Source organism: Larus michahellis, chromosome 2 (assembly GCF_964199755.1).
Source record: "Larus michahellis chromosome 2, bLarMic1.1, whole genome shotgun sequence".
Classification (NCBI taxonomy): Eukaryota; Metazoa; Chordata; class Aves; order Charadriiformes; family Laridae; genus Larus; species Larus michahellis.
This window is the reverse complement of record NC_133897.1, coordinates 63,658,622-63,802,800: the sequence shown is the minus strand read 5'-3', so window position 1 is coordinate 63,802,800 and position 144,179 is coordinate 63,658,622. Positions and strand designations below refer to the sequence as shown.

The window sequence follows — 144,179 nt, the reverse complement described above, 5'->3', positions numbered from 1 at the left end:
TAGCTCTGCAAGGGGATAAGAGAAGACAAAATGTTTAAAGATTTCAAAGCTCTATAGAATGTGCCCTATCAAACCAGAAGAAAATCTTCATCAACTAGGAATAATGAGTTGCATGCATGTTTTTCGTGCATTCAATCACTGTACATTGCTGCGCTGCACTCATTTGTACTTTAAAATCTGCTATGGTGAAAGAACCAGTCATTCTCATAAACACCTAGCCAACAAAGCATCACACTTCAAACTGTAAGAATAAAAACGCAGAAATGTTTGTCTAGTTTTCTGAATTTTTTTTGGTAGTATGTTCTTCAGGTCCATCTTACCTGGTGGGCTGTGCTCAAACTTCCTGGAAAACAAATTCTAAAGGAGAACACTTGTAGTTAATTTATTTCAGTTAATTACTCTCTGGCTCCAAGGAATAGGTAAGGAAAGCAAGAGAGAGAAAACAAAGCTGTGGGAATAAGTGTAGTAAAATGGCAGTGCTACAGCAGATGTGTTGAGATTTGTGGTGTCTTGTAAAGGAGACAAGTTCCACGGCTGGGATCCATGGGCTGGTGCAGTTTTCAGCAAGTTACCTGGGACAAGCTGGCATAATTTCAAGTGATGATTGTTTTATTCTGCAGGTTCAAGCAATATTTGTAGCTTTTTGTTGAACCCTCTGCAGTTGCAAGATTTATAAACTTTTTGTTATTGGTGGCGTGTTAGTGGCTTTCCAAATAAAGTAATATTGCACATACGTCTGTTCCTGGCTCCCACACTAAAGGCAGAAGTCAGTATTTACTCTCTTTTTAACATGAGGGTTTCAAGGGTGCTAGGTCCTTGCTTCAGTGCTAGACCAAGAAGTCTGTGAGTGTCTCCGCTGGTGTGTGTCTCGGGAGAGGGAGGCTTCTCTATTTCTCCTATTTATTTCTTCAGTGGAAAACTTTGATTCAGGATTTTGCAGCAGTCCACAGCTGTGGTTCACAAGACTGTACTAACTTCATTGACATCACTAACTTGTAACTGAAAATCGTCACCTGATTCTGAGGAGAGGCTTCAAACAAACAGCAAGGAAGGAGGAGCTGCTACTGATGGACTCCAGGCAGCTTAATACATCTTTGGCTGCAATCAGGCCAAAAAGATTGGTCTAGGAACACAGGTGGCTCCTAGGAATACAGGGTGGCTCCTGACAAAGGAAAACCTGGCACAAGGGAGCTTGGGTTCTCCTGTTGGCCTGATGACAAGCTGCAATGGCAACCAAAAAATCACAGAACAGCTGGGGTGGGAAGAGACCTCCATGGGCTGTCTAATCCAATCCTCCTGCTCAAAGCAAGGTCAGCTACAGCAGGTTGCCCAGGGCTGTGTCTGGTCGGGCTTTGAATATCTCCAAAGAAGGTGACTCCAAAACCTCTCTCAGCTACTTGTTCCAGTGTTCAACCACCCCCACAGCAGAAAAGTTTTCTTTTGTTCTGACAAAATTTCCTGTGTTTCAGTTTCTGCCTGTTGCTTTTTTTATCACTTGGCAGCACTGAGAAGAGCCAGGCTCTGTCTTCTCTGCACCTCCTACCAGGTGTTTATAAACATTGCTAAAGTCCACCTGAGACCTCGCTTCTTGAAGCTGAACAATCCTAGCTCTCAGTCTCCCATTGTATGAGAGATTCTCTGTCCCCTATACTGTGAACAATTAATATCACTGAAATAAGCTATCATCTTAATATTAAGCTTATGTTTAAGGAGCCAAGACTTAACTAAACACAGGTGCATTTTCTAGAGCGTGGTGTTCCCAAAGAGGAAGCAGACAACTCAAAGCAAAAATGCTATAATGCAGAAGCACCTAACCCAGCCCTTGACCAAGTCCTGAACGCCAGGGAACACCTGGACAGCTAACAAAAATCCCCATCCACTGAAAACTCATGGCTAGAAAATATCTGGGACTAAAGCAATAAAATACCTACCCAGCATAAATCCCACGGTATGGAAAGAAAATCATCTCTCTCATTGGACAGGCCAATGGAAAGACAGAATCAGCTGTGCTAGAGAAATCTTGTACCTTCTTAAATTCTGAACTGAGCACCGAAGGGAGTGCCTGATGTTTTTGTCCTAGCCTGAGGCTTTTAAACAGGCAGGAATCAATGAGAAAAGTATGCTGAAGATGAGGCAGAGCGAGTGCTGCTCACACAGTGAATCTGCCTTGCCTGAGTGCTTGGCTGGAGACGACGTCGTTTTTCCTGAGCAACGATCAAGCCAGGCTTTAATGATTACCCCCAAAACACAGAGGTGGAGGCTGTCAGTTAGAGGACTCCAAATAGCTGCATTGATGGCCAATTTTTCGGGGAAGGGAGCTGAACTCTCTCAAAATAAACTCTGTGTTTCTTCATCTAACTTTTCACAGTTCATATAGAGTGAAAGAGCCACCAAAATGCTTACTTCACCTATTTTCTTTCCCTAGGCAGCACAATAGATTTGAAGAGCTGACATGCAGCCTGGTATGTCCGTTGCTAGCAGTGCGACTTTTGCTTGGTAGATTCCACATGGTTATTACAGCCTATGGAGTGTGTGCCTCCTGAAAGAAATAATGAATAATTCAATGAATATTTAAAAGCGAAACAATAAGCAGTGATACGCTGAGATGCCATCTCCTCATTACAAAGCACAAGAGCCAAATCATTCATCACTGCTGCTGACTCCTGTCTCGTGGTCTCTGCCACCACGCAGGACCTCAAACACAGGAAAGAAACTTGATAAGAATCCAGGGTGTGAAAGTGGATGGTGGAGCTCAGAGCAGACACAGAAATACAGATATGCCGGGCTGCATGGTGCTGCACCAAACACCTGTGTGCCACCACACACATGGACAAGCCCTGAACAGGAGATCCACCTGGGCTTTCTTACCTTTGCCATCCTGGTCCCCTCCTGGGCCCAAAACATCTGAAACAGAGCAACACCACTGTATGCCCCTGTAGTATGTTGTGAAGGCTTACAGGACAAATGGGAGTCTTTTTCATCTACCATCAAAAAGCCATGAGGTTTGCCACGGAAGAGGAGAAACACTGCCCAGGACATGGTTTCGTTACAGACGATTTTGGGGGAGAAGCAAGAAAGTACTGTGTCTTGCAGAACGTGTACGAGAGTGCTCTCCAGGCCGGATGCCATTATTCGCCTCATCTGTACTCGGATTTCCCCCCTGCCTGAGAACTACAACTACCCTGAAGCTCCCCGTTCCTAGGTGGGAATGGGGTCTGGTGCCCGGCTTGTGGGAGATCCCCCCCCCACCTCTGCTGGGGGAAGGGAGGCAAGGGGGGGGCAGGCTGTGGGGCTGCTGCAGAGCTACTGCATCCTGCTAACACAGGCCTTTCTGCAAAACTGAAATCTAAATTTGGCAGTTTAGTCAGTTCAAAGAGTCTTTGCTGAAGAACATGATTCCAGCAGCTGATAAGCAGCAAAACTGTGCATATTTGGTCAATGGAAAGTCAGTTCAAGTATTTTTCTTCTTGTCACCACTGAAACGTATTGCAAGAAAAGGGGGAAATGTCTTTCAGTCTTTCCTCTCCCAGACTCACTGCTTGCAAAGTTTCCGCTGGAAATTATACTTTAAAAAAAAAAAAAATTTGTATTTTTGGCATTTTGTAACAAAGAATGGCAGAAAAACCTGTGAGGGAGCAGGCTGGGACAAGCCCTATGCACTCACTAGCGTTGGAAGGCTAACAGAAGACAGCCAGGTGCTCTCTGCATGTCACTCTGATTTGGATGCCTGAACTTTAACTTCCTCATTGGTACCTCTGACTGCTTTGTTTAAGAGCTTGACATTTTGTGCATTTCTATTTCTGTCACAGCAGCAGCAGTCTGTGGGAGTCAACACTTCTGTTGTTAGAATAGAAATGAATGCCTACCGCTTGGCCAGTCCCAGACACTCAGGCTGCCATTTACCCTTTGGTGTATGACTCCTGATAATTGTTTCCCTCTTGTGTTAAGAGCTGTGGGATGGAAATCCTTAAAAATCATTATTCTGAGTGCATTCCTTATTGAATTCTTACTTTTTATTTGTGTTGATAGGCTGTTTGCTGGCAGATTTATAAGACACTTGTCATGGTAAATAAACAATGCAATTGGCAAGCACAAGTGGTCAAGCTTGCTTCTACTCTTCCCCATGGGTTTTGCCTTTCTGTTTTATGAACTATGCAACCACTTTGGCTTTTTGATCTTTCTGGGGAAGTTACCAGTAGGTTTAAGAGTGGGATGGGATGCTGCAATCCCAGTGAAGGGAGGCGAGATGAGCAGAGGCAGAACAGAACCGGTCTGTAAAACACCACTGCGTCTGATGCTGTCGTGTTCATTTCTGATCTCCGGGCCCTAGCTTTTTTGATATCTGAATATGTGCCATCTCCTGGATGATTCTTAGCTGTAACAAAGTTTTGTTTGATAGTCCCCAAATAACATTGTTTCACATTTATTTCACGTAACTCTGTTTCCCCCCCTTTTTGTTTTTGAGACTGCGTTCCCAGCTTACCTGATCTTTACAGATGACTGGCTTTGACAGCATTTATTTTTCTTTTCTCTCCTCAGACAGGTCAGCAATTTCAAGGGAAGCCAGATATTATGAAAGAGTTGATCATACATGGATGTACAGTGGAAGAGAAAAAGGAGAATGCACTTCAAACCGCTGCTTTCATCCAGCTGCCATGCAGCCTGTTTAAAAAAATGAAAAACTTCTCTGAGTAACTGCAGCTCAAAGAGAGTTCACATTGGGTTTTCTTGTCCAGGCTTATTGCTGTGGTATAAGATAACAAGCTCAAGATCTGTTTAATCTACAGATGCTCTGTTTCAGATCTCTGGCACAGGCAGAGGCTTCCCTACTCCCTGAGGTTGTGCATGGTCCCCTCTGGCATCTGTGGGACCTGCTGCTGCCTCAAGAAATGGGTCAGTGAAGCAGTGTGGGATGTTCTTGACTTAGCTGTGATGCCTTTGCAGACTGGAGTTAGATATAGTAAACCTGTCACAAAATGTTACAAGTATGATCTGAAAATGTATGGAAGGACTGGGGAGAGAGTGAGAAAAGAGGTGCCATTTCTTCATTAGATCATTGTTTAATTTTTACAGGGGCATGCACCTGTCAACTAACACATTAAATCAAACTGGTAGAACTTTTTCAAGTGTTTCTAATTTCTCTGTATTATACCAGTAGACAGTGTATATTTAGAGAACTACATAGTCATGTGGCATGAGACAAAATTTTTTAGGAGTGTCACATTTAAACTCTCAGTCAGGACCTTTACAGCATCACAGCTTTTGTTACTGTCCTGGTTCCGGTGGGGATAGGGTTAACTTTTCCTGGTATTCCATGCCATGTGAGCCACGCCCACCCTGAGCTGCCGGGGGAGGGGGCAGGAAGTTGCTGCTTAAAAGCGGGCTGGGGCGTCCCGGGTCCGGCCGGCCGGTCGGCAAGCGGTGGGGAGCGGCGGTTCCGTAATCGCGTTTGTATATTCCCCTGTCCGTGTTGTTGTTGTTGTTTGCATGTTCCCTTTGCTGTTCTGTTAAACTGCCTTTGTCCCAACCCAAGAGTCTTGCCTTTTCTTACGATCCTTCCTGTGTTAGGAAGGCACGTGCGAGCGGCACGTGGTTCTTTGTTGCCATCTGAGGCTAAACCACGACAGTTACATAGAACCATAGAATGATTTGGGTCAGAAGGGACCTTTAAAGATCACCTAGTCCAACCCCCCTGCCATGGGCAGGGACATCTTCCACTAGATCAGGTTGCCCGAAGACCCATCCAACCTGGCCTTGAACACTTCCAATGATGGGGCATCTACAACTTCTCTGGGGAACCTGTTCCAGTATCTCACCACCCTCACAGTAAAGAATTTCGTCCTGATATCTAATCTAAATCTACTCTCTTTCCATTTAAAACCGTTAGACCTGGTCCTGTCACGACACTTAAAGAACAGTGCAATCACCAGGCACAGTCAAGGTGGGTTCACAAAAGGAAAGTCCTGTTTAACTAATTTGATATCCTTCTTTGATAAGGTCACCTGCCTAGTGGATGAAGCAATGCTGGTGGATACATTTTTTGTGGATTTTAATAAGGCTTTTGATACTGTCCCTCACAGCATCCTTCTGGACAAGTTGTCCAACTGTGAGATGAACAGGTAGATGGTGCACTGACTGAAGAACTGGATGAATGGCAGGGATCAAAGGGTTGCAGTGAATGGGGCTGCATCTGGTTGGTGACTGGTCGCCAACGGTGTTTCTCATGGCTCAATCTGAGGGCCAGTTCTGTTCAATATTTTTATCAATGATCTGGATTTATAAAAATGCCCTGGCAACCAAGATGGCAAACCGCATCCTGGGGTGCATCACACAGAGGATGGCAAAACCCCACATCTCTGACCCTAGCAAGGCTCCAAGATCAAGCCCTCAGTCTGAAGCAGGAAGTGTTCCGAAATCAAATGGCTGCAAACCTTTTTGAGGTGACCTCTTCGTTTCCTTGTGGATTTTTCTTCACCCTTGTACTCATTTTTAGAAATGCCTGAGCTGTTTCCCTCGGAAAAAAATGCTAAAGCAAAAGTGCCAGAAAACAACAGTACTCCATCAGAGTGAAGGTCCATCTGGCCCAATACCCTGTCTCCAAAGTGTCCAACCATAAATGCCTAAAGGACAGCATATGAGTAGTGCAGGTCTGCTTCTGACAGGGTCCTGGGGTGCTCATAGGCCTCAATGGCTGGGACCGGCCTCCCCTGGGCCCCCACCTCCACTGTCTCCTTCCTGCCAAGGGCTCAGGGGACGTGGTGTCTCAGCTCAGCCTGGGGCCTTCAGTCCCTGCCAGAGTGATGTTGTAGGTCTGCCTGTCTCTGACCCTCTCTCCTGGATGGGCCTGGAACCTGCACTGCAGAGAGAGCTACTCTCCTCGATGGACCCCTTAGGCCTAGGTCATAGCTTGTCGTGCATAACTATATGCATAACATAGCATAACAATTCTATTCTATTCTATTCTATTCTATTCTATTCTATTCTGTTCTGTTCTATTCCCTGTGCTCACCGTGAGTTGAATAACAATGAGACTGTTATTTGCCTGAAATGCCAGGGGGTTTTCAGCTCCAAAAACACTTTCAAGGACACAAATCAGAAAGGTTACAAGTGGAAACTGGATTTTATTGTTATATTATATTATATTTTACGTCATTTTATGTTATTTTATGTTATTTTTCTGAATCTGTTTCAGAGCCAATGCTCACAAGCACTGATACAACGCGCGCGTGTAGCCAGGAGCAGGCTGATGCATTCTTCAGTTTAGCTTGACAAAACATTCCTTGCAGCCTGGTGAAAGCAAGCCACAGCGCTACAGAAAGTAGCAGTGGGAATACAGGCCAAGCAGGCCCTGCTTCCTGAAGAGTGAGAACTTGAAGAATGAGGATCAGGACCAGCCATACGCAAAAGAAGAGGAAGTGTGTGGTACCGTGGGGTATTTTTCAAAGTACGACACGTATCGATGACAAGCATCCTTTTTGCCTTCCAAAACTTGCTGCGCTGCGCTTCTGGGCCAGTGAGGCATGAAAAGCACCCTCGTGCCAGCCCTGCACTTGTACCGCACGCGGGGAGAGGTGAAAAGTGGCAGCTCCTGATGGTGCAGCAAGCCTGGAGCCCTTCCAAGCACAGGCTGTTTTGCACAATCAAGAACCCCTGGGGAAACAGCCAAGGGAAGACAAGAGCTCACTCCTGCTACAAATTTGCTACAGGCAAGACAGCCTGGGAGGCAAAGCACAAGTGGTGCCTTGGAGGTGCGAGGGCTGCAGCAGGCAAGAACCCTGCTAAAATGGCCCAGAGGAGCCCTGACAAGGGGCTGTGCTCAATGCTACAGAGGACAAGAAGAATCCCCCAGGGCCACTTTGGGGGCCTGCCCTGAGAGTGTAGAAAGCTTCCTCCCCCTAGATGTGGGGCACAAGGGCCACGTTCGTGGAGCAGGAACAGCAGACTCCTAGCCAAAATGGCTCAAAGGAGCCCTGGCAAGAGGCCATGCTCAATGTTGCAGAGGAAGGCAAAAAACCCCCGGGGGACACTTGCTAGCCCACCGTGGGGAAAAAAAGCCTTCCTCCCCCCCGTTGAGGCCATCTTTGTGGTGCATGAGCAGCAGTAACCTACCCAAAGTGGAGCAGAGGAGCCCTAAAAAATGATCATGCTCAGTGATGCAGAGAAAGGCAAAAATAACCTCAGGATCAATGCCCCAGGGAAAAATTCCTTCCTGGCCCCAGAGCTGGCAATCAGCTATTGCCTGGGCATGTGAGCGAGACCTGCCTCCTCATCCTACAGGCTGTTCGTGCCTCCCAGGAGATGCCCAAGCCCTACTCTCCCTCAACCTGGAGCCATCTCAGGGGTTTCTGAGAGTGGCCACATGCCCCTGGCCTGATTGATTTGGGGGACAAGAATCCTCCCCATGCCTGGCAGGACACCAGCGGGTGCTCCAAAGCACCAGGACCCCTGGAAACATCTGTGCATCCTATTTCTTACATCTGCTGCCACTGACTCCACAGAGGATGAGGATGGCAAGCTCTGCAGTGCTCCTGCAGAAGGCATTCCCTTGGTCTTGCCCATTGCAAGAACCAGCTGTTGCTGGTTCTTCTCATCTCCAGCAGCCTCATCCAGCCTCTGGTCTTCCTCCTTCAAGCCTCCCCAGGTAATTCCACCAGCTCCTCAAAGACTTCCTCTCACGTGTCTTTGGGCTGCCCCTGGGCCAGCTATGGCAGAAGGACACGGGAGGATGCCCCCTTTATTCTGCCCCGGGGCATTGTGACTGCTGCATTGCTGGGTGGTGGCACTGTGCCATGGGGGTGACCGGGCCCCCCATGTGCAGTCCCGCCTGCCACCCCTATCCTTCAGAGGAAGGCCTTTGGGGGGCTGCCCCCAAGGCAGTCCCTGCGCCAGGGGGCCCAGGGGTCTGTCCCTGCCCTTGGCGGCCATACACTGGGCGCAGCTGCTGGGCGTTCCTGGTGCATCCTCTGCCACTCAGCTCCCAAGGACAAACCTCATGCTGTTGCTCTTCTCTCAGGCCATGGCAGAAACCAAGCCTGCAGCTCAGAGATCACCCCTACTAGCCATACTCTCTCTGCACCAGAGCTAGCATCCAGGAGGTCATGCAGTGAGGAGGAACAGGGGCTTGATCTGTCTGGACACAAACCCTTTTCCAGGGGTGCAAGCGGTGTGATTTCAGCAGCCCCAGCCTGGAGGAAAGCCGAAGTGTAACCAGAGCTGTAGGCTGGGACGGGTGGTGGCAGGAGACTGCCATGGAAATAACACAGGCTTTGAAAAACAAGGGAGTGGAGGTCACACTGGTGTGGTAGAAAGGTTGGTCATTTTCAGACCTAGCACATTTGGATCTGTGCCCAAATCACAGCCAGAAAAACAGACACTTTTACAAACCAAAAATAGCCCATTGCTGCTATTGCCCTCACATCCCTTTTTCCCACTGAACCTGAGCTGCGCAGTTGGGCTGTTTATACAGGATACAAAATGCGCTTCAGCCACAGGGTAAAACTTTCAGAGCTCATCGGTGACTTTAATCTTTCTGAGAGTTATTCGCCTTCCTCCATTTGTGGAAAGATATTCAGATCTTATCTAAAAGCCTGGAAAATCTCTTTTCCCTTTAGGATTTGGTATTTTGAGTCTTGAAAGAGGAAGGAAGGTGCCAAAATCAGTATATACATTCAGACTATGTAAATAAGGGCATTTCTTCCACAAACATTCATTTGGTTGTGGTGATGACAGAGGTGAAAGAAAGGGGTTTGGTTCCCTCTGTGTGAACTTTGCAGAGGCGTAGAGAACATGCATGATTTTGTCACCATTCCTTAGCAATGTACCAAGGGACACTGTTCATACTGATGTCTCCCTCTTGGTAAGAAGTACTGAATTGGTTTGTGTTCTTGACCATCTTTTACCTTGCACTTCAGTAGCTCTTTTCCTTATTTGGCCTTCACCCCTGCTACCTTTCTAGAAAGTGATGGCAGCCCTCTCAGCCTTTGTCTTACTCTTTCTAGTAGCTCCATCTTCCATAGGCCCTCCATGCTCCTAATCAACTGCTTAGTCTTTGTCTGCCTCCACCCCCGTCCTGGTTTGAGGTGAAACAGAACCAACTTTCTGTTCAGTAATTTTACTTCTTAGCTAGGCCTCTTCTAACTCTCTGAAATTAACAGCATATTATGCAGAGAACTGTTCGTTCTCAGAGTGGTAAGTCCCATGTTTAAAGCCAAGGAATGGTATGCAGAGAGGCTCTTGATTATACTTATTGCTATAACAACCAAGGTCAGCTAATTTCGTTATTTGCCCCGCTGGAGGGTCGGTAATGGAAAGGTATAGAGTGGTCCCACCTGTGGGGAGGAGTGGACAGGACAGGGGACCCAAAACTGACCAACAGGGGTATTCCATCCCATCTGCCCCATGCTCAGTATAAAAGCTGAGGGATCAAGGGGTGAGTCTCTTTTCTTCAGTGGCCGACATCTGAGGAGGACTCTGTCTATTCATCTGCCTTTGATACCGATCTGTGTGTTCCTGACTCCAGATTTGGAATCCAGTTCCCATCCATTGCTGAGTCCAGTGTGGGACTTCCCCAGTGCCTGCCGGTGATGTCATCCTGGGAGCTTGATACAGTTTTGTATATATTGTATCTATTTCATTATTTTATTTTTATTTTATTATTAATATTTCATTAAAGTAGTTTAGTTCCTTCTAAACTCGTAAATCTCTTTATCTCTCTTCCTCCTCTCCTTGGAGCAAGAGGTGGGGGAGAGCATCTGTCATCTTGTTCATTGGCCAGTTCGGCCGAAACCATGACAACCCCAGACAGAATTTCTCTTTCTTGGACCTGAGGGATGAAAAACGTTCATAGTGCTAAAGGTGAGTTCTCACCAGGGCATGGCACATTGCTTGCCTTTCCTACGGAAATATCTTGCCTGACACACGAGAAAGCATTTGCCTGTATCACATTGGTGACTCATAGTCACGCTGTGACCTGCTCATGCCTCCAGGAACATTGTTTCCAGACTGGAGCAGAAACCCATGGCACTCCACCTGATGTTGTGTTACCTGTTTCTACAGTGCAATTTGTCACATGTGGCTTCTTGATGTAGGGGCTACCCCTTCGGTCAGAGTTTCAGCTGGTATGGAGTATGGGGGCCGTAGAAATAGACGATGAGATATACCTTTTTCTTGTTCATGGATGCCACGAAATCCAGAATATGATCTAGACAAGGAAACCTACATTTCTTGAACAATGGACTTCTGCAATCTAAATTCAAAAGACCTGACCATGAACTTCACCCTTTCATACATTTGATTGAATCAACACCTGAATGGTGGAGCCTGAGATATATGTTAAGGAAGCTTTCATCCACCAGTAGCCTGCTGGAGTCCACCTCCACGCAGTCACGACCAGCAGATCCATCCCTCCACCAGCTGTCTGGGCAACTGACACACTGTGTGGGTGGGCTTTGAGCATGAAGATGGTGGTGTCAGTCTAGTCACTTTAGAAATGGGTATCTCCTCCTTAGAAAGGAAATAACCACAGCTGGCAGTAACTGAGCTTCCATTTTGGAAATTTCCTTGAGAGAGTGACAGACAGTGAAAAAGCTCCAAGAGACGAAACACTGGTGGGTCAATGTGATGCAGTTAGTGGCACCGCTGTGTGCGGGGATAACCTTTACTCTTCAGCAGTGTGAAGACAGGTCGCTGAGTTTTTAAATTAGTTCTGCGGGTCTTTAGTGAAGAGGAAGGTTGTTGCCGATCATGCTGATGTGGATAAGGAGTTGGCTGGCCAGGTGGCCATCTGACACTGAAAGGTAACTGCTTCACCTTAAGAGTCCCAATGAGACTGGAAGATAGTCGCAAAGGACTGAGGATTTTACTTTCTATATGCCCACCTGAAACCACCCGAGAATGTCAGTGTGATGAAATTACTGATGATGTTATTCAGATACAAAGGAACTTCACTGTTTGTTTTTTGTAATTTGATTAAAAAAACTATGAAAAACACTCTTCTAGCACACACTTGGTAATTAGTTTGCAAAACTGGTGCAATTAGTGCAGAAATCTGCCAGTGTATGTCTCTTCAGTTACAGAATCTCAACATTTTGATGCCAGCTCAGTGTGAAGAGACAACAGTCCTTGCACGTGCCCAAACATGGATCTGGTGGATCAGCAGGCAGAGCGAGGCTAGAGATGATTTCTCTTGCCGGGGTGCCGCCTGTCCAGAGGGCTTTTAGGTAGAAAACAGTGTTTAAGGAGCAAGGATTTCAAACGACATGGAGTTTGTAAGCTAAAACATATGTTTTGAGTTATGCTTTGGGTTACGAATGGGTAGCCAGTGCTTTTTCAGACCATGCTTCCCTCTTTGCAAAGGGCTCCACAAGGCAAATGCATGCCAAAGTAGCACATCCTGAAATAAGTCGCTACAGCTGTACTAACTGCATTCACGTACTGTGGGGGGGAACACAGTACAGGAATGCAATCCTGTAAATTGGGCACTACAATTTCAAAGGCTGGGAAGGTCCTTGAGTCACCTGTCCTTGTCCAGAGGAGGGCAACAAAGCTGATGAAGGGGCTGGAAGGCATGTCCTCTGAGGAGTGGCTGAAGACACTGGGTTTCTCTAGTTTGGAGAGAAGGAGGCTGAGGGGTAACCTCACTGCTCTCTCCAGCTTCCTGGGGAGAGGGAGGTGCTGATCTCTTCTCCCTTGCATCCAGTACTAGGACACATGGGAATGGCTCAGGGGCTACTGATCTCCATTTGGACATTGAGCCATTGACTGCAACTCTTTGGATGCCACCATCCACCCACTTCCTTATCCATCAAATAGTCCATCCATTGAATCCATATCTCTCTAATTTAGAGTCAAGGATATTGTGTGGGACCATGTAAAAGGCCTTATAGAAGTCAAGGTAGATGGCATCAGTTGCTCTTCCCTTGTCCACTGATGCAGTCACTCCATCGCAGAAGGCTACCAGATTAGACAGGCAAACCATCAGATTAGTCAGGCAGCTGTGATGTAGTCATATACTTACTAAAATACAGTCAGTATACTGTACTACAGCTGACTAACTGTCCTAATTGCAGAAAAGTTAGAATAAATATTATGCAGAACATGCAGAAGTTGAAGGCCTAACATTCAGGTGGCCAATGTCTGTGTTACGGTCTTTGACTGTTCATCCTGAGTTACAAGACAGCAAAGTTCCGTTAGGTGGAGAATCCAGAGTACATTAATGGAAATAAAGACTTTAATGCAAGAGTTTACCTTATGGAGAAGCACATTGATGCAACAATTTTGTCTTCAAAACAGAGTATTCCATGAAAAAAAAATTCAACACTGCTCCTAATATTAATATTCTGAGTATGGTGGCTGGTTAGCTGAAAGTGAGAATTGCAGTAATCTGCGGGATGAGCATATTAAGTGTTTTACTCTTAAAATTAACTGCTTTTATTGCTATATCTGTCTATTGTTATCTCTTTTTAGTGGAAGTGTCAGTTCTGTCTGATGAGCTGCAGATAAAACTGCTAATGCTCTCCAATAGTCCAATAGTTTTAAAGCACAGCAATAAATGTGTAACTAACTGAGGCGTGCTGAACTAGCATGCTTGGGTGACTTGGAAGATTGTCAATACAAGTAACTTAAGTTCAGGAAAACCCATGGACTTGCCCTCTCCACTCCTAAATCATTTTGGCTATTTTATTATTTTATTTTATTTTATTTTATTTTATTTTATTTTATTTTATTTTATTTTATTTTATTTTATTTTAGGTAGGTGATGATCCAGTGAAGTGATTCCACCAGTTGTTTCTTCTCAGGAACACTAATGACAACTAGGTTTGTATCAGTTGTGTTTAGAAAGGCTCTACACAGCTTTGCTCAAATGATTTCTGTTCTCAAACGGCCATCCCTGCAGCCATTCTCAAATCTCTCATACACAGATAAAAACACAAATAACTTTAAATGCCATAGAGCCTTGCCCTGGTTTGTGATTAACTCATTTATGCAAGACATGGGGTGGAAAGAGGGATAGGTCTTCATAGAAAATGAATACACTAACTACATGAATTTTCCCCCCTTACCCTTAGCATATCCCTGAGGTCTGCCATTGCTTGGATTGAGACTCTCTAGGTTGGTGGCTGACAACACAAAAACCTTAGAAAAGTGCTTTGCAGCTTTTTAGTACACCTATGAGTGGTTGCTGACTACGAGAAAATCCTGCAGTGTTGTGCTCTGTAGGTGTATCTAGAAAGCTCTGTTGGCAGAAGAGCAGACTGGAATTTCATAGCAACAGGATTAGAAAACTCATCCATCCCTTGCTTTTCTTTCTCCTATTCTCCTGCTACTTGCATTCTACCCCTTTCAGTCTAACTATACTTGAAGTGGTTGAACTATGAACTGATCACAAAATTAACAACAAAACCAAAAGAAACCAGAGTCCTTGCTGTTTGAAGGGGAATAAAATAAAAAGAGTGAAATCACAGGTGATTATGGGACAGAAGGTGAGCAACAGGAGTTCCATAATGAAAGGAATGGAGAATCTTGTCTACGTGAGGCAGAACGAGACCCAAGATAACACTGTTTTTGCTCAATGGGGAGTGGGCAGAGGGGGAAACCTGACACTGCAATCCTAGCGCTGTCCTGCTATAAGGTTAGTTTGGCCCATATTAAATAGACTGTTTAAAATATTAAACCTAACAGGTCTTACAATGAGTGTGTATATGACTAAAATAATGAATGCCATCATGAGACGTTGTTATTTGTATGTTGCTCTGCATATATCAGTGTACGTATATGTATCTTTAAAAAAAGGAAGTCAATTGCAAGATTGTGTTTTAGAAGCTAAATTGCAAAATACTGATTATGAATGTCATTTTAACCATGCAAATTTCTGTAAAATAAACAGAGTAACACTTGCTGTAAGTGTGAGCTGCCTCACAGAAGGGACAGGAGCTCTTCCAACCGGAGTCAGTGGTGCACAGATTGTGGGAAGCAGTGACAGTAGCCTGTCTTCCTGGAAAGTATTTCACTGGGTGCAGGCTACAGCAACACAAGGAGGCCACAAAAGCCTCAATGTCTGCTCTGTAGCTCATTGTGGTGTATTGGGTACTTGTGTCCTCTTGTGCTTATAAACCACCAGAGAAAGGGAAAAAAAACCAAAGAAGGTTCCTCCCCACCACTTCCTCCCCCCTCCCCCCACCCCCGCAATGCGGATAGTTTTGAACTGATTTGGGAGACTAAATTGTCAATTAAACTCTTGTTTTCCATTTGTTGTTAGTGGTAATGTCCAAACTTCCTACAGGTGCAGAAAGATTAACTTTAGGTACACAGCAAGCTCTAATTCTTTTCCCACTTTCTATTTGGAAAACTTCGTCTATGTTCAGTAACATTCAAATTGTGACAATTGTGTTATACTATTCCTGGGTAGTATCTGCTGTCTTTTTTCTTTTACAGTAAGAGGAATTACCAATTACCAAGTAGGCAATTGTTTTCGCCCTCCCAAGGCTGATAGAAATGAACCTAAGTAATGCTCTCCTAAAAGAAAAACATCCCCCTGCCCCCATCACAATGGAGATTTGAAACATGTAGAGTAATGAACCTAAGAAAGACTTTGCCATGCATTGAGAAAAATGCACGGCAAAGTCTTTTGAACTCTGTTGGCCTTGTACATAAATACTCAGTGCTATACAGTATCAACAATTAGACTGGGCCGCAAGTAAGCGTAGCCATCAAGTGATTATAAAATCACTTTATGATCAAATCTTGCAAAAAGTTGTAGAGATTGGAAGACAAATCCTTGAAAATGCCTGCTACCAACAGCACTTCAGTTGTTAATTCTGTCTTCCTCAAGTGAATTTCTTGAGCTGTTCAAAGTGAGCACAAAGTTCAGACACATCCCTCCAAGGGACCTGTTGTTCTGTATCATGTGTTCATTTTTAATTGCAATCAGATTATAAACAAGGACTGATGACAATTAGGCCAGCCATGGGTCTGCGTGTTCAAGCCTTGGCAACCTCTAAGGATGGGGGTGCCACAACCTTCTTGGGCCAGTTCCAGGGTTAGGATACCTTCATATTAAGAAAATGTTCCTTAGTAATCAATCTGAACATCCTGACATGCAACTTGTGGCCATTATGCTTCATTTTACCATCTGCCACTATTAAGTGTTTGGTCCTGTCATCTTTGTAACTAACCTTGAAGTAGTTCCAAAGCACTATTAGATTGTCCATCAGGCTCCTCTTCAGCAGACTGAGCCAACCTAGCCTTCTTGCATCTTGGGCGTACCCTATGCAGCACCACAGATTTGACATCTAGCTTTTCTAAGTAGTTGCTATTTTGCTGTCCCTCACCTTTCCGAACTGTGTTGGTATGCACGTAGGTCTGAGAGGAGACTTCGCTTGAGAAGAGCAAGGTTAAAAGACATTGAGTGCTTCAGCCTTTTCCATGTTGTCTACCAATAAGTTGTATGCACCATTCACCAATGGACCCACATTTTCTCTTGACGTCCCTGCTGCTAATATATTTGTAGAAGTTTTTCTTGTTGAACTATTTATCCCTAAAAAGTTTTAGTTCCAGCTTGGCTTTGGCCTTCCTGATTTCATCCAGAATACCCTTGCACTTACACTTTTCCTTTTCTGCCTGCCATTGTTTCCCATCTTGTGAGCTCTCTTTTTGCCTTTCAGTTCAATGGCAAGGCAGGGAGCCCTACCTACCCTGCTTCTTCACTATCCTGAATAAGCAATGTCCACTCCTCCAGAGTCCAAGCCACAGCTCTGCTGCTTACCTCCCTAGCCTTTCTCCAGATCCTCAATTTGATCACCTGGTGGTCACAGTAACCCAAACTGCTGTTTACAGCCACATTTGCCACCAACTCCTCCCTGTTTGTGAGAAGTGGGTCAAGTAGCATGTTATCCGGTCAGCTTATCTAGCATTTGAATTCAAAAATTAGTCATGAGTGGAGCTTAGGAAACTCATGGACTGCTTGCACAGTCCTGTTTTACTGTCGCAGAAGATATCTGAATGACTGAAATTCCACATGAGGGCCAGGGCTTGCAATTGAGAGGCTTTTCATAGTTCTCTATAGCTCATCCACTTCGTCCTCTTAGTCACCCGAGCTGTAACAAACTCCACCACACTGTTACTTTTCATTCTCATCTTGAGGCAAAGACTCTCAGCCAGCAGGTCTCCAGCGTCACACTGTAGGTCTGCACAAAGTGCCCTGCTATTCACAGGCATGTATATATACATGTATATATTTATGTATGTGTTGAGTGCATGCACTTTGCAACTGATTATTAGTAGCACTCTAAAGACCTAATTCAAGACATGATCAAAAATGTCGACCCATTTATTTACGCTAAGTTACAAGATATCTGACTAGCAGAGCAAACGTAAAAGCTGTTCTTGGCTCAGCAGATGATTAGTGATACTTGTAAGTGAGTATCAACAGATACACTTCCACATAAGAGTTATTCCAGCATGGAAAAGAGTGGGCAATCAGTATTTGTCAGGGTCCACTGGGATCTTTGTTTAGGAAACAATGTTGGAAAGGGGACGGGCAAGCTGCAAGAGTGCTTACAAAGCTATGCGCTATTTCTCTTTCAAAGGTCTGGGCCTTTTTAAGTACAGCTTCTAAGTAGTTAAAACATTTAAAAATTGGTTTCTCAATCATGATACACAGTACTTGTGTGCTTTTATTTTTTATGGGCAAAAGCAGACCTCAGTGAAGTCAGGATAAACACTTAGCTGAGTCTAAAGGTTAATACAGACGAAAAACCAGTCTAACTGCCTGGCCGGTGAGAATAGCATTGCTGTATTGCTGCTGAAAGGTGCTAGCAGAGATGTTTGTTTCTGTGCAGGCTTAAAGCTGGTCAGACCATCCAAATGTGTACCTGACTGGACACATGTTTGCACCGGACTAATCTCTGAACTGGCTTATGCTAGCAGAGACCAATATGAAAAAACAACACAGTTTATAGCTATAGACAGCCTGCTGGCTTCATGACCCAGCTGACAATGTAAGAAAGATTTTAGATCCACAATGGCATTGTGCATATTGAACTAATTGTGGTAGAAGTCCAAGTCACATGAAAACATTGTTTTCTATTTACAGATTTCATATCCTTCATTTTGAAGAACTTTTGATACTTAGTCCAACGATGCAACTCTGTCACAAATAACAAGCGGCCCCTCAAAATTTACTTATTTTCCCCAATGGTCAGCTGCAGCCAGGAAACACTTGGTACCCCTAGATGATAATTCCTCCACAGAGCACCCTTCCTTTCCAGCTCCCCATGCAGCTAAGTTAGAAGGGTTTCCTTTCACTGGCTGAATGCCTGGAGGAAGCACATCAGTGGCCATGTATCACAGTTGCAATGATTGGCATCACGGAAGAACTAAGAATGGGTGTAACTCCCATCCATTCCCTGAAATCACCCTTCTGTTTTAAGGTTAAGGTATACGTGAAGAAAGCAATTTCCTTACAAAATGTACGTACAAACACAGGAGGTGCAGAATCTACAGAAACAATTAAAAACAAATGAAAAGACAGCTTTGCTATTTCTGTTTCTTCCTTCAGCATCTAAGCTTCCTCCCATTTTGTGAAGGTGACGGGCTGGTTGCTGCTCACAGCCTTTTGACTGATAAGCCAGTCAGCAATTCTGCATCCTTAGGTTACCCTTGATGGGAGACGATCTGGAATTAGGGATCGCTACTTCTTTTTGTCCTCTAGAAATGGTTACAGTTATTTAGATTCATATCTTCTGCAGTTCTTTGGAGAATTTTTTAATCCTTCCATTAAATTTTTGAGCTTTGTCCTAAATAATGAGGGACTGTCTGGTCCCACTGTGGAAGCACATACCACGAAACTGAGTTTGCTAATAACTGACCAGATAATGCCTGTCTCTCCCCTAAGCAGTTTGTTAGCCCACTGTGGAATAGAATTTCTTGAGCATTATTCAACTCCTGGTCAAAACTATTTTATATGAACCCTGTATTATATGCAACCACGTCTTTTACAACCACATCTAGAACTAATGCACACAGCACATTTCTGGCTTGAAGACCAGACACAAAAGCGGGGATGGGAGTGTGGATGGCTGAGAAATATTGTGACATTTCAAAGTGCGTAAGAGAGACCACGCTAAGCACTGTGGTTCTGTCAACCAACAGAACAGCCTTCTGTAAATCAAAACAAAGTTTACTGGATAGCTCTACAGAGTCCCTGCTCGTGGACACTGATCACATCTGGATCCCCTTTTAAGGAGTCCAGTTCTTTCTGTGTTTTTTTGTAGGAGCCTAGTCAGCCCAAGGTTTAAAATTCCACCCTGGAGAGAAGTGTCTCATTTTCAGGAGGACGTGGACAGAAACTGTGAACTGAAACACCATGTGGTGAGTGAATGTAGGCTCTTTGGATCCTTCTTACCCAACATGCAGGCAGGTCAGCACCTGAAGTGAGGAACAAGACAGAGCCCACAGTAGGAAGTGGCTGCTGCTAGAGTCAAGTACAGGGGAATGGGATGCAGGGGACACTGTCAGGTCAGAGGGTGTTAAAAGCACAAGTGCTTGCATGCGTATAACAGAGTAGCAGCACTGGTCCAACACAAGAAATAGGAAGCAAGAAAAATGAGGTGAGTGGGAAAGACTTATAGGCACTGGTCCAGACCATATTCTTCTCTACCTGTATTGCCTTGCCAGAGTCTCACTGAGGGAAAAGGGCTACAGGTTTGCCCTCCCTTTCTTGTGGTTACGGAAAGTGTGTTTATTAAATTATATGTTTTATGTTATGCATGTGGTTCTGGGGATAAACACGCTTTCCTCAGTGAACTTCACCGGGTCCCATGCAGAGCAAAAGGACATTATCTTCTCAACGGGTTAGTAATTTGCTTGTAGCTTAACTAAGCACTAGGGAAATTGCTGACTGACTACATGTACTGTCCAAATAGCTATTAACCACTTTCAACCATGCCAAAGGGACGTGAGCATTTCCAAAGAGGTGAAGGCTATCATTTTTGTAAGGGAAAAGTATTAAAAGCATTAAAATTACCTCCCCAGCATTATTATATCTCAGTAATCTCTGGGAGGAGGAAGAGATGTGTCTGGACCCTATGAGTCTAAAAATAGCCTGTTTGGCCAATGGAGGAGGGGAAACGCAAGAGTCACAGACCACATGGATTAGGTAAGAGGCTGGTACGTGGTGTTGCTAGCTGTCTAGAAGGAGAAAAAGAGAGACCTTTCAGATTTCTTCTAAGTGGAGGCAGATAAAGCATGTTTTTCTTTAGTTATGGCATTTCTAAGACTTGTGTCTGTGTTGCTTTTCTTACATCTTGCAAATAAATCCTCTGTTTGTTTTAACTGGCTGGAGTAATTTGAAGATGGTACCTTGAGTGCCCGCTCCTTCCAGGAGATGGCAAGCCTTTTCACTGGGAATCTGGGCCATGGTGCAGAGCACCATACCTGAATGACTGATTTGTGGGTCCCTATCTGAGCTAGATGAGCCACTCTGGGAGCAGATAATGCAGAGGTCTGAATGATAAAAAGAAATCTAAAAGTGACCAAAATGAGTTAGGAAAGCTATCTGTCATGTTGAGTGACAGAAAAGCACTCTCTGAACATGAGACTCTCCAGGGATTTTATGATAGGCCAAACAAGTATCTCTGGAATGTTTTCCTCTATTGTTGGAGGCACTAAAAGTTAGAGAAAGTGCCTAACCTCTGGTAGATGTCTTTCCGTGTTCAGAAGCTCTGCTACAAAGGATGGCAGCAGTGGAAAACAAGACTCATGCCCCCAGGTCCTACATTTTTTGCTTGAGCTTGGTTCACCTGTTTCCCCCATCACAGACCCTGACAAGGACAAGCCTGTCACAATCAAGCTGTCCGAGCTGAGGGTCAGAGCACAGCCAGAGCAGGTCAGCCCCACAGAGCAAGAGGAGCCCGGAGCTGAGGGGGACAGTGAGGCAGGCAGGCAGGCTCCCCAACAGGACATGGTCTCACAGCACTCGAGCAACATGACCAGAGCAGGGCTCATGGTGGTAATCACAGGCAGCTGTGCTCCAGTGGTTGCCAGACAGGTTCATAGGGGTGAGGCAAGTCTGAGGTCAAGCCGGAAGAGCAAGTCAGCAAGGTATGATTCCTCGCAGAGATGAGGACCTTATCTTGGTGGCTTCTCCAAGCTCTCCCAGCAGTCAAACCCTGGGTACGCACCTGTGCTGCGTGAGAGTTGGCCTTCAGCGCAGGCAGACAAAACCCTCAGGGGAAGGTGGGGGAAGAGGTTCAGAGTCTGTTGGGGCATTCAGGACCCTGACACAAAGATATATTTTTTTGTTTTCCAATCCCTTTTCGCTGTATGCAACATCTTCTTTTTTATTTAACAGTAAGTCTTTAGGAAGCCCATTAGAGGCAAGAGGGCTGGTAGGACTCCCACTACAGAAAATATGGCAGCATGAACTTGGAGCTTACTAGGCACAAGAAAATACAAATAAGAACAAGGTGTTCTGCAAGACCCAGCTGTGAAGAAACTGTGAGGGATGTTTTTACCTTATTAGACACTGAAACACAATGATAAAATATTGTCCATAAGAAAGCATACTTAATTAGTCCATCTAGTCCCAAAAATATTCGATCCTCTTTACTTGCATTATTCTTTCCACTTCTTTCTTCACATTTATATGGGTGTCAAGGGATGTCCAGCTTGGCTGCGATGATCTCGAACTCTTCTCTTCTGCATCTAGCCTTGCATTACATTAAGCCTGGAGTAACATCCATATCGAGTCAAGTTCAAAGTGTCTCTATTCACCACAATGATGCCCATGTCATCATCATGGATTTCACTCCAGATATCCAAGTGCCTCATATACGATACTGGCTTTGCTTCAATAACCATACTTCCACGTAGGGTCACAAAAAAGCAGAACAGTTACAGCCTTCACCAAGGCCCCTGGGACTGCAGGTCTGAACTCAGCAGCTATCCAGTCCACTATGTGATTCTGTCTTCGAACCTTTTGGAACCTATTTGGTGAAGAAATGCTACCTATCTCCACGTTTTACACAGAAGAAATTAAGCACCCACTTGTCTGACGGAGTGAGGCAAGCACTTTTGGGACAGTTGTCTTAATTCACGGCAGAACTCAAACCCTCCTGTTTTAAATATGTCTCATTGCTTATCTAGGCTTTTTCTCATCTAGGATATTGATACCTCCTCAACATGAACTTCCTTGACACTAATTGTCTCACTGATGGTTGTTCAAGTAAGTGTACCAGACACTTTGGGACTGGCAGCTTTGGTACCTGCTTGCAAACAGGACTTTGATAGTTGGATTAAGCTTAGAAATAGATACAGAGTCTGCTAGCTAGATGTGAACTAGATTCAAGGAGAAGTTCCTAAGCAGCCAGGTAGGATTAGAACTCGACAGATCTGTGAGTAGGCTGAACAAATGATATGTCTGGAGGGCTTTCATATTAGCAGCTCCAAACATATTCCTGGTATTAAAAACATGATCAGAACTAGGCTCCTCACGATCACCCCTATGTGCTGTGCTTTGAAGAAATACATGCTTCCTAGTCATCACCATGCCACTCTTCCTTTGCTGCCATTGAATCCAATCGAATCTCTTCAGCTGTATTAAGCCCAATTTCACAACAATCTCACATTTTTCCACCTTTCTTGAACAGTTTTTTTTTTGTTGGCCTTGAATCTACTACTGTCTGTGACCTTTACCAATATTCCTGAGATTCCAGCAGCCTTCATTTGGACCTCTCTAGCCAAAAGATAGTATGTGACAAACTATGAGGATAAGGTAACATTAAGACCCTAATCTTGGTAAGATGGTCTTAGAATATCATCTAAATATGCTCGATGGAAACACTATCTTCAGTGGAACATATCAGAAAGGCTAAGTAGGTTATTAAGAATCTGCATGTATAAATACTTACTTATCACACAAATTACATGTGACATCAAGCACTATAGGAAACTTATTTGCTGATAAAACTTAAACAAGGAGAAAATACAGGTGAGGAAAAGATAGCTCATTCTTTGAATATATTCTCCAGTTTAATAAAGTTCAAAATAATGTAGGAATGTTAAAGTTCTAGTAGATTTCATTAGCCTTATTAGCCCTACTGTGTGAACTGAATATATACTCCTACAGATTTATTCAGTTCCCTTTGATCTTGGTAGACATAAATCATAGAATCATAGAACAGTTATGGTTGGAAGGGGCCTTAAAGATTATCTAGTTCCAACCCCCCTGCCATGAGCAGGGATATCTTCCGCTAGACCAAGTTGCTCAAAGCCCCATCCAGCTTGGCCTTGAACACCTCCAGGGATGGGGCATCCACAACTTCCCTGGGCAACCTCTTACAGTGTCTCACCACCCTCACAGGAAAGAATTTCTTCCTAATATTTAATCTAAATATACCCTCTTTCAGTTTAAAACTGGTACCCCTCATCCTCTACACTCCCTAATAAAGAATCCCTCCCCATCTTTCTTGTAGTCACCCTTTCCTGTACTGGAAGGCCACTATAAGTTCTCCACAGAGACTTCTATTCTCCAGGATGAACAGCCCCAACTCTCTCAGCCTGTCTTCATAGCAGAGGTGCTCCAGCCCTCTGATCATCTTCATGGCCCTCCTCTGGACTCACTCCAACAGGTTCTCCTTACGCTGGGGGCCCCAGAGCTGGATGCAGTACTCCAGGTGGGGTGTCATGAGAGTGGAGTACAGGGGCAGAATCCCCTCCCTCGCCCTGCTGGCCACACTCCTTTTCATGCAGCCCAGGATGCGGTTGGCTTTCTGTGCTGCGATCACACATTGCCCGCTCATGGTGAGCTTCTCATCCACCAACAGCGCCAAGTCCTTCTCCTCAGGGCTGCTCTCAATCCATTCTCTGCTCAGCCTGCATTTGTGCTTGGGATTGTCCTGACCCAGGTGCAGGACCTTGCACATACACCCATGTACTTCCAGAACAACCCAGGGAAAATCAGACCAAACTTGAAGAGATGACCGACATTAAAAAGGCAATGATTTGCAACACCTAATACATTGTTATAGGTGTTTTTTAATTCCTTTTCTAAAAATAGGGAACATCTGAAAAATAAAATATCAGAATTATGTGTGTAAAATGTTGGCAAAATAAGTGGTGATTGTTTTTTTCTAACATTTTCTTGTTTGCATTTCCAGACTTCAGAAATTATGAAAAAAAGGCTGAATTGTGTTTCCCAATTAAATTCTCAAAACAGAAATATTTGCACCTACTGAGGAATGGATTTCCTGCATTACCACATACATTTTGATTAAAATTTTTTTGACCAGATATATTTAATGTTTCTAGACATACTTTTTTTCAAATTTGGCTAAAGTGCTTCTAATGTAGATGAAACTGAGAATCTGCGGATGATATTTGAAATTCAGAAATATCAGATTATTTCTAAAATTAATTTGATTAATTTTGCGTGTGAATGAGTGCCTGAGATACTAATTAGTGGATGGACTTGGAAAGATTCCTCCTTCTTTTCTGGTTACCTTTACTTTTTATTTTATCTGAATTATTAATTCTTTCCTACAACATGACCTGTATATTTAAAATACATCTTTCTTTTACTCAAATAAGTCACACAGTTTAATCCTGATTTTAAATCTATTTTTGTAGGTAAAATTGGACTTGAGTGAAAAGTACTTCAGCTTTTAATACATAATTTTGTTTGAACTAAAGAATTCAGGAGTCGTAACTGTAGGGTATTGTTATTCAAGAAGGATGGATTAGAGAAGGTCTCTTGCAGGGAGCAGAAGAATGGGGTGGCAGTGGGAGACAGGCGCATGGCTCCCTTGGAAACTCTTCCCAGGCCTTCTGTTTCTCCAGAATCATGGCAACACTACAACAATCAGTGAAACACCTTCTTCTGAGAAATCAAACATATGGACTCTGCAAAGGGAGAACTTGTAATTTCTGTTTGTTGGGAAGAGATTTTGTAAAGTGATTACATTAATCTTTAAACTTTTAGAATCGGCCAATGAAAATATTCAACAGGCAGTTTTGAAAGTGATCACTGAGATTCGTATGTGCTGCAGCATATGCTTCAAAAGCAAAGAGAATTTTGTTACCGTTACATCAATATAAGTTGATGTAGAAAACGTACTGAAGAGTTGAAGAGGAAATGTATTGTCTGAAATTCCCTGTAAAAAGACAGAGGTCCCCTCCATCCTCTTGCACTCCCCCAGAAGAGCCACCTAGGTCAGTACTGGTTTGGAATCTTACTCTAGGACCTGGAAGACAGCTACAGAAGTTAATTCTCCTAACTTTTCTATAACCTCTGAGGAGGCCCTTCTGCCAACCCAGCTGTTGGCTGTACACCTGCAGGTAGGTGCTCTTTGCTCCTGTTGTTCTGCTTGGAGACAGCTAATGGGAAAGAGCTAAGTTGTGAATCTCGCCCATAGGAAGGAGAAGACAGGGCTAAGGCGCTCACAAGTCACTGTGAGCTGCCAAAGCTCTCTCTTGCTGCTGTTGTCACTTCCTCCAGACCTGAACTGTCCAACAGTATACCCAGAAATATTACTTAATCTGTTACCGTTAAATGTTACTTAAAATGTTACTTTAAGGGCGTAACTAACTAAACAAAAAATATGACAGCAAAGACACAAGTAATTAAAACACAATCACCAAATTTCTTGATGCCTCCTAGTTGGAGAAGTACTTGTCTTGAAACACATTTCCAATGCAAAGGAGGAATCCCATTGGATTTAGTTGATTGAAGCTGTTACTTTTATGTAAGAAAAACTAACTGATCTTTTTACTCTTCTTTACATTGTGTGCTTCTGAATCCTCTTCACTCTGTTGTCCTCATCCCACTTACTTTTATATTTTGAAATTGTTGACTTCATGGGATAAAATGAATACATAAATTACTCCTCCCTTTTAACCTTACCCATTTTTCTTCTTCCAAGTCCTTCTCTTAAATTAATTTTGCATGCTGTTATCTTATTTGTTTTTTACAAGGGGGTGAATTTGAAGTCTAGTCACAGGTTAGTCTTGAACGTGTGCTGGAGGCTAATGGACATACTTCTAATGTGTACAATATAATGTTGGTCCTACAATGTGAAAATGTAACCTTGGAACGTCCTTTCCCAGGGAAATGAGTGCTAACTCCCCCGCATTTAAACAGGACCTGAGTGTGCTGAGCACACTGCGTGGGTTGACAGCTTATATACAGATTTATAAAGACAGACAGCTTATAAAGAGGTTTACAACTAAAGTTATTATGTAGGTACATTTAATCTATGTACTTTATAAAGTAGTTGCTGTTTTTCCTACTGTGATAGAAAACACTGGCTGATTTCAAAAGCCATCCGGACGTGATCCTGGGCAACTGGCTCTAGGTGGCCCTGCTTGAGCAGGTGGGGTTGGACCAGATGGCCTCCAGAGGCCCCTTCCCATCTCAACCTGAAAATCTGGAGACATTCCACAGTTTTGCTGCAATGTTCAACCATGAAAGACCCTTTCACAACTGTATTCCTTTAATCTTAATCTTATGCTTAATCTTTTTAACATATCCATTGTTTGAAACACTCCGCAATTATTTGGTGATGCTTTGTTGCAACAGAAGTTTAATGTTGATGATTATGTGGGAGCCATTATAGAATCATAGGATTGGAAGGGACGTCTGGAGATCATCTAGTCCAACCCCTCTGCCAGAGCAGGGTCACCTAGAGCAGGTTGCACAGGAACACGTCCAGGAGGGTTTTGAGTGTCCCCAGACAAGGAGATGCCACCACCTCCCTGGGCAGCCTCTTCCAGTGCTCTGACACCCTCAAAGTAAAGAACTTCCTCCTCATGTTTACATGGAACTTCCTATGCTCAAGTTTGTGCCCATTACCTCTTGTCCTGTCGCTGGCCACCACTCAAAAGAGCCAGGCCCCATCCTCCTGACCACCCGCCCTTCAAGTATTTAGAAGCATTGAAAAGATGCCCCCTCAGTCGTCTTTTTTCCAGACTAAAAACACCCAAATCCCTCAGCCTTTCTTCCTAAGAGACATGGTCCAGTCTCCTCATCAACTTTGTAGCCCTTTGCTGTACCCTCTCCAGCGGTTCCCTGTCCTTCTGCAACCGGCGAGCCCAGAACTGGACACACCACTCCAGATGCAGCCTCACCAGGGCAGAGTAGAGGGGGAGCATGACCTCCCTCCACCTGCTTGCCACGCTCTTCTGGAGGCATCCCAGCATGCCATCTGCCTTCTTGGACACAAGGGCACATTGCTGCCTCATGCTCATCCTGTTGTCCACCAGGACTCCCACGTCTCTTTCCACACAGCTGCTCTCCACCAGCTCAGCCCCTAACCTCTACTCATATGTGGGCTTAGCCCTCCCCAGGGCCAGCACCCTACGCTTGCCCTTCTTGAATTTCAGAAGGTTCCTCTTTGCCCAGCTCTCCAGCCTGTCCAGGTCTCTCTGTATGGCGGCATAGCCTTCTGCTGTATCAGACCCCCCCAGCTTTGTGTCATCATCGAACTTGCTGAGGGTGCACTCTATCCCTCATCCAGGTCATTGATGAATATATTGAAGAGGAGTGGACCCAGTACTGACCCCTGGGGAACACCACTTGTCACTGACTTCCAACTAGACTCTGTGCCCCTAATAATGACCCTCTGAGCTCTGTCTTTCAACCAGTTATCTATCCACCATACTGTCCATTCATCTAGCCCTCTCTTCCTAAGCTTCCCTATGAGGATGCTGTGGGAGACCGTGTCGAACGCCTTGCTCAAGTCAAGGTAGACCACATCTACCGCCCTCCCCTCGTCTATCCATCCAGTCATGCCATCATAGAAGGCTATCAGATCAGTCAGACATGATTTCCCCTTGGTGAATCCATGTTGAGTACTTCTGATAGCTTTCTTTTCCTCCACATGCCTTGAAATGATGCCCAGAACGAGCTGTTCCACCATTTTTCCAGGGATGGAGGTGAGGCTGACCGGCCTGTAGTTCCCTGGGTCCTCCTTCTTGCCCTTTTTGAAGACTGGAGTGACATTGGCTTTCCTCCAGTCCTCAGGCACCTCGCCTGTTCTCCAGGACCTTTCAAAGATGATGGAGAGCAGCCCAGCAATGACTTCCACCAGCTCCCTCAGCACTCTCAGGTGCATCCCATCGGGGCCCATGGTCTTGTGGATACCGAATTGATCTAATTGATCCCTCACTCAATCCTCCTCAACCCAAGGGAAGTCGTCTTCTTTCCCCATTACATTGGGCCTCTCCATTTTGGTGGAGCCATATTTAATTATTTTACTTTATGAATTATGAGATGGCAGCTAATAACTTTAAATGCTACATTTTAACTAAATCGGACCTATCCCTCCTCGCACTGTGTAATAACAATTTTTTATATTGTGGTCATATATGTACTGTGAATACTTTATCTTTCATAGATGGCTGCCCTTTTTTCCATTAATGTTTTTGAGCCTTGACTTACCTACACCCTTACTGCACATACAATGGTGCAAGAAGTAACTGGTTAATGAATTTATGTCACATAAATTTTTAATAATAGAAAGTTACCACCCAAAACCCCTTAGAACTAATTATGTTTCAATGTACTTATTAGGGTGTTGACTACAAAGGTAAATAACTTTTTTGGCCACTACTGTAAAAAAAATAATAATTTTCTGCCAACATGCATATTTTATTAGTATTATTTTTTGACAAGATACCAGTCAGTCTATTGCTGTGGCCTTCACAGGCTTTGATGGGAGTTGGTCAACACATCTACCTGCATTTAAGGTATACGTAGACAAACAGCGAAATTCTATGGCTACCAAGGCCAATGGCGAGATTCCACTTGGCTTCCATGAGATAAGCAGTCCATTCACGTGGTGAACACTTAAAGACACTCTCGTTGAAGTAGGGACTTTGCGAACCCTTTGGAGATGGCCTGAGCAAACCCAGGACAACCTCGTGGGGAAGACTAAAAGCTGTCCCAGGAAGATGGCAGGGACGGCAGGGAGTAGGGCCCAGTGGGCCAAGGATGGGATCCAGCATGGCCCCACACGCCTCCACCACAGTGCACCTCCTGCCATGACCTGCCTCCCACTGGCTCCGGCCATGGAGCCATACCAGGCGTCTCAGCAGTGGAGAGCCACCCACATTGCTGATGTGGCCGGTTGTCTTGGTCCTTGTGGTATGTTACCTTGTGGCCTTGTGGCTGTTACCCGCCAGCACAGGGGATCAATTCTGTTACCATCGTGTGTTCCTTAGAAACGATCTGCCATCATGGCAGCAGCACGAGCTGTGTTTGCTACTCAACATGGAGACATCTGGTGGACACATCTCAAGGGCCTGGCCTACAGAGGTGCACCTCTCCTCAAACCCAGCGCCATAGGCATGATGCCACCACGCTCCCGGTCAGTGTCTCCCGCAGGGGTGTGCAGTGGGACTCCCCTGCCCAGGGCCTGCACCGCAGCTCCCGTGGAGCCTCGAGGGCTGGGGCGCCCCAGCCTCCTGGTGCCTCAGCCCCACCATGGGGGCCAGGCCTGGCGGAGGACCCCGGCGTGGGGAGGTGTGAGCCACGCATGGAGGCACGCACCGGGGCCTCCTCCAATGGGAAGCCTGGCTGCCAGGCCTCGTCGCGCCCCATTGGCTGGGGGAGGTGGGCGGGGCCTCCAGCCCCCAGCAGACGCAAATGAGGCTTCACCCAACATTCCATGCAAATGAGGACAGAGAGCTGCTGGGGGGTCACGTGGTGAGCTCACGTGACGGGCACGATGTCATCAGGCTCCTCCCACTCCAGGATGATGTCACACCTCCAGCTCTCGCGAGAGCCCCCAGTGGTGCCCCTTGGCGGGCGCGGGCAGGAGGGGCAGGTGAGCCCCGAGGCCGGGGGACGCCCCCCACATGAGGCCCCGCCCTCAGCCACGCCCAGCTCATCTGGGGAGCCAATAGGAGCATTGCCCCAAGTCTCTTCCCATTGGCCGTCTGCCTAGCATGCAAATAAGCTGCAACGTCACTTCCTGGGATAAATCGAGCGCCATTTTCTCTTTCTGACTCTGGATGAGGAGCGGGCGGAGGCCGGAGGGCGGGCGCTGGGCGGCGGGCGCTGCGCGCGGGGTCTGAGACGAGGTCGGTCGTGGGCCCCAGCGATGCCGCCGCCGCCCTCGCAGTGCGCGGACTGAGCGCGGCGGCAGCAGCGGGCGGCAGCGGAGGAGGAGGAGCCGCGGGGCGGGGAGGCGGGCACGGCGCGGCGCGGGAGGGGCGCGGCGGCCGAGGCGGCGGCGGCGGCGGGGTCAGCGCTGTGAGGAGCGGGAGGCGGAGGCTGCGGCGCGGGCCCGCGACCCGGCAGGCGGCGGCGAGGCGGCAGAGCGGCGGCGGGCTCCCCCTGCAGCCCGGCCGGGTAGGTGCAGCGGGGTGAGGCGGCGGCGCCCGCAGGCGGCCCGCCTTGAGGGGCGCGGGCAGGGCGGGCTCTGCGGGCGGCGGCGCTGTAGCCGCGGGGGCGAGCCGGCGCGCCGGTGGCTGTCAGTAAGCGCCGGCTTCAGAGCGCCTCGCTGGCTATGCTCTTCTCTCGGCTCGCTTTGGCGGGGAGATGGGAGCCGAAACCCTTGTATCGCTGAGGGCTTGTGGGCTTCGCTGGGGGGCGGGCGGCGTGGGGCCGGGTCGCTGGCAGGGGGTGTTGCCCTTCCTCAGCAGTGGGGTTTCTGAGTCTCCCTGCCCGGGAAGCGCCTGGAGGCGCGGAAGGGTTTATGCTGAAGTCCCCGCGGTAGCTGGACCGCTGCGGGCGGCTCCTCTTGGACCCCAGGGTGTCCTCCTCGGGGCTGTCAGCCCCCTCGCGCTCACCGTCCGGCCCGTCGGGGCTGCCGGGCAGTGGGGGTGCCCCTTGGAGTGCTCTGGAGACCTAGGCGGCTAAGGGGGCGCGGATGGGGCAGGGCTGAGGGGTCGCTGCCTGCTGGCGGGGTGGCGAGCGCTGGTGCCTTGCGGGGTGCTCCCGCCGTAGCTGAGTTGGCTAAACCGCAGCGCTGCCCGCTTCGCTCCCTTGAAGGCTGTCCCCGTCGGCTGGCGGGGAGCGGTGCCCCTTTCAACCTGCCCGCAGCCCTCTCGAGCGGAGGAGGGACTTCCGGGTTTGCCCGTGGTCGGAAGTAGAAATTAGCCTAGTGAGACGCTTTAACACAAGGAAGACTCGCTGCTTTATGACTACTGTTTGCTAAACAGCTGTTTAGGACCACTTTTTTTTTTTTCCCCCTAATTTCTGTCAATACTTAAGCGAGAGAGTACCTAAGGAACCAACTTAACAGGTTGTTTCTAAGTCTGTGAATGAAAAGTCTTAAGTTCTAGACAATTGGGTATTTGAAACGGTTTATGGAGAACTGTAATGTGCACGGGAGTAGTATGCATGCAAAATTAGAACTAAAATGTTAATCGAATGCAGAATTACATTACATATTCCTGCAGTACTTCAGCAATGCATAGATTTTTTGAAAAAATGAAAAAGTTTATGAATAATGTTAGCAAACATAACCCATACAATGCAAATCATTAAAAACATTTGATTATGCTTACCTTGTGCTTGAGAGCAAGAAGCGCAAACTTCTTGTCCTGATTTGTAAATGGAATGAAAGATAGTTATTTGAGTCTTGTTGCAACAGTTCATAGTTCTGTACTGTCAAAATTATGAACATCTCTCAACTGATAAACACTTAAGATCTCACAGGTAGCTATTGGGGGGGATCAGTTGTTTTCCTTAACAATTTTCTATCATGAAAAATACGTGTTTGAACCCCTAGAAGTTTTAAAGACTTATAATGAAATAAAGACTCACTCTTGGGATCCCCAGTCCAATTTATATTCTAGGCTTCTTGGTGCACCTGTTAATAAACTTTCAGTTTAATTTGGAACAAAAAAAGGGTGTTTCTTTACAGCAATATTTTGACAAACTGTATGTAATAAATATGCTATGTAGTTAATCTAATGAAAGTTTTGTAAAAAAACCCAAAACAACAAAACACCCCAAAATATAGCAAATCTTCAGACACAATGAAGAGCACATGTCGTGGTTTTGGCAAACGCATTTTTACACAAACACGTTTTTATAATACCTTATGTTTGTTGACCACTGGTAGAGCTGCCTTGTGTTTAAACACTTCAGTCCTTCTCCTGAAACTTGTAGCACAGCCTTATTGTTTTCAGTTCTGTCCCCTTGCTCAGTTATTCACGTTGTGGGTTATCTGTGCTGTGGACTGTTCTGTGCATTTGCATGAAATGTTTTTCAGTCATAGCAGGCTGACTAGTGCAGTACAAATGCAGTTGTACCTCTTCCGCGAGTAGCTGAACTTGGTGTGTGACTTTTGATCACATATGCATGGGGCTGATGAGTCCTGTGGGATTTGAGTAGGCATCACATAGATGCTCAAGGCATCTAGAATGAGCTTGGGTCCTGCTGAGTTCAGTTTCTGGCTAATGCTGATCCCCGAGGGAGTCAAGCTTTGTGTGAGTTGCAGTGCTCTATGAAGGCTCCATGAGTTTGAATGGTATAGTCCTTTCTCTTCTAACTAGCCTTGTGTAACAGGCTTGATTGTGTATTAATGAAGCATCACATTTAAACCACAGTAGCTAAAGTTAGTGACCTAAATGAATTTTGATCTGACTTCTTAGGGAAGATGCAGGCTGATGTGCTGTATCTTTATCTATGTAATCACATGCCTTAATGCTTTTTACTGTCTTGGCAACTATTGAATGATGGCCATCTTTTGTTAGATTAGATGGCTCTTTTAACAAGTATGTGGTATATAGCCAAGAAAATAATAAAATTATCGTGACTATGAGATGTATAATTTGAGACCCCCTAAAGGTTTCTGTTTTAGTTGCAGAAAAAAAGTTTAATTTATTTTTTTTTACCTGATATTTCTGTCAGGTTGCACTTACATAGAAATGGGAGTTTAAGAGGATAAAGTAGCATTATTTTGTTGACCGGAAGTACTCTTAGTAAGTTTTATTAATCTGTTTTTTTCTGTAGTCAGTTTAATTTTAATTTACCACAAATGAAATAATAAACAAGAATATTATCCATTCTAATCAATTTACTGTTTTTCTTTCCAGGAGTCAAATCTTTCAAAGCTGTTAAAACACCTAGAGATGTTGATAGGAAGCTTATATGCATTTCTTCTCTCTCCCTCTAAAGGCTGGATAAGCTTTGATGGTGCCAATGTACTGTTAAATCCAGTTAGGTCTCTCTCAGAAGGCACAGATAAGAGTCCAGGGAATGGAACCATCTGTGTAATATGCGGTTGAGCAGATACCCAGGTATGACTTCTTGGAGGGCTTGTAAGCTTATCAGAAACAAAACAAATTGCTGAGAGTAAAATTTAGTACGGCCAAGCTGAACTCACATTCTTCTAGGCAGTTTCTCAGCATGCCTGTCCTCCTAGCTGCTGTCTGCCATCCAGTGTTCTTGTTCTTAAGGTTCTGAGAATCAGTAGGTCACATGCTCTCATTTAATTTTCAGGAATGAAGCAGTTCTTATTGGTTTCTCAGCCACTAATGAGTTTGCTAAAATGGAAGTAAAGAATTCTGTGTTGGTCCTTGTCAACTCTGATAACTGCTGAAATGTAAGTTGGTAAACAAACCTTTAAAAATACTCCCACCCAGATATCCCAAACCTGAAAGTCTTTATAAAAATCTCTTCTAGAGTTACTAATGACCATTTACTAGATAAAAACGTATAAAAACTAATAATGATTGGATTTCCAAAGCAGATAATATGAAAGGACAAAATTCCATAAGACACTCCTATTTCCCTACTATAAGTGGTTCTATGAGCAAGAGGCTAGTGAAGGCCGTCCTGCTAGAAACATGTCTAGAGATGTGGTTTCCATGTGGATTATCTAGTGTCTAAAAATTGTTACATTGCAGCCTTTTCCCTGCGGGCCTTCTAATAGGGTTTCTCTCTAGCTGCCTGTTTTCATGAAATGTCTAGACAGTTTACTGTCAGATTTTTCTGGATGTATTTGCATGCATGTGGAAGGCGCATTTGTGTGTCGTCTTTGCTCCAGCTGCATACCAGCTTCATATTTAATCTGACTGCATATGCCTGGTTTCCTTAGGAACACAAACGAAACTTTTCACCGTGAGCACAGTCAATTACTGGAAGAGGTTGCCCGGAGAGGCTGTCAAACCTCTGCCTATGGAGGTTTTTGAGACCTGGCTGGCCAAGATGCAGAGTGCCCTGGTTGCAGCTCATTGTTGAGCCTACTTTGAATGGGAGTCTGGACTGGATGTCCTCTTGAGGTCTCTTCCAAGATTAATGACTGTTGTTCTAAGAAGTAGACTAAAAGGAAGGCAAATGGGAACTTTACAACTTGTGATGACTTTTTACTTTGAAAAGGTGAAATGTTAGTATTTTCACTTTTTTAATGCAGAGAGATTAGTCAAGCACAGTTACTCGGCAAGCTAGTGATATTTGACTAGTAGGATGCTGTCCAGACTCTTACCTTGTTGTTTAGACTAGTGTTAAAATAGTACTGGAAGTGAAGAGTTGTGTTTGTGATCTTTGTTGAAAAGCTGAACGTAGTTGGATGTTATAATGTAGAAATAGACAGAACCTTTAGTGTTGGATAAACTCCAGTTTGCTATATTTTTATGGAGGTGTTATCTAAATGAACAGTAAATGCAGGAATAGATTGGTGGAAAAAAATGCCTGAGCAAGGGTTGAAAGACCTTTTTAGAACTGAGTTTGGGACATCAGCTTCTACAGTGATGGTTTTGTTTTGCTAATAACTTGCCTTGGTTCTGTTTATGAAAAGGTACTGTCTGTGGAAACTCAATGGATTATCAGCTTTTTGGAAACTACAATTAAAAGTAGTTTAAGATAAACTTGTCTTTTAGGTAGCCAGTATGGTAAAAGGATCAAGACTCTTGGCTGTAGTGTTTTCACGTTGAATTTGCTGGTTTAGAATGGGATGTGTACCAACAGAAGATTGACTGCAATTGTGCATGGAAAGTGCAAGCTAAGGCTTGAAGAACATCCAAAATACAAGACAAATAAATTAGTAGTAAAAGAGCATGGATAATAAATTGTATAGTAATCAGGGAATTAAACTGAGAGCTTGAGTTAATAAACTTAGAAGGCTGAAATTTTGTGACCTTTATGATGGGGCATTACTGGTCTAATGGGTACAGAGAATGTTAGATGAGTAACTTGGAGGCTTACTCCCGAGCAGCTTTTTTTTAAAGACCGGCTGAATAACCTTGCATATGATGCAGAAATGTACATCTTTTTGGACTGAAGACCAGCTACCTGAAAACTGGAAAATAAGTAACTTGTATTCAAGTTTCTTTTTCTGTATGTGTTTTTTTGTGTGTTTGTTTTGTGTGGTGTTTTTTTTTTTTTTCCTTTCTTTCTCCTGGATTAGTGACTTCCATTTCAGAAGGATTACTGCTTAAGAAAACTCTTGAGATAGATGGATGTTACATACTATACCATCTTTGTAGACAAATGTTTCTTTTTTTTGTGAGATAGACATGCTTCAAGAATTGTCTGCTTCACCTTCTTGAGTAGCATCAGTGTATCAGTTAAAGGACTGAGATGGAGGGACAGTTTCCTCTGAAGCCTAATGATGGAAGTGCAAGATCCCACCTGTGTGTTGGGGTAATCCCAAGCACAGATACAGGCTGGGCAGAGAATGGATTGAGAGCAACTGTGAGGAGAAGGGACTTGGGGGTCTTGGTGGATGAGAAGCTCACCATGAGCCAGCAATGCAAGCTCACAGCCCAGAAAGCCAACTGCATCCTGGGCTGCATCAAAAGAAGTGTGGTCAGCAGGTTGAGGGAGGTGATTCTGACCCTCTAATCCACTCTGGTGATGATCTAACCCACCTGAGTACTGCGTCCAGCTCTGGAGCCCCCAACATAAGAGGACATGGACCTGCTGGAGTGAGTCCAGAGGAGGGCCATGAAGGGCTGGAGCGGCTTTGCTATGAAGACAGGCTGAGAGAGTTGGTCTTGTTCAGCCTGGAGAAGAGAAGGCTCTGGGGAGACCTTATAGCAGCCTTCCAGTACAGGAAAGATGGGGAGGGACTTTTTATGAGGGAGTGTAGTGATAGGACAAGGGGTAATGGTTTTAAACTGAAAGAGGGTAGATTTAGATTAAATATTAGGAAGAAATTCTTTACTGTGAGCATGGTGAGACCCTCAAAGAGGTTGCCCAGGGAAGTTATGGATGCCCCATCACTGGAAGCGTTCAAGGCCAGGTTTGATGGGGCTTTGAGTAACCTGGCCCAGTGGCAGGTGTCCCTGCGCATGGCTGGGAAGTTGGGACTAGGTGATCTCTAAGGTCACTTCCAACTGGAACTATTCTGTGAACCATATCTCTTTTCTGGCTCATCTGAGCTGGTGACATCCTGTCAACTCTGTTGTGACCTGAAGTGCACCATGAGGTTGGTGCATATAACCTGCTGTCATAGAGGGACTGATCATAAGACTTTAACCAGAGACTATGCAAATTCCTGTTTCACTTCAGTGTAAAAAGTAGATTAAGATGTAAAGTCTCAGTTTTAGTCCTTTAATTTTGATAGAATGCCGGACTAGTTACTCTGATTTATTCCATTCTCTATAGGTTCCTGTTCCACACCCACTCCAAGGTATCAGAATGTCTTCCAGACTTCTTACTGGTAAAAAATACTAGAAAACAAGACTAGTATCTGTCAAATGGGGCTCCTTCTCCATTTCTATCTACACACCTTTCCTTTGGGGGGAGAAGAAGAGGAGCATAGCATGTGAGTTGTTTGAATTTTAATTTTGAAAAGCCTCGGTTGTATGTTTTTGTACATAAATTAAGGTGTCTTTTTTTTTTTCTTCTTGAGTGATGACACACAGAGTAGAAAAAGGTTTTTTCTTTTTTTTTTTTCTTTTGGTTGGTCTTAGCTTGTAGCTTCTGTCTTATGTGGGAGGGATTTTTGCAACTGTTTATAGGAAAGTCTTGCCTTTTAAGGCAAAGATTTCACGTTGACAGTGATCTGGCTTTTTTTTTTTTTTGAGAAGTATAGCTTTTAGAGACATTCTGGACCATCAAGGCTGAAGTACTGTTTGGGTGTTTTGGTTTTTTTTCTTCTCATTAGAACTTGTTGTGGAGGGAAGAGTTGTTTAGCAATAAGGACTGAGATATTTTAAACTCTATTGGGTCATCTGCCAGCTATTTAAGAACAAAGGGATACCTGTGAAGCTCCCAGTGACTTTTTTCAGTGCAGGGTATTTCTGTTGCGTTCTGTGCCCATTTAAATTTCTTAATCTCAGTCTAAATTGCTTTTTGCTGTAATGTAGAGAGGAGGTAATAAAGGCTCATACTTCAAAAGCTAAGCCAATGGGGATACCTTATGATGTACTGGGAGCTGAAGATAAGCAACCGATGCATCCATAGCCCAGCTGCATGAGGAGTGATAAAAGCCTAGCTGTTGGGGAAGTGATAATTCCTTCCTGGTGATATGTTCTAGACAGATGGGCAGCCATGCTGCACAACAACCCTTCAAACAGATGACCCACAGCAGATAAGCTGTCTTTCTATAATCTTGCTGTAGTCATCGTCCTCCTTGGTATGTTGGACTCTAGCTATCACAGCTTGCTGGAGGGAGCAGGGTAGGGTATAAATCCAAATTCTGGAGTAGGAGAAGGTGATTAGAGCTACATATACTTCGTCAGAGAAGGAGACCTAAAAGCATATGGGTATTAAAAAAAATTTGTCCCACTTTGGCATATGTCTATCACTGCCATACATCAATCACATTTTCTTTCTACTGCATTAATATTGTAGTAGCTTGTTTTATGCCAAGGTCCATATCAGCTTACAGCAGCAGAAACTTCTTCAGGAAATTTAGATTTAACTAGCGATCATTTTTTAAGTATGTACATACATGACAACAAACCAGATTATCAAAGAGGCATTTCATCTTGATGTGAACATTCAAAGTGAAAGGTGTTGAGTTCCTCCTTCCTAAATGAGATGATAGCAATTTTCTGAATATAACTTAGTAAAGTTCTGGTGTTCATGTTCTCTTACAAAAAACCCCACTAAACACAGTGTAGCTGCTATATAAACACAAAGATATCTGAAAGAAAATCTTGGAATTTTGTTTAGATAGGAGAGAAGAAATGTAAAGGTTTCCCTCCCAGCCCTTGCCCCCCTCAAATCAGATTCTGTTTCCAAGTGATCCATTGGGAAATACTAATGAGACTAGTTCTTTGGTTTAAGGCTTTTGGGCTTTCATATTTAAGAATACATTTTTTCAGACTTTAGTTTCTGTTTTAATATCGTTAAATGCAAGTGCCTGTGTTCAAATATTCATCACTTTTTTGTATTTTTTTTTTTTCAGGAAAAGTGCAAAATGTTTCAAATTCCTGTTCAAAATCTTGATAGTATCAGGAAGGCTCGAAAAAAGGTGAAGGGCATTCTTGTGGATCTTGGGCTTGACAGCTGCAGGGAATTGTTGAAGGTAAAGCATTTGAAATAATGTTAATCAGTCTGAAATCTAAACCCTTGAAAAATATTTCACTTTTTAGTATATATATGATACTCCTCTGCTACACATCTTTACGGTGGAGTCTTTACTTGAAGGATTACTCATATGCCAAGAGTGGAATTTAGCATTTTAGTATATAACATTGAAAGAAACTGTTTCTCGACAAGATGTGTTCTAGGTAGTGCTGCATATTCTCTGCTAGTAATGTTTCAACGAAAGGAAACAGTACAGCTGTAGGAAAAACAGCACAGACTAATGAAACGCTATTTGTGTACCACACTGCAACTTTTTTGTGATTCTTTTAAAATCACAAGCAGATGAAGACTTGAGTCTGCTCAAAGGCATCCCAACATATCAAGGGCAAGCCTCTGAAGGATATACAAATTGTCAGTATTCCTGAAAACAGACAAGCAGTTTAGACCTAGTAGCCTTGTTGCAGACCTTTGAACCAGGAAATATACCAAAATTGGGAAAAATATCAAACTTGGCTTACTGAGTTGTAATTCAGTTCTGCATCTTAAAAAGTATGTGCAAGTGTACTGGGGTGATCAAGATGAACCTAGTACCATTGTTGCCACTTTCAGGAGAAGGTATTGTGCAACAAGCAGGAGGAATTCACACCACCAGATTGGCAAGCCTAATACCAGAAAAAGTGCAAACACAGTAATACAACTCGGTGACTAAACAGTAGTGTATTTCAAGCAACTGCTCCGCAGGCTTTTTTGCTGTTTAGTATGTTCGTGACTTCACATTGACCGTAGTTAAGAGTTTGGATTAATTCTGTATGATGGTACTAAAGTAAGTTAACTCTCAGTAGGGGTGCTATTGTGTCTTTTGTGATGTCTTTTCTGAAAGTCTTAAGTAAACAGTTTGGAAAAAAATGCTTAGGATGTACATGCGTAACTAATTATGGACCATTCTTGGTTATTGCAGTTGAACAATGTTTGATATATCTAAATAAATGTTGTAAGAGCTTAGGGAAAAGTGTGTTTGTCTAGTAATTTCCATTTTCATACTGTTTTTATTGTGTTATATATTGTTTTGCAATTAAACCTTTTAAGTCAGAAGCTGTTCTATCTTCACCCTTTGAAGTAGAAATGTTTTGATGATGCTAGGTTTTTTGCTATGAAGTTGATTGCAGTCTAACTTTTTGATTGCAGTTTGGGGTTTAATGGTGAATGAGGAATAAGGTGTTTTGTGTGTTTGGTTGTTTTATTGGGGGGTGGGGGTCAGTGTCTGTTTGATTGGTTTTGTTCCATTTTTAATAAATGGTGGTGGTGGTGAACCCAGTGAACACTTCCATTCTGGAAAAAGCTCTGTGAGGTATGGGCCAAAAAGATACCATTTTATTATTTTTGCAAATAATTCTCCCTCAACCAAGTTCATAGTTTCAGTTTGTTTTTTCCAGGTAATCTGGGACTGGTTTCTTCTTGCCTTAGCAGCAAGAAGAATGGTTTTTAGAACTTAATTTGTACTTGGCGCATATGATGATGGTATTTCTTTTTGGTAGAATAGGGTGTGTGGTGTCCTAATAGGTGAGAAGTAGCTTAAGTTTGGGTTTTTTTCCCCTCAAATACTAAGATTGATTTCTGTACATTGTTCTTGTGAGGAGGCTGGACAATTTAGGAAAAGGTATGAAATGATATGATACAAACTTGACCTGCTGTCTGGTCTTAAAATTGGCCTTGAATTGTTCTAATAAGGCATCATAATGGAGAGTAGTTTGTGAGGAAAGCGAAGCAATTTCACATACAACTAGTATCTCTCTGTAGCTTGGAGAACAAATGGATTAGTTTTTAGGCTAAAAGTTCTTAATTGATCTCTGCTAGGTAGAAAACATGAGCCTTTTGTGCAAGACTACTGGTTTGATTCTCAAAGTAGTACTTTTAAGTATGCTGTAATGTCAGGCTTTCCTTTAGTAAACTATTTTGGCTTCTTTAACGTACTGTGATCTTTAAGTCTTCATTTAAACTCTGTGCATTTTATCTTTTTGTTCTGGAAAACAGTGATGGTGAAACAGAGGGGAGAACAATTCTTAGTTTTAAAATGTTTTACTTAGAAATACCCACCATGCATCAGGATTGATAGGTGAATATTTCTCTGTAGGAAACAGCTGTTTCAGCAAATGAATCTAGACTTACTGTCACACACATTTGGCATGTGGGAATTTGGTGTTCCAGTCTAGGAGCCTCTCTTAGTGGAGAGTACTCAAACCGAAAGCAGAACATGTTTGAGGTAGGCCACAACTGTCAAGAAAACTTTTTTAACGCTGTGTCATTTCCTCTAGTGTGTTTGGCCAAAGAATTGTTAGTAAATCTTGAATCTCTTTGTTTTCTCTAGCAAAAAATATTCTTTTTTTTTTTTAAGAAAAGCATTGTGTTCTCTAAGGCTGTGGGATTTCTCTTTTTTCCATGCAAGGGTTCTTTCTAAGGTGTTTTTTTTTAAGAAGGTTTGACTGAAGGGCACATAGACGAATCATTCAGTGCCTAGATGTCGTTTAGAATGGAAGGGGTTGGTTTGTTTTGGCTCTGAGCTCTTTGGGATTCTCCTTGGGGAAATTCGAAGGTTGAAAAAGCTAGAAAGCTTATTGCAAACTTAGCTACGTTTTTCTAAATTCTTGAATAACTTAATTCAAATTATCACTGGCATGACCTTCTGGTTCAATGCAATCTGTTACACACATAGGGATGCTCACATTTTCACGGTGTGGACAGGAGCCTAATGCAGACAGAGCACGCATTAAGTAGGCTTGTGTATTTGTTTGACTACTAGAGGCTTTGTTTCTTTCTCTTGCTGAGTATATCCTGTGTTGCTTGTAAATTTCACATAAATATTGCATTGGTTTTTTGACCACAAACTTTAGATTTGTGAATTTCACTTCTCTTGATGATCTAATATTAAATTGTCTTTATTACTTGCTTCTGGTGTTCCAATGGGGTTTGATGGAGAGGTGAAAACATCTCGCCCTCTCTAAGCATCTTGCAGAATTTTGAGTGAAGAGGGGTTTGTGAAAGGGAAGGAGAATGCGAGGGGAGAAGTGATGCTAGTTTTCTGTGGGTTAGGCCTGGATTTGTAGCCTGTGTTTCATCTAAGACACTCTGAAGCTAGCCTAGAGTCTTCAGAAATGCCTAGCAAAGAGGAATCTAATTATTTTTTTCATTAAGTTTGTGTTTAGATATGTGTAGGCCTCAGAAAATTGGAGAGGAACTTACGATTTTTAGATTAGTAGCTGGCTTTGGCTTGAGGAACATAAGCTGCTCTGATGTGATTGATTAGAAAAATGCTATAAGGAAAGTTTTTTATCCTGACACGGCTGTTCCAGACATGATAATATTGTTGCTTTTACAGCTTGTGGGAAAATACCGCTGCTCTTTGAAATAAACTTCTGAGAATATCTTAGTTTTTCCAAGTTAAAAGTGTAGCAATGCTATGAAGATTTAATACTGTTGCAAAGTAAACTGTAGTGGTAACTTAATAAATGGAAGTAAATAGTGAAATATTACAGATTTAGGAGGAGGAAGGTAAAAGGAGAAAGTATCTTCCAGTGTTCACTGTGAACTTGTCTAGAAGCAATGAAGTTAAAGTGTAAATATTTTCACTCTTATTTTCAGTAACTTTTAAGTGTTAATAATTCTTAACTATATTACAAGGCAGTCACATGAACAAGTGTTTGAGATAAAATCAGTCAAAGGAGGGTCAAAGAAGTAATTTCTTTGAACTGAGTTTTGAGACCTCTATCTGAATACTGTGTGGATTTTCCCATTCGTCCTCTGTCTGTGTGGTTTTTGCTTTTTTCTTTCTCTGTATTGAGACTGTTTTTGTATTCAGAACAGACTGCAAAAGCAGATTATTTCTTGTTTTCTTTTTTCTTTTAGAATCTTAAAAGTTTTGACCCAGGTGAAAAACACTTTTGTAACACCTCATGGAGTGATGTCTCTCCTTGGGAGTCTGTGGGCAAAAGGAAGGTATGTATATTTGTGTTAGAAATTCTGGGTAGACGTGCATGTGGAGTCACTGAATTTTATCACTTTCAGAAGTCCTGGAAAAGTTAAAATACACCTTTTTATGGTTAAAAGAAAAAAAACTTTAACATTTATTTTCTAAGTACTGTTAGTCAGGGAATAATCTTTCACTTCCTCTGTGTTCTTCCCTGCAATGTACCTGACTATCAGGTTATAAGGACATTTGCTGTCTCTAAGGATACAACCTTGAACATAAGTATTTAAGATGTCACACTAATCTGATATGTAGTCTTAATGTGCTTTTTGTTTCATTGGAAGGGTGAAAATGTGATTGCGCAGACACGAGTGGGTTAAACTGAAATTATCATTAGCAGCTTGGGATAGGGTTGCAGTGGAAGACATATTTCAGTTAGTGTAGTGAAACAGCTTTTAGTTCTATATAGCTGTAATCTTGTCTGAAGCTAGAATCTACAAGAAAGGCAGGGTTGAGATGAACAAACCAAAGGACTTCTTTAACTTTCTATTCTAGCAACTTTCTAAGATACTATGTAGAGCATAGGAGTATATCCAGAAGAAAAAGTAGCCTTTTCTCAATCTTGCTGAAGAGACTTAGGGTTCCTGATGGCTTCTGTGGAGAAGGCATGTCAGCAGTGTGTAATGGTTTAGAATAGTGTGGTAGTGGTTTCTCAGGAGGTTTTTTTAACTGCCTTTACCATCTTTAAACTGAGGCTATCAGGTAGTCTTTTCCTGAATTTAGGTTCACACATAAGACTGGAGGTTCATCTGTTCAAATGAATTTGTGGATGAGTCAAATGTGACTTGTTTCACTTATGCCTATAGAGACAGATTGCATCTAGCCTCTTAGCACCACTTCAGATAAGGCTTACAGTTGCCTTTGGTCAAGACTGCCTTTAGTTTAGGTGAAGGGAATAAATCCTGTTAATTGTTATGATGGTATCTGGGTTTTTTTCCCCCCCCTCTCCTTTTTGTTTCTTCTATATGCACATGGAAAACTTCTCCTTTTACCAGTTCTCCTGGCTCCAATCAGCATGTTATCTGAGCTCCAGCCTTGCTGATTTTGTCTTTTTTGACTTTTCTTCCACCTTCTGACTAAAAGAAATTCAGTGTTGAGAGATCTTCTGTGCTAGATGAGCAGGGGAGGTTAACACATCCTCCCCAGACGTGAAAGAGGAGGATGGAGACAGAGCAAGCGAAACCTCCTGTCTAAAACTTAAGATGAAAGTGTTTTGGTTTTTTTTTTTGGTCTTCCTTCCATGGTCCTTTAGGAAAAATGATTATCCATTTCAGTAAAAATGGAAAAGAACAAAAAAAATACCATAGAAAGGGAATCTTCTTTCATCCCTATTGTCTACAGAGAGACCAGGCAGAGAGACTTGATCCCTTACCAGAAGGGAGAAATACAGATCTTGACTCAGCTACTCAGCATGACCAGTAGTATGTGGTCTATATCTGTCTAAAAATAAGATTGGAATCTGATCTGATGAACTTAAGTGTAGAGTTTGTCGTGTGTTGCTGTGGCACAGATTTGCCAAGCTCTGTCTTTTGGCTACTAAATTTTCTTGAAACAGCCATGGTTCCTTGCTATATATATCGTTCGTGTATCTTGGTGTTATGCTGCCTAGGTCTGGGAGAAAAGTAGTTGGTCCTTCAGGATGTTCTATTCCAAAGTTGTTGCCATAAGGGGAAAACAAGTTGTTTGGGCTAAATTGGAAACTCAGTAGGCTGGAGGAGATGTCTATTTAGATGAGTTGGTGGTTTCTACCATCAGTACTATTTTTAGGGAGACATTAATAATTCTGGAAGAACTTTGGGTTTTAGAGGCTATGTTTTTTGCGTGTCTTTCTGCTCACCTCTACATGAGACTAAAGAATGGAAAGTGTTACTGTGTCCTAGGGTATGTTCTTTGGAGTGGGACTAATCAATTTTTCCTAAATGCCTCTAATCAGCCTTTTTGGATTCCATTTGTACATTTTAGGGTTGTGTTGGTCAGTCTCCAAGACAGTTCATTTTTCCAAAATGGCTTAGAATTCTAATTTTGTCAAATCTTCTATAGAACTGAGATGCCATTAGTAGACTGCAGTAGCACGTGCAAGCATAGATAGCAGCTTAGATGCATATGCAAGGAGAACATAGTAACAAAATCATTTTTGGAGGTGTCCATGTGTAAGTGCTCTATTTCATACAGAAAACATCAAAGTAGCAGACTTCCATATACTTCTATTCTGCTGAACAGATTTTTAGGGATTTTTTAAATTATTTTTGGAGTTTTTTGAGCCTAGTGGGACTTAGGATTCGTCCTCATTTGTTAGATCTTAAAGGACAGAACTTGTTTTTTCTATTGCTGAAGTCTCATAATTTTTACCTCTATCAAAAGATAAATGATCTAAGAAGGTGTAGAACATTATTTCTCCTAGACTTACCAGTATGCAGGTACTGGGTCATTTTCTTAGCGGTGTACTGCAATGCTTGTTCGTGTAACAGGCAAAAACATCATTACTATAGATGTGGTCCCAGTGCTGAATTAATTCACTATTCCAAAGTGGAGCGTTCTCACTGCACCTAACAACAATTGTTCAGACTTAGCAGCAAGGAAATACTGCCAGTCTATTATATTATAAGTTTATGGGGACAGAAAGACCCAAACCAGAAATGGGGGGAAGTGAAGAGTGTATGGGCCCTGTATTTAAAAGCATATAAGCTTTTCTAAGCCTCAGACAACCAATTAAAATGAGCAGTTGCCTGTCTTTGTCACCTGACTTCTTCAGAAGTAAGGCTAGTGAGGTGCAGCTTTTATTAATGCTGTGTATGCTTCATTAGTTCAGTAGTGTCACTGGCCCTTCTCTACTCAGTATACCTTTGAAAGTAGGATTGAAGGGTCTTCTGATTTGCTCTGGTGCTGTTTTCTAGCAGCTGAGACCAGGCACCTGGAGAGTATAAGTAGGGGATAATTCACTGATACCTTCACAGTGTACTCATCAGCTGCCTTAGCTAGCCAGTGGCTTTATCTGACCCAGTCTTTTGAATTTAGAGGTTAGATTTTGGTTATCGTCAGGAGATTCTTCTGGTATTTCTGATAGATGGCATCTTAATGGCGATATGAAATGACAAAAAATAACTGTGCAAATTTTTGCTACGGATCTTCATAATGTGTCTGTGACATGTATGTGGGTGATCTAGCTAGGCTGGATGCCTACATAGCGGTGGAACAGCTTGTTCCCTTTGGATGGTGTTTTGTAAGGGGCAGAAGTCAGTAAGGTGAAAAACACATCTGAGGGAACAGACAAGTTCCACTAGATGTTTGAGAGTGCAGATTTGTCACCTGGATGATGTTGTGACTAATTCTGTAGGGTGTGGCAGTAGCCAGGGTTAACTTTCTAGGAAGTTGGTAAGAAAAAATGGTTGATAGGGCTACCAGTTTTTCGGAAAGAACAAATAATGTTTGTATGGATACAAAAAGTAATGCTGCAAGTGTCATGTAATTCAGGAAGCTAAACCACTGTTTAGTAGAATTTAGGTTTATTTTTATACAGTTAAAATATTTTTCGGAGAAGAATCTATGTAGTTTATAATGAGTGTGCAAGAGGACATTTCTTAACAAAATCACTGTGATGGATGTCCGGTATGTTGAGATAATAGAAAGAGGTCATTGCTGCTTTATCATAAAGGGGGTTTTTATTCCTTTCTATTATCAATCTGGCTCCAAAAGAATGTTCTTACATTAGTCTTTCATGGCTTTGCTGGGAGAGGTACTTTTGGAGAACTTTCAGTGAAGGGTGGAGTATTGAAATACATACAAAAAAAAAAAACAAAACCCCACCCCTTCTCTCTTCTGTCTTTTTCTTCAGTAGATAGGAGGTGGCCCTGAACTAAATAAAACTTTTAAATTGTCATATTAAAAGGGCTGCTATTGCTAGTTGCTGCGGCTTCACCTCCTACGTACAGTGGCATACAAATTTTTCATAGCTTGTTCTGTGATTCGCATCTTTATGAACAGGATTGCTTTGTGTGACCTGGAGTAGAACTGAACTCACTTAGGGCTTAATAAATTATAGAGAAGCAAAAAGGGCACAAATGTTTCTCCCTTTAAGTATTTCATCTTTAAGTCTGCATTTCAAAAACAGATCTCCACGAAACTGAGAAGATACATGCTATCCATCCAGTGAAGGCATTTTTGACAGGTGATAGTGCAGACTTACTTTCAAACAGATAACAGGGATTTAGGAACTGGCAGTTTCTAAGTGGATGTTTTTGTTTTGTTTGCAGAGATACAGAACAAAGCCGTACTGCTGTAGCTTATGCAAGTTCTCGTCAAAATTGCTTACTTCGTTCAAGAATCACTTGCACCGTTACCATGAGGATGAAATGGACCAAGAGCTGGTGGTTCCTTGCCCAAAATGTGCATTTGCTTCTGATCCCAAAATAGTGGGAAAACATATCCGGATGTTTCATTCATCTAATAAAAGAATACAGAACTATACAGTCAGCATTTTGGATGGCATGAAACAATTCAGGAGTGACATCATAAACTTTACATGTCTAAAATGTCACTTTACAGACACATTGTATTACAATATGAAGAAACATGTGCTGATGAACCATTTTCAAAACTTAATAAGTACATATTTTGGCCAGAAACCTGATGAAAGTAAAGAGAATTCCATTGAGCACTACTGTAAAAAATGTAATGCTTCTGCAAACAGCCAAGATTCTTTAATGTATCATGTCTTGACAGCTGAAACACACCGAGACCTGGAGAACAAACTTCGGTCAGTGATTTCAGAACATATTAAGAAACCAGGACTCGTGAAACAAATGCATATTGCTCCAAAGCCTCCCCAAGGTGTGGCAGTGGCTACTCCATCTGCAGGACCCGCTGCTGCCCCAGCAGGTTCTGTCACAGCTCCAGCTTGCATCCAGCTTGCATTTCCACAGAATAATCAGAACCAGAGTGTGGTGCAGCCAAAAGCAGTTCAAAACACAATCAGATCACTGCCTGTTCCAAGTGCCTCTGGTAGCCTGCCACATACAACTTCTGCTCCGGTTGCTACCCCATCGCATGTTACTCTTGTATCTAGTAATCTTTCTGTAGGTCAGAATAGCGTTAATATTCAGCCATCACCTTCCCAGCCTATCATTGTTTCCCATAGGCTCCCCCTTAATCAGCCTGTGAGAGCTGCAGCTATTCCTCTTAATCATTCTGTTGGGACTGTAAATAGAACTTTGGCCCCTGCAGTTCTTCCTCTTAATCAACCTGTCAGGCCTGGCCTCTTTCCTGTTAATCAACCCATTGGTACTATAAATGGTCCAGTTGCAGCTGGAATGCTACCTGTTACTCAACCTGTCAGCCCCGTGAATGGACCGGTTGCACCAGCAGTCCTCCCTGTGAATGGACCAGTTGCACCAGGAGTTCTCTCTGTCAACCAGTCTCTTGGGAATGTGAATACACCCATTGGTCCTAGGGTCCTTCCTGTGGCGCAGACAGTTGCGTCAGGGGTTCTCCAGCTTAACCAGCCTGTTGCTTCTGGGGTTGTTCCTGTCAGACAGCCTGTCAGGCCTGGGTTTCTTCAGCTTAATCAACCTGTTGCCCCAGCAGTTATCCCAGTAAATCAGCCCGTTCAACCTGCCGTTTCTCAAAACACAACTTTTTTGACTGCAGGTTCTATACTTAGGCAGTTGATTCCAACTGGCAAGCAGGTTAATGGGATACCTACATACACGCTTGCCCCAGTTTCAGTTACTTTGCCAGTACCTCCTGGTGGTGGAGTAGCAACTGTTACGCCACCACAAGTGCCCATCCAACTAATGCAGTCTGGGACAGTAACTCAGTTGTCCCAGCCACCAGCTGGTGCACCCTCTCCTCCAGTGATTTTAACATCTCAGAATATATCATTACAAGCCTCCCCACCTGGCCCTGAAACAAGTCAGGCTATCAGACAGGCTAAGCAGTGGAAGACTTGCCCTGTTTGCAATGAGCTTTTCCCATCAAATGTCTACCAGGTGCACATGGAGGTGGCCCACAAACATGGTGAAGTAAAAATGGAGGAAACCCTGGAACCTGACAAACTTGCAGCTTGTGCACCCTTCCTAAGGTGGATGACAGAAAAGACAGTCCGGTGTTTCTCTTGTAAATGTTTTCTCTGTGAGGAAGAGCTCATGAAACATCTCTTGATGCATGGCTTAGCTTGCTTGTTTTGCACAGTTACTTTCCATGACTTAAAAAGCCTCGTGGAGCACAACAAAACTACACACAATGGGAAAAAGCAGTTACATGCAGATTATAGCAACAGAGGATTTCAACTAGGTAATGATGCTCAGGGTGACCTTGTATTTCCACACTTTGATTTCAGTACAGTGTTACCAAAAGAAGACATTGGTGAAAGAGAAGTACATTTGGCAGTACTTGCTGGACTAAATTCAAGGACGCTTGTCCCCGTTTACATCAAAGTGAAACCTCAGACAGCAGAAGTGAACAGTAGATGCAACAAAAAAGTGTTAACCTGTCCCTTTTGCTTTGGTACGTTTGTTAGTAAAGAAACCTATGAAATGCATTTGAAAGAGCGGCATCATATAATGCCAACTGTTCATACAATTTTGAAGTCTCCTGCTTTCAAGTGCATCCACTGTTGTGGTGTGTACACTGGAAATATGACTCTGACAGCTATTGCTGTACACTTGCTCCGTTGTAGAAGTGCTCCCAAAGACAGCAACTCAAGCGTGAAGATGCAGCTTGAGTGTACTGAGAGGAAAGAGCTACTGTTTGTGAATGGTGAAAAGCATGATTCTGTGATCCTGAAAAGAAAGCAATCGGATTCCTGCTTTGTTGCAGAACACCAAAGGAATAAGGAACAGCAGCCTCTGAGCTTAAGTACTGGCATAGCTCTATCTCCAGAAAAAGAAGTGAATTCAGGGGTAGTGCCTTTCAAACGACAAAAGATTAATAGTAGGACTGAGATGAAGAAGCTTCCTTCTAGTGAGGATCTTCGCATTCTAGCCGTAGATCCTAAACAGTATGATTACAACTCCTATGAGGCTCAAAACCAGTTTCTGACAGACTACTTTCATGAGAGGCCATATCCTTCTAAAAAAGAGATGGAATTACTTTCCTCACTGCTATACGCGTGGAAAATTGATGTTGCATCATTCTTTGGAAAAAGGAGGAATATATGCCTAAAAGCGATAAATAATCAAAAAGCATCTGTGCTGCTAGGTTTCAGTATGTCTGAACTAAAAAATATTAAGCACAGTTTGAATATAAAAGATGAACCATTAGATATGTAAACAAGCTTTTTGTAACAGCTAAAAGCAATCTGTAATTGCATACTTATCAATTTAGCAGTTTATTGTATTATTTGTTTTAACTTGTAGACTGGCCTGTTGAAGGGTGCAGTAGTACAAAAAGTCTCGTTCAGTTGTGACTGTTATTGTGAAAGGCACACGTAGTTGTGTATTTGAAAAAGCTAAAACCTTCAGACTTGCCCATCTGGAATTTGTTTTAGCTTTTTATTTTTTCTGGACTAGTGGGTTTTTTTGTTTTTTTTTTATTTGGGTTTGGGTTTTTTTGTTCTGTTTCCCTTTCTTCCCCTCCAGACTCCCATTACACTTTTTATACCACCATGTAAAACACTTGTCCTGTTAAAAACAAATTTTATTTTATTTTTCTGCAATGTCGTCATCTTTTCTAAACAATAAAATGTATAATGTTGGCTAAAATTCTGAGGTAAACTATGTGAACAACATTTATTTCATTATTTGTGGTTTTAAGTCCTAATTTTTTTAGCCTATTTTTTGTTTTATCTACTGAAGAGGTGATTGTAGCCTTTACATACATTGCCCATTCAAATTCCTGGTGCACTGGTAGCAATAAAATACATGGCAATCTTTTTTTCTTTTCTCAGTTAAAATACTTCTGCTGGTTAAGTCTGGTGACCTGAAGTATCTAACTGGTATTAACATGGTGGGGACTGAGGAGCTTGGGGGTGCCTATTGAAGTGTTATAATTAACTGACTTGAAATGGTTGTGTTATTATCTGTTGAATAGATCTTGCTAACCAGAAGTGTTTACTCTTTTTGTTGGTGTTGAAGCCTGGTTGTTTAAATACCTATTGTTCAAAGCTTGGTAGCAGCGCTTGGTTTCTTTTGTTTTCCAAAAAGCAAAACTGCTTTGGAGAGTGTCACATTGCTTTGATGCGTGGAGTATGTGACTTCTGTGCACATCACTTGTCTGTAGAAGCCCTATCCAAATATCACCAAAGAAAAATCTGGCATTTATTTTAAATTGTTGAGGCATGAAGTAGTAACTGAGCAGTACCTCCTCCCCAGAAAAATAGATATATGACTTGAAGTGCTTTGAGTCAGAAATTGTACAAGCTGAAACTGGATAAATTGGGGAAATCAAGAGTACCTGAACTGTTGATACTCATGTAGTGTTTCTTTTTTATTGTCCTATAGAGAGCGTAAAAATAGTATAAAACCCAATAGACTGTCTTGTTCAATATGAGCTACCTCCCCGTTACAGATTGCGGAAAAGCAGTTGGGAAGGTTCACTTGAGTTGAAGAACAAACTGTAGTACTGGTGGCTGCATTGAGGCCTTGTTTAGTATGTTCCTTTCTTTCTGCATATGTTTGGTTTCATCTGGCTTGTCAGACATTGCCTCCAGTATTTATTAACAGCCAGTTACAATATGCATTATTTTTTCTTCATTATCTTCATCCCTGTCTCCCCACCCTTCTTTCCCAGAATGAAAAAAAAGAGCAGACTCTTCTTTGATTTCAGTTGTGCCAGTGTTACAAGGGAAGGGTAATATGATATACCCAAGCTTATTTCCATTTTTTTAAGTGGTAAGCAATAGTTTTTAAAGCAGATACAGAATTGGTTTTTGTACCATTTCTAAAAGGGCATGACATTTTTAGCAGAATTTGGTGACTGTCCACCTACGGTTCTATAAGCTGTTTGAAATTCTATTTTGGATACAGTCTTGATATAGTGATAACTTCAAAGAATTTTAATGTGTATGTAACATACAGTTAAATTAAACTGAGAGAATCTGCTACTTGGAAAAACCTAGTCATCTAATAGCCTTTACTAAGCACCATTTATGGGATTGGCCGCATGCCTCACCCGAAAGAGTGACAGTGAGTAAGAAGTGGTGTGTTCTTATAGCCTAAAAATAGCTCATTAAAAACAACAACAAAACAGAAGATATTTGGGCATAGCACAGTTCATGAACCAGTTTGGAGGGCTCTGAGGGAGGAAGAGGGATGCTCTATAGAAGTTCTGAAATCTAGGCACTCATTTTCACTCTTTAGACCTTGATACTGTGAGCCCTGTAATTTTTGGGGTAGTTCTGCTGGTGCAGATGAAAGTCCGGCAGGGAGGAATTTGGCAGCGTGCAGAGAGCTTGCCATGAAAGGTTGTTCTTGAGATAACAGCGTGGCATGGAGTGGGGAGCTGGGAAGTCATTTCAGGGTTCATCCATGCTTGGATGAACCAAGGGAGCAATCCAGTCTTACCAGAGTTTTCCTACCTAGTGTACAATGGGGATGTTAAGTGTTCTATTTATTGGTCTTTGATTTCACAGTTTCAAATAAACCAGCCTTCTAACTTTCTTTTAGGTGTGTGTGCAAATGATTACCTATCCCCCCCCCATCGAGGGAACTCGATGTGACAGTTTCTTTTGGTGCAAAATAGCTGTTAAAAGACACAAAAAGAAAGTAAGACAAAGAACTTAGATCCAGATGGTTTAGGTGGACTTTAGTGCATTATAGTAGTGTCTTCTATTATCTCAGATTCTGACAGCTGCATATTTTCCCAGAGACTGATGTTCTTAAATCTCGGTACTAATTTGCTCTCACTAAATGCTCCTCCTTTCATTAAATGAGAACTGTAGAAATGAACAAAAACCAGATGAATTTTGAAATGTGAAAGTAGTGACTGAGACACAGTGTGGTCATGGTTTTCAGAAAAGCCAAAGGGCCTGAAAACAGCCAAGTTGAATCAGTGGCATTTGCTGTAGGCTTCTCACATGTGAAGTCATTCGGTTAGAAAGCGTTAGTCTGGAAAGATCCTGTCCAGGGCTAAGCATGGGCAGCGTGGTAAATGCCTTTCTGGCACTTTTCTATGGGCAGAGCCTAACGCTCCTGGTATATGCTGTCGGGGAAAACAAATCTACCAAAGGAGCTGCCCTCTGTAGCAGGCTTTCCGAATGCACGTCCTTAAAGCATGTGGATGACGCTCTGGTCCACTGTAAAAGATGTCCGGTTGTGAAAAATACTGGTTGGTCTGCAGGATGGTTGTAGAAAGTACTTGTTCTTTATGGGAATATAAAAAAAACCCCGCACCTGCGTGTATTCTGCATCTGAAATATATTGGTCTAGAGAAGTCTCTGTGTTTGAGAACTATTTTGTTGTGGTGTCTTGAATTTTTGAGCAGAAAAATTGTGCTTGTGAAATAGTTTGATAATGCTGTTTGAATATGTAACAGGAAGGCGTATTATTATAATGTGACTTGGTCGTGTTGCTTCTGTATACATGTGCTGGGAGTTAAGTTGTTACTGGTTGGTAAACGGATGTTTTGGTAGGGGACAAAAGACAAAACACCCTTGTAATTGGTTTTCAGTACTGTATTCTTGTGTTGAATACTATAGTTCACCACTGCATCAGACTGGTTTTTTTTCCCTCTTCATTGTTTTAAGTTGTTCAGGAAAGCTTAGGGGCTTACTTAAGTAGCTGTTAAATATAATGTTGGGTGTGCAATTCCAAACAACCATCTCTATAAAACTGTAATTCTACTGTAGCTGGCTGTGCCAGTTTCAAATACACGTTTGTCAAACTTAACCGTGGGCACATTTTTCTAGGAAAGATAACTTGATGCTAAGTAGCAAAGTACAGATACACAAAGAAAAAAGCTGCAGTCTAATGCAAGGGAAAAAAAAAACAAAAAATCCCTTCAGAAAATGTGCATGGCTTGTTTTAAAGGTCAGAAGAATTTTCACTCCTTCCTCTGCAAAATATACGTGAAAAGGACAAATTGAGGGTATTCAGGAATGAAGCAGAAGTTTGTGGTGCTGCATGTAAAGTCTGACCTAACACCTTGCTTTAGTGCCTACTTATTTCATTTCTCATTTCAGTTGTCTATCTTGACAGGCAAGCCGCAGCTGTGACTGTTTCTCTTTTTACGTAGGTACCGGATCCCAAAACATGTATGAGATGTGGAAGACTTTCTCTTGTGGACTGGGCTTGTTACTGTCAGCACATGGTATGCCAGCAGTGACACCTTTTAGAGAAGGAGGTGCAGAAAGGATGCCGTTGGAGCCTCTGTGAGAATACAGTTTTTGGCACGTAAGGACCTAGTTCTGGAACATGCGTTGTGAAATCATTTCTAGGTCATGAAGGACAAGCACCCTTAACCACTTCAGTTATGAAGTCGTCGTGCATAGCACAGACATGCAACATTGTCTGTCCTGGGACTGGCATCACACACTATGCTAGAGACCAAGGACTCAATTACAAGCTTTTCGGAGCGCTAAGAACAGTCTCCTCTCTTGATCTGGGTAAAGATTTAGGGCTGCGAGGGCATTGCTTACCTTAAAACAGGTAGTTACCCTTGAAAGCGTTGGTGGTCTGCTGTATGTGTGATCCTGCATGGGATTAAGTTCTGTCTGATTAATGCTATAGCGATTGCATGTGATCCTTAACGGAGGTAAAAGTGTAAGATGGGCTGATCAACAACTGTCTTGTATGAAGCACCATGCCTTAGCAGAGCGTGAGCAGTGCAGCTGAATCTACTCTTGTCTTGGTGTGCTTATTTTGGAATAACAGCTCATTTTAAGGTAGTAGTTGGGATGGATCTTATTAATGGTATTAATGATACAAGAAGTGCAAATCTATTAACCAAACTTGTTACTGGACAAAAAGCTGTCAGGCAGCATTGACGTAGAGAAGAGCCGGTATTGTATTTGAAGAACTTGAGGGCTGGGATTTCATATGACAACATCACGATTTATAAACAGGCGTGCAGAGAGCTCAGCCAGCACAGATTCACCTGTGTGGCTGCCGCTGCTAAAGGCCAGGGGTAACCTTGGCACAAGCTGAGGTTAAAGTGCGACCACGTGTGCGCTCGGCCCGGCATCCTACCGAACCTGCGCTAGGGTCAGGGCCATGAGGTTCAGAAACAAGTGCGGTTTGGGCGGAAAGCTGGCTTTGAGATAAGCACGGGCACTTTAGCTGAGGGGAGGTGTGTGAGGTGGCTGCACCTGGTAGAACAGAGGTGGCTGCCCAGGCTCAGGACCTGGCTTCTTGCCTTTTGGTGGACGAAGGTTCCTGGCAGTGGCACTGGGGGTGGGCGTGAGGGCCTCTCCTGCCGACTGAGCTGCTTCCTCCGCCGTCTCTGGAGAGCGTCCGCCAGGCTGAGCGGCTGTGCCAGCTGCCGCCAGACCTCCAGAGGCCTCACTCCGTGCATTTCGGCTGCTGGTGTGCGCCTCTGGGAATCTCCAGAGGATGTCTGAGCCCAGCTGACAGAAAGTAACGACAGAAATGAGCTGGTGGCAAGCGTAGCACTGCGTGGGGCAGCCTCCCCTGGAACAACCATCTGCCAGCTGCTGCAAAAAGATGTAGCCTGGTGATGGGCTGGAAGCCCAGCTAACGAGGGCAGGGTGCTTACTGTGGTTAGGACGTGCAGGTGCGTTTCACCTTGGCTGGAGTGATGTCTTGAAGGGGATCGTGAGCTCCCCACTAAAAGCCGCGTGAGGGATGGCTTCTGCAGGTGGGTTTCCAAAACGTCTGTGGGGGCGGTAGGCTCGCACTCGCTTTATCTCTCTGGCACGTGTTTGGAAGGGCCTGGATTTTGCTGAATGCGGTTTTGACCCGAGGCAGGTTTGAGCATGTCCCTGCAGATGTGAGGAATGCGAAGAGGAGCTGGGGTCCCTGGATGTCGGGGGGCTGTGGGGGTGGGCAGTGCGATGGGGGGACCCTCTCTGGGGCGTGAGGCTGAGCTTGGCTGGTGCCACTGCGCCGAAGGGACCCAGGGCTGCCGGAGGTCCACCTCTCCTCTGGCAGAGCAGAGGTCCTTCTTGCGGGCAAAGACATCTGCTACCAGATTTTTCTGATACCCTTTCTGTTCTTTATCAGGTGCGTTAGCTTGGACCAGAGGCTTTCTAATAAAAATTATTCCAAAATTTTATTATTCTAAGAAATAAAATGTGGAATACTTATATAAAAATTTAAAATATTCTAACAAAAATTATTTAAAAAATTGCATGTACAATTCTGAATGCCTTAGTTTTGGGGGAGAAGGGGATGACCCAGACCAACACCAACAGCAATAAAAACCTCCTCAAGGTTCAAGGCTTCTGGGGGAACAGAACTTGGCAAAGACATGTATTGTAAAAAAATAAGACATTTTCTCAGAGTAGATGCTTCTGTGTGCTTCCTGCTGTTTCTGTTGCTTGAGCTACGTGTACCTCTGGGGCAATGAGATCCACTGCGCATAGAAGTATCTGAAAGTATTGGTGTGGTTTTCACACTTTCTATCCATTGGTTTTGAAGTAGGTGGAAGAGAAGTGGTAACTGTCCCCGCAGTCTCTGTTATATGCATAACTTTTGCTTTGTGACTGAATGTTGTTAGATCTGCTTGGTTTTGCTGGTCAGATTTTCATGCTGTAGATGGAGTATTTATATCATGCTGAGAAATGCAGATTTCTCTTGGGGAAATCCGCAGCCATAAAACTTTTAATTAACGGACACATCATTATTAGAAGATGTTTAGCTGGTGGGGCCAGCCCTGTTCCGTCTCTGCGGGTGGAAGAAGGTGGATTTTTAAAGGAATCAGAAGGGCAAAGATTTAAACAGGCAGTTTTAGACAGATGAATTCACAAACCCTATAAGCAGACTCAGGTGAGATAGGAGGGATGAGCTGTGCTGGAAATACTATGTTGGTGACAAACCCTGTCACCTTATCACCCTAAGAGTGATAAGCCCTGTAAGGGTAGGGTTTTTTTTTCTGTTTGTTTGTTTGTTTTTTTCTTTTCCTTCCTTTCCCTCTGTACTGCTAAATAAAAATATACCATTTGTGCTCATATGACAAGTCAGCTTCTGCTCACCTATCCCATGTCCATGAGGGGTCTGAGCTGCAGTCTGTAACGCTGGCGTTATGTAGCTTGAGACCTCCAGAAGCTGGGTGGGAGGTCTCTGAGAGGAGAGACCTCTGCTGGAGAACATGCCTGAAGAAATCCTGGGAGCAATACTGGGTGCTTTTTTAGTTTGAGACTCACTGTGTGTGTAGCTGGGGGGGTTTCAAAGACAACGTGACAGAGAATGATCCGCTCACGCTGCAACCAGTGCAGGGAGCCCCAGAAACCACGTGGGAGGGCTGCAAGGGAGAAGCAGAGGGTTGGGTCGGGCACGTAATTGAGGCTCAGCCTAAGGACATCCCTGCCTCCACTTGCATCCTTTTTTTCTTTTCTTTCAACAGCAGGTTGTATACGTTGTGCCCAGGTGGTTGCACATCAAAGAGTTCAACATCGCTGTAGTTGGAGCGAGGGTCACTGCGCCCTGATGGTCATCAGCAGCAGGGCAGGATGTTCAGCTCTCTGAACTGGGGCCTGGATCGTGTGCACCTTGGCTCCTCACCTATCTTCTCAGTCCTCCCCCTGTGGAAGCCCCTGATATCAGAGACAAAATGGTGCTGATGTCTACTGGTTATGATTCAGATGTTAATGTACTAGTAATCCATGACGTTCCTTCTGCATGCAAACAAACAATGCTGGACGAACAGTCCAGGGCCTGTGACATTGCCAAACACACCGTGGAAGGTTTAGCTTCTCTTGTCCTTTCTGGTTTTCTCTGGTGGCATCACCTGAGTTCCTCATTTGCTGGTTTTCCTTCTTTGAATTAGGGCAATAATGCTGAATTTACTGTAATTCACAGTATTTTCATGTCTGTGCGCGAGTTCCCTGAACAACCAGGATTTTCCAAGAATCTTAAAAATATTCACTTCTTTGCTCACAAGGGTTGAAACCTTGAGAGAGTGTGTATATATCTCCCTATCCATGTCTGATGAGCCTCTTGAAATACCCAGTTAAATGAGCTTTGGAGATTGCTAGTGACAAAAATTATTGTTATGGATTTGTCTCATTTCCATGCCAAAAATTTAATACATCCGTACCTGTCCTTGATGTCAGCTGTGCTTCTCAAAAGCCGTTCAAAAGCAACGTTCCCGTTTATGTACTAGAGAATTACATTCTCGGAGCAGTCCTGAATACTTCCCGGTGGCCATCGGCAGGAGAAAGTGAATTTATGCAAAGCAAGAGAGACTTATCGGGCCTGTGCAGATTTGATTTTGAGAATGAAGTGGCATAGAAGATAGAGCTGGAATTGTAGAAAAGTGCTAGCTTTTAAAAAAAAAAAATTAAAAAAAAAAAATCCCAAACCAGTCGCATTCCTTCTAAATTAAAAGCAGCTGAAATGTAGTTAAAGTTTTGCTGTGATGCCACCTACGGGATTTCTGTGGGGAACACAACCCTGGCCAGTGTTTGTATTTTTAATCTTTGGGTTGAAGTTTTGTTTTAGAACCACAAGAGCATGATGTCCCCTTGAGACAATCAAAACAAATGTTTCCCACTTGGTCCCTAGCTCTTTCTATATTGAATTCAAGGAAGGTTATATTCCCTCTCAGAAACTTTGGCATGCTGCCTTCAGCAAATACAAATCTGAGCCAAACACCTCGTACGACTTAGGAACCGCTTTCAGTTCCTGTTACAGTCCGCAGAAGCATTTCTAAAAAGGCCCTTAGCGCATACGAGATCCATCTTGTAAAAAAATCACCACAGTAATACAATCTACGAAAAATCTTTTGAGTTGCTGAAGACATAACAGCAGTATCCTCTGAAAATGATACAAATTTTGGGGAGTAGAAGATTTCTGTATTAAAGGGTTATCATTTTGAAGCCATAAATAAAAACAAACCTTAAACAAAAAATAAATCCAAAGTTTTAACACAAGTAGTCCAAAGTGAACATCCTGAACCCTAGAGGAGTGATCTGGGTGCTAAATGTTCACAGTAGAGATAGCTGGGTTACGGCTGTGAGTCACCAACCTGTGAATTTGAGGCAAGACCTTTCATTTGACACTGCAGGAAGGGCCATAACATACAAGGAAAAATACATACCTTTGAGAAATATGTGTGTAGTACATTTTCAACTCACTTGACTCTTTTCAACCACAGAGCTATCGTAATAGTAATACACAGAGCTTTTGTTCTTGTCAAGAGGGGTCTGCTGGATGTTTAGCTACTTTAATTCTGACAGGTAGGGACTGGACAAATTCAACCTCCTTGCCGAGTCGGTGCCAGTGTCAAATACCTCCCTGGTGGATGCAGCACAGCGCTCCGTGGGATGGCTACAGGTGGGTTGGATGCGCAAGGTGAAACATTGCAAAGGTATCTGATATTTGTTATGTGATATGTGTTGCTGCAATGGGGTGGTTGATCTGGAATTAACTTGCAAAGAGAAAATATGGCATGAATCAGAGTGTCAAATACTGGAAATTAGCCACATTTTTAAAATGCAAAATAAGTGAGGAGACCAACAAAATGGTTAACGTGTATAGTGCTACTTTTCAGCTTCTCCAAGCTTTATTACGGAATCACACAATGGTTGAGGCGGCAAGAGACCTCTTCAGATCATCTAATCCAACCCCTGCTCAAAGCAGGGCCACCTAGAGCCCAGGACTGTGCCCAATCATGTGTTGAATGTCTTCAAGGATGGATGATCTATTCAGCTTCTCCAGGCAACCTTGACCTTCTCCAGGCTTGACCAGTCTCACAGTAGGAGTGTTTCCTTGTGTTCAGATGGAATTTGGGGTTTCTCATTTGTGCCTGTGGCCTCTTGTCCTGTCAGCAGGCTCTGCTGAGACGACCCTGGCTCACGCTTCTCCGTTCCCTCCTTTCAAGCATCCACACACGTTGATGTGATCCCTCCCCCCGCTTCCTCCTCGAGCCTTCTCTTCTCCAGGCTGAACAGTTCCCACTCTCCCAGCCTTTCCTCAAGGGTGAGATGCCCCAGCCCCTTCATCACACTGGCATTTGCCGGCTCCCTCCATGCTCATGGGTGCAACCTGTCCGGGCCCATGGGCTGATGTATGTCCACTGCATTTAAATGTGCCCTAACTGGGTGCTTCTCCACCAAGGAGGAGTAAGTCTTCCCTGCTACAGACCTCCCCTCTGGTCTCAGGCACGTGGAGTTTTTGAAGCCTTGTCTTAGTAAAGTCTGAGGTGAAGGCGGCCTTGAGTACCTTGGCCTTGTCCATCTCCTGTGTTACCAGCCCCTCCCTGCTGCGTTTCGCAGAGGGGCCACGTTTTCCCTAGTTTTCCTTTTTATGTACTTGTCAAAATGTTTTTTGGTCGCCCTTCGCGTCCCTTGCCAGATTATGAATGTGTCCTTGGAAGACTGGCATCTGTCAATAATAATGTAAGTCTATTGCGGTACGCAGTAAAAAGGTTATCAAAGATCAGCAGCAGCTGCACACACGTTTACTAAGAATAAATGTTCTGGCTATGGTCTAGTATGAAACATCTACTCTGCTGTTAAAAAAAATCAGAGTACGGCGGGACAACACAGTTGCTACACGCATGCCGCCTTTGTCTTCACTTGGATCAGCTCGTGTCTGATGTACAACAACAGTGCCATACAAAGGAAACTCAGGTGAACTGTTCCGTTTTGGAAATTTTATTATGGCATTGAGAACAAATACTGAATAATTAGTTCATTTCCGGAGTTCGTTCCGGTGGTGTTAACTCGGCCTGCTTATTGACGTGGGTATTTGCTATTTTATTTTATTTACTTGTTGAGCGCAAGCACGAGCGTGCTTCTTCTAATTGCATAGCAGAAAATGAACATGAGCCACAGTGGATCACGAGTTACACCATCAGAGCAAGACGGGTCACAGTAATGGTGACATTTTGTGCCTCAAGTGGCGCTTCTGTACTACCCAGATCCTTGATGCAATAACAATGGTGTGAAAAGCTCAAAGAGAATTTCTGAGTCTCTGGCCTTTGCCCACACCGATGTTGTTTGCCTCTGAAGTTTTTAAACGCTTGCCAAGAGAAACTTCTCTCTGTGAACACAATGGATGTGTTAGTACCAGATTGTAATCAACCCCTTGCATACTTTTGAGTATGCTTAAACCTGGCTAAAAAAAAAGAAAAAAAAATAATCACTCTAAGAATAATGAAACGCGCTCTTGAGGAGTTACCCCGTGCACTGTTCCTTAGGGCAGTGAGGGCAGCTCCCCTCTGACCGGGCAGGCATTCCTAGAGCACAATCTTTCTTACCCTACAACACATATTTAAAATACACCACCATCTGACTCGCCCTGAAAATGCTTATTTCTCTCCGCGGGCAAGATAGGAACCACGGGTGGCTGGTTCAGCTGCAGACCTCTGTGGTTTGAATATTTAAAGGATAGGCGGGTTAACCCAGCTTCAGGCTCAGCAGGGCGGACGCACGCGCGCACGCGCTTGACCCCAGGTTTCCCGCAGCAGAGTCTCAGGCATCGGATTTTATAAAATAATTAATTTAAGTGGAAGGTACAGCAGGAAGGAGAACCTGGGCCGGGTGCCTCCAAAGAGAGGGACCCTGAAAAAAGAAATCCCTGGGCAATTATACCCTTGTGATCCATACACCCGCCCCTCACGTGCTCTTCACACGTTGTCCACGCCTCTTTTAGTCCAATGGTGACTTTTAGTCTGGGGGTCTTCTAACATCTTATTGGATTCTTTTTCTGTGTCCAGGCAGACAGGCTCTTACCCTGTTGATTTGCAGTTTCAGATGAGGGTTGGAGCCTCCTTATCTTCTGGTTTACACTCCTTGTGCCCCTGCAGGCACTGGCAGAATGTGGAGAACTGAAGAGTCCCAGAGTTGGTAAACACGCTATCAAAACATCAGTGTGATATCAACATCTTCCCCATAGTAAAAGACTAAATGCAGCACTGTACCAGCTGCTAGGAAAATTACTAAGAAAAATAAGTCTATCATGGCCTATAGGCTTCAGCAAAGCTAGCTACTCATGCTAAGTAAAGCCAGGCAAACAGCACAAATCAAACCATATTATAATCCTAAGTAATTTATTCTAATTAAAACTTACGTATTTACGCTAAACAACTAATATCACTCAACACTTGAGCTTGCTGGTGATGGTGCATCCCCATTATATCCCATATGGATGGAAATAGTTTCCATCTCTCTTTCCTGTTTGTAATAAACATTCTGTATTTGGTTTCATTCCGCTGACTCTTTCTGCCTGTAGTTGCTCCTGTTGTAACCTTCTAAAGCTAGAAAGACAGTATTTCGTAATTAATACATTTCATGATATGATTAGAGGCCATAATTTCACTGGCTTTGACTGAAGAGCTGAACACGTGTGAAATTGTGATTGGAGTGTTTAGAGTCACAACTCTCTATACCCTGTTAATACCGTGGTGGTCATTAGTTGCAAAATAATGAGGGCAAACCTTGTACTACGCAGAAGTAGGTATCTGTTACTGTGATACCATCTTTTAAATGCATCAGGAACTGCTAGCTGTGTTGAGATAGATAAACGCTGGAAGATAGCTAACCGAATTCCTTCTTTTTTACAGTGTGTCATAAGCAGGGGAAGTCCGCGTCTGGCATCAGAATTCAAACGGAAAGTTGTGAAACGACAGCAGTTGTTTCATTTGGAGAAAAAAAAAACACAACTAAAAAAAATAAAAAAGACTTGGAAAACTTAATTCGTGACTTGCAATGTGGGATTCATCAGCAGAACCACAGATAGATACACTAGCGATGCTAACACACAAGCTTCCACTGCAGGTTGGAGTCAAGAGAGGTATTTTACTTTTAGTTAAATACTCTGCAATTTTCAAGTCGATTTGATGGGACACAGGAAAAGAGCTGCTGTGGTAATAAAACATTTCTATACACGCACTACTGTTCATTTGTACTGACAAGTAAATGTTCAAGTCACAGTTAGTGCAACTAATGGGGAAAAAAAAAAAAAGCTGGGAGCTATGTGCTGATAGGAATTGTGGAAAGACTCCAAGAATATGGAAGAAGAGATAGGCGTCTGTTTTCATATTGTTAAAATGATCATGACTAACTCTGCGAGCAATTCTCTAAACTTTTCCAGTGCCCATAGTCTTCGCTATGCTGCAGTGAAGCACACGGCAACAAGGAGGAGCGATGAAGGGACATGGCATGTAATTTACGTAGTGCCTTGTTTTAACCATAAGCTGAAGAAATAATATCAGCAATTCCAAATAGCCTTTTTTTGGGGGGAGTAAAAACAATAGCAACACAAAACCCTAGAAAATTCAGTCATAAAAGCTTTGTAAATGCCAACTTATGGTTTTGTGGTGGTATCCCATGCCTTTAAGAAAATCAAGTTTCAATCAAATGAGATTTATGAAAACAGGGAATCTAAACCTACTGGTTTCCATTGCACAGAGAAGGCCACATCTGATAATTTTTTTAATACATTATTTTATCCAACACTTTAGTTACTTGCGGGCGCGCTAGTATTGATAAAACCTGTGTAGCGCAGCACTGGAATTAAGGATCCATGTTGTCTTAGAGCGTACTAGAAGCAGTCAGAAATCAAAAAGACACACATCCTCCACATATTGCTTGGGAAAGTCAAAACCTAAGTTACTTCGCCTTCATGTGCACGTGTATTTGCACTTCTCACATCTTTGACTCATCTGGGTCTTGAATGAGCCCTTAAAGCTGCGCTTCTGGGACACGGTTAAGTCCAGCGTTACAGGTCTGAGCAGCACTTAAGAAAACGCCACAAAAAGCCATGAGCTGCTCATCCAGAGTTGTCATTGCCACTTTAAATCTGTTAAAAAAAGCAAAACGCACAACCTGACAGATTTAGCACGTGCACAGAGAATGTGTTTACGACGGCATTTGTTTTCCAGCATAAAAACCAGATGGGCTGCTTGCTGGATCATAGAATCATAGAATGGTTCAGGTTAGGAGGGACCTTAAAGATCACCCAGTTCCAGCTTCCCAGGGCAGCCTGTTCTGGTGCTTCACCACCCTCACAATAAAGAATTTCTTCCTAATATCCAATCTAAATCTACCCTCCTTCAGTTTGAAACCGTTACCCCTCGTCCTATCACTACACTCCCTGATCAAGAGTCCCTCCCCATCCTTCCTGTAGGCCCCCTTTTGGGCCTGGAAGGGGCTCTAAGGTCTCCCCGGAGCCTTCTCTTCTCCAGGCTGAACAACCCCAACTCTCTCAGCCTGTCCTCATAGCAGAGGTGCTCCAGCCCTCAGACCGTCTTTGTGGCCCTCCGCTGGACCCATTCCAACAGGTCCATGTCCTTCTTGTGCTGAGGACTCCAGAGCTGGACACAGTACTCCAGGTGGGGTCTCACCAGAGCGGAGCAGAGGGGCAGAATCCCCTCCCTCGCCCTGCTGGCCATGCTGCTTTTGATGCAGCCCAGCATGCGGTTGGTTTTCTGGGCTGGAGTGCACGTTGCCAGATCTTGTATTCTGGCCAAGTCAGGAGCGTGTAGTCAGGTGCCTACTCCTGGTCTGGATGAAGTCAGCGCTCAGCTGAGCTGCCAGTGCGCACAGCCATTGCTAATGACGATACAACCACAGCCTCGCTGGCAACAACTCAGTTTCTGCAAGCAATTAATGGCTACAAATATTTAAAGTTACTCTCTCCTGCCAGAGGAACTGAACTTCTGCGGATGGTTGGCGGTCGATAATGTCAATGACTAACGTCAGCGCCCACACTGGTACTTGGAAGCTGCTTTTCTGGCCCTGACCAGGAGGAACCAGAGTGTTGCTAACTCAGAGGAAAATGAACTGCTGCTGATGGGTGCATTTTAGAATACAACAATCCAGAGGCATCCTTCAAACCTTTTTGCACACTTATAGCTAGACAACGCTGCGTATAACTTACCGAACAGGTCAAACAGATTGATCCTGCATCTTTGATTGCTCTTTGTACTTGAAATCCAAAGTTAAAAGTATTAACTCACAGAATGTGGATTCTTTCCTAAAATAAATCACTAAATTCTCCACAACGGCCAAATGTGCTCTTCCTGAAGAGGCTGATACAGGCCACTGTGAGATAAATGTTTATACGCAGATGTGTGTATATATTTGTGCGTATATATATGTGCATGTGAGTAATCTTTATACATACTTACTAGTATTACTCCTGCTGCTGCAATTAAAAAATGGATTAAATAATAAATTTATACACAAAACAGTAGTAAGTTATTACTACTTGGGTGGATGGGTTACCATCCACTCATTCCACTGTCAGCAAAAGCGTAGAATTGTGTTCTCACCGAGTTGAAGAGTAGGCTTTCATTGGAAACCTGCCACACCAGCACTGGTGAGAAGGCTTTGCAAAAAAAACTCTGGTTCTGCTGTATATCCTAACCTGCTATTTAAATAATTTAACCCTCTAGGATTATTCAGAAGTGCTTTAGAAGAACACTAGCTTAGGAGGAGAATCAGAACTGAAAAAAGAGATTGAAAACCTCTGGATATATTGCAGCTGATGCTGAGATCCAGGCACGAAGGAGTAAACCGAGACAATTTGCCAAACAAAACAAAAATAATTTGCCAAAAGAAAAGGCCTGCTCTTTACAGCGAGACTCTCTTGGATTGCTAAGTACTGTCAGAGTTACAGAACCACCAACACCCTTTGGCTCAGGTTACTCCCCTCACTGGACCTGGCAGAAATGCAGAATGAAGCAGAAACCAGCTTCGAGGAAAGCAAACCGGAGAATACTTTTGGGGAAGAACCGATTCATTCCGTTTTAAGAATGGACTGAGATCTGATTAACAGGTGTCTGTTAATAAAAAAAAATTGGAAAGTCATTTATAGCTTCATAGATATGTTATAGCTGTAGATATGTTGTATCTATGTATGTATAAAGTAATCAGAACTGTGCTCTTACATATATGTTGAAGAGCACAGTTCTAATCATTTAACCAACAATTCACAGTTAAACGTTCTTTATGTAACTCATCATAAGGTTACTGCATTATTTCATGAGTTCTTGCATCCTCAGGAAAGGCTATCCTTTATTTTTTATTCTCCAAGGATATGGAGAATATCCTTTACGTCCAAGGAATTGTAAGGAAAAACCCTACCCTTTTACAATAGCTTTTACTTTTTAAACATTTTATACCTTTGCCTTTTGGGTGAGTCTCCTTCAAAGTGTCTCAAATTAACATTTTTGACTGTAACTTTGCTCTTGTTGAAGAATGCAGAAGCGGGGGCTGTCAGTGCACAGGATTGTTTAGCAATAACGCGCTAAAACTAGATGAACTTAAAATACATGGATCTATTTCTAAATAACAGTAGCCAGGAGTTTGAGAATAATGGACTAACGTAAAGGTATGATTTTATTTTCCTCCCTTCTGGAGGAACTGGAGAGTCCAAGAAGAAGATGAAGAACTTACTGATCATAAAAGCTGTTACTATGTTCTGCTTGCAGAAGTCTATTTTATCATTTGTAATTTAAATAAAACTTATATTAGTGTAAAGTATTTAAATATATTCTAAAGGCTTTAATGTTTACATTGTGAGAAAGGCTGTCTAAAGTGGGAAACTCCTCTAAATCCCCCCTGGGCTTCCTAGAAATAGTGGTTGTGTTGAAAAGTTTCGAAATATGCTTTGCTATGTGTGAAAGGAAGACCTGGACAAGTGCCAAAACACTCAGTAAGGATGTAGAAATAACACTTGACCTTTCAACCAAGACACACACGCTCAAAGCGCCAAGTTATGCCACTGGGTAAAGCAGCATAAAACTAAGAGCATGAGCGAAGACCGGGGCCACAAAGTGACACTGCAGCTCTAAGCACCGATTTCACGCCCTCTCACAGAACTTCTCACCTTCTCTGAAAATTCATTCAGAGATTCCCAGCTCCTGCTGGACTCCAAACTCAGCAGAAAGCGTAAGCCAGAAACCCCTTGCTCTTATTTGTGGCGGTATTTGCCCCTGGGGCTGATGCGCTCCTAGGGGTGTACAAACAGGCTGTGCTGGCATCTCCCCTTCACTGCCGCCCGGTTGGGAAGGGCCGAACTGCCGCAGAACCCAAGCATCCCTCCGCAGCCATGTACTGACCCGAACTCTGGTTTTCAGCAGGCGAGAAAACAATGTTTTGTAAATGTTTCAGCTGAGTCCTGTTATAAAAGTAACAACCAGACTTGTGCTGCTTTGAAGCGCCCTCCTGCTCTTTCCATTCCTGCTTAAACTAACCCAGATTTCCACACAGATGGTGGCAGATCATTAGCACTTATATGGAAAACTCATCTGAAACCCGTATCAAATTTGTCCCCATTAGGTTCCAATTTCATAACTTTCAAGTAAAACTGGGCTTGGTTTCTTCCATCTTTTCTCCTAGTTTGCTTGAATTCAAACCCGTAAGTAAATAGTTTCTCCATTCCTTTGAGGTAGTCTGAGATCTTGAGAAAACCGAGAAAGTCCGTAAGTACTTTTGTTCATCCAGCAAAAAGAACCTAAGCCCTGAACTCTTTGGATGCTGGACTTATGATCAAGAATTTAGGATTATATGAAATCTCATTGGTTCTGTACATATTTAACGTAGCCACTCAAAATCTTCACTCTTTTCTACCAAGTACTGGACACTCACATGTGAATTCAAAAATCTCTGGGCTTAAATTCTGCTTTTTCTAGATTCATCATACAAACTCAGGCAACTTTTTTTGCTATTATCTTTCGTTGAAGAAAGTCTTCACAGCTGTAAAAAACCCCAAATATCACTCTATATTCTGTTCCACAAAAGTATATTTTTAAACTTCAAATTTTTCCAGTGTGGCGCATATATATATATAGATATGTATTTTCTTAAGACTTTTATATATATATATATATAGATATGTATTTTCTTAAGACTTTTTTATATATATAGATATGTATTTTCTTAAGACTTTTAAAATATATATAGATATGTATTTTCTTACGACATTTTAAAATATATATATAGATATGTATTTTCTTAAGACTTTTATATATATATAGATATGTATTTTCTTAAGTCTTTTTTTAATATATATAGATATGTATTTTCTTAAGTCTTTTTTAAAATATATATATAGATATGTATTTTCTTACGACATTTTTTAAAATATATATAGATATGTATTTTCTTACGACATTTTTTAATATATATATAGATATGTATTTTCTTACGACTTTTTTTAATATATATAAATATGTATTTTCTTAAGACTTTTTTTAATACATATAGATATGTATTTTCTTACGACATTTAAAATTCCTTTCATTTTAGTAGTCATTGGATTGTTTCAGCTAAATGCTAAGCAGGCTACATGTTGAAGAGACACTTGCTAATGATTTGGAAAAATTAAGGAATTCAATAAACCATCTGAATTGCTTGCAGTTCTGGTGAGATCATCTAAGCCATTTCAGTTCAAAAAGCTTTCTGAATACATTCATTATGCTCTTGCGTCCAAGTTTCTAAAGAAGAAATTTCAGAAACAGATGGATTTTCAACACATTCAACAAGTTTTTTGTATCTGGACTTTGATGATTATGCGCGTGAGTCTTCCTGGCGTTATTTGGCAAGAACACTTCCGAAGATTGTCTGCATTTGTACTCAATCAACCACAAGTACTCAGAAACTATATATGCAGAGTACAACTGCGCTTAAAATAAGTGCTTTTCACTCATTAAGAGACAATAAATAACAGAGATGCCAGGCTTAGAAAAGCAACTGATGGAGGCTTCGAAGAAACTTGCTCTGCCAGCTTGCAAGGGCACACATCTAGTCACGCAGTTCGCTTTGGAGGAGGTTGAGCCCTAAAGTTTAGGGACGAATAAGGCAGTAGTTCTGTCCTGAACAGTTGTGCAGATTTCGAGCTGTAGGTGAGAGAAGTCTCTTCCAAAGCAAAACTGAGGCTGACTGTAGCCTCACCCAAGAGGGTCCCATAAGGACATCGACATTCTTCTATAGCTAATCATAGAATCATTTAGGTTGGAAAAGACCCTGGGGATCATCGAGTCCAACCATCAACTCCACTCTACAAAGTTCTCCCTTACACCACATCCCTTAACACCACATCTAAATGAGTCTTAAACACATTCAGGGATGGTGACTCCACCACCTCCCTGGAAATCAAGTCTGCCACTCACAGCATAAACTTACGTGCACGTGGCACGGATTTGGTAAAAGCCCCCTTGAAATGTACTTTCTTTGGAAACCTTAAACTGTGTGAGTCACCAATATATGTCATCGCAGTTAATTTTAAACATTGATTTGAGAGAGAAAGACGCTTATGCTGTATTGCAGAATTCTATGAAATTACATGCATTCGTATACAAGGACACGTGACAAAGCGTTTTATTAAAATAAAAAGGTTTAATACTTTTGCATTTAAAAGATTTAGCAGAAAATAATTGCTACAAACATGCTACAACAACATACATGTTTAAAAAGTTTTCAGTGCTTTCTTTCAAAGTTCAGCATTTTGGCAAAAATAAGTTTTTCTTTATATACTTCAAAAGTTGGCTATCATAATACTGATATAAAATACTTCATGTAGGCTAAGGTCAGGTGCATAAAATACAATAAGTAATAAAACATACTGTTTGTATAAACATTTAAAGTATAAATTTCATCAGATAACATGCAAATACTGCAATATTTTAAATGGCACTTAAATACAGATACTGAGATTCTTTATAATTTTGCATCCAATATGAGATTCTGAAATGTACAAAACTATAAAAAGAACATATTTCTTCATTGAAGTCAGGTACTAGTATAGAGCTTGATTGTCATTTTACAAGCACTGAGCCCCATGTCCTGCAAATCTTCACTAGTCCAAGCAAAGACGTCTACTGAAATAGGCCCAGGGCTAGTTAGTTTTCTTCATAATAAAATATGAAAGCGTATTTACACGAGAATAAACTCTTAAATTTTTGGTAAGGTAAGTAAGTAGCAGCAATTTTTTTTTCTTCCGAAAATGATGTTTAAAAATATGTGCATGCTTTTCGTTGTCACTGATATGCATCTGAATAAAATAAAATTAACATTCTTCAACAAACTCAAAACACTATTTTGTTCATTGCTGAAAAAAAACTCTATAAGATCCCTTCTTGCAAAAAAATCATAGATCCATAATGTCAGAACCTTCCAGAGTATTTTTATGTTTCCGAGATCAACGGAAAACAATCTAATTGTGCTGAAAACAGTCATCTGACTAGTAACGAATAAAAGAATCATCTTTTCGCGTCATTCCAAATACTTTTAGTTCTTCATTGAAAAATACTAGTTCCAAATACTTTTAGTTCTTCATTGAAAAATATTAGTTCATCAGATCTACAATTTTTGTTTTCTGGTTCAGTGATCAACAATTCTGAATGTCCTTCACAATAGAAACCACCGCCATACTTATGCATATTTTCTAAGCAGTTATATATAATATATTAATCCCGACAAGGTGAATAAAAGGCTTATGAACAGGGAGTGCAGAACAGGCACCACTTTAACAGAAGGAGAAGAAATGCTAAATGAAACTTGTACTTGAGATGCAATCAGGGCTGACAGCGGTACATGTGAAGCTAATGTTGGACTGTCTGAATTTATCAGCGACTCTATCTTTTCTGCTTCTTTATTGCAGGCTTCGATCTAAGGAAAGAAAAAAAAAAAAGTTATTACTTCTCTTCTTGCCATGACAATGCATAAATGTTGCTAGATGGCACAATTCAGGAAAGAAAATCTCAGTTATTCCCATCAGCACGTAAGATTTATACCACTTTTGTATTTCTTTGAAAAACATATTGGAGCTCTTATCACAGATCTTATCTCTTGTCATTGGAGATCTTGCCATAGTACTATGAAAACTACTGTGGAAGCCCTGAGAAGTAGCAAAAGGGAAGGAAGGAAGCTACATACAAGTTAATGTGGGTGATGTGTTTTGAATGGCAATGCCAAAAAGCTCACAGTAAATTATAACTAAAGTAAGTGTCTCTAAAACTGAGGACTTCCTTCCTGATCGACCAAGATACTGCCTTGAAGTCTGCAGCAGTCAAAAAAAAAAAAAAAAAAAAAATATCAGAATTTTCTCCTTATTGGGCTTTTTCTTCTAAATCAGGGAAAATTGATTTCTTTTAATGGGAAGGGAAGAGAAGAATGGAAGTAACAGGAAAACCTGAGAAAACCCAGGTTTCCATTCCCCCACTGACAGGATGATAATTATGAATTTATGTTAGAAAAATCCATTTTTTTCCACCTTACTTTATACTGCAACCCAGGAATCAATTTAGTACTAAGTCTCTTTAACAACTTTGGAAGCTGCCTCTGGTGAAGTTTTAACTTGGCAAACTTAATACGGGCGTTCCCAAAGCTTTGAAAGTTGAGGAACTTCTAGCTCAGCAACGGGTGTCACCAGTGAGATGAGGAGCTCCTCCCTGGTTTCAGGTGGCCTCTCTGATTTCAGAGAGTCCTCCTCTCCCCAGGAGTCTGACAGCACCTCCTGCAGATGGAGTGAGAGCTGACCAGATTGGCAAGGCTCAAGACCTTGTTTCCTAAGTCCTGGTAACGTTCTGGGCTACTTCTGCTAAAGGAGGAGACACAAGTTGGAGCCGAGCTGGACATAACGGGATTGCTCCGGTAGCATGGGCAAGCAAAATACACGCAGTACATCTGCCTGAGAAACAACTACCCTCTCAGATATCGCAGCTTCCAAAGTTCATGGCAGTGACTCTATTCCCCTCAAACTATACCATAACTTTAGCCCATCCCCAGAAACAATACCGAGCATGGACTCTAGAAATAAAATGGAAACGGGAAGCAGCTGTCAATATAAAATAAACAACAGGAAATTAACTGGCCAGAATTCTGTTTGTATTTTAAAAGACAAGAGAGAGATCGTGGGCAGGTTTTCTCTCCCCTTCCTTTTCAAAACTAAATACTTCATGTTACACTAGTACACATCAACACGTCGGGTAACAGAATGAACCAGTCAGAACACCTGATCTCCAAAGGGATGTCGTTATGAAGTGCCGTCAACAGGGCCCGGCAAGACTATTAGAAACAACTACAAAATGGCAAGGAATTATGTTCCTTTTAATAGGAAGATGATCTCCTCACTGGTCTTGCACAGGTTAACAGGCAGAAAGTGAAAATGAAGCAACATCTCCAAGACAATAATAACGTAATACATAGCCGAATCATTGCTTCTATTGCTCTGAACTGCTCCTAAGAAAATACTGTAAGAACTCTGAGCTGCATTTGTTGTTTTACCTTTAGAGTTTAGTACTGTGAGCGTTAGGTTCTTGCTTGCTAGCATGCTGGGAACATGCAGCTACGACACAGCAAGCTGGGAAGCTTATTGTAATGTTATTTCCTTTTTAAGGTCGTAACAGCATTTTGGGATCTCCCAGCACTTTTTACCACAAGGTGGAAAGGAATATCAAAGCCAGGATGGTCTCAGAACATCCTCTTTGGTATGAGCTACTGCTTATCACATTAATACATTGTGCACATTGACGTTATCAATGTGTATGATGTGCTTCAACCTAATATCACATATACTTCAATCTGCTTTTAACCATCACACCATACAAAGGAGTACCATTTCATATGCAGGTTTGCATTTAATATACAGTTCATATTAAATTAAGAAGTCATTCATTAATTTATTTGTTTTCCTCAGTTTGTATTTTCTGTTATTTTAGCCATAGAAAGTTGAGGGTTCTGCATTTATTAATTTTAAAACAAAAATCATACTACTCTACCCTTGGCGTTCCCTCACCTCCCTCCTGTTATTACCCACACTCAAAAGCCTCTTATCAGAAAAGCAGGATTCTCAAGACACATTTTGCCGTCCGTAATCCTAGCTATTCAGATTTGAGTCACTAGAGAAATCCCCTTGTACTCAGTACACAGGAAAATGCACAATTTTAAAACCGCTATATTGAAAACAGTGAAGTGTACACATATAAAAAGAAAGGAAATCCATGCTGGGTAAATGAAATAACATCATAGTCTACCTGCAATGGTTTGGGGTTCTGATCCACAGGAATGATGAGAATTACAATTTCGGATTCTATGCTTAAGTATCCAAACACATCACACTGTGGCACTGAGACATGCAGGCGGATTTTTTCAAGTATGTCAAGTACTGTTATAGGCTTTTTATTTGTTACCTGGAAGAAAAGAAAGAACTTAGTGGATGATGTGATATTATGCAAAATTACCTCTCTCCTCTTCAGTTCTACTAACATTACGTCATGCCAGAAAATTTGTTTCAGCCACTTAAACTACTCATTTTTACTCTCTAGAAAAAAAACCTACCAACCAAAACGGAACTACGCCAAAACTTAAAAAAGGGAAAGGAAGAAGGGGAGAAAGCATTCTACTTCTTAAATTAACCACGGTTTTGATAGGTGTTGTTCTCCACCTTCATGGTTAGCGTGTAAATGTATCACGTCCCTCAAAATAACGTAAACGGTTCTCTGTTACAGTGGCTTGTATTCCCATGCCAGGAAACAAGAGGCAGAGCAGCCCTACCAGCTGGCACTCCTTCACCGGCACAGAACCTGTTCCAAGAGACACCAGAAATGAAGAGCTATGGCTTTGTGAAGACAGGTATGTGTCTGTATATATCAGAACACGTGACATTACGAGATGACTACGTAACTACCAGGTAAATATACTTTTCTCTGTTCTGCTCTCTGTATCCGACAAAGAACAACTTGACCATAGATGCTCAGTCTCTTGAAAGACTGCCACACCTTGTTTTTCCAGGTCACTTCTGGATGTGTTGAACAGTACACATACCAACACAAATAGTTTACTTGTGATTTCTGGTCATTCTGCTGTGTTCTGTTTTCTAGCTTTAGCTGCAAGAGATCCATCCTTCTTATCCTACTGTAGCTTCATTTCTTTTAAGACGACTGGTACAGGAATGGAAATCTGGGAAATGCAACTAGACTACACGAATAAAGTTTGAAAGGTGTCACACAACACTTATTTACCAGATCTTTGAGGGATCTCCTTGTCATAGCCCCATTAAAATGTAGGCTGACATGGTGACTGATCAGCAAACCCTGTTTAAACAGTCTTAAAACAGAAGCACATGCATACTTTAAAGATTACCAATAGTGTCAAACTTGGATTTTAATGTCTTAGATTAGAAATCTAATAGATCAGAATCTTAGCAGATCCCTAATGTTTCTTTGCTCTGAGTAGATGCTGACTTTTGTTTCCTGCTATCTTTACAGAAAAGGCCAGAGGGGCTGGGGGAGGAAAAAAAAAAAAAAAAAAAGTCAGATTTATAGAACTCTTCAGTAATTGAAGCAATTTTTTTTCTCATATGAACCACCTGTCTCAACTAAAACAGGCATACATTACTACATCTTGCCCTCTCGGGCTGGTTAAGGTGTATGCTAGCATTTCTGGTAATGATTCCATTTATCTGAGACTTAAGCATCTCCAGTACAATGGCTGTGTACACTCTACATGTACGTACACTGCCAAAAGCAAGAGCTGCACACCAATCCTATCGTTTTATTGATGGAATCAGAGGAGATCGACGTCATTAACATTAATTTAATGTAGATGACAAAGGTATCAAATCTATTCAAATACACAGTTGGGCTTCTTCTACTGTGTTATTATGAGACGCTAGCTATCCTCTGACCCACACTGGAATAACAAAGGCACAGAGCTTCTAACTCTCTATACTCAGGGCAGCGTCACACCGTGCACAGTCTCCAGGCGGCTGTGACAATCTCTGGGGGCTTATTGGATGACCCATGATTGAAGTTTCCAAACCACAGAGCTTCAAACATCTGTAATTTCTAGTATTTGCTGACAGAACGCTGACTTGAATGTTTGAGACATCACATATTTTAAATGTGAAGATATATACATATTTATATATATGAGTTCTGAAAACTTGAAGACTGTGTATAATGGTGTTAGGTGAGCAGGAGAAGAGAAAGTCAGCAAGACTGTGGTGACAAAGGGAAGAAAAAAGAGAGGGGAAAAAAGAAGTAGACAACTACTACGTACCCTAATCCAGGTATTAGCATACTTAGTAGGTGAGAGGAGAGTAGTGAAGTTATCACCAACTACTTGAATAAGTCCAATAAATTTCTTTAACTGGAAAGCTGCCTTTTAACTTAAAACTAAAAATTCTTCTTCACAGCCACGTGTTGTAACATATTAACCGAGAAGCTGCAGTGGTCACCATGCCCCTGATACAGAGAGGTGACAAGTGGAAGACATTCCAGGATGCTGTCATGACCCAAGAGACACTGTTACTCAGCAAAATTGGTTAATACGCACGTGCGCGCGCACACACACACACACACACACAAATCTCTGAGAGGAAATCCGTAGAACATCAATCGGCAGCACGCCCTTGAGATGAAAGCCAACCACACACTGGGCTGCAACAGCAAGAACAGAACCAGTAGAAGTCAATGTCCCCCTTTATTTATATACTCCCCAGTTCCCCTCTGGCCGTGCTGCCGAACTGGAGAGAGTCCAGCAGCATTCAGCTTGTGGAATCTCCGCTCATAGAGGTTTTAAAAAACTCAGCTGTCCAAGCTGATCTAACCTTGCTTTGAGCAGGGAGTTGGACTAGACCCCTCTAGGGGTCCTGTTGAAACTGATTTTTTCTGTGCTTTTTACAACAAGAGCTAACTCTCTCCACTTCTAAACATATAAATAGGTTAATGTAGTTTTATACCGTTTTGGGGAAATTATCTTTCTTCTTGATATATAAAAAAATTAAAATCATGTGCAGATGCAAACATTAATTGTTTTGCTTCACTCGGCATCATCATCATATTGCTCTATCTTGTGATGTTGTGCCAAAAATCAAGCGTTCTGCTCTGTTCCATATATTGAAGCATAAAAGCAGAGGTCAATAAAGAGCCATCCTTTTATACATCACATGGGGAGTCTGGGCCTAGTATGTTGTGTCCAGTGACAGACAATCAACATCAGAAGATCCATCTTACTTTGAAAGGTTTTTAAAGAGCAGCAATGAAGGACGCTAGTGTCTAACTTACAGAGATGTTAAATTAAAACCCAACATTTTAGCTGATGAGCAGCAAAATCAGTGACTACTGTCTAGATAAACCAAAGACTGTAAAACAATCCAATTTAAACATAAGGCAATGTCAGAACTAAGTTACTTGCATTAGGAAATAGCGAGCTAGAAGAAAAATCTTAACAAGAAGGCCATAAATAACAAATATCCACTCTATTACTACCATGAAATAGATTCAGTTCCTGTATCACTTGTCTTTACTATGACAAGTCATTTAAACTGCAAACCCGAATGTGCTTGTTTGTGCCTATTCTAATTCTGTTTTGCTTTGCATTGTCATTCAATTTCTATGCCTGATATTAAGAAATAAAGGAAAGTATAAACAGTATAAAGAAAAAAAAAATCAAATCCCACACTATCTGCTGAAAAATAATTGGTTTTATGTGTTAACTTTTCAGAAGACTTGACTTTACCATGTACCACTTAACATAAGGCACGATTAAACTGTTTACCCTTGCAAAAGTATCCAGCTTGTCTTTGTCATATAATATTCTCAGCATTCCAGCACATAGTGGACAGCAGGCTCCTATGTGAATAAAAAAAAATATCTCATGAATAAAAGCAAATGGTCTTTTTACTTTTAGGTAAGCAGAGGTCAAAAGTTGAACATTGACTGAGAATGAAAATAGTAGAACTGCCAAAGCAAAGTGAATCTTTCAATCTGATAGCAGAATTGCACGATTTCTAAGACTTCTTAACATTAAAAAAATTTATAATGCAAAAGCAGTCACCTTTCAACAAACATTTACTACTATCGACATGAAGCAATCAGATGGATTTTCATTTGTTTCCAGATGATACATTTTTGTAAGCTAAAAACCACAGGCACTTTGTATACTACAAGACAAGGTTTTGTATGGATGCATGCATACGCAACTGCAGAAATGATGATTTAAAGAGCTGAAAGAGATAGGACATGACAGAAAACAATTATGTACACTGCAAAAGTTAATTTATGCAGTTATACCATGTTGGAGCTTAGAATCTTTATATAATGGGAGAGAAGAAGGGCTTGTCTGACAGATCTGTGTTTAATACAGAAGCATGTCATATTTCTCCTACAGTTTTTCCTCACTATCTCAGAAACCAAAGGGCTAATATTTCAACTTTCAACCCATGACTGTGTATTTAATTCCCACCCCCAACTTAGTATATATAAATTCACATTTGTGACTTTGACATTATTAAATGTAATACCAAAGCACAAAGACCCTTTTTCAAAGCAGTGAATGAGAAAAATTCATAAAACTGTTTCTTTTTAAAAACTGAGCGTTCCTTGCTCTGTGTATTACCTGTGATTAGTTATTGCCTGTTTCATAAAGGAAGTATTTGTGAAAATAGTAAAAAAACAGTTCAAAACAGCAAAACTGCAAAACTGCAAAACTATTCGTACTGTTTTCCTCTTTCACAGTACTGTAAATACATATGGTATCTTACTCTGTCTTCTAATTAAATATAATTTTTGTTCTTCTGGGAACTGTGACGATAGTCTGGCATTCCAGTGTGGTATTTGTGCTGCCACTTTCGAAAAATTACTTGTCCAATTCCCAGTGACATTCTACCCTAGACACCACAGACCGCAGTCGTTTCTCCCAAACCAGTCCTATGGGGACAACTGCAAGTTCCTAAAGATTGAAGGGGCACGACTCCTAAAGCCAAGGCCTTTCCACTTCAGAATTACTCAGCTGAGTCCTTCTAGCCCTAAGGATGAAGGATCTCTACTTCATCCTTTCTCTTAGATGTCTCAAAGACATTATGGAAGACAATATTTTAAAGCATAAGTTTTGTTCCAAATATACACTGATTTATACACGGAGCCTGGAAACTCTCTCCTGTCTACAGTAAATTTCAACAGCGAATTAACATACCTGGTGCAATAACTGGTTTGCAGCCAGTAGCAGAAAGCTGAGGACATTTAACAAAGGCACATTCTGTATGAAAACCATAGTCTGAGAGAACACCTACAGCCTGACAGTGTCCGTAATAGTCAACAGCCACACGGTCGGAATAGGCAGCACAGACACTGCTGTAGGTTTCTCCGTTATGTCCACAAACAGGTTCCACTGATTTGCAAAACGGCTGAAACACACAGAAATGTTTCAAAGATTAATTTATTTGTGCTACAGACAAAACTTCAGAGTCCTTTTCACATTAGGAAACCCAAAGTTAATGGGAATTCGCTGGTAATATTGTTAAACATTCAAAAAAGCAGGAAATCTAGAGTAAATAACCTGCCAGTTTATGAATGGCTAATAAATGCAAAGAATAAACACTTAAAGAAGGCGACAGAAAACTGTAAGTTGGAATCTGAGAAATATACAGTAAGACATGTTTTGGGAAACAACATTTTTTGTTCTGTGCTAATGCTTAAATAAAATGACCATGTCATTTAAATTAATCTACTTATTAAGATTATTATAATTTTATTGTGTAATAAAGTATTATTTTATTAATAAAATTAATTTATCAACAATATATTTGCTATTATAGTATTAATTGATTAATATCTTAATGACTTATTAACAATTTATTTATTCATTCATCTCAGTGTGGTTTTGTGTTCTTAAAATTTAGTGCATGCACGCATGTTGAGTCACCGTCCCTGGAGGTATTTAAAAGACACGTCAATGTGGTGCTTAGGGACATGGTTTAGTGATGGACTAGGCAGTGCCAGGTTTATGGTTGGACTCTATGATCTTACAGGTCTTTTCCAACCTAAATGATCCCATGTATTTCTAACACGTTATTTGAAAAGCTAAATTTATACACTTATTTTGGAAGAATAAAATCCATTACTAGACACCTGTCAAAAATATTTATTGTTGAGACCTTTACACCTATAAAAATAGATTTATTGTGTCCATTTTCTCTCAGAAAAACATATCTAGTGTGTCACTTGATTCAAACACATGTAAAAAAAAAATCAAAGAAAACTGTAATATAGTTTCTTTCTATCCTGCCTGTGCGTGTATATTAGTCCAACATACTCAAGAGGTCAAATGCCAATAAACTAAGTTTCTGAACATGGACAGAAGCAAATGGAATTGCTGACTCTTTGCAGACAAGGTATGCCTAATACTTTTGTCCAAAGTCTTGTGACATAACACAACTCATTCCACAACTTCTTGCTAAGGTCTAAATATTTTATTAAACTAACTAGTAATTCAAGTAAGTCACCATAGCTGTATGATCACTGCATATCCTCTGAAGTAGCAATACAGTTACAGTTTCTATGTTACACACCTAAACTAACAACAAAACAGAGAGAGGACACGTAAAAGTGAGCACTCCAAACAACTTCATATTTTGCAGACATCTTCCCTATAAAAGAAAGAGTGAAAACCTAAAGCTACCAGTGTCAAAGACTTCATGAACACGGACACAACTAGACATACAACTGCTGGAGAAAAAAAAACAGCCATGCAATATTCCTTTGATTCTTACTGTTCAAGAGCCAAACATTCTCTGATATCTCATGAGATATCTGATGTGCAATGAGAGGAATTATCTGAACTTAACAAGGTTACTGAAAAAGGGCAAGAAAAAGAAGGTATGAAGACAGAAAAGGCAGAAACTAAGAGTGGGTTAGAAGAGCAACAGCATTTAGAAAACAGAAAAACCCTGAAAAAATGTTCTGTACTTCTAAGAATTTCCATGAGTTGAGACCGATAGAGGTCTCAAATCAATTTTCATCATTTGAGGAAAAATCTGGAGATGAACAGCCTATCAACGATAAAGCCAGCAACTTTGAAAAGAGTAGCTCCTGACTTCTCTGTGAAGCGACAGAAATAGCTTGTCTACCAACACTGTAGGGAGTGGTGGGATGGAAGGACTAAACCTGATCTTAATCCTTCTCAGGGACTAACACGAAGACTAATGCCATCCAGACTAACTAAAGAAAATATTACAGACTGCCTAGTCTCCAACAAAACTTAGGTTACAGATCCTGACAATGAACTTTGTAAACCTGGGGCACAATCACACAAAATGCCAGAGACTTTCTATGACTGGGCATTAATTTTTATTTAAAACAAGTTCAAACTGGTGAAATAGTGAAAAATATAGGATCACTTAATATAAATATCAGAGTATTATTCCCAAGAAAGCATAAGTAAAGCTTTTGATTGGTTTTGAGACAACTGTTAGCAGAGAAACACTTGACAAAATTCTGAATATAATTTTGTAAGAGTACTTTTGATGCTAGTGAGAATTAAATTTTTAAAGGATTAGTTTCAATGAAAGCATTTTGTAAGCTATAAAAACAAAAATATTACAAAGTTTAACATTAAAGAACAGAGAAGGTTTGATATTTATTGCTAGAACCACTTCCTACCTGGCATGGTCCTCGGTATGCTAAACTTTTTCCTTTTTGGTACAAAGTACACAAGTTACTGTATTCCACGTTGTCTGTGTCACAAACAGGATCCCGTGTCTGGTCACAATTTAACTGCCTTGGCACACATTCATGCTGGCTACATTCAAACTTTTCAAAACTAGTCAGGCAAACTTGTTTCCTTGGTATGCACCTGCATAAAGTAATAATAATTTCATATCATGTCATAGGATTATTATTTTTTTTTAAGTCTCAAAATATTCAGGGAAAACATTTTCAGTGAAATTTTTTTCCAGAGCTAACTATGGTTCAGCAGAGCTGCAGGAAATACATGTGATAAAACATTCTGAATAGTCAATTTTGGGTCTCATCATAAACCTGAAACTGGTTCACACCACGTTTAGTCAATGTTCGTGGACACAGCTACAGTTTCCACTAAAATAAATCTTTTACCAAGTATTTTTCAATGGATTTTCAAAAAAGGCTTGGATAAACTTCTTGCCAACTCCCAAGCTTCATTTTGTAATGCGTATTTTGTAATGCGTATTTAAGGAAAACTAGAGAAAACATGAACACACAAACAGTGAACTGCAAGAGAAAAAGCTTATATTGCAGAAGTCTAGCAAAGGCAGTGAAAACAAGACTTAGAAGATTATATGGTTTCAATTACAAGTATCTAATTGGATTCTAGCTTTGTACGCTCAGTATATTATATCACAAACAATCTTGGGGATGACTGCAAACAAACTGAAAAATCTGGTATTAACACAATTCCCTTATTTGGTATGTCATCCCTCTCAAGCCTTTACAGATAAGAAGTAAAGAGCAATAAAGGGCAGAAATTCTTTCCCCTCTCTATTAAATATGTACCTTCCATGGTCTTGTCCACAGAACATTTGCCGTATGCCCTGCAAGACATCCCTCTGCTAGAGAAATGCCATCCAGTAGAGTCTGATGAAAGGTCCAATGGCTTTTTCAACAATCTCATCCTTCTATAAATGACAACAGTGCTACCACTGGATTACGTATAATGCATCCTTATTCCCTCCGAGTGCTGCTGTCCTACATATTTTCCTTCTATATTAGGGAAGACTCAGAAATTCTGAGATTTAAACACTTTACGAGTGGAATATAGGGTCTTAAATAGACTCAAAGCACTTCAGAGATGTTTTAAAATGAGCATGTTTAGTTTATGCTACATTATCAAACTGAGACAGAAAAATGTATTGTGTACAGTCCCTTACTGAAACTACAATTTAAAGTTATTGTATAAAACTGAAAAACCTCTCTTACTTTCCAAATTAAAAATTTAAAAGGTAAAAAGTGTATATCCGCTACGCAGCTTTGAAATTGCAGTTTTCAATGCCATAATGGCTGTTACAGCTACAAAAGTACAGTGTTTTCTCTGCAGTATTCTGCATCAATGCATTTAAAGTGCAGAAAAAGGAAAAAAAAATAAAATTGCTATCATCAGTTTTCATGAAAGCACAGTATTACACAACTTCTTATGGTGGCTTGCTTTCAAAACAGAAAAATGTACAAATTCAAAGGAGACTGTAGTATTGCACAATACTGAGAAAATTGAAGACAGACACCAATATTATGAGCTACAGACTTTGATTTCTGTAAAAAAGGTCAGGTTTTCTTTTCTCCTGACACTAGGACAGAGCATATTTTTGTTTTAATGTGTTCATCTATAAAGATTTTGTTTTTTCTGACATTGAAAAAACAGAGATTGGACAGACACAGTTTTCACAAGATATCAACCTTTTTAAGGGAAACTCGAGTCTTCCAGACTGACCAATATTTTCCTACTTTAGAGGTAAAAAGCACAGATTGTTGTCTGAATAAGCAAGAACGAATCCAAGTCTTGAATTCTGGTGTGGGTTTTTTTTTTAAACTACGAGAAGGACATGTGAAATATAGTAGTAAAACGACACTTTTGCCATTTCAACAAAATAGGATTCTCCCATTTTTGAAAGCATACAGCAGTCTTCTTTTATTGCTAATGCTGAGATCTGAATAATTAATTTAAAAGATACAGCACTACATAAACAGAACCAAGACTTGGCAGTTATTACAGTCCATTATTAATTACGTTAAATAAAAATAGCTACTTCAAGCAGTTATTTTTATTGGAGTACCCCAAAAGTAGAATGTTCCTACAACACATTCAAAGAAAAAGTAAATCTGCTTCACGAGTAGATGATGCGAAAGAAAAGCTTAAAAACATATTTTGCTTTTACCTCTGGTTTTTATTACAAGGGTTAGGGTTACAAGGATCCTTGGAAATACACGATCCAAATTCGAATTGATTGTCCTGGAGCCCAACACAACGAGCTATACATGCACTTGGATACGTGCGTCCATTTTGACCACATACTGGTACAAACTGATCTACACAGTTACATGGTAAACCTGTAAGAGCAACACACAGAACAGGAATTTGGTGCACACTTATTTTCTATGACAGAAGACACACAAGGGGTCAACTAAGATATCTCTGACTTCCCGCAAATGCAAACATGTGCCCTATCTTCACCCACTTCCTCCCTCCTGTAAGTCAGCAATGCTGTAGCACATACACACTTTTAAGTAGTCGGAAGGGAAGTTTGTGCCCTGCCTCCTTGCTAATTCTACTCAGCTTTCTCCATTTTTCCCCCAAACTCCTTATCTCTCGTCCCCAGTGGCATTAACCCGTCTCCACCTATTTTTACATATTACCAGAAGTTTTATTTTTCAGTACTGATTTTTTTTTTTTAAAGGTATGTGCTTTTTCTGAAGTGCAGCTTGGACATGAGGGAAATAAATAGTTAAAAGAACATAATAGTAACGAATTATCACGTGTTTTCCATTAATACTGTAGAAAGAATTTTGATGCTAAACCTCGCTCTAAGATTATCAAGCTTGCCGTTTCCATAGTTTGGAAAGTTACCTGTAAACTTGCGACGTTCATCTTCTGAACTATGCTCAGTCAGACACTGACGTGTAGAACATATCAAGTTTCCAGCAAAACATGAACAGACATTACAATCTATATTAAAGGATGTTCCATGGCCTTAAAAAAAAAAAAAAAAAAAAGCAAATGCCTACAATCAATAAATATGAATATATAGTCTTATGGTATATTTGCATTACATAGGTATTACATCTTAAATATAAATTGTTCCTGTAATTTCCCTTATTCAGTTTCTTTTCCTATTGAAATTTCTCTTTTCTTAGATTTCAAGTTCTGCTTTATTCATTTAAAGAAAAAGTCTGTTCACATGTGTTGTTGATTAATTAGTTAAAAACAAGGAAGCAAGCACTTGTATCCTTTTAAAACCTGTAAAAGTTAGGCTTTTTTTTTTTTAAGAACAATTAAAAGCTGCAAAAATAAATACACTCAGAAAACAGAAGTAGCGGTGGCATAGTACATAGCACTTCTATTAATTCTGGCTATCAGTCTATTATTTTTAAATTTAAAGCTTTTGTAAAGATACATTCTTCTCCTAAATTAGTTTTACGTAAGACTGCTAAATTTTCAGCCAGAATCTCATACACAAAACTCCTCTGCAGTTCTCTTTTCTTTCCTTTGTGTGTACTTTTTTTCAAGAGGTAAAAAGTGCCAATGCTTCATTCCAGCCTTCATTGGTTTGTAACATCCATTATAGTCATAATTTCAGCCTCAACAAGGAGTACAAGTTACAATGCAGCTTTGTCCAAAGCAGGGAATAAGAAAGATTATAGCAAAGCTGAACAGAAACCCGGATCTAGATTCAGCATGAGACACACATAAATACAGAGGTCGGTGTTCACTCACTGGCTTTCTGAAAGGAGCCCTTAATAATGCAACTGACACCATCACAGCTGCTTTTTGAGGATGGAGCAATCTGCTTAATTTTTGCATAAGTGAATAACTTTTTCACAGCTGAATCTAAGAGTCAAACTGCAAATTTTGGGAATTTTTCTTTTAATTTAGCAATTCCAGTTTGGTTTTGTGAACTGTCCATATGATTGCTCTTCACTGTGTTGTATGTTTTATGTAAATTTAATACACGTTGATGACAGACGATCTATCCATAACCCAGTCAGTTGTTAAAGACTATGAAAAACCACACAGCTCTTCAGGAAAACATAAGAGTAACTGTGCCTTACAAAATTAGGCAATTCTCTCTAATCTTTCAAAGGGTTGAGATTAAGGATTAGAATTTTTGAAAAATATTACAGGGGCACAAAGTATTTCAGCAATTTGGAAGAGGTACTCCTAGGCAAATGATGGCAGAACAAGAGGGGATGGAAGAGAAAGACTCTGTAGTACAAAAAGCTCTATTTAAAGCACAGTACTACCCAAGAAGGAGGAATTTGTCAGCAGGAAAGAAGAAGAGTTTGCAAGATTTGAAGGTTATGCCAAACACAGGATCTCTTAGGTGTTTCTTCAGGGTAAAGAGTAATTGCCTTAGGATCCAGCTGAAAACTGCAAGACTATTGGCTTTCACTATCAAAGAGTACACACAGCAAACTTCACCAGTAATAATTTCATAGAATGTGCTGGGTTGGAAGGGACCTTTAAAGGTCATCTAGTCCAATCCCCCTGCAGGAAGCAGTAAGGGACATCTTCAATGAGATCAGGTTGCTCAGAGCCTCATCAAGCCTGGCCTAGAACGTCTCCAGGGATGGGGCCTCTGCCACCTCTCTGGGCAACCTGGGCCAGGGTCTCACCACCCTCATTGTAAAGAACTTCATCCTAATGTCTAATCTAAACCTACCCTGCTCTAGTTTAAAACCATTGCCCCTTGTCCTATCGCTACATGCCCTTGCAAACAGCCCCTACTCAGCTTTCTTGTAGGCCCCCTTCAGGTACTGCAAGGCCACTAATAAGGTCTCCCCAGAGCCTTCTCTTCTCCAGGCTGAACAAGCCCAACTCTCTCAGCCTGTCCTCATAGCAAAGCTGCTTCAGCCCTTGGATCATCTTCGTGGCCCTCCGCTGGACCCACTCCAGCAGGTCCATGTCCTTTGTATATAACGTGCTTCCTAATAATTTCATAATTGGAATCAATTCACAACACAAGAAAAAGCCATCATCAGATAAAGCATTCAGGGTTCTTTGGTTTATACAGAATGGTTTTAAAAAACACAGTTCAGATTTTATGACTAAACCCTAGCTTTTTGCAACTGACATATAAACCAATTAAATATAGTAACTACAAAAAGTTCATATGGTGACCATATATTTTTAATTATTTGTTTTTGATAGTAAATTCCAAATCCACTAGATGATGTAATTTTTATCTTTTATTATGTAATACCTAGAGTCTTAATCACCACACACACTTAATGAGTAATTATAGCAAAAGAGAAGAAGCTGTCTGGTTTTGTGGTGGTTTGTTTGTTTTAAATGGACATCATTTACTCAATACCTACCAGTTACACACATTGTCATTACAGTTAGCACAACTGACAGCTGTACACTGTGCAAATATAAAACACAAACAAAACTTCAGACATTTTTGTGATTATTTTCACCAATAACCTGAAAAAGTGCAAGTTTGTTTGGACAGAATGATTGATAAAAGCTTTCAGTCACCATTTAAAGAATATATTTGCTAATGTCTGTATTTTAAAAGCATCTGCTTTCACCAGATACTTTCTATAGCTGTAACATTAAGGTTAAGATGTTTTCAGTGTTCTGCTTCCATGAACAAATAGTACCAATTTGTCAATACAAAGTAAGTTTTAAGTGTGTTTGGGTGACCTTGGATGGACAAAAAATGCCCACAACATTACAAGCTGTAAAGGCATGGAACATTACAGGAAGAAATTTGTGTGTGCACGCGCCTCTGTGCCTGTGTCTATTGGAAATACATCCAGCGATTACTGGTTTTGTTCACTACCAATTCAGACATCAACAACTATTTTGATAAAACTAGTTTTTTGCAACTTTCACACATATAGCTAGGTTTGTGGTAGGAGGAAGGATCATACAGTGAACACCTGATAATACACAAAAGAACCGCTCAGAAGATAAGTTAATAACAACAAAAAAGTAAAAGATTTTCTTGCATCCCTGTGCCCCACAGAGGAAGTTAGAAGTCTAAGCCGAGTACCTTCTTCACAGGCAATGTGTTGGAGAACCTCTCTCAGAAGCAGCTCTAGGACAGACAAATGCTAACAACTCTGCAAGACCAGAAACATTCACTGAAAGACTCCAAATTAACTCAAGTGTGAAATACTGGCTAATATAAGTGAACTTATTTAAAACTTCTTGCTTTAAACTTCCTCAAGGTTTGGATACCAATGCAAGTGGCCAAAATACATACTACTTTTTTTTTTTTTTTTAAAAGGATTCTGTGGATAACAAAGATAGGTAAAAATTTTGCGCAACGCAAATGTGGTAAAAGTATAAAAGTTTGCATCAGTGGACACATACCTAAATATGATACATTGGGGGAAGGAATCACAATTTTTGTGCAAGTCACAAAACAAATCTTTTGGGATTATCTGAAGGAGTCAATAAGCACATGGACAACAGAAAATCAGGTTGATACACTTCAATACTCAACAGACATCTAACAGCTCTTTAACAGAAGCTTTCAAGAAAAGAAGTAGAGATAGTAAAAAAAGGAGCTCACATGGATAAATAACTGTGAAACAGAACAAATCAACAACAAAGAGACGTCACTGGAGGAGTCTCCATGATCCAGGCAGTGGATGTTTTCAACATATTTATATGTGATCCGAAAAACAAGTGCAAGTATTACATGACAAAGTCTATCAATAACATTAAGGTACAAAGGACCAAATAATGAAGAACTGCAAGGGAATCTCACCATGCTGACTAGGAAACTAGGAAAGGATATAGCAGAGGAAATTTATTGTTCTAAACATAAAGTGATTCTCTACAATTCACACAATGAGCTGTGAGCTTACCGCTTCCACTTAAGAACTGCACCATGGCATTACAATAGACAGCTCTGTGAAGCATGACCTCAATAGAATTATTAGCCAAAAAAAGATAATGTGCAAGGTAATTATGAAAGGAACATAATTTTGCTGTTACATACACTCGATTGGGCACTTGACTGTGAATGGTGCATGAAGTTCCAGTTCCCATTTCAGAAGAAAACGTAAGAACTAGAAAAAGGGACGCAATAGGGTAATAAATATTATCAAAAAGTATACAACTGTTTTTATATAAGGAATGACTAAATACAATAGGAACTGGCTTGCAGAAAAACTGAGAAAGCTGAGGGGAATATAACATAGGTTGAAAGAGGAGGCAAACAGGCAACAATCATTCATCAGCTTTTTCAATAGAGGAACTATGATTGATCTCATGAACTAAGAGGAACCAGATGAAAAAAACTATCAAGGCTCAAATGAAAAGAAAAAAAAAAAGGAGGTTTTTTTAGGCACGCATATTTTAACATGTGGAACTTCTTGCCAGAGGTTATAGCTCAAGATAAAAGTTTCTGACTATTTCTTAACCCATATTTAAAATCCATGGACGACAAAAAAACCAATAAAATAATGAAAACGAAAGACCCCAAAACCAGTCAGGGCTAGTAAAGAAACCATCCTCCGCTCAAGGGGTCTGTGGTTTGAAGCACAGAACAGATTCTGGTAGAATATTCATGTAAAATAGGATTAAATCTCTGCCTTTTCTCATACTCTTCCCTAGACACCTCTATTGGTCACTGGATATCCGATGCTGTTAAAAGGAGACTGAGAGTATCCACAAAGCTGGAATCCAGGAAATGGGCAGCCATTTATAGTCAGTTACACTGTGCTTAAGCCTCAGAACTACAGCATACTTAAAGCGGATCAATTTGTTTTGCTGCTTTTGCCTCATCTCTGCAACCTACTGGCTCCCCTCAGAACTTTTTCCCTCTTCAATCCTCAGAGCTCCCACCAGCAAGTTCTTCTACCAGAAAGGAAGCTACCTATTTTCAAGTATCATAAAATACAGGGGACGTGAGGCAAGTCAGTGACCTTTTGGTTGAAAAATGGTGTACTAAGAACACTCTTCACACAGGTCTTTCATAGGTTGAGAAAGACACAGCTCAGTATTGATTTAAATAATAGAACCCTCCAGCATATGTAAGTATTATATATAGGGATGCAAACATTAACTTTTGTATTTTCTGATAAACTCTGTATTTGGATTCTCTGGGTCTTCTTATGTACCTCAAAATTCATTACTGAAGGAACAGGTGCTGTAGAAAGGTATAATTACTGATCTAATACTTACTTTTTCTTTGTCCTCCAACAATGCATGATTTTTGGAGATCAACACAACGCATTTCCATGCAGTTTTCTAGCAATCCACTGTGTCCACATGTACAAATCTTGTAACAACCAACATCACCAGCTGAGGATGGAACCTGAATAAGTGTACCTTGACGGACAATAAAATCTGAGGCTTCTCCCAGTTTGCAACCTATATACAAGGAGAAATTTTAGCTCATATTTAGTAAATACTTTGGCAACTGCCACTACAAAAAATAACTACTACTCTTTGACTTGTGAAAAAGCTAAGGTGTTCCTAAATAAGCCTTGCCCTCACCCTTTAGTCAAATTCACTCATTTCATTGAGGGAGCAAGTAGAAGAAATAGAAGATATTTGCTTGAGACAATGTTCTGAAGTACGTGTAGAAATGTCACTTCAGAAAAAAAGACTGGTAATTCTAACAGTTCTCAAGTAATCTCATTTTCCACAGTTCTGTAGTAGTATGAAATGTATGCGGTATACCACATAAGCTTCACTCTCTCCAATACACAAACGGAATTAAAGGGTCTCAGAAGCAAAGCCCAGTCATTTCCCCTCATGTATTTCATCTTGTCTTCCTTCCCCTACTTACACCTCTTATGTGAACGTAGACGTGAAGACAGGAGAAAGAGAGCAAAAGCAGGAAAACTGGATTAAAAAAAAAAAGAAGAATGGAAAGGAAGGAAAATGGTTTTAAAAATTGCAAAGAAACCATAATAACAGAAATAGTAGATTAAAATTACCCTAGAAGTGATGAACTGCAACAAATCCCCCAAAACTTTCAACCAAGAAAAAGACTGAATTCAAACATAACAGTCAGCTTCCAACCTTTAGAGGAAGTAAACTATCTCTTCAAAAGCTCTGGGTGAGCTTGGTTTCAGATCATTTTGAATGACTTTTGTAGCAAGCAAAGACAATACAACCTCTGTAGCAATAATGCTCAGCTTTTCAGAAAAACTAAAATATTTTGTATGGGTCATAGAAGCATAACCAAAACACCATCCTCAGGCTCACAAAAAGAATGAGCTGAAGTTTGTTCTCGTTTTTAGAAGAGCACAAGTGTAGCAGATGTACAAGCAAAGCAAATCCCAGTTTACCTCTTTGCAATTAAAAAATCGCTGGACAAACTGCTGATCAGCCACAAAACTGCTGGAACAAAAGAGGCTCAGGGAACGGATGCAAGACCACTATGGCTGTGTTCTCGCATCACCCCCCTAGAAAAGGGGCTTCTTCGTGCAATTCAGTTTAAAAATCAGCGTCGCCCCCAATTGCTCAGGCTCTCTCAACACGTGCATTCAAGTGGTCACCAAATGCAAGCTTTCCTCTATGCTTCAAGAACTATAGGTGATCCCTCATGTCACTGAATGATACCTTTAGCTTTAAAGGAAGGGGAAAAATTGTGGCAAGCACTACTGGTATCTAGGGCAGAACAACGAAGGGGCTGTAGAAGTTGGACACTGCTCAGTCTCCTACCTCCTTTTGTAGATTTGACCCTTGCTATCAACACCATCCAGGCCTGCCATTTCAAAGCTAGATAGCTGAAATTCATTCTACATGAGGCTCTCTCCCCAGTCAGCTCACATTTATGCATGGTGCAGAAGTTACAAAATACCTGTGTTCTAAAAAATAGTTCCCAAATGACCATGAATGCCTTTCTAGTGAGATACACCTACATTAAAAGTATCACTCAATGGAGCAGCAGCAGAAATGCAGTGAGCTGCATACTGCTGCATCTCCAGACATCATCTTTAATGAGAAGTGGTACCATCGTTCTCATGGAAGGACAAGGCAGCACAAGATTTGTTATTCATATTTTTGTTGTTTCCCATTGTCAGTGTCTTTTTCTTCCAAACTGTAAGTCTACATACAGATTTGGGAAACATAGAGCTAATCTGCCTTGCAGTTCTGCCTTTTTCGCATCAACGAACACATCACGCTGTCCGTCATTAAAGATGAAGCGCAGAGATGCTGCCTCAGTGCTGTAAACTCAAGTAGTAGAGAGAAGAAAGGAGAGGCAAATAAATTATGTGCCGTGCCAGTTCCTTCCCAAGCCCTAAACCTAGGCGCTCTGAATCCAGTGAAGCAGCAACACTGAAGCTCTTAAGAAAAAGTTTGGATATTAATTTACTTGGATCAGAACTAGTTACCCATGAGCTGCTAGAGAGATTTTAAGAAGTTGACCCGGCCTGCGAAGAAGGATTTGGGACAATTCCATGTAAGATACCATCTTGAACTTCAATATAACATTGGAATTGTTGCCACTGCAAATGTATGTCCCAGTGCACCCTGCATTTTTGCTAAGATTCTCAGAGCTCTCAAAATGCCCTACCAAGACTGACAGCCTGATTTTCATTAACTTCAAGGCAAGACATAATGTGCATTTATTTCACCAGTACGGAAAATAATGTGGATATGGAAATACACGGCAATACATGTCACCGTGTCTGCAGAAGCAGTGAGCTGCACTGTAGTTGCAGTATTGTATGCTTGTAATTTTAAATATCTGGCAGGCTGCTTAGAGATCATGTATGGACATCTATTTCTTCTGAAAAATAAATAACATATCTTCTAATAAGACATTATGTTTCAGTGGACAATGAAAAAAGAAACACATCAAGAAATGAAAAGAGCTACAAGGCAGGCTACACCTTTTGAAAACAGAAGATAATTGTGACAATAGTTCTTCTGGGATACCAAAAATTCACTTTAAAACTTTGAACAAAATCCCACTTACATATGTGTATCAGCAACATTCAGGTAAACAGAAGTCCAAAACCCCTTACCTGGCACACATAAATACGGAAGACAGAGTTCTCCAGATTGACATCCTTTTCTATTTACTTCACATAACTGATTAGCTGCACATGGATTTGGATTACATGGATGTGTAACATCTTCTACAATGTTACCTAAAGAACTCGGGCCTGAAAACAGAATATACAGGATATACATTGATTCAAATGGTTTATTTTTCTTCAGTAAAGCATGGCATTTCTTACATTCAGTAAGATCGCATTTTTGACAATTCCGTGAAATATTTTTTGTTTTTCTTTAACTACACTTGTAGAAGCTTGACATGACAACGTAGTTAACTTTTGAAATAAGTTTAGTCCTCAATCGTGGAAATAATGACCCAGATGATTCTTCAAAAGCAAAATATATTTCCTCTATCTTCTTTCCCTAATAATTTTCTCTATATGATGAAAATAAAAACCTTACAATGACAGTGCAATCAAGAGAAGTCCCACAGTCAATGATTAATAAATTGGAGGTTTAAAGTACACTTGACAATTAATCAAGCTTGCTATCATTGATAAACTTTTGTTTCTGTTTTCCCTTTAACTCTCAAGTAACGTTCTCTTGTCACAAGATTAAGGAAAGGGAAGGCAACATGGAAAAGCATCAGCTAAATGGAAAGAACCACCCAAAGCTTTAATACATTGTCTCTCTGGGAACAATTTATTTGTTGAGGCAGGCTTTCAGTTGCAGATTTACTAACCAAAATTTTACTATTTTCAAAGTTCCTAGGATTCTGAGAAAGAAATATTATTTCTTTCCAAATTTAATTTGGAAGAAGATCTAAAACAGATAAATCCTATAAAGCTAAAAAGGTCTAAATCCTAGAGACATAAATATGGAATAGGAAGTAGTAACAGGGTAGAGCAGATTTTCCATTATTTGGAAAATAATGGAAAAAGATGCATTTAAAGGAAATCTAGAACCAAGGCAAAATTTTACTAATACAATTGTATTCCACACTGAGGAATAAGACATGCTAGAAGAAAACAGAATCACAAAACCTTCATTCTTCCACATACCTACTAAACTCACGATCTATTGCCCCAGTAATTAATTTGGGTTTTGGTTATTCTAATTGCACAGTTAAAGCATAGAGTTTATGCATCAGGGAAAAGTGTAATTTTGTACATCAAGAAATTGTGCTCTAAATCACAAGACTGTTTAAGTAACATTTCAGAGAATCACAGAATTGCAGGGGTCGGAAGGGACCTCTGGAGATCAGCTAGTCCAACCCCCCGCCAAAGCACGTTCAACTAGAGCAGCTTGCACAGGAACACGTCCAGGAGGGTTTTGAGGGTCTCCAGACAAGGAGGCTCCACCACCTCCCTGGGCAGCCTCTTCCAGTGCTCTGACACCCTCAAAGTAAAGAACTTCCTCCTCATGTTTACATGGAACTTCCTGTGCTCAAGTCTCTGCCCGTGACCCCTTGTCCTCTCACTGGGCACCACTCAAAAGCCAAAACTCCCAACCAGTCCCCACACTCCAAACAGGATGGGGGTAGAAAATAAGTAGAACAGGAACAGAAAAACTCATGGGTCAGGATAAAGACAGGGAGATCGTGTAAGAATTGCCGTCAAAAATGACTTGACTTGTGGAAAATTAACTAAATCTATTGCTGATTAAAATAAATATCTAATTACAGATTCAGGTAATGGGAACAAAAGACAAGCATCAAAGCAACTTCTTTCTTCAGCCTTTTCCCAGGCTCTCCTTCACTCCAGGTGCCTCTGGCCCTGCCCCAAGTGATGCAGTGGGTACTGGGAAGTGGGGGATGATGGTGACTATGATCAGTACACAGCAGTTTTCCTCTGCTGCTCGCTCCTTGTCACACCTTTCCTCTGCTCCAGCATGGGCTCTCCACAGGCTGCAGCTTCCTTCCAGATATACCCACCTGCTGTGGCATGGGGTCTTCCACAGGCTACCTTGTGGATATCTGCTCTGCCATGGAGCACTTCCTCTCCTCCTGCTCCTCTGATCATGGTGTTACCTCTGTTGTTTCTCCCTCTCCCTGTTCCCTTCTCCTCCACCTGTCCGGGACTTTTTGCCCTTTCTGAAACATGTTTTCACAGAGGCACCACAAACTTTGTTAAGTGGCTCAGTTTTGGCCTATAGCGGGCCCATTGCCAAGCTCGCTGTGTCTGGTACAGTGCAGTCCCTGACATCTACCCATACACACCCTGCAGCCTCCACTGCTACCAAAACAATCTTGTCACACACACCCAACACAAGAACGAATAAACGTAATGAGCTATGGCAATTTGAAAAAATCCAGTTTTCCCTAATAGGCTAATACAATGTTTCAAATTCAATACAATTTTCTTCAAAAGAAATAATGAAAGTTCTTAAAAGCAACAATAAGCATTCAAAGCATCTTGGTTTCTAATTTTGTTGCATACATATGTTGATACTTACTCAGGTACGTATCCAAAGGGATACAGTTCTCCAAGTCATCTGTTGGCGACAAGAGCTCACAGATACTTTCAGCTGAGTGGCCTTCAGGGAATTTACTATGTTCTCCACATTTCTTCAGTATTTCCACACAATCTGATCTTCAGATAAGTAAAGAAATAGAACTACATGAACAATACTTGAGGAAAAAAGGTCTTGTATGAAAAAGATTTCTTTCCACATTCTTCCCTTACTCAAATCCACAACTTTCCCCTTCTGTCTCACAACAAAGTGTTTTTATCTCTCTCTCTCTGTATCTATCTATCTATCTATATGTATATCTATATATGCTACATTTTACGTACAGGGGAGAGAGACAGGAACTATTGCTTACTTACTCTTCCTCTACTTTAGACTTGGTGATCTTTATTTTCTATGGCATCATACACATGCATCTTTCAAGACCAAGCATTTCCTTGCTTTACTGATGACTAATATGGGTTGAACACTATCTTACTACCTGTACTATTACCTGGTCTCTTTTTTACCCAATCACCTACTTTCAAAAAATTATTTTTTTTTTTAAAACAAACTTAATTTTTTTCAGACCTTTCTGTGAGCTGACAATCACCAGTAGTTCCCAAAACCAAAAAACAGGAAAGGTTTTACAGACACCACAGAAAGCAAAAAAACCCACCCCAACAATAAATCAACTTTACAATGGACACATATATATCCATCTCTTTAACAGGCAAGCGTCTTCCATTTACAGTGATGGAGATTCAAGCAATGGAAACTACGCAAAATCATATTTCTTCTGTGTTTGCGTGGCCACGTTTTCCTATCTTAAGTCAAACACAGTCCTACAGCAGCTTTTTAGTTCTCATTAAAATCCTTAGTAGAAACTCTAAACTGTTTTTTCCCCCCCATAGTACTTACTTGCAGATAATACTTCCTCTAGATTTGCTGTGGCAAGGTTTAATCTGCAGTGAGCAGGCAACTGCCTTCCACATTTCTGGTTGGCATTTTTTAATATCAAGCACGGGAATATTTATAAATGGCATCTTAATACTCCCTTTTTCCCATAGCTTCATGTCATTCATGGCTCCCTGGTCTGACTGAGTATTGCAGCTCCTAAAAAGTTCTGTTGGTCTTAAAAGAAGAAGTTAAGATATGGCATGTATACAACAAAAAGAAAACACCACGCATTTTACCTTTTACCATATGAATCCCAAAGCCTTCATATGGCTTGCTTTTCATGACATAAAAGACATTAATCCCTTCAACAGTTAAGCAAGTTCAAAATCAATTTGAATTCTGTCTTTAAGGAAAATGAGCTCTTTAAGACTCAGGGCTGAAACTCCCTTCTCACCTCTACCTCTTAGATCAAATATCACTTCAGTTTTTCTTATGTGAAGACAGTTGACTTAAAAGCAAATATTTTAGATATCCTGAATATCTGTGCGAATGTTTGCTGGTGAATCACTAATGCAAGTTGATTTATCATTTATATTTGCCCAGCCTGCATCTACCACGTATGTGATTCTACTAATATAACATTCATGCCACTGTACACTATTTCAAAGAAAAGCCAGAGACTTCTAATAGCTAACAAAATTTTAAACATTTTTGAAACTCAAACTATTTAGTTTGTAACCTTGCAATTACTAGTTCAGACACCACTTTAAATCATGCATTTTGTCCTATAGAGTATAAACCTACAGAATTACCTCCGAAAGAAAAGGAATTTTGAAAAAGTAACATGTAAACTTTAACAAGAATTTTTACCTTATTTATAATACACAACATTCCAGTAGTCATGGCTTACTTGTCTATACAGTAAGACAGAGGAATACGCTGCTAATACATGACAACTTTCTACAAGTTCATGGGCTAGCTTTTATTCTTGAAAGTTTTGTTACATCTGTTGCTAAATACATTTCCAAAAGTTTATTCTAAAGAAAAGCTATTTATTTTTAAGTTATCTAAAAAAATATTTGCAGAAAGACAGCTACATACAATCTCAAAATAAGCCTGAAAAACATTTTATTTTTTAAAATCAAAGCACGGGAATTCCTTTATAAAATATTCAGTGTCTCTCTCCTACCTGTTATTAAAATTAGTGCAGTAAGTAAGATTTCTACAGCCCAGTTGACAAGGTTCTCGTACATCTGCTAAACAGGTCAACATGGAAACTTCAACTGCATTATACTCACAAAAGCGATCAAATTCTTGCCAGCTCTGTGAATTGCCCCAGCTTGTGCTATAAAGTTTAGTGCAGAGCTCTCTGGAAAAAAAAAAAAATAGACTAAGAAAACAAAATTGAAAGAACAGCAGTCATTAAGATACAGCAAAGCCTATAATTTCTTTCCTGATCACAACAGCCTACACTCACTGCAGAAGATTGTGTTAGTGCCCACAAAGTCTGCAATAGTATCTAAATGTTGTGCTCAAAGCAAATAACCCCACTTCACTGTTTTCCAAGTTTTCCAGTTTCGTTTAAGAATGCTAGCAAATCTTTAAGCTAGTAAGACTGAAAGACTTCAGAATATAAAACTTCAATATCCAATAAAATACAATAGCTGGAAACCTGAACTAATGATTTTGAGGTGAGAACTATTCCAGATGATTTTACTTGTAACAAATCTAGGTTGATGTGATAATGAAGAACTTCTAATCCAATCATTCAACTTCAAACCACATCTTCTCCTCCTACAGAAATGACTGGCAAGCAGAATACATTTGTTTTGCCCTGATGTTTGAAACAGGTGTAGTGTTCATTGCTTGCTTTTGAGATGTTTCCTGGTGTCAGCAATACCCCCGCCACTTTGTTCACAGCAATATCCTACAAATTACAACCGTTCCCATCCCAACTGAAGGTACGGAAATTCACTGTACTATTAAAGTTTTCTGCATACTGAAAATGTGAGAGAAGGATCCATTTTTAGAACTCATTGTCAAAGCAAGCAACTAAAAGATAATACATCCGCTGCTCTGTGCTTCAACGTTCTAAGAAATAACATAACTCAGGGGTTCTACTACTAAACTCACACTGTAAGATCCAGCTGCATTCAGGATCTGTTGTTTTGTAACTGGAAACTTTAATATCAAAGGAAGTAACAACTCAAAAATCAATGTTTGCAACTTATTTTGACATAATGATGCATTTAAAACGCAATAATGATCTATTTTTAAAGTGGACAGATAAACACCCTAAACTAAAAATGCTACAATTACAGTTGTTTGCAAGTGTGCAACTATCTGCTGAAAATATATATATTTTTTTAATGTTGGAATAATTAGTTCCATTATTTAACTGTTAAATGACCTAAGTTATTTTTCATTGACAAAAATCTGAATAGCATCTAGTAAGGAATACTGCTAAGGTTTTTACATGCAGCAACCAGGCACTTGAGAGTTTGTGCAGTTCATTGTGCCCCTGGCTTTCTTTAGCATCTGGTTAAGGCCTCTTCATCTTGTTTTGCAATTTTGGCTATTATGACCACAAGCAAAGTATAGGTTTCATTAACTTAGTGTGTCTGCTATAGTAAGCCAGTGCTAAAAGTGAGAAAAGTGTGATTCCTCACATGGAAGAGTATTTTTTGAGATACAAAGTAAGTACTGGACAGAACGTGACCCATCTGACGACCTAAACCTGCCTTTTTTCTAAGAGTTTACAGAACTCTTTATTTGATGTATATAGCAGGATTCAGGCAAAGGCCTGATAAGAGACAACTTCTGAAGCATTTTCACAATTGGAAATGAGGGTAGAGAGATACTGACCTACATGTGGAAGAATTTGCTTTAGAACAGCAATGGAGCTTAGCTCCATCAAGGCCTGTTGAAGGTGGAGGGTGCACAGTGACTCCTGGGTGAACAGATCTTGAACTCTCAAGAAAACATTGCCAAAGCGGGTCCTGAGGGAGAGGCATTGTCTTACAGCCTTCTATAAGTCCATCAACAATTTCAAGCTCTGTTTTCATTGACATTAGAATTCTTTTACAAGCAGTCTGACACGCATAGTCTTCTGCTCTATCACAGCAATATAAGCCTGTTAAAAAATTTAAAAATACTTAGTGATCAAGCATACAACAATCAAGATGCATGATATAATAGTGTGTTTTCTCTGAGGGCTATAAGGAGGCTTTTTAGCCCCACAAATAATCTCAAATAACATTGCTTCTTTTAAATGCAAACAGAATCAACTCTGGAAAAACCCCACCACTATGTATAATTAAAAAAAATAAATAAAAATCAATAATGCACCTACAAACAAAAGTTATCCTTATATAAATTCATATAATTACAATATAGAAATACATTAATACCATTTATACAATAAACTTATACAATAATGCACTTTTACGTGCATACAATCCTCAAACATTTTCAGTATTTTTTATAACTTTCAGTAAAGAAGGATTTTTTGTACTTACTATCTGTAGGATTTCTCATTGGATATGACTGTGTATAGTTGTTCACACAGTGTATAAGCTGAGGGCTAATAGATGCACAGTAATTTTCAACTGCTTTGATTTGTGAAGGACCAGGAGAAGAGTCTGTCCGAAAAATTGCTTGACAATATTCCCGACAGTTTGTATGATGACCTGCATAACTGCAACAGACTGACCCCACTGGGGAAACAAACAAACAAAAATCAATGAGCTCCTACACAGAGAAATGAAGAAATGCGCATGTCTGTACCACACACTATGATGCTCAAGGTATTACTGTGGAAAAAAAAACATTGAAGAAATTCTTCTATGTTCTGTTAAACTAATCTCTGTCTAAGGAATGGCTGGTAATATTTGTAACTAGCCAAATTACATTTGTTTGTTTGACTGGAGAAAAAAAGTCCCTAAAGCGGCCTTAAACTCAAGACATCAGCAAGCCAGCTGAATTTTACGTTCAGCTGCTTTGTTCTTTTTTAATGTAACCAAACTTGTCCTATAATTGAATTATTAGACAAATATTAATAGTAAACAAATAAATATGAGAATAGTATCGTAAAACTCATTCAAAAAACCAGACAGATGGTGTCATGATTCACCCATTTTTAATGTTATTAAATCTACAGTTCTTGTGAAATACTTCTACTAGAATTAATTCTGAGACACTGATTTCTCTTCATTTTGTATATTTTATATCAGGCAACAAAACACCCGCATGGTGCAAGATTTCATCTATGCATTTAATTTTGTTACTTAACACTCAAATGAACAAAACAGAAGGAAAAAATGAGCTTCTAAGCAATTATCAAACTTTGTGTATCAAAATACACAAATTAAAAACTGATATAAATTATATGGACAGCACAATCCCCTTATTACTTGAGCAAGAAAATTTATGCAGGTGGCTTGTTATTCTATGGAACTGAATCCACATGATTTGTGCATATGTACACCCACAGAATTTCTTACATTTTAGAGAAAAAAGGATAGAATGATATAAAAGAAAAAACAAGAGACAAACTGTTCATTTCATACTTACTTTCATTTCTGTTAATACAACTAAAGAGAGCATTCTGAAATCAAAACAAAAACAGCGTTAGAAGCCAGAAAAATTCAAATAAATATTTAAGTGTCCAGTAATTTCTTATAATAAGCTACTAAATCAAACTTTGTTATTATTTGCTCCGATTAGATTGGATTAAAACAAAAACACTATACAAGAACACTGAAAGTAGGAAATTAAAAGATTGGGGTCAACCGAGTTCTGTGTGCACTTGAAATAAAATACACAAATATTCAAGCAAGTAAATAGGAAGACTTTCCTGGACTAACTTAGAAACAGCATGTTATAATAGGACGTCCCCAAATGGTTTTCTTTTAATGATGACAATTTTAAAGACCCTACATGAAAAAAAGAACTGTGCTCAGATGCACGCATGCAAACAGAAAATCTCAACTAACTCAACAACAATATTCCTTAAAAGCTAAAGCATGCTATCAGCTCCCTCAAACTGGAGCCAAGGGCAGTTGGGGAATATGCAGCATGTTAAATGACAGAAGGAAGGAAACACATACACCCTGCTGTTCTGTTTCAGAGGATTCTAATCTACAGAGTGATCATAAAATGGTCTGGGTAGGAAGAGACCTTAAAAGGTCATCTAGTCTAACCCCCTGCAATAAGCAGGGACATCTTCAACTAGATCAGGCTGATCAGAGCCCCATCCAACCTGACCTTGAATGTTTCCAGGGATGGGGCACTTAACATCTCTCTGGGCAACCTGGTCCAGTGTCTCACCTCTCTCACAGTAAAGAATTTCTTCCTAATATCTAATCTAAATCTACCTTCTTTCAGTTTCAAACCGTTACCCCTCGTCCTATCATTACATTCCCTGATGGAAGAGTCCCTCCCTATCTCTCCTGTAGGCCCCCTTTACGTACTGGAAGGCCACAATAAGGTCTCCCTGGAGCCTTCTCTTCTCCAGGCTGGACAGCCCCAACTCTCTCAGCCTGTGCTCATAAAAGACGTGCTCTAGGCCTCTGGTGCCCTCCTCTGGATCTGCTCCAACAGGTCCATGTCTTTCCTGCACTGAGGGCTCCAAAGCTGGACGCAGTGTTCCAGGTGGAGTCTCACCAGAGTGGAGCAGAGGGGCAGAATCCCCTCCCTCAAGACTATTGAACTGTTGACTATTGAACTCTTGCCCAAAACAAGCAGTCTTCCCCACAATGAAAAAGCACATTTCTTCTTAAAAAAAAATAGATACTGCATATAAGCTTTCCAGAACTTATCGAAAAAGATGAAGTCATGAGGTTGAAATTCCAAAATGTAGCTGCCAATCATCAAAGACTTTAGGATTATATGATTGTGAAAAAGAGAAATTTGAACGCCCTCCACACGTCCGAACACCAGATTATAAAAAGTGATCGAATACATTAACATAGTGACAAAATACAATTCCCATCTTCATTAACTTCCTGATCGCCTTCATTTCTTCTATCCCCATCATTAAATAAATTTGTATTTTACACAGCATCTACAGAAGAAAACAGAAACACCATCATATCGATCCACAAACATTATTGTGGGATTAAAATCTAGCTTCAGTACACCAAAATATCAGATGTGCTACAATCTTTACATAAGAAAAGGAAGTGACCTCAAAATGCAGACCTAAGTTAAACTCAGTAGTTCACTAGATCCCCTTCATCTATGTTAGTTACTAGTATTTACTGCATTTCAGAGAAGTGGGTATCCCCAATAATCTTTGGAATATTTTTGTGAAAGCTTCTACTGCTGCAAACAGATGGAAATGTTACATTTTTAAAAGTGAAGAAGAGACAAGGGTATTAGGAATCATCTTGATGGTTTTATTTTTCTTTTTGTTTTAGAGATCGTTTAGAGTGCAGGAGTTTGTTTTTCAGTTCATATTCTCTACTTGCTTTCTTCTCAGAGATCATTTGAGTCAATTAATCTGTTTTGGCAGCACCCTTATTTTCTCCCCTAATCTAGGTAGGATTACAGAGAAAAGCAAAGTAAATATCAAAGTGATCAAATCTCCCAATGGCTAACCCATATAAATACCAGTATCTACCTCTGAATGCTGAGGATTTCCTCTCAAGCAACTTGCTCGCATTCTGTTACACCGAACAGGGAAGGGCAAATACAGAAACGTAGCTGTGTTCACAGGAACGGCACAAACAGGCAGTCTCATCTCTACTAAACAGCTTCAGTATATAATCCACGCTTTCTGCACCCTTTCCCTTAACTACTCACCTTCAGAGACATCTTAAATCCTGACACCAGAATCAGTAAATATTAGAGTCCCAGCTTCTTATTTTGTTGAAGTGCTACTCATTAAGCACATGTATTCCACCAGAGAACCAGAGAATTCTACAATCTGACTTTCCCTTTTTTAATTATTTTCCTCGTGAAAGTTTTTTTAAGCACATAAGTAAAAACATGATTCTTTTTTAAATGTTGTGTGTCATTTTCATAGCTATCTTAATCTTTTCTGTTGTTCACTTAAGAGGAAGCACTTCAGAATACAGATTGGCTCTCTATGCATTAATTGGCATTCAAATTAATTAGCATTCCTGCCTAGACTGTTGTGATGAAAATCTGAAGAGCCAAAAGAATTATGTACTGTTCCAAAAGATGGAAGACTCACATTTTAACTTAGATTTGAAAAGCCTCAAGCCTTGATGTTTCAGTTTGTATCATGCCATTAATGATTTTATGTTATGCTGTAATTTAAATCACAAGTTCCAACTTGCCAATTACTCTTTATGCCATGTAAATCATAGTGTCACAATCCTGTATTCTACAGTATCACAGTTATATCATCTTTTGCATAATATATTTTTGGGTAGTGAAATATGGTAACAGTCAAACACAAGATTTTAAAGAGGACCGTCCCAGTAGTGTAGGGAGCAGCATCACTTTCTTCTATTTTCAGTCAGAAATCAATTTAAGCCATGGGTAAGCCATGGCAGATGTGGCACTGAAATAACAACCCTAAGAGAATAAACAGTAATCTAACTTGAAAATCTAAGTTTTCCATGAACACCAGCTACTTATAATTTTAGTAATCATGAATGCAAGCACAGGTCTTCTGAGAACTCCTCACACACAAATTCAAAAGTCTGCCTAAACATATTTGGTAGAAAATAAAATAAAATTTGATTTTATTCTTCTAATATCCTCTACCAAATTTTAGATCTTTTCTCCCAAGAACAAAGATTCCGCACATTTTCTCTGAGACTGAGAATGAACTTGCAGCAACATTCCTCATCCCAGCGCAAGTTTTCACCTGATTCACTTCAGATTTTCCCTCTTTACTACCCACCAAGCAAATCCTGTCACCCATTTGTCTGTGTAACACAGATGAGGGGCAGGAGAACTCATGGAAACAGAACATGCAGACAGAGTCACCATCCTACATCTGTAAAGAACAGATTTATACTGTTGCCTAAAGGCTCATGCCATTTTTATAGCACCATACTTCCTTCTCTATGGATGCCAGACAATGGTTATCAAAAAGTCACTGTTTCAATGTCCACCTGGTTTCTCTAGGACCTTTCGTGTACGAAAAAAGAAACAACTGTCAGATAGGAACTGACACATACAACATCACTCCGACACAAAAATGACTGTCTTCAGACGCTGCTGAAATTAGACTTCTCCACACCCACCCCGTATCAAACACTGGAACACGGCATACACACCAGCCAGGTAGAAAGCGACACTGTAACTTTATTAATTAACGCACTGGGACAGTGGAGGCTCCTGAAAAGTCTGAAGTCTGTCCATCATGGTTCTGACTCTACTGTTAGCAGAAACAATACCTAGAATCATGATGTAATGCTGCTATAAACTTGGCTAAAAATTGTCATGTTATTTTCAAGTTCAATGTTACAAAAGAGTTATTAAAAAGCAGTTCAGAGAGAATAGTGTCACTGGCCCTGTTAGCTCAGACTGCAGTTTATAGCTACACAGAAACCAGTGAAAAACGAAGAACATTATGGTGTCTATCAACATTCCTCCTCTAAAGGAGGGCTCAAATTGAAACATAATTATTTTATAGCAATTTTACACACCAATTTTATTCAGGCAGGATGCCCTAACCAGATAATAAATCTTCTTTCTGTACTTTGAAACTATAGTTCCACAGACTGCAGAATGACTGTAATAATGCTTGTATTTCTGTTAAGAGGAGGTAGTCTTATCTTTTCCACCTTGTTTTCAGCTCTTCTCTCCCTGTTCCCAGCTATATAGTCTTGCATATGCCTTTACACCAGCTGTGGCACTAATCATATCCTCATGACCCAATTTTTCTCAGTAACCCTGCTGAAAACTCCTTTTCTCTTCTCCCAAGAGTTTAAACCAGCAAATTCAACAGGTATATTATAAAGTTAGAATAGAATAGTCTTCTAGATATCATCTTTTAGATGGACCTGACAGAGGCAGAGTAAGGTAAGGAGAAGTGTATTCGTAGGGTTAGCAGTGGGAGGGAATGTGTGCGGAAGAAGGGCAGTTGCAGGAAGGAAGAGGAAGAACTTCAGCTGCACTGAGTTCTTAAAGAAACTCACCATAGTTCATGAAACTGCAGTGCCTGTAGCCACCACAGAATACAGTGTTAGTTAGGGTGCTGACTTTGCTCTTTGTGTAGGTCTGGATAATTGTTCAGTGTCTCAGAAAGCACAGGTACCCATGTGGGGAGTGTATTTATACAGACATGAAAGAACCTTACAAAAAAAAATATAAAATTAGTGTGTCACCTGCTTGTAAATAAGGCTGATAACAGCGTTAGACTGTCTGATTTGAATTACTAACCACAACTTCATTACAGAACACAGAGTTAAGGCCCATCTCTAGTAAAGCAGAACTCATATTTAAGAAATCAGCAGCTTTTCTGCCCACTCAAGCTTCCTTCTGAATCTGCTAGTGAACTGTCATAAGAGAAAGACAGAGAAAACAAAGCAAAAGAAACAAAACCAAACAAAACCCACAAAAAACAAAACAGCAGAAAAGGATGTTCTCTCTAAAGGAAGAACTAAGTCATTAAGATCTGGGAAAATGAGGATAAAAAGGCAATACTGTGTACGCACACAGAGTCCAATTCTCCATTTTCAACTTGCGAATGAAATATGAAAGAACGAACAAAGACAGCAATATCGAAGTTTATAAAACACAAACATAATGATTTGCTTTACTTGTGCATTAATCTCATCTATCAGACTTCTCTCTTTTTAAAGCCAAATGTTGTTGAAACTAATGATCAAAGCCAGTGAGACTATAAGCAGGAGGAATGGAAAGTGGCAGGCAGACACAGGCAACACAACTACGTATACCTTAAAGAAAGCAGTCTCAAAGGGCTTTTGGTATTATGGAAATTGAAAAAGGCAACTGAAGTTTATTCGGCAGAGAACGTTATTCAGTCTTCCTCACCAGAAGCTCCTTGAAGAAAGATTTTAGCCAGTACTGCAGGACCTAACTGGTTTCGCTCTTTTTGGAGCTCATCAGCTGCAGGTAACGGCTCAAAAAACAAAATGCATGCACGCAAACACAAATGAAGCAGAGCATTTTGCTAAAGGAAGAAGTCTTCTTCCTTGTAAGGCATGCTTTTATATTCTAAGCACATTTTTTCTAAACGGTTGCCTCTCTGTGTCTTGAATGAAAAGTGACAGCAAAGTCATCCTTTCACACCAGAAATTAAGAGTATTTTGCTAAGAATCAAAGATTATTTTCCTCCCTAAAAATTATCATGGTATCTGTATTCTACTAACTCTGGCAGAAAAATAAGTTTAGTACTGTTGCCTTGGGCAACCTAACCATGTGAAATATTTGAATATAGATCCTATCCAATTAAGGACATCTTAATTTAGAAGTATTACCTACAGCTAACAAATAACACTAGGAAACAAAACGTTTCACTCTGTAAGAACAGCAATGAAAGTCCTGTTAATCTCTCCTTGACTTCATTTAATCTTCCAGTTTATCAACACAAGATAAATTCAGAAGGCAACATACTAAGCTTTAGTGGAGTCAGCTGAAGTTTCAAATGATGGTACATATCTGTTAAGAACTTTAAAAGCTTGCAGTAATTAAGAAGTAAGGCCAAGATTTTAATCAACTATATATACCAGTAAAGAAGTGAGAACACTTGCATAGTAAAGAAGAACAAAATCACCAGAACTTAAATTTTGGCAAGACCAAAACCTATCAACCTTCAACCTTCTTTGAGCAGTAGAGAATACAAACAAAAAGCACCGGAAGATCAGATGACAATAACTTCAGCTACAACGTGTAGTATGGTCCGAGTCCACCCTGAATTCATTAATTAGTACTTCCAGAGGCCACACTCAGCCATGTGCCTTCGGAGTTCATTAAAACTCTTTTGGAACCTTTCCCTAAATTATGTCCTAAACAGCTCCTTGAGTTATAACCTACTGTCTCTAAGTACAAACAATTAGATAAGAGCTAAAAACTGCTGACTGCATTTTTCAGAAGGGGTAATTAGTAGTTAGCATTCGCTAAAACCTCAGCATAAAGCAGGATCATATGACCCTAGAAGACAAAACAAGCCAATACTGTATCACAGTGAATACTTTTCTGAATCCTACTCAAATGCAGTGCCTGCAGTTTTAAGTTGCTGTATTTAAAAACTGTAAGAAAACAAAGTTGGATTAAGCGAAAGAGTGCTCAATTCTGTGAGAGCAAAAATACCTTTAAACAAGGTAAACATCAAAAGTGTTTACTACTGTGTGTCAAAAAAAGTTTAAGAGCAGAAGCTAAATAACTGGCAACATTTCCAATTATATTTTGACTGCATGGCAGATGTTAATAGGGATCAGCTGCAATAAAGCTCTCATAATGGCCATTAACTAGAAAAGTTTAAATGTCTAATTCAGTACACATGAAATAAGAACTGCGGTTCTTAATGTGCGGGGCGGGGTGGACTCACAGTATGCAGCATAGAGACTCAAAAGCTGCAGCCTAATGGAAATTTTAGTACTAAGCTTTCCATGCACAGAAGACAGAAAAGTGATCTTAAACACAATATTAAAGACTTCACAACTTATTTCAAGCTTTAGAAGTTCTTTTCAGTTACTCTTCCAAGCATGCATTCCATGCAGTTTTTTCAAAAAATGAACCTCAATTTTACACAAAGCTTTTAAAAATAGGAAAATCAGAAAATCTACATAAAATCCAGTCTCCACTTCGTTTTTCTTCTTCCTTTGACTATTACCTACCTTCTTTTTAGAGGAAGATGAACAGAACAGCAGAAAGCTGGAAGAAGTAGTGAAAGACAGAAGAGTTGACATGCATAGAACTAGAGAAAAAATGAAGACGACAAAATGAGTATCTGAGAAGCAGAAGGTGGGAAAGAGGGCTACCTCAATATAATCTTTCAAAAGAAGGCAAATAAAGTACATTTCAGTAACACTCAAAAATATTCAGCATGTTGTGATAAATTTTTTAATTTCTGTATGCATTGCTACTTTGAAAATAAAAATACGCTTAATAGGACACAGAATCTTCAATGCACTGATCAAAAATTAATAGTTTATTACACAATTCATTTCTAAAATGCGTTAAAATCTCCAAATCAGAGGAGTCACAAGCTTCATAAATATTAACAGTAAAAGTAATCCAGAAACATACGATCAGCAGGAAAAGCATCTTCAATTAATCTTATGAAAAGCTAGCACATCAATGTCAAAGCGATTCTGCTACTTTACAACCTAAGACTCCACTTAGCAACTTCAAACTTTGTGACACCTCCTGCTTGGAGTTTGGTGGTTTTTTCACTGCTCTGAACCCTATGCCCTAGGCTTGAATACTTACCTCATGCTTCATGCTCGCTAACTTAGTGGGAAGCTCAGGGTTAACTCATGAAGTTGCTTCCCTAATCTCCAAAGATTACAGAAAAGCACTATGCACAGTTCAGTCAACTATTTTAAGAAGCTTGTGAAAATCCTTGGGAAATCCTTATATTCACATAAGTAAGCTATGAGAGTGTTTACAAAAATGGAATTATACTTTTATATTCTTGATTCAGCTAATTTTTACTTCCATGCCATGTACTTATATATTCAATACCCCAATAACACACTTGAGAGCTGATGAACAAGCACATTGTAAACTAATTCTCAACTGGATCCTAATGAAGATCTGATTGAATCTAATTGGATCCTCATTTTTAGTGAATGAAGTACAAATTCTTGAACACAAAGGCAAACATGAATGACAATGTATTTGTGATTCACAGGCTATTTCTGATCTTATGTCACCTCTTTCAGTTTTAATTAGCCACTCCCTTCCCCAGCTGCTTCTTCCCCAGCCAACCCAACTGAGCACAAAGTATGGTACTGGTCACAGACACAGAAGCTACTTACAGACTACAGAAGGAGCAGGACACACTCAGCACGGCATCAAGAATTTTTATTTATTTATTTATTTATTTATTTTAAGAAAAGGAGAAAGCATGACTAGAGTGTTAAAAAGTGCAGGTTCCCTCCAGAAGTATTTTTTTGCAATCTCCTATCTTAGGCAAAACTTCCTTGAATTTTATATAACCAATGGGTCTCTTGAGAGCATTGTAAGTACTATTTTTCATGAGTACCTGTAAGTGTAGATACATAGAAAAACCCATTGTCATACGGAATTCTGTAATAACTGAAGATCTACCACGTCAAATACTTAACTTCCGTCCCTAACACAATAACTGTATCTACTACTTCTAGTGCTCGTTAAAAACTTCTCTTTCCTTCTTCACCAACCAGAAGACTGATGGGCCCACTTTCCAAAATTCCAGATTAAAACTGGAAAGAGAACTAGGAAAAGTAATAAGATGACTATCACCATTTTGTAGACATTCTTTTATTTCTTACCTTTCCTCTCCCGTCCTCCTTCAACCCATATTGGTCAACCTCCTACAGCAATGCAGAAATCCAGAAAAAAAGAAGGAAACAGACCAGCGTAATAGAGGAGAAGCTTACAGATGTTGACAGTATAGCATATCATAGCATGAGAGGAGACAGAAGTACTTAAAATGAAAATTCATTTTTAAGAGAACAAGCTACAGTAGCTTCAACAGTGAAGAATCCAGGAAAATACTCTGTAGATTGTTTAGATAAAAGGACCAAAGGTGCGGGGGGGAGGAATTTAATGTTTCCTGGAAAAACAGGAGACCTGCTACACTTCTGCCCAAATCGAGAGAACAAAAAATTGTCTAATATCCCGAGCTATTGATTATGAGCAGAATTTATGCAGGACTACCTAATTCAGGGCGGGAGGAAATGAGATGAAAGGGGGGAGGAGGAATCTGGCTTTCAATTAAGAAACAGACTGAAAGGAAAGAAGTCCTAGCAGAATAGCATTTCTACAAACTGTGTTAAAAGAATATAGGTAAAGGCAGATTTCTGAAAATATCCTGATAATTTAATTTGAAGTGCAGAACAGTAAAAATAACTGCAAACATTCATAGTTTCACTGATGTTATGAAGATTATTAATTTGAAATTATTTACATTAGGATAGGACACTTAAAAGGTTATTCTTTCATGAGTTTATTTCTTTAGGTCACTTTTAAACTGACTCTCCCACTATAAAAGGCAAAATGTTTCTGATGGAATGTATGCTCACGCCTATGAAAGAAACTTTTTTTGTAATCCATGTCTCCATTTTGCAAGTTGCATCTTTTTCATTCAAATGAAGATATATGCAAGATTAAAAAAAGACAAGCCCTTTTTATAGAAAATAATTGTACTTCTACAAAAATCTGTAGAGAGAGGTAATTTACATTTGGATATAAATTACTATATCCAGAAATACAACTATAAGATGACTGCGACTTTTCCTCTTCTACAGGATATTTTTTACAGAATTTATAAACCAGTTGACTTTTAATAAGATATATCCAGACACATATGCACATACCTCGTATTCCTTCCTGCAGACCTTTAAAACATCATTCTTTGCAGAAGCCTGAAAGACAGATACATTTCTCTATTTGTAGTAGAAAATAATAAAAACATCTTGCAAAATAAAGAAGATTCTACCTTTCTATTAACTGTGATAGACATGGATTTATGATATATTTAAATGTTCCTTTTTAAGAACCCAAAGAAACCATGTAAAGCTTTAAGAAAAAAAAGCAGAAACCGTGACTGTCAATACTATACTTAAAGACCAAAACCTCGAATTTCTGTACCAAGTTAGTTGATACCGTGAGCACACAACTTAGTTTTTGTGAAAGGTTTACCACATAGAGCAGAATACAGGAATCAATTAGGAAATGGAAGAACACGAGCATAAAAATCTCCCAATTTTGCATGCTCAGTACCGCTTATGTACATCTTTCCCTTCTCCTCCTTCTTGTACATACAGTCCTATGGTTCCTATTGTCAAACAGAGTTGCAGAATTCTCCCTTCAAACTCCAGATCAGTTTCTGCTGTAGCGTAACTCTTGCTCCTTTTTCATGTGACAGATATTCACAGTTACACTAATGTTATTTCCCCCTCCAGTAATTTAAAATACAAGGGTAAAGTCTGACCTAGGGCCTATCATAATACCTTCTTCAAAATGCCTCTGAAACCTCCTCAGATTTCAAGAATCAAAATTAAAATCCAAATAATTCCCATTATCCCTAATTTTTGGCACGTATCTATATTTTAGTTTAAATGAAAATCATATGAAATGTATCCATCAGCCAGCTAAAGTACAAAATATAGCCAAGATTGTGAGACAGCACAGTCTGCAATCAAACAATACAGCATCTGATTCTGAGAATAATAAGAAATGATATAATAATAATAATATGATTAAATTAACAGCATTTCATAGAACAATGCAATAAATGGAATTGTTTTTATCAGGTCTGGAAAACACTTAAACATTAGGATAAAATTGAAAACTTTGCTAAGAAATGCATTTGGGAAGAGATACATATATTTTCTTTTCAGAAGATCAGAAGTATCCAGTTTGTTTACTCACTCCTCATTTCTTTTTCACACTACTCAGTTTGTGTACTCACTGCTCATCTCTCGTAAAATAATTTAAATTCTATGCTTTGGGTGAAGGTAGAATCTTTTTTTTTGCATGACAACAATCTGCAGTAGACTGCTGATCCAACATTAAGATTACACAATGGGTAACATACAAAATACAAGGCTCTGCAGAGGGATCTGGACAGGCTGGATCAATGGCCTAAGGTCAATGGTATGAGGTTCAACAAGGCCAAGTGCCAGGTCCTGCACGTGAGTCACAACAACCCCATGCAGCGTTACAGGCTGGGGGAAGAGTGGCTGGAAAGCTGCCCGGCAGAAATGGACCTGGGGGTGCTGGTCGACAGCCGGCTGAATACGAACCACCAGTGTGCCCAGGTGGCCAAGAAGGCCAACAGCATCCCGGCCTGTATCAGGAATAGCGTGGCCAGCAGGAGTAGGGAAGCGATCGTCCCCCTGCACTCGGCACTGGTGAGGCCACAACTCAAATACTGTGTTCAGTTTTGAGCCCCTCACTACAGGAAAGACATTGAGATGCTGGAGCGTGTCCAGAGAAGGGCAACAAAGCTGGTGAGGGGTCTAGAGAAAAGTCTTATAAGGAGCAGCTGAGGGAACTGGGTAAGTTTAGCCTGGGGAAAAGGAGACTGAGGGGAGACCTTATCGCTCTCTACAGCTACTCGAAAGGAGGTTGTAGAGATGTGGGGGTCAGTCTCTTCTCCCAAGTAACAGGCGATAGAACAAGAGGAAACAGCCTCAAGTTGTGCCAGGGGATGTTTAGATTGCATATAAGGCAAAATTTCTTCACCAAAAGGGTTGACAAGTATTGGAACAGGCTACCCAGGGAAGTGGTGGAATCGCCATCCCTGCAGGTATTTAAAAGATGGGTAGGCGTAGTGATTAGGGACATGGTTTAGTGGTAACTTGGCAGTGCTAGGTTAATGGTTGGACTTGATGATCTTAAATGTCTTTTCCAATCTAAATGATTCTATGATTCTATACAACAGTGAATACTAAGTACATCTGTGCTCCAGAACTGAGTTACAAGGATTATGATAAATAATTATATGCTGTTTTGACTTTGAAGATGTTTTTATGGGATATATTTGGAAAAGAAAGTAATGACAAAATGCTTCACAGATTTTTAATAAAAAGGTCATTGCTAAATTTAGGTATTATGCTTAAAATTGTCACTTGACAAAAACAGTGATATAGTAACACCAAAACCAACTCTCTTATGTCTGATGAACAAAAAACTCTTTGAAGAGGCACAAAAATCTACTTGGGGCTGTAACCAGAATGTTGCATCACTAAACATGACACTGCAAAAAAGGAGAGCCTAGAAAAAGCCACAGTTGCCTTCCACTCAGCATTATTTTATAACAGCAACTTCCAGGTAGAGATTGTGACAAAATAAAGACTTAAAAAAAAAAAAAAAATCAAGAAATTAAGTTTAGCATAATCAAAGAGAGTTTCAGAGTTTTTATGGATTCAGTCAATAAATTACTATGAAGTAACAAACCAGAGCACATCAGCAATAATCTACTACTGCTTGCAAAGCAAAACCAAGTGGATTAGTTCCATTTGCCAAGTGCAGTGGACACGCTTGCTGCCATCTCTCACACTAGAACTTCTGTGGTGTCAAAATTATAAACACAGTAAGGTTTCCATCTTAACTCTGTCTTCATCACTGAGCAATTAAATGTGGCATCAGAATGTACAAAAAAGGCACAGCTAATCCTAAGGTCTTAAAATTTCTTCTTCGGGCTCATCTAGTCATAGCATACAGCCTAGTCCTACAGAACAGTTGCAGTTACATATCCAAACTCACCCTCCCCCCCCCCGCCAAAAAAAAAAAAACCCACCACTTTTCTTAACTAGGTTTTCATCTCAGTAGACTTGAACTTTTACTTTTTTACTGACAATTCACTTTAAAAACATAAATTCTTTGTTTTGGTTTATAGAATTTGGCTGCTGGTATTTATCATCAGCGGTATGTCCTGGAAAGTATTTAGTAATATTTTGCAATTTTAAAAAGTGTTTATGTGATAATTTAACTTTGATGTAAAAAATGCATTAAGCCTGAAGTTCATAAAGACTAATACAAAAATGAATTCAACACAGCATCATTTGACATTAACTACAGAAAAACAATTGGAAGGCCGTACCTGTTTACATGCTTGCCGACATTCCACAGCAATAGCCAGCTCACAGCAACCTAAACCAACCCACCCGTCAGACTTCTTCAAAACTCCTTTGAAAATAAGGTGACAGTAAATATTACAGTAGAAAAAGAAACTATGCCATCATTTTCCCTTCTCTCCCCATGAGTCAATTAGTTTTCAAATTTGATAATCCTGTTCTCATTCAAGAAGCTAATTTACAGATTACATTTTTATTGGAATTTATGAAGACATTTCAAACCAACGTTAAGCAAGAAGACAACAGGTCTGTGCCTTAATAAAGGCTGGACTTGGCAATTATGAAGTACCCTCTATACACTGAGTTTAAAGATGCTTTTATATGATTTTTTTTATATTTTATATAAAAACTATTTTATATGATCACTGGAAGTATCAGTGTTTGAGAATTTGACTTATCTAATCTGAAATATAAACCAACAGAAAAAATACCCCCATTAAAATTAACAACATTATCTCCTACAGACACATCCTCTTATTGGTTTCCATAGTATATTTTTCTACCGACTTTGTCAACCCAGAATATGTTTTTTTTACTTTTTCTTCAAGCTTTCTGTACTGGTTTTGGTTGGAATGGAATTAAATTTCTTCACAGTAGCTGGTATGGGGCTGTGTTTTGGATTTGTGATGACAATAGTGTGGATAACACAGGGATGTTTTAGTTATTGCTGAGCAGTGCTTGCATAGCATCAAGGCCTTTTCTGCTTCTCATACTGACCCACCAGCGAGTAGGCTGGGGATGCACAAGGAGTTGAGAGGGGACACAGCGGGGACAGCTGACCCCAACTGACCAAAGGAATATCCCAGACCATATGACATCATGTTCAGCAATAAAACTGGGGGGTAGATGTTGGCAGGGGCTGACATTTCTTGGGGACTGGTTGGGCATTGGTTGGTTGGTGGTGAGCAATTGTTTTCTTCTGCATCATTTGTTTTTCTTGGTTTTGGGTTTGTTTTTTTTTTCCTTTCTTTTTTTTTTTTTTCTTCTTCAATTTTTCAAATGTTTTTATCTCAACCCACGAGATTTCTCACTGTTACCCGTCTGATTCTCCTCCTGTCCCATTGGCAGGGGAGTGAGCAAGCGGATGTCTGGTGCTTAGCTACCTACCAGGGTTAAACCATGACGCTTCCTGTAGTTTATCCCCCTGCAATAACATGGTTTCATACCCACAATTATCTTCAATAAAAGTTTCCCATCTCCCTGTCTCTCTTTTTCCATTTATTTCACTATATCCGTTATCCTAATTTCTTACCATAAAGTTACACAGAAAAGTAAATTGCTGCCATAAGTTGTTTCATCCTCTTAATTTATTCACAAATACAGATTTTCTGACGTTTTCAAGACATCAGAAATCAAATAAAAGAAGAATGCACTCCTGTATCTATTCCTCACATAGCTTTAAAGACTGAAATAATTAAAGGGAAGGTTTAACTTATGCAGCTCCCAGGAGCTGTGACAAATTTGTTACACTTTTTTCTTAGGGTGGGGGGTGGAATTGTTTAGCTCAATGAACCACTCATTTTTGTTATGAATATTTTAAAAATAAAGCAGTATTTTAGGACATGCACAAATTATATTCTTTATGTAGAAATAAAAAGTATGAAGTAAAAGAATCAACCACTTAATTTAAAAAATTGCTCTTAAGCCTAGTAGAAATACGTATTCAGAAAAGTCACATGGAATGTCCAGCTTTAAAAAAGGGAAGTGAAAGAGCCAGGAGTGAGACCAGTGAGCTAATGCTCAAATGCTAAGAAAATACTGGAAAAGAAATCATTAAAAATCAATGCAGTCAATGGAAAACAATCACCAGTATGTATGTGTCATGAACAAAACTGCCTTTAAGATACTTTGCTGGCTTTAACAACACAGGTGGCATACAAAGTCTTACCAGTATCAGCCTTTCATGACATTCTGATGGCCAAATTAAGAAAACACCCTAATAGAAAATTTATAAAGGAGAAGTAAAACCTGTAGCTAAACTAGCATATCTCCCCAGCAAATTAGAATATTAATTACATTTATTAAAATGCAAATTAAAACATTAATGCTTGAAACAAGTAAGGCAGCAGGATTGCAGAGCGGGTGGAGGGCGCAGAGAGGCAAAGGTGAAGAACAGCTTTTGGCTGCAGCCTGCATTCTGTCTGTTTGAAGTGGCTGTGTAGCATCTGAATGGTCCAGACCTTCTGAACGCACTGTAGGCCACTGATTTACTGGTCTTTTTGGAGACTGTCCAAATGCTTTTCACATCTATTCAGAGCATTGGCTCACTTTCCCAATTCAAACTAGTTCAAAGCAGCTGTGAAGGCCACAAACAACTGCACCTCAGCTCACCTTCCACTTCCGTAACCGGGCTTACAGAATTAGTTTTTCAGAGATTGAGCATCTTTTTGAAAGTGTTGAAGAAATGGCTGTTGTGCCCTTATCAGTAGTTTGTAATCAATGTTCAAAAAGTTGGGATTGGATGCATTGTGTTTAACTAATTCCAGAAGCAACTGCATGTCTACATGGAAGTAATGCACACGTGTAGTTAAACATATACAATTAATTGCCAAATCAACTACCCACAACTTTCTACTTTAAGCCTAAAAATAATATGTTTCTGCATAACTTGCATATGTGGAGCTACACACAGGTTCCTTTCAATCAAAACAATAATGTTCAGTAGAATATTTATTAGTAGGATTGATATTGCAAGGTATAAACAATCTAAAAAATGTAAAAGAAATACCACGTGCAATATGAAAACAAGACTTCCAGAAATCTCTGCTGCAATAACCAGCTATATCCAGGAGAAACACATGATAAATACAGCTATCCAGCTTTAGGGGCAACGTTACCACTGAATAGTCACCAGTGAATCACCACTGAATAATCAAGCATCCATATTTTGTGCAATACAGAGCCTGTGGTTTTCGGACACATTTTACTGGAACTAAACTGCTAAAAGAATGAAGGAACTAAGAATACATGCCAAATTAAGAAGGCTGATAATTTTCAGTCATAGTAAGTATTTTCTTGGCAAGTGAACCTCTCCCCAGAATATTTACGAGCAGCAGAGAAGCTTGCAAATAAAAAGAAATTGGTGTCACATCTTGAAAAAAACAATGAACTGTGATTTTAATTCAGCAACTTATAAATTAATTTTGTAGTCAAGGTAATTAAAATGCACACACTTCTAGATGAAAATACACCTTCAGTGCAAAATTAATTGACAGGAGTCCACAGTTGTGACTATTCACCAAATCAACTGATAGAAGTACAATACATATTCCTGAACTATAAAAAAAATGAAAGATCATGTACTTGCATAACACAGGCTCTTGTCCCACATTACCTCCAAAAAGTTTCCAAAAGCCACATCACATTAGTGAGATGACTTACAACATACACACATTTTTCTTCCTTATTATAAACATTTTACTGCAGTCTCCACAAGAGTATTGCAGGCAGAAACAGGAGCGAAAAGCTACATAAACACGAACAATTAGAATGTCATCTCCGATACATTTATTTTGTGATGAAAGAAACATTCCACATTCTGAAAACATCTAAAAAATGCTGGATCACCATGAGATCACCATGACCCCAAGGAAACTGGTGAGGAAAACAAAAAGGAACATGGAAAAAGAAGACAGTGAAAAAGAAATAGGCTTCTCATGTTCAAGAATTGCATGTGTCAAGAAGGGTGCAAGAAAGCTGCTTACAGAAAGTGATAAAGCTTAAAATCAGAACATAGTTATTGTCTAGAATTACAGGTTGTGAAATGTGCTTAACTGATTCGTGTCAGTGTGGAACAGTGTTAGGGCCACAGGGTGAAGTGTGACCTTTGATTGCTTTGTCTGTATGGCTGCAGCCGAGACGGTGTGTCTATCGCAGCCGAGACGGTGTGTCTATCGTGTCTGTGTTTTGCAGGAGCCACCTGGCGAACATTCTAGAATACCAACTTAAACCGGTCCTGTTGTTAGCTGCATAGTGACCTGTAAGGGGGGGGATACACCCATTTTTGGCAAGGGCCAACCATTTTAGAGACAGTTATGAATATGTATTAGTATAGGAGATATAAACCAAAAATGGGGTCTGTAAGGTGTGTGTCTTGGTTGGGCAGAGACCCCCGGCACACCCAGCGCTGTTTGCTTGCCTTTGTTCCTTTAATAAATTATAAATTCTAATTGGAATCCTGTTTGCGATTAAATCATTTATCACAATTTGGGGGCTCGTCCAGGATGGTCTTAGTTCCTGAATTCTGACTTGATCTAGGAGGGGCGCCCCACCATTAGGTGGCTTCTGATCAGGTCAGGTCGGGACTAATGCCATCCTGAACCTGAGCAAAGGCAAGCAAAGAAAAGATTTTGATTTTTATTTTTATGAGCTCCCTTGCCAGCTGCAGCAGTTTATTTTACCCATAATTCTGCGCGCGAAGATCCGAACGAAGACGACAGAGTCGTAAGTATTTAAAGTGTATACCGTTCGGTTGGGTGGGATTCGGTTGCCTGTGTGTAAGAGTGTGATTGAGACGGAACCTGGTTCCGAAGTGATTGTGGAGGTCTTCTAACCGCGGTTCCAATCTCCCGCGAGGGACTTGGCCGGTGAAGGACCGAAGCGATTCCTATAGGATTCGTGGGTGGGTGATAGGTCCTAAACCCCCTGCAAGACACTCTTACTGGTAACCAAGGGCTGTAGGAATTGCCGCAGTGAAATTCCTAGATGGGTCAGACAAAATCGAAGACCCAGGACCAGAGGAAAGGGAGCAAATTACCAGATATACCACTGGAAAGTCCATTAGGAATAATGATTAGGAATTGGAATGAAAGGGGCCCCAGAAAAGGAAAAAGTAAATTAAAATTAGTTCACTATTGTATGATTGAATGGCCGAAGAAACCTTTAAAACCACATGTCTTTTGGCCTGTTTTTGGATCCTTTGAAGACTGGATTTGCCAGGTCTTAAATCTATATGTTAATTCAAAGCAACCTTTTAGTCAGGAGGAAAGTGATTATGCAGGATTATGGATCAGGACTTCACGTCCTTTTCTGGCTTCAATACTTAGATTAAAAACGGATGAAAAGTCTGAGAAAGAAGAAGGAAACAAAGACGAAAAAGGGAAGGAAAAAGATGATAAATGGGAACCACTAGATAACTTACCACCTCCATATCCTAACAATCCTCCTCCGACGGCGGCTCTCCCTCCAGGGGCCGTAGTATTCCCACCAGTGCCACCGTTACCCTTGCCTCCACCACCGACAGCACCGGAATTAGATCGACCTCCGACTGCATGTACGAGAAGTAGAACTGCCACATCTGGGGGAGCTTCTCTATATCCCTTACGAGAAGTACCCCTTGGAGGCAATCAGGGAGGCATCGGGTTTGTGGCAGTTCCATTAAATACCACAGATGTAAGGGATTTCAAGAAAGAAATGGGGACCCTATTAAATGATCCCCCTGGAGTAGCAGAAAAACTAGACCAATTTTTAGGACCTAATACTTATACCTGGGAAGAAATACAATCCATTTTAGGGATCTTATTTACTGCTGAGGAAAAGGGAATGATTAGACAAGCTGGAATGAGAATTTGGGAAAGACAGAATCAGGCAGGAACCCCAGGAGATCAGAAATGGCCAAATGTGGATCCCCATTGGGATCATCAACAACCCCAAGGGAGACAGAACATGAGGGATTTGAAAACATTAATAATACAGGGAATAAGGGAAGCGGTTCCCTGAGGGCAAAACATTAATAAAGCATTTAATGAACAACAAGGAAAAGACGAATCTCCTACAGAATGGTTGGAGAGGTTGAGGAAAAGCCTGCAAATGTATTCTGGAATTGATCTGAATACAGTGGCTGGGACTGCACTCCTTAGAACACAGTTTGTAGCCAAATCCTGGGGGGATATAAGAAAGAAATTAGAAAAACTTGAGGACTGGCAAGAAAGAGGATTAGAGGAGTTACTTAGAGAAGCCCAGAAGGTATATGTTAGAAGGGACGAAGAAAAACAGAAAGTAAAGGCAAAAATTTTTGTAGCAGCAGTAAAAGAAAGTCAGAAAAATCAGAATCCATTTAGAGAGAAAAGGGAAAAAAGAATAGAGCAGACACCCAGAGGACAGCCTCACAGGGAGAGATTCACAATTCCTGTCTGTTACTACTGTAACAAGAGGGGACATGTTCAGAGGAACTGTCGTAAGCGAGAACAAGATGAGAAAATGTTCAAAGAAGAATAGGGGTGTCAGGGGCTATATCTTTTGGGGACTTCAACATCAACAGAGCCCTTGGTAAAATTATTAATAGGTCCCCACAAGGAGGAGGTTTTATTTTTAGTGGATACAGGAGCTGAAAAATCAACCATTCAAAAACTTCCAAAAGGAATAGAGATAGGGAAGAATTACATGTCAGTAGTCGGGGCAAAAGGAGAACCTTTTAAAGTCCCTATCTTGAAAGATGTAGAAGTAGAAACAGAAAAGAAAATTTGTCTTAATGATTTACTTTGGCTCCCTGAAGCGGAATACAATTTACTAGGAAGGGATCTGATTTTGAAGTTAAACTTGAGCATTCAGAGTCAGGGGAACAAACTGCAGATCAAATTATATACTTTAACACAGGAGGATGAAGAAGCTATTAACCCCTCGGTGTGGTATAAAGAAGGGGAAACTGGAAAAATAAAAATGGACCCCATAAGCGTTCAAATAATAGATCCACATCGTTCGATTAGAATCAAGCAATACCCTATACCCATGGAGGGTCGAAAAGGATTAAAACCTGTAGTTGACAGACTTTTGGAAAAAGGAACCTTGGAACCATGTATGTCACCTCATAATACACCCATCCTCCCTGTAAAGAAACCGGACGGGTCATACAGAATGGTACAGGATTTAAGAGCTGTAAATCAGCGAACGATTACTAAATTCCCTGTAGTGGCAAATCCCTATACTTTATTAAGTCATATTTCTCCCAGACATACTTGGTATAGTGTGATAGATTTGAAAGATGCTTTTTGGGCCTGTCCTCTGGACGAGGGATCTAGAGATTATTTTGCTTTCGAGTGGGAGGGCCCCAAAACGGGACGGAAACAGCAATTAAGATGGACGGTATTACCACAGGGGTTTACGGAGTCACCAAATTTATTTGGGCAAACTTTAGAGAAAATCTTACAGGATTTTACATTACCCCAGGAGATAAAATTATTGCAATATGTAGATGATTTATTAGTAGCAGGAGAAACTGAAGAGGGGACCCGAGAAGCTACTATTAAATTGTTAAATTTTCTAGGGGAGAAGGGATTGAAGGCGTCCCAATCAAAACTACAGTTTGTAGAACAGGAAGTAAAATACTTAGGACATTGGCTAAGTAAAGGAAAGAAGAAACTAGATTCTGATAGGATATCTGGGATTCTACCTTTAAGACCCCCACAAACTAAAAAGGAGGTTCGGCAAATATTGGGATTATTAGGATATTGTAGATCATGGCTTGAAAATTATAGTGACAAAGTAAAATTTCTATATGAAAAATTAACTAGTAACCAACTTAAGTGGTTTACAGAAGATGACCAGAAATTCGAGGAAATAAAAAAGGCATTAATACAAGCACCTGTATTGAGCCTCCCAGATCTAGAAAAACCTTTCCATCTTTTTGTGAATACATCAAATCAGACAGCATATGGAGTTCTTACTCAAGACTGGGCAGGAATAAAAAAACCTGTGGGGTACTGTTCTAAATTACTTGATCCAGTAAGTAGAGGATGGCCTGCTTGTCTCCAAGCTTTGGTAGCTACCGCATTATTAATAGAGGAAGTTTGGAAGATTACCTTTAGTGCTCCTTTAAAAGTGTATACCCCACACAATGTCAGGAGTGTTTTACAACAAAAGGCAGAAAAATGGTTAACGGACAGCCGGATCTTGAAATATGAAGCAATATTAATAGACTCCCCTGATTTAGAACTGAGGGTGACTTCTGCTCAGAGTCCAGCACAGTTTTTGTTTGGAGAGCCATCAAAGGAAGTACAACATAATTGTTTAGAGGTAATTGAGACCCAGACTAAGGTGAGGCCAGACTTAAGAGATACTGAGTTAGAAAATGCAGAAGTGTTATTTGTAGATGGCTCCTCCCGTGTGGTGGAAGGGAGGAGAAAATCAGGATATGCCATAATTAATAAAAATTTAGAACTTATAGTATCAGGACCTCTGAGTCCATCATGGTCAGCTCAAGCTTGTGAGCTGTATGCCCTTTGTAGAGCCCTGGAATTATTACAAGGAAAAAGCGGGACCATATTTACGGATTCTAAATATGCGTATGGAGCAGTCCACACTTTTGGAAAAATTTGGGAGGAAAGAGCTTTAATTAATACCCAAGGAAGGAATCTAATACATCAAGAACTAATAGTGAAAATTTTAAAGGCGTTAAGAAAACCAAAGGAGATAGCAGTGGTACATGTGAGAGGACACCAAAAGGGATTAGATTATCGAACCAGAGGGAATAACCTAGCCGATAGAGAGGCCCAGGAAGCAGCCCTGAGGACTCAGGTCGCTAAAATTAATGTAGTACAAGTACAAGGAGACATTAGTGAAAAAGAACTAGAGGAGAAAGAAAAGAAATTTACCCCTGAGGAACAGGCAAAATTAGAGAAAATAGGAGCTAAGTTAGAACAGGGAAAATGGATGCTGCCCGACGGGCGAGAGATGTTGCCAAAAGCTTATGCCAGGGAAATATTAGAACGATTACACACACAAACACATTGGGGTACAAAGGCGATAAGTGATCATTTCCTTAAACAATTTGGCTGTATTGGGATTTTTGAAATAGCAAAGCAAATCACGCGAGGATGTTTAATTTGTCAAAAAGTAAACAAGAAAGTGTTTCGACAAGCAGCCATGGGAGGAAGGAAAACAGCTTATAGACCTTTTGAAAGAATACAAGTCGATTTTACTGAATTGCCTAAGGTAGGGAGAATAAAATATTTATTGGTAATAGTAGATCATTTAACACAATGGGTAGAAGCTTACCCTGTAGCACGAGCTACGGCACAGATGGTAGTAAAAATCTTATTAGAACACTTAATACCTAGATATGGGATAATCCAGTATATTGATTGTGATCAGGGCACACATTTTACTTCTAAAATAATAAAATTATGTCAATCATTAGGTATTCAATGGGAATACCACACTCCGTGGCACCCACAAAGCTCAGGGAAAGTAGAAAGAATGAATCAAACAATAAAACAGCAATTGGCTAAATTAATGATTGAGACACAGATGTCCTGGACGAAATGCCTACCATTGGCACTATTAAACATAAGAACTAAGCCACACAGTGAGACTGGATTATCGCCATATGAAATGTTATATGGAATGCCTTACTCCCAAGGGATGCCCCTGGGGAACAATGTAGTTTGAAGATTATAGTATCCAAAAATATATAATATCCATTGGAAAAAGGTTAAAAGAACTACGAGAGATTGGGATGATGGCTCAAACACCACCATTAGGATTTGCAATTCATCAATTAAAACCGGGAGATAAGGTTCTGATAAAAACATGGAAAGAAGAAACCCTATCTCCCCTCTGGGAAGGGCCTTTTCTTGTTTTATTAACTACAGAAACAGCTGTGAGAACTACTGAAAAAGGATGGACACATGTGTCGCGAGTGAAAGGTCCAGTGAAGGAGTAGAGAGTCACATCTGAGCCCGGAGAAACCAAGCTAACCATCAGACGAACTTAAAGAGACCTTCATCAAGAAGCATAAGCTAAGTTGCTGTGGGAATTTCATTGTAACTACTCCTGTAGAATTAGTGGACAGGGATAAATACCTATTAGGAAAGGTGATTTAGTCTACTGTGTAAACGGTGTTGTTTATTTTTAAGGGCAAAGTGTTCTACATGTTTTAGAATATATCATTTTCCAAAAAAGAAGTCAAGGATCTAGGAAACAGTTTAGAATTTTTGTGCATTCGCTGTGGGGCCACCACTCCCCTATATAACCTACCATGGGTTAGGCTTTATTGTTGTCAATTTAATCAAAGAGTGTTTCTTGATTAAAGGTTACCCCTTAAAAGATTAAGGAAGAGGGCAAGACCGGGGGGGAACGAGTGGTGCGGCTTGAAAGGTCTGCCAAGGGCTGCAACCCCTTCGGGCTGTGACCGCCGATCACTATGGCCCTGACCGGACCTCTTCTGGTCGTATTTGGGGTAAGCTCCTTGACTCTGGTTATGGCAAACAACTGCAGCCAGTGCGTAGTAACTACTAGGAGGGGACGGGTAAGTTCCCAGACTTTGGTTTATCATACTATTTATGACTGTAAAGGCCAGAAAATAGGAAGCTGCATTTATAATCTAGCCCAATATACTTTATGCAAGGACGAAGAGAGGATTGTGTGCTATGATCCAAAGGAACTCCCCTATCAATATTGGGTAGAAATGAAGACAAATTCGGAAGTAGGAAGACTAATAGGAACAAGTGAGGTTATAACCAATTTAAGTACATCAATGTTGGTAATTTTTGATGCGTGCGACATTATAGATGATGATCTAGACACTAATTGCGGGAGTTTAGAGTGGAGACGGTACTATAGTAATCAACCAAAATATATTTGCCCAGGGGGACACCAATATGACATAAATCCTGATTATACACCTAGTCAAACAGTGAGATATCAATCAGCACACCTGTGTGGAAGAAGAGGGTGGTCTTGTGTATGTTGGGACACTGCAGGCTGGGGATATGATAGACAGTGTGGGAATTTACAAGCTTCAATCACAAAGGTACAAACAGATAGTAATTGTACAACCCATACCTGCAATCTAATAAATTTAACCCTGATAAATTTAGAAATGTGGAAGCAAAAGAAAGTAAATAAAATTGGACTTAAGATATATGGACCCGGAGAAGATCCGGGTGTAATTATTAATATCGAAATAAAAGAAAGAATAAGGGAATCGGTACAGCACAGACTAGTATTTAACTCATTTTATCATGAAATAGAAACAGGAGTGGAATATGAAATTCCCACAGTTGCTAAAAATCTATTTGTAAATCTTGCTGAAAACATTGCTAAGTCATTAAATATAACTAATTGTTATGTTTGTGGTGGAACAAACCAAGGTGAACGATGGCCATGGGAGGCTATGGAGAGCAACATTAGTAATCCTCAAATATGGAAAACAATGGGAAAGGGGAACAGGAAACAGCAGTGGGTACTTCAAACGAGTATAACTGGAAGGAGTTGTTGGCAAAATTTAAAAGAGAATGGAAAACAAGTAGGTAATCTAGAGTGTGAAGGAGGTTACCTATGGAACGAAACTCAGAATAAATGGGATAAGTGGGGGAGTCCATGGGAAATGAGTGATCAATTTAAAAATTGGACCAATGGAACAAACACACCAAATGGATGGCCCACTCCTGAAGGACATTATTGGATTTGTGGTAAACTAGCTTATGCGTTTTTGCCACAAAATTGGACGGGATCCTGTGTATTGGGAATTATAAGGCCCAGTTTTTTCCTGTTACCTATAAATCGGGGAGAGCGATTGGGAGTCCAAGTGTATGCTGAAGCTGGTGAATTAAGAAAAAGGCACTATAAACGGAGTCTACAAATTGGACATTGGAAAGATAAAGATTGGCCTCCCGAAAGAATCATTGCCTACTATGGTCCAGCCACATGGGCAGAAGATGGATCCTGGGGCTATAGAACTCCAATATATATGCTAAATAGAATAATTAGATTACAAGCTGTATTAGAAATAATTGTAAATACAACTGGAGATGCCCTTGGATGAATTGCAAGACAAAATACCAAGATGAGAACTGCTTTGTACCAAAATCGCTTAGCCTTGGATTATTTGCTAGCGCAAGAGGGAGGTGTTTGTGGGAAGTTTAACCTTAGTAATTGTTGTTTAGAAATTGATGATGAAGGGGAAGCTGTACATGAACTTGTAAAAGAAATGAAGAAAATTGCACATGTCCCAGTTCAGACTTGGACTGGAATCGACCTAGAAGGATTCTGGGAAAACTTTACGGGAGGTGATTGGCTTACTAAAATCGGGATTGTTATATTGGGGGCATTTGCAGGATTGTTAATAATTCCATGTTTTATACCTTGTTTTATTAGACTAATACACTCAGTTATACAAGGAACGCAGATAGCTACAGTACCTGTTGATTCAGAACCAGGGAAAGAGAAAACTCTTTCCCTGATGATCCTAAAGACAAAAGAAGATTCGAAACTAATACCAATTCAGCAAGTATTAACTCGGATGGAAACAAAAACACGAATCAATGCCATAGAAAAAGAAAATGGGGGATCGTGAAATGTGCTTAACTGATTCGTGTCAGTGTGGAACAGTGTTAGGGCCACAGGGTGAAGTGTGACCTTTGATTGTTTTGTCTGTATGGCTGCAGCCGAGACGGTGTGTCTATCGCAGCCGAGACGGTGTGTCTATCGTGTCTGTGTTTTGCAGGAGCCACCTGGCGAACATTCTAGAATACCAACTTAAACCGGTCCTGTTGTTAGCTGCATAGTGACCTGTAAGGGGGGGGATACACCCATTTTTGGCAAGGGCCAACCATTTTAGAGACAGTTATGAATATGTATTAGTATAGGAGATATAAACCAAAAATGGGGTTTGTAAGGTGTGTGTCTTGGTTGGGCAGAGACCCCCGGCACACCCAGCGCTGTTTGCTTGCCTTTGTTCCTTTAATAAATTATAAATTCTAATTGGAATCCTGTTTGCGATTAAATCATTTATCACACAGGTTGTTGGGTTAGCTCTGCTGCTCCCTGCCCCCCCCCAGCTGGCAGTCCCTCGATCATCTTTTCTAAGCAATTTCTTGAACAGTATTGTGTGCATGGTCATAAAGAAACCTTAGTTTCCTAGACAAGTCCCCCAAAATAACGCACGTTCAGTAGGCCTACTGTATTTAATAAACAAACATTGACAAACTAATGATATTTGCCTTCAGGCAACATGGAAAAATAATTTTCTTTCAGAGAATACTTACATTCCTGAACATCTAGTCTTAAGTATTTAAGGCTTACAACACTGTCTTGGCAAGAACGTGACTTACAGTGTTGTTTTGTGAGGATGAGCCATAAAAGAAAGTTAATAGGTGATGGGTTTAAGGAAGTGGAAACAAATGTGAAAAAGCTCAGGTGGTGGCTGTGAGAATATTAACATTTTAGGGTAACTATTGTGAGGAAGTTACTGGTAAATCAAACAATTTCAAAATTTTAACATACATCAGTAATATCAAGTTGCTGTGGGGAAGGAATGGAAGAGGAGAAAAAACAAACTATAATGAAAATACACAAAGGATATATCAAGCAGCAAATTATAAGGCAGAGTCCAAAATTATTTAGCATATGTGTTGTGTTATGACAGAATGCCACTGAAACCCATATGCAAAACAGGTTTCCACCTGCATTCTTAACTAAACTGCCGGGCATGTCATACAGCTGTTTGGAAAGAAAATAACTATCAAAGTCATCTGTTTATCCAGTCATTATTCTGCAACTGTCCCTCATAACACCGATGTTAGGAGGGCTGTATACTGTTTCATCATAGTCTGTCTGTGCACGTGAAAACTTTCATGCAAAGCATGAAAACTTGGTGGATGCTGTACTATGAAAAAACAGAGATGCTGATCCAACCAAAACTCAGTTTGTGGCCCCATTCTAAACTCTGTTATGAAATACTTTCTGTACTGAGGGTAGTCAAAGGGGAGAAAAATCAGAAAGAAAACTACAGAACCACTGAGGTTGGAAGGAACTTCTGAAGATTGTTTAGTCCAACCTCCCTGCTCAAAGCAAGGTCAGCTAGAGCAGACTGCCCAGGATCATGCCCAATAATAAGGTTTTGAATGCCTCCACAGATGGATGCTCCAAAACCTCTCTGAGCAACCTCTTCCATTGTTCAATCATCCTTACAGTAAAAACATTTTTCTTATGTTTCAATGGAAGTTACTGTTGTTCAATCTGTGCTCAGTGCCTCTTGTCCTGCCGCTGGATACCAGTGAGAAGAGCATGGCTCCATCTTCTTTACACACTTCCATCAGAAAATTTTAAGTACTGGTCATAGAACACAGGATGGTTAGAATTGGAAGGGACCTTAAAGATCAGCTAGTTCCAACCCCCCTGCCATGGGCAGGGACATCTCCCACTAGAACAGGCTGCTCAAAGCACCACCCACCCTGGCCTCGAACACCTCCAGGGATGGGGCATCCACAACTTCCCTGGGCAACCTCTTACAGTGTCTCACCACCCTCACAGGAAAGAGCTTCTTCCTAATATCTAATTGTAAACCTCCCCTCTTTCAGTTCAAAACCACTATCCCCGTCTATAAGGTCTCCCTGGAGCCTTCTCTCCTCCAGGCTGAACAGCCCCAATTCTCTCAGCCTGTCTTCATAGGAGAGGTACTCCAGCCCTCTGATCATCTTCGTAGCCCTCTTTTGGACTCACTCCAACAGGTCCATGTCCTTCTTGTGTTGGGGGCCCCGGAGCTGGATTCAGTACCCCAGGTGGGGTATCACAAAAGTGGAGTAGAGAGGCAGAATCACCTCCCTCAAGGTGATATTTATAAGATCCATCCTCCTCAGCTTTCTCTTCTTGACAATGGTAACCAATCTCAACTCTCTCAACCTGTCCTCATATACGTTCCGGTCCCTTAATCATCTTAAAGTGGCTCTTTGCCGGACTTGCTCCAGTGTGTTCATATCTTTCTTGTACCAGGACACTCAGAACTAGACACCATACCCCTGATGTGGTCTCATCCATGATGAGTAGAGGGGAAGGATCACCTCTCTTGATCTGCAGGGAACACTCTCCCTAATGCAGTCTGGGTGCTGTTGGCTGCCTTTGCTACAAGGGCACATTGCTGGATCATGTTCCACTTGCTGTCCACAAAGCTTTGTTTCTACAAAGCTGCTTTCCAGATGGTCAGTTTCCTGTGTGCAGTGGAACATGGGGCCTTCACCAGGTGCAGGACTTTACATTTCCTTTTTTTTGGAAATTCATGAGATTCCTGTCTGCCTATTTCTCCAGCTTGTCAACACCCCTCTGAATGGCAGCAAACTATCTGGTCGAGCAACCTCACCTCCCAGTTTTCTATCATCTGCAAATACACTGAGGGTACATTCCCAGGATAATGGCCTCCAGCTGGACTCTGTGCCACCAGTCACAAACCTTTGAAAATGGCAGTTCAGCCAGTTTTCAATCCACCTCCACTGTCCACCTATCCAGCCCACGCTTCACCAGTTTGTCTATAAGGATGTTATAAAAAACAGTGCTGAAAGCCTTACTGAAGTTGAGACAGACAACATCCACTGCTCTATTGTCATCTAACAAGCCAGTTATCTCATCATAGATTGTTATCCAGTTGGTTAATCACGATCACTTTCTTGTCCTTTATGTGTTTGGAAACAGTTCGCAGGAAAATCTGCTCCATTACCTTCCCAGGGTTTGAGGTGAGACCGACCAGCCTGTAGTTCCCCAGGTCCTCCGTGCTCTTTCTAGAAGAGGGAGTGACATTTGCTTCCTTCCAGTCCTCAGCATCCTCTCTCAATAGCTATAACCTCTCAAAGATTACGGAGAGTGACCTTGCAATGACATTAGCCAACTCTCTCAGCGCTCCTAAGGGTATGCATCAGGTCCCATAGACTTGTGTTCAGTTTGCTTAAATATTACCTACCCCGATCCTCCTGCATCAAGTGCAAGTGTTCCTTCCTCTGGGCTTTACCCCTGATCTCAGGGATCTGGTGTTCCTGAAGGCTCATCTTAACAGTAAAGACTGAGGCAAAGAAGGCCATGGCCTTTTTAATGTCATTTGTCACCAGGTTTTCTGCCCCATTCAGCAGCAGGCCCTCATTTTCCCTAGTCTTCCTTTTGCTGCTGATGTTTAAGAAACAGAGGAGCTTTCTGACTGCCCTTCACACACCTCACCAGGATCAACTCCAGATAGGCTCTGACTTTTCTAACCCGTAATGCATAATTGGACCTTGTATAAGGTGATCCTTGAAAATCAACCATCTCTCTGGGACCCCTCTTCTCTCCAGGGCCATATATCCCATGGGATTCTTCCAAGCACATTACCAGTGTTGTCTCTTCAAAAGATACCAGAGTAATGACAGTTGCCCACGAGTATGACAGCCTGTGAACATGAGACTTCTTCCAGTTTTATGAAAAATGTCTCATCTACCACTTCTTCCTGATCAGGCAGTCTGTAGCTGACACACACACCACCACCCATTGTAGGGCTGCTCACTAATATGTTGATATGCCCATACTATGTCACTGATACCCCCATGTGGTGTTCTCAGCTGGCTCATCATCCATCCCCAGGCAGAGCTCCATGCATGCTAGTTACACTCTCACATAAAGGGCAAATCTCCCTCCTCACCCTCCTGGCCTGTCCTTCCTGTACCTGCCCATCACAGCACTCCCACTGTGGAGCCTTCCTGCTATGTCTGTGTGACCCCAATAAAAATCGTAGCCCTGTAACTGCACACAGACTTCTAACTCCTCCTGTTTGCTCCCCATGCTGCATGCACCAGCATACAGGCACCTTGCAGAGGCACTCATTGAACTGATTTCCCAGAAAGGGAATAAGAGCTGCCCCTATAATGCTGTCCTATATACACCACATCAATAATTCACAAAATCCTACAGTGAGTGCATCACTGGAGAATACTTAAAAGAATTTTAAAAGTGGCTCACATCAAAGAAGAAAACAGTAACGTAACTTCACATGCAAGAAGAATGAAAAGTGACTGACTGTGCAAGTACAAAGTTCAGGATACAGGCACAGGATACTACAGGAAGATTTCACTTTTATCATAGGACTAAACTATGATTTACGGCACCACTGAAGGAGTGACATCTTTTTTTCCATAAATCAGAGGATAACAGAATCCTACCATAAAGGCACAGAATAGGCCTCACACCAGTTTAGAAAGTACAAGAAGACAATTTTGCAGTGGTTTATTAACAAAGATTTCCAATGCTTTTTCACTTGCTTACAGAAACCTAACATTCAAAATAAAATATGCATTTCTCACTTGCACTAAAAGCATTGCCACTCATTTGTATATAGCTACTGAGCTTCGGTGAAGATTAGGTATTGTTTCCAACTGAAAATTTATCAGGTTTTAGGTAAGACAGAAGCATTGCAACTCCAAAAGATATTACTGATTAAAGTAAAACTAGCAAAACATAAGACAGCAAATCTCTTTGCATGCACTGGAATCAACAGTTTGCCTTTGAAGCGGGGTGGGGGGAAGTCTGAGCAGATGCCATAAAACTGTTACAGCCTCCTCTTTCCTCACTACCACTTCTTCAACCACAGCATGCTAATTTCACTCCAAGTCTTTTAGAAACGACATATGATATGATAGTACTAGTTAAGTCAAATTTGATCTATTTTTGATCTCTTCTATTAACCCTAACGGTCCTGTCTTGTGATTTATGCTTTAACTTTCTAAATCTACGTGCACCAAGCAGTTTGGTTCTTGATCTGAGCCTCTGGACTTCCTACATTTTTTTTTCCTAGTTCTTACTATTTCCCCCTGTTACTCAGTTTTTTTCCAAGTTATACTGCACCCAGAGCAAAGGTGCAATAATCCATGTTTTTATAGATCAGGCTACAGTATACTGAAACTAAAAATAACAGAAAATCTTTAAAGGAAAGAAACTTTGATATTTCTTGGATGTGTCACAGAAGCACACATGTTTAATCATACGAACACATTAAACATTTTCTAACTAGAAAAAGAAGTGTTGAAAAAAGTGCAGGTAACCCACTTTAGACTAAAGGAAACTAGACATCAAATACAGTTTATAATGGAAGCATAAGGAAAGTTAAATTAGCACAAAATCTATAGGTGCAGGTGGTAGACATAACATCAAAACATGCACATGGTGAAAAAGCAACACAATTCAATAGCAAAAACTAGGACTCCTTACCTGGCAAAGAAGAATTTATACAACCCCATACTTCTCCCTGAAAAGTAAAATGCAATTAAGCAAAAGTAAGCCTACAGAGTAAGAGAGTTTCTAGCAGACACAAAACAGCATTTTCAGCATTTTTTCCCCTGGGTTTTATAGAATCATAGAATCTTCATGGCTGGAAAGGACCTTTGAGATCATTGAGTCCAACCAAACAACCTACAATCTCATATATGCTTATATATGCTATTGGAAGAATTCTTACGTCTAAAACATCTTTTGAAGAAGCACTACGTGATATAAATTGAATACCGCCTGCTCTGACGAGAAGGCTACCATCTACAGAGTATGGAATCAATAGCAGTGTACTGTTACTTACTGAGGCTGCACTCGATCCTCTCATCCAGGTCATCGATAAAGATATTAAACAGAACTGGCCCCAGTACCGAGCCCTGGGGAACACCACTTGTGACTGGCTGCCAGCTGGATTTAACTCCATTCACCACCACTCTTCGGGCCTGGCCACCCCGCCAGTTTTTTACCCAGCAAAGAGTACACCCGTCCAAACTACAAGCAGTCAGTTTCTCCAGGAGAATGCTGTGGGAAACAGTGTCAAAGGCTTTCCTAAAGTTCAGGTAGACAACATCCACAGCCTTTCCCTCATTCACTAAGCGGGTCACTTTGTCACAGAAGGAGATCAGGTTTGTCAAGCAGGACCTGCCTTTCATGGACACATGTTGACTGGGTTTGATCACCTGGCTCTGTCCTGCTTGTGCTCCGTAATGACACTCGACATGATCTGTTCCACAACCTTCACAGGCACTGAAGTCAGACAGACAGGCCTGTAGTTCCCCAGGTCCTTCTTCCAGTCCTTCTTGTGGATAGGCATCACACTTGTTAACCTCAAGTCAACTGGGACCTCCCTGGTTAGCCAGACTGCTGAGCCCGGGAAGAAGGCATGGGTGGGGGGAAGGTGGTTTTAGATTTGTTCTTATTTCTCATTATCCTACTCTGATCTTTTGATTGGCAATAAATTAAATTTATTTCCCCAAGTCGAGTCTGTTTTGCCCATGACGGTAATTGGTGAGTGATCTCCCTGTCCATATCTCGATCCACAAGCTTTTCATCATATTTTCTCTCCCCTGTCCGGTTGAGGAGGAGTGATAGAGCAGCTTGGTGGGCACCTGGCACCTAGCCAAGGTCAACCCACCACAAGGGGCTTTAAATGAGAGTGTTGAACATGTTCTTTAAGACAAAACGAAAAGTTCAATTCAGTGACACTGAAACGGCAAGGCATACTGTCATGCAGGGATTCTGTCATCAAAGGAATTACTGATTTTCTAAAGTTGCAACGGATCTGTATTTAGTGATCTAAACCTGTTAAAACCATCCTCTTCCGTATCTGTGGGAGTTTCCTCCTCAGATAAAAGTCAAAGTCAGATCAAAAGAAAAGGGTAAAGAGCTGCTGCTTCTAGTAGTTCCACTCCATTGATTCATTTGACTTCCTTTATTGCATAAGAAGGTTAATGGTTGGACTCGATGATCTTAAGGGTCTTTTCCAACCTCAATGATTCTATGATTATAAGATAATGTTGCCTTTTGTGTTTGGCAGTTACTGTATTACTTAATACCAGTTAATACTTGATTACTTATTAAATTAATTAATTACATGTATTAATTACTTAATACTCGATACTTTCTATCATGTTACCTGAAGGAATATAGACAACACAACGTCTATAACCAGTGTTCCAGAAAATAGACCATCTGATTAAATTCATAACCTATCCGCTCATCTGGAATGTCACTAGAATACCTCTTCAACAAAGACAAGGGGTATCTGAAACCAGCAAATACAGTATTAACTTGAACTGTTAACTATTTTATATCTAGATACCTTTTTAAAAGTTTATAAAAATTACCAGTTCAGTAATATTAATTTAAGATACACACCATACAGTAAAAATTGCCATTTATAAAGATGGTAATTGGGAGTTAAAAATTGTGTCAATCATTTTCCTGTTTTCAGGTACTCTGCAATCCTGTCTTCTAAAAATGCACTCCTCTCCTATGCAGATAGATCCTACTTTACCTGTCAGGCAATAAAAGATAACCAGCACCAAAATAAATCCTATTCATCACTTCGATATGTTTTCATGCCACAGGTTTTGCTCATACCATCAGCTATCTATAACTTTCTAAGACCTTAGAGCTGATGATCCACAGAAACAAAACACTGAAAAAACCACACTTCTGAGGAGGAGGAAAGGATGTATAAGTAAACACACTCTTGCAAAGTTGCTTATAAATTGTTATTCTCAGATTTACTACTCCTATATGTTTCTCACCTGAGCTGAGTATATGTTTTAAGCTAGATGGAAACAGTATTGATACTGTTTAGAAGTAACAAAAATTAAAAGAAAGCAGACCCTTCTGACAGCACATGTGTTGAGATATTTTAAGTTGCCAGAAGATAAGACTCCAGAATTTACAATCCAAATGATAGTGCTTATCTCTTCCCCTACTAGAGCATCTCTAAGACAGGGAGTAGATGACATTCTTCATTTTTTTTAGTGAGGCACTAGAGAACTTTTAGGAAACCATAATCTTACTTATCCAGTAACTATCCAATTACTTCAGTTTGTCAGATATGGCCATAAACCATTCAGACCTATGTGAGGGTCTCCTTGCCTTAGCCCAACCAAGACCTCACAGCTTTAATTAAAGTCACTGCCATCAACATCCAAGTGGCAATCACCCAGCACAGTTTTTTACAACATAGGTCAGTTTTTCATTGCATTTTGTAGCTTACACAACCAGGACACCTAGCAAAATTGTCAAGTCCCATCTTATTGCCAGTAGCATAATGTATGATGGCTTTACAAAAAAAAAATAAATACAATCCTACTTTGAGGATCAAATCTCATTCTAAGAATTTTTCTAGTCCTCATAACAAGGAAGAAAAAGCTTTAAGACATACACACGTGTTCCAGCAGCTGAAAACTCAGTGAGTAAATAAAATACAAGTAATTTTAAAACTTTATTTTTGCAAGCAAAACTTTGTTAATATAACATTAGTTGTTTTGTTTTCTTTAATTAAAAACTAGCAAGCCTTACCATTGATTCTGGACAATACTCAGGTGCTCGCTGCAGTAAGTGCTTCAAACGGGAATCACTCTTAGAAGACAAAATCTGTTAGAAACAAAACATGCCTTAAACCGTATAGAATGTAACTACATACGGAAAAAAATTTTCCATTGATTACTTTGTTTTTAGTTTCACTACTATCTACCCTTCAACAACTTCGGATAACAGTCAATATATAAACAATATAAAGTTAAGATTTTCTTTAATATATCTGTAGTCTTTCAAATATGTTCCACTTTTTATGAAGAAGAAATTTTTATATTTAGAAGTGAACGAGAATTTCCTCCTCAAACACTTCAATCAAAAAGTTTCTATTGAATAGGCAGTGTGAAAAACATAGAGGATGTCTGCCGTGCGTATCAAAATATTATACAACTCTTATTTACTTAATTAACCTTCTGCTACGCTACCTGACCTCAAGCAACTACACCCCTTCCAAAAACCCTGTAACAAGTAATTTTTGTGGAATGAAGATGAACAAAAGTTAGATTATCAAAACTAACAGGGGAATGAATCCTACCCACAGCAGAGCAAGATCAAGTTAAGCACCATCTACCACCATAAACTGAACATCCAGAAGCTCATGAAACTGGAGGGGATGCAACTGAGGATGTTGAGAAGCTGGCCACTGTCATTGCAAGGCAGCTTTGCTACCAACTTAAAACCAGCTGGAACTCTCTAATTTCAATTTATGACTGCTCTCACTTGTCCTCTCACTACGTACCATTGTGAAGAGCCTGGATGTGTCTTCTGAGCAATGTTATTACATGTACCAGAAGGCTGCTCTGAGGTGCTCATTCTTCTGCAGGCTAAAGGCAGTTCCCTCAGCCTCTCCAGAGAGGGCATGTGCTCCAGGCCCCAGATCATCTTGGTGATTCTGCTAACTTGCTCCAGTTAACTGATGTCTTTCTTGTAACAAGGGGGAACAAAACTGGACCCAGTATTCTAGATGTGGTCAGCAAGTGCTGGCTAAATGGGGAGAATCATTTCTCTAAACCTACTGGCTATGCTCCTGTTAATATAGCCCAGGATGCCTTCTTTATTGTTGGGGCGCACTGCTGGCTCATGTTCAGCTTGCTGTCGATATAGCGGTATCCCTGGGTCCTTTTTCAGCAAATCCGCTCCCCAGCGAATCAACCTCCAACTCATATTGTTGCAAGCAATTCTTTCTTCTCCTGAAAGGTGCAGGACTTCGCATTTGTCCTTGCTGAATTTCATAAAGTTCCTGTTGGCCAGTTCCTTCCTTCTGTCCAGGTCCTTCTGGATGACAGTCCTGCTGTTAAGATTATCAGCTTTTTCCTTCCAGCCTGGTATTGCCTGAAAACTCAACAGGAGTGGAATCTGTTGCTTCCTCCAGGTCATTAAAGATGTTAAACAGGACAGGTCCTAGAAGAGACGCCTTTGGCATTCCACTTCTTATTAGCCTGCAGGCAGAGTAGTACCCACTAACCTCCATTTCTGAGCCTGATTATCCAGCCAACTTTTTTACTCATCTAGTTGTCCATCCATCAAAACCACATTATCCTAAAATAGATACAAAAACATTGAGGGAGGCAGTGTTGAAAGTCTTGCTAAAGTCAACACAAATGATGTCTACTCCTTTCCCCTCATCCAGAAATCCAGCCTTATTATCAAAGGCAATTGGGTTTGTCAGGCACGATTTACCCCTCACATGCTCAGAAATGTGTTCCGAGAGGACTCTGTCCGTGATTTTCCGAGGGACTAGTCTGTAGTTCGCTGTATTGGGGACTGTCCTTTGAGGGATGTTTTTTGGAAGACGTGTGAATTCTTTGTCCTTCTGCAGTCATTGAAGACCTCCCTCAAGTTCCACAACCTTTCAAAGGTGATAGACAGTAACCTTGCAGTAACACCAGAAAACTCTCTCAGCACCCTCAGATGCAGTCTATCTAGTCCCATGGAGCTGTATGGGTCAAATTTGCTCAAGTAATTCCCGACTCAACCATCACCTATTACTGGTAGTACTCTTCCTTGAACCCCATCTCTGTGCACAGAGGACTGGGAGACCTTGTTAACAAAGACTCAGGAAAGAAGGCATTCATTACCTCTGACTTATCTGTGTTTGCTGATACTAAATCATGTGCTGCATTCAGCAACAGTTGCGCATTTTTCTGTCTTCAGCCTTTAACTACTGCCATAGCACGTCTTGTTGCCCTTGACATCCTCTGCAAGTCTCAACTCCAGTTGAGCTTTCTTTCCCACTATAACCTTACACGCCTCTAAATTCCTCTTTTATAACCTTTCCCTGCTTCTGCTTTCTCTATACTGCCTTTCTGCATTGAAGCTTGCTCATGTCTTCTCTGTTTAGCCAAGCCACCCTCTTGAAACATTAACGTGTTTTCCTAAGGATGGGGATGGACTATTCTTATGCTTAGAGGAGGGTCTGGATAGAGATCCCTGGAGTGGTACAGACGTGAATGCTGACAGGAACATTATCATTGTGAAAATTCCCAGAAATAAACTTAGGGTAAAAATATCAATTAGAGAAATACAGGCCCACTAATTCCTTGCTACAGCATCTGACAGACAATCAAATAATCACGAGAAGATGATACTGAAACTAAGCTTGGAATAATACTTACTAAGAATGCAAAATAATTAGATATTTGAATCATGTTAGTTGACAAACAGAGCTGTAACCCAGGTCGTCTTTTTCAAAGGGCTCACTTAAAGTAGCTGAATTATTAGTTAGCAGAATTCCTTAATCAAGCCTTCTTCCTTAACTGGCAGGATCAAGGAGGTGGGTCTCCTGTGCCCTTCACCCTAGTTGGGCTGGAGTTACCTTTTACCCATGCAAGGCCTCCCTCAATAGTATCACTGGTGTCCACGTAGATGAGCAGCCAACAGGTAATAGTCTCAGGGTCAAAAAAAACACTTGCAATTTCTGCAACATCCTAGATCTGAGTCCCTAAAAACCAAACCACCTTAGACAGCAAGTCACATCTGCAGATGAGTGCCTCCATCCCCTGCAAAAGGGAGTCTCTCTCCTGGTGGTACTGTTTACAACCAGTTGATTGGTCAAGATGATTCCTTGATGTTGCTTGCTCCTCCTTATCTGTTCTAACGTCCCAAATCTATTCTGCAAGTGCAGATCCACAGACAGGCCAAGAAACTTCTTCCTGCTGTCAGGAGTCACAAACTTTCAGTCCCCACCAAGCATAGACTCTGGCCATCCTTCTTTCCATGCAATGCATATTTCAGGCTACTGTCCTTGAAGGTTCTCCATGAACAGCTCGTCTAGCTCCCATTTACACTGAGGCAATGCTTCTATCCTCAGCTGCTTTATCTGACAGTTCAGGAAGCTGATCAGAGCATGACTCTCACAGTTTAAGTGCCATTGACTGAAGGAAAGACACCACCCTTTCCCTGCAGTCCAAGATTTGGATGGACACATTCTTCCTCAAGAGCTCCTTTTGGGTCAAGATCTCTAACATGTCATGAGTGGTTGGCCCAGCCAGTGCCAGAGACTGTCCTTCTGGACATAACAGGTGCACAAGGTCTCAAGCAGTGCATCTGCACCTCCTGCTGGCCCTCTCCACTAGGAACAGCTGTGTTAACACCGAAATTCCTGTCTGTGCACCTTGGTCACTGGTGTTGCCAAGCATTGGTTAAATAGAAATATGGGGCACAAGCCTGCTCTCTTTCCCTGCCATCCCTGGCAAACAACTTAAATGTTTTATGGCACAAACTATGAAGTCTAGGAGGAAAACATTTTTGTATTATTGTTAAAGAAATTATCATGTCAGGATGGTACAGTGTGGTGGTACAGACAAGGCAAAAAGTGCATGGCAATTACTTTGGAAAACATATTTGGAAAGTCAGAAAAAGGCAAATCATTCAGACAGCTCTTCCCTTCCAGTCACCTTCCATGTATGTAACCCTTCACCCTATAAATTTTATGTTTAAGACAAGGGCGTAAGTATCAAATAATACATTCCAAAATGTATTCAACAAAGAGAAAGCATTTGAATTGTGCTGCACAAAATGGTTAAGTTACAGAACACGAAAATCAGCAAAAAATTAGTAGACAGCCCCTTCAGCCAGTTTGCTGCCCTATATCAAAGAGTCATTCACAAAATGATGCTACCAGCCTGATGTGAGGCAACTAAGAAAGTTCTTTATAGAACAATTTGAGGGGTGCCAGTCTTGCTTTAGACATGTTCTAGACCTCTCACCACAAAGACTCTGAATATGCTGATTACCTGAGTAGAGAGAGGTAATCCAGATGAGTCAAGATCAGAACATCTTAAAAAACCACAGAAACACCCCCCCCCCAATAATTAGAACTGGTATAACAGAAATAGGATGAAATTTGACAGTAAAAAGCTCAAGGCCTTTCATGAAGGGCTAAGAGGAATTCCCATGATAAACTAGGAACTTCAAGCCAATGGAACAGAAGAAAGAATTGGACGGGTTATTCCAAACGCCCTCTCAATGCAGCTACTAAACCTGCCAATTAAATTTGTTTATGTACAGTAATAGATCTCTTTCTCTTACTTACACGTAAGTTTTAACATAATTTTTAAGACTGAGTGCTATATTTTTGTTTATAATACCATGTACAGTTTTGCTTACCTGTATTCAAAGAGATAAACTTATGCTGGAAGGGCTGCAAGAATAATTATAGGAATTGAGAGAATATCTTATGCAAAGCGACTGTAAGACTTTTCCTTGTTTGGCCTAACAACAGGAAAGCTGAAAGGGGATTTGGTTGCATTCTATAAATATATCAGGGAGGGAGAAGTGCAATTTAAACTAAAAGTTTTGTTAGTACAATCACAGATAAATACAAACTTAATCATAACCAGCTTTTGTGCTTGAATAGCCCCAAAGCGGGTAATGAAGACAAGAAAAGGGGGAAGGTATGATTTCAGGACATAATTTTAATATAAAAATGTATATATACTTTACCGATGTAAAATTTTTATGTATATAAGTTTATATACACACAAAGTTGTACAACATACTATCCAAAGGTACAAATCTAAACATAAGCTGTGGAAAAGTATTTTCCAAGCTTGAATTTAAGCACAAATAGCTCTTTGTTATTACCTCATGAACAGAGTAAGTAAGCAAGCAGATTTTTGCTGGACTCACAAAGCCATATAGCATAATGAGTATCTTGGATGCTTAGCTAAGAAATAAGAACTGGTAGGAAGAAGGAACGCTACCAACATCATCTTCATTTTAAATTCCCCAAAACTTGGAAACACCCAAGACCCAGAAATTAGGTAAAATGCTTTAACCCCCCACATTTCCTAACATGCTTATCACTTCTTGACCAAATCCTGACCTCAGATTTGTATCTCTATTTCTCCTCAACTTCAGTAGAGCCTGTTTTCCACTATGATAGGAAGGAGGATTACAGTTTTAAACCTTTAAGTTCTCATTTAAATAACAATATTACATCTCATGAACAGCCCATAGTATTCACACGCACAAGAAAATAATTTCCTTATAACCCTAATCTTGCAACAACATTGTTTAGAGGCATGATTTTAACTCTGAGCGATAAATCACATTTAAAACAAGCTTACCTGTTCACAGACATCACGGCACATTAAGTTGTCCTTTGCATGGTAACAACAAGACAAGCCTATGGAAGAGCAGGGGGAGGGAAAAAGACATTTAAAAGACTCGAAGCACTTGACTATCACTTCTGAACAGAAGCACCCACTTGATCAGAACAATTTGTCTTGTCCACAGATGACTGAGAAACTTTCCTTCCCAGAGGACAAAAAAGAACATGAGAAATTTTTGTTCCAAAGTTGACGCAGATCCGTTCACTGAGTCTCACAGAAATACCCCTACCCACTCTCGGCCACCAAAATGAGATCTCTCTCCCCTTCCTTCTGCTTCTAGCCACATTTCTGCTGCTTAACTTGAACTACTTTGGCACCTTCCAAATTTCTTCATGAGGCAATTCAATTTATTAACCCAGGGAAAATAAAAAGAATAGAATAACAAAAAGTGAACAAATCCCCACCAAAAAAACTCCATAGAGACTATATGCCTTTGTAAATTCAATCATCTCACAGAATCTGAAAATGTGAGAACCAGTTAGGAACAGGTAGGTGTAAAAGGAAATCAGAGCAGGAACACAGCTGCTCATTGAACTCCGTCTTCTTAAAAAACTCAGAACAAAACTGTAAATTGTTTACTAGTGATGGAAGAGTGGTTTTGCCTGACTAGATGAAAGTCATAGAGCAAACACAGATATGAACACATCAACAGGAAAACAAACGAGAACTGAAGCATTAAGTCATGAAACACCAAGGTTTGAAGCAGCATTTTTAATATTACAGTTTGTTCTGCTTTGTTCCCCCTACCATCCAAGTATTTCCTTCATTCAGAGTTAAGCTTGATCAATATAAAATGAATTGCACAACTCCTTGACATTCATTTTCATCCGAACTGCCCAGTGCTTGGAATAGTGTAGTAGAAAACTGACATGGATTTCCTTCAAAGCTCTTACTTCCACGCACATCTTCACACAGAGGATCATTTAATGATTACAGATTTCTGCTCAACTGTATCTGAACTACATATCACACCGATACAACATTAAAAGCAATACTGTACAATGAAACCACATATATAAAGTTGTATATCACAATACCTAGTTGCTAAATAGATTTTGAACAAACCAATAAGAGGGACCTTGGGCATAAATTCCTTCATAATTTCACAACTTACAAGTGTTTTCATCTGAAAGCTTATAGCTGTTACGACAGCCAATTTAAAAACCAAAAGAATCCACCATGACCAAACCCAAAATTCTCAAATATTGAAAGGACATTTAAAACTAAAAGAAAATTTCAGCCTGAAAATGTCAAGGAACTGGGGGGGAGGGGAAATCACTGAAAAGGCTCTCTGAAACAGTCAGAATTTAAAACAGATACTACGGAATTGAGCTACATTTTAATGCAGAAACCTATCTTTCCTGAAGAGGAAAGAAGAAAAAACAAAGTCGGACTAAATGGTGAAGGTTTTCGTTAATAATTAAAACCAGCACAGCAAAACGCCTGTAACAAATGAGGACCGCACCAAAATCCTGCTTACAACATGATGAAAGAATGAAATTGTAAAATTGACTTTAACATTTTCTTGCCAATTTTCTACCATTGCAGAAAAGGTTTGAGATATGATACAGATGGCTTAAAATCTTTCTGATTTGAGGGCTACACGTGGGATGTTGCAGTTTTCCTGCACTATGTTCAGTAAGCCGATCTGCGACAAAAATCAACTTCATCATTAGCAAACTCTGCTATGTTCAAACTTCAGTTATTATTTCACTTAAATTAAAAGCCTTGCTTTACACTTTATCCTGTGATAAAGCCATGGTATTAGAAATGTATTACAACAATAAAAAAAAATTAACTTTGAAGAACAGTTTTTCTTAAGGCAAGAGTTGCACTTATTTTCAGAAACATTTCTAAATTTCAGTGCCTATGCAATCAGACTGCAAACACATTAACACAGGGCTGCAGAAAACATTCAGGTTCACAATGAAAAGACACCCAGCAAATTAACTGTCATAAGTAAAAAAAAAACCAACCAACCAAACATACTTAAACATAGGTTTTACTTACAAAGAGAAATACTGGCTGCTCAACCATGTTTTTATTGTTTCGTTTCACCCTAAGTCCCAGAAATTTTTCATTATATAAATTTTTATTGAAGTAACTGCTACATTTAAGAGGTCGAAGAATTCAGAGTTCTCAACCTATAAAGAGAATCTACCTTGGCTTAGGTGACAATGCATAGGTTTAACTGCGTACACCACTACGATTTGAGTTTGTGAATATCCTAGGCAACATTTTATTAAACGCTCCTTCATATAGATTATTTAACACTCTGTGGCCTTTTATTCATTAGTTTTCAGTGGCTCTCAACCCTATTATGAGCTAACACACATCCAGGATAGTTCTCCTTCTCAATCACTTCCACTGCTGAGTTTCAAGTCTTATCAATTATACCGAAGAGTGTAACAATGAAGTAACAATATACTAAACTTTATGGTCATTTCATTCTTTTTATACAAAATGCTAATCAATTGATGGTATCTTGAATTAGCAGCAAACCAAATTGGCCCAGAGTGATCTTTAGGGCTTAAGTCAAAAACGGAAATTATTAACAACATCCATTCCTAACAATTCCTCTGTTCTCTTTTCAGTTAAGCTCTTCTGAAATGTTTTATGACATCTCTTTCAGTCAGTCCCTCACTTTCTCATTCCCACTTTCTCTAGTTGTACAAAAAATTTCCCAATTTTATTCATGACCAACTATGAAGAGGTAGAGGAGGCTGAGGGGAGACCTCATCACTCTCTACAACTACCTGAAAGGCCATTGTAGAGAGGTTGGTGCTGGTCTCTTCTCACAGGTAATTAGTGATAGAACAAGAAGGGATGGGTTCAAGCTGCAGCAGGGTAGGTTTAGGCTGGACATTAGGAAAAAATTCTTCACAGAAAGAGTGGTTAGACACTGGAATAGGCTGCCCAGGGAGGTGGTGGAGTCACCGTCCCTGAATGTGTGTAAGACTCGTTTAGATGTGGTGTTAAGGGATATGGTGTAAGGGAGAACTTTGTAGAGTGGAGCTGATGGTTGGACTCGATGATCCCAAGGGTCTTTTCCAACTTAAATGATTCTATGAAATATCTACACTTCCTTCTTTGATAAGATCTGCTATCTCTGCATTAGGAGTAAGTTTATCAAGGGAAAGCTGGACTAGAGTATGTCATATTTCATTCCACTTGCTTTTTACTGCCTTCTTTCTAAAACCATGCCTCATTAGAAATCAGAGCTATAGAACAATGAAATACCACAAATGCCTCAGTGATTGCAGTCTTCTGCTTTAAAGTAGTACATATTTTGTATTTTCCATTCCTGTGACAGCATTACCAACATGATCCGCTCATTAAAAGCTATTTGCCAATACCTGTGCTTGTGCTGCCTTCTTTTTTCCATTATTCTTTTTCGGTCCTGTCAAGAAATTATCGGCTATCACAACTTTAATGCAGGAAACTATTTTACCACTATCCTTCCCTCTATTAAACACCTTTCCTTCACTTTTAAAAAAATTCAATACCTTGTTTAGCACCCTTCTAGAATGTTTGCAAAACCACAAGGAATACAAGCCTTGGGATACAAGGGCTGCTCTGACATTTCACATGGCAATCCACAAGTCAGGTTTTACCCATGTGGGGCAAGACACCAGCTCTTCTCCGTTTCAGACCCCGAGCTTGGGGCTTTACCTGTTGCCAGCTTGACAGCCCAAGGCACAAATCCCGGCCCCGATTCGGGTAAGTGAAGGGGTCCACCACCCCCATGGCGCTGCCAGGCAGGATGCGGGAAAGACGGCCGCCCCCCTGCATCCCGCTCCTCGCTGCCTCTGCTATTTTAGCCCCCTCTCTCCGGTAACTGGCTTTCGCGCTACAGTGCTCTCCGCGGGGAGCCGGACACCGACATAGCGGGAAGACGACGGACAGCAGGAAGGCGACGCTGCCCCTTCCTGGCAGTGCCCGGAGAGCCGCCCCCGACCCTCACCTGCTGCGGCCCCGCGCCCGCCGGCCTCCCGCTCCCGCGGGGCAGGTGCGGGCGGCAGTGCGTGCCGGGGCGCCGTCCCCCCTCTCCCCCAGCTCCAGACAGGAGGGACCCGCGGCGCCGGGCCGCGCCTCGTCCCCGCGGACGACGCCACCCCGCCAAGGCTCGGCACCCCGCGGACGGCCTGGCTGCTGCGCCATGTTGTTGGAGAGAGACCCGCGGAGCCGCCTCCCCCCGCCAACCAAACCCCCGCTACTCACCGTCCGCGCCGGGGCAGAGCAGCGGAGCCGCCGCCAGGCAGAGCAGGGCCCAGGGCCAACGCGCGGCCGTTACCGCCATGGCCCGGTCGCGAACCCGCCTCGCGACCCCCGCCCGCCAGACGTACGCGCTCTGACGCGGGCAGCGCCCCCCCCAAGCCCCGCTCGGCCTCCCGCCGCCCCCATTGGCTGCGATGCTCCCGCCGGGCCCCGCCCCCTCCGCCGGGCCGCCGCGGACATTCCGGCGGGCCAGAGCCGCCGTCGCTGCGGGGAGCCCCGCCCACGGCCCCGCCCCGGCAGGCGGCTGCCTGAAACGGGCGGAGCCTGCAGCAGGGCCAGGCCCGCGGCCGAGCGGTGTCCGCCGGACCCGGCCTTGGCCCCGCTGGCGCTGGTGGGGCCTCTGCGGCCTGCCCCCGCACGGCGGACGCCCCGCCCCGCCCCGCCCCGCCCCGCCCGCGGGCACCGGCTCTATGGAGCCTATACCGGCCTTCGCTGCCGCCCGCACCGGCAGCCCGCAGCCTTTCCCCCCTCCAGCCCACGGAGCAGCAACTGGGTGCCCGGAGGGAGGGTTCGGGCAGGTGTGGCTTAAAAGTGGGCTAAGGAGAGAAGAAACAGTGTTTAGGAGAAAGTTTTTGTGAAGGAGGCAATTCCATTGAATCCGTTTATTTCTATTTACAGAATACTTGCATTACTAATATTTCTACACAGTGCTTCCAGAGTCTTGATTGTAAGCCTCCTGTATAATGCCGTTTTCCGCTTCAAATTGCGTTGTGCATCCAGCCACCGTGTGGGAGAAATGACGGGAAGGGCACAAAGCCACTGGCTGATGCCCCGGGCTGGGAGGACACCCCACGAGGTGAGGAGGCCGTCGTGGCTGCAACTGGTTGATTCAGCATCAGCTCTTGCCACTTGCTCCAGGACAAGCCCTTGCTCTGGGACAAGCTACCAGAAGGGCTCAGGCAGGTGCTAAGGGGTTTTGGTCCCGCTGTGCAGCTGGGGATGGCTCCTGCCCAGGTTGAAGGTGACAGGCAGGGAAGCTGCCTTGGCTTCCCAGTGACAGTGTAACCTCCTCACTGCCCCGTGCAGCAGCCACGCAGTTCCGCTGTTGCCTATGGTGGGCCTCCATTTGGGAAGGGAACCTGGAATGCTCTGGCAGGCTGATACCGCTTTTGCTCGCCTTTCACCTTTCGTTGGGGTTGTGTGTGGTGTTTGCTGGTTTTCTGTGTCTACGCTGCAGCTTGGGTCAGAGGTGAGATGTTCCGATCCCTGGCAGCAGGAAGGCAATCCAACCTGTGGGGATTCAGCCTGCAGT

The 144,179-nt window shown here is 40.9% G+C and overlaps 3 protein-coding genes across 18 annotated transcripts in view; 2 read left to right on the top strand and 1 right to left on the bottom strand.

Annotated features, from left to right (window-relative positions):
• The window catches only part of RBFA (ribosome binding factor A), an 18,394-nt gene extending 12,869 nt beyond the window's left edge, over positions 1–5,525 (top strand). For 4 of the 6 annotated variants that reach the window (XM_074575739.1, XM_074575736.1, XM_074575733.1 and 1 more), the window contains one exon: positions 4,540–5,525. In XM_074575739.1, coding sequence (XP_074431840.1) covers positions 4,540–4,695 — 156 coding nt within the window. In that variant the 3' untranslated portion in view covers positions 4,696–5,525. Of the gene's footprint in view, positions 269–2,425; positions 3,203–4,539 lie in introns of those variants that run through there. The other 2 variants (XR_012585583.1, XM_074575735.1) reach the window with 2 other exon arrangements.
• A 24,217-nt stretch (positions 5,526–29,742) lies between these two features.
• ADNP2 (ADNP homeobox 2) lies at positions 29,743–50,158 on the top strand. Of its 11 annotated transcripts, XM_074575722.1 has the most exons (8): positions 29,746–30,346; positions 33,125–33,246; positions 33,449–33,551; positions 34,047–34,327; positions 35,462–36,716; positions 38,307–38,426; positions 42,329–42,418; positions 46,700–50,158. In XM_074575722.1, exons 6-8 carry the CDS (start codon positions 38,319–38,321, stop codon positions 49,712–49,714), a joined length of 3,213 nt encoding a protein of 1,070 aa, XP_074431823.1. In that variant the 5' UTR covers positions 29,746–30,346; positions 33,125–33,246; positions 33,449–33,551; positions 34,047–34,327; positions 35,462–36,716; positions 38,307–38,318; the 3' UTR covers positions 49,715–50,158. The 11 variants fall into 11 exon arrangements, with proteins under 11 accessions (XP_074431833.1, XP_074431830.1, XP_074431823.1 ...); XM_074575724.1 differs by lacking the exon at positions 34,047–34,327 and having other exon boundaries at positions 36,557–36,716; XM_074575723.1 differs by lacking the exons at positions 33,125–33,246; positions 34,047–34,327 and having other exon boundaries at positions 36,557–36,716.
• Positions 50,159–68,813: 18,655 nt separating this feature from the next.
• RECK (reversion inducing cysteine rich protein with kazal motifs) lies at positions 68,814–143,003 on the bottom strand. Its single transcript, XM_074575720.1, is given in 24 exon segments — positions 68,814–70,119; positions 72,486–72,641; positions 76,012–76,085; positions 77,428–77,638; positions 79,893–80,085; positions 82,139–82,310; positions 82,828–82,950; positions 88,123–88,311; positions 90,924–91,064; positions 93,352–93,488; positions 94,267–94,479; positions 95,435–95,614; positions 97,111–97,378; positions 97,764–97,961; positions 98,818–98,851; positions 106,029–106,091; positions 106,094–106,108; positions 107,670–107,711; positions 108,717–108,764; positions 111,950–112,035; positions 129,921–129,957; positions 133,020–133,094; positions 138,605–138,663; positions 142,871–143,003. Coding segments are annotated over 24 exon segments (3,009 nt in total). The 5' UTR covers positions 142,950–143,003; the 3' UTR covers positions 68,814–69,903.
• Positions 143,004–144,179: the final 1,176 nt, after the last annotated feature.

Coding starts and splice junctions, on each gene's coding strand:
- ADNP2 (XM_074575729.1), top strand. CDS start 38,319: ATGTTTCAAATTCCTGTTCAAAATCTTGATAGTATCAGGAAGGCTCGA. Junction 38,427..42,328: donor GCTGCAGGGAATTGTTGAAG/GTAAAGCATTTG, acceptor TTTTTCTTTTAG/AATCTTAAAAGTTTTGACCC. Junction 42,419..46,699: donor AGTCTGTGGGCAAAAGGAAG/GTATGTATATTT, acceptor TTTTGTTTGCAG/AGATACAGAACAAAGCCGTA.